Here is a 116,623-nt window from a genome sequence, read left to right on the forward strand (position 1 = left end):
TGACCGATCTGGCTGGCATGGCAGTCTGCGTCGGACTGCGCGGGCGTGGCCGCAGCTTGCAGGCCAGCGTTGCATTGCACGCCCCCCTGTCAGCGTGCAGCGCAGCGCAGCAGTCGGGTGCTGTCCAGCCGCAGGGCAAGGGCAAGGTAGAATCGGGGTTGCCATGGATGTCATCATGTCGACGAGCGGCTGCATGGGGCTGGCATGGCCCGTGGCCCTCATCGAACAACTTGAATGCGGCGTCGCCCAGCAAGGCAAGTGCCGCCCAAGCCCTTCTGGCGGTCTCCTCCACTAACAGATCCATGGATCCAACATCGGGTCGCTACCTTGTCCAGCAGCGTCAGAAGCACAATAAGTGGAAGTATACTGGTGGGTCGTGCCTGTCCTGCCTGACGTGCCGCTCGTGCCTGCCATGCTTGCCGTACCGCTCTTACCTCGCGTTCCTGTCTTGCCCCTCGTGCCTGCCGTGCCTACAGTTACCGTCGTTGCGGCTTGCATGATCACCTAGGTACGTACATAGTCGGGAAGAGCCCCCTCGAATAAGACCGACTGTGCTTCGCACCTGGCTCATATACCCTGAGAATAGAGACATCAAGTCTTGCCGACAGCACAGTATTTGTTTTCTGAGTCGCTACTACCAAGGTGAGTATCCAGGGGCGTGGAGTACGTACCTGGATACATGGTAAGGCAGTGGCCGGGGAAGCTTGCTGCAGACGGGCCAGGCCTTCCAAGACTGTTGGTAATTGTAAAAGGAAGGAACTGTGGGGGAGGGACAAAGGCGGGAATCCCATGGATGCCACCCGGGCAAGGTTGCCGTCCTTGCATGGCGCCCTTTGCATCGCAGCCAAGGCCATGCACTTGGTCGTTGCACAAGCCCTGTCAACCTCTCCGCGAACTTCATTTTATCGTAAACCGCTTGAGCGCCACATCTCGCAGGTGTCTTTCGTTGCAGCTGCATAGGCTGTGGACTGTAGAAAGACCTTGCTGAACGCCCCAACGTGTTCCACCGATGGCAGGCTGTCGTTCACACATCCAGCTCATCCCGGTCACCGCCTCTCGCACTGGCACAATTCCAAAGACACCGCAACCATGTCTCCGGCTCTGTTGGTCCACGTGTGCTACTGAGAGGGGCATCCCATCCGCGAAAGGCGACTTATACATGATCGCCGGCCGCATAGATTCTACAACCCATGTCTTAAGTCCGTCACGAGGCCCAGCCTTGCTCAAGGCTCGTGCTCCCCAACGCTGGCGCCTGTCACCTTGAGCGTGTAAGCCGGAGAGTGGGCCGGATTGGATGCGAGGATGGCGAACTAACCAGACGTTGGCTAGTTACCGTGTGGCGTCTCAGGGAGAATCGGCCCCATCATTTGCGTCATGTTGGTTGGTGTACTAAACGCCGAGCGGCCCGGCCCTGCACTGGGACCCAGGCCAAGTGCGGTTTTGCTGGGGCCTGACGAGGCGTGTCGAGCCAATTGCTACTCATGGGACGCGGTGTGCCGGTGAGATACATGCTCCCTGACTGCGCTGCCGCCAATTGTCCTGACTGGTGGAACAGATCAACGGACCCTGGCCGCGACGCCTCTTTGAAGCCTACCTCCTCAGCCCCCGGTGGCCGACTTTCAACCAGGTCAAGGCTCAACACGCCAGGCGGACTTGTTGTCAAGCCTGTTCGGCCCCATTCCAAGAGCAAATTGGTCCTGCCTGCCCCTGCTACCCGTGCCGTGGAGTGATTACGCCTTTTTGCCATGTTGCCCCGTGGCGTTGCGGTCGCTAATGTTTCGTTGGCCGGACGGACTCGGCGTCTTGCAGTACGAACGTCCGGGTCCCAAGGCTAGATGACGGCTACGGACGGGACGAGTACAAGTTTATTGAGTCACTGCCGTGGGGTGGGCACTCACAACTCTCAAGGGCAGAGTTTGCTGGAGCGGCTGCGCAACGGTTACCAACTGCAACTGTCTGGGCAAAGGTCATGAGACGATTCTGCTTCCGGACTGCCTCCGCAAGCGACTAGTCTCCTGCTTCTTGCCACTTCAACGCCTGGTGGCTGCAGGAGCTCGTCATCAGCCCTGGTCTTGGGTCCGCCATTCGGAACCGCACTCTTCTGTGCCGCGCTTAGCTTCGACGACCTTGGCGCGCGAGGTACGCGAGGGTCGGCCAGCCGTCCCATTTCCCGTCCGACTTGGGGCCAGATACGGTGGCATTGCCACTCTCCATTTCCTATGGAAGGATCAAATCGGCTGGCTGGGTTACCGACAATGCTCAAATCCATTACACAGTCACTGGTATACAGTCGTCGGTAACAGCAGCAACGGGTATGCCGCGGCCTCCTCCTCGGAACGACGTCTGCACCGAGGGCCGAAGTGGGTTGCGAACCACTGCAGGTGAGTAATAGACATTCCCACGTATACAATTGAGTCTTTCCATCTTCAAAGGTGCCAATTGTTAGTTGCACAGGTGGGCCCTTTTCAATTAGTAGGGCCATAATTTCTTCCCAGGCCCATGCTTGGCGACGAGAGCAACGAGAGCAATACGCAGCGGCAAAACGACACATTTGGTTTAGTTGAGACGGCGTTGCTAAGACATCTACTAGCCTTGAGCCAGGCCGCTGCCGTGCCAGGTAGGGCTCTACAGCATGAATGAGTGGCGCCGGCTGGCCGCTTGATTGTGGCTCCAAACCGATGGCGACTCGTGTACCTGCCCATTGGCACCTTTGCAAACAGGATAACTCGCAAGACTACGGTTCAACCGAGACCGACGATTGCTCATCAGGCCAGATTCGCAGCTGAGCTATGTCAGCGGCGGATGGACTCTTGTCCCGCGAGCGCTCACACCCCCTCCGTGTAGCGCATCCTACAGCTCGGGTTGTGCTGGTGGTGAGGCACGATGCGAACCGAATCTTTTCCAGTCTAATCACTCACGAAAATGCAAGGATAGCGCCTCTCCGTCTTGCAAATGGACTGATCGACATGTTGCAAAGGCAGACTACCACACTGCCATACGCGACCAACGACCCATGCAACATGTTGGTTCGTCATTGTCGTGTCGGCATGGCCATGTGCCTTCCAACTTCGGCAGCGGGAGGCAAAGTAGACGGCGCACCAGGGGAGAATGAGGGGAATCACTTGACTGCCGCGAGATGTGCTCGCACATGCCTGTTGGCTTGTTGGCCCGGTTGTATCTGTCGAAAGAAGCGGAGCGGCGATTGCGGACATCAGGCTGACCACAGTCAGACTCGGCCTTGCCCTAGAAGATAGGTTCCGGTCCAGAGCACCCCACCGAGCGGCCCCCGCGGACAGCTACATCTCGCGCCTATAGTGCCTGGCGCGGCAAAGCATGGCCGCATGTTCGGCCGCATGGGGCTTGAACGTGCCGGCCGGAACCAACTGCTGGGCCGTGGCATGATAGGCAGAATGGGCGGAGAATCAAGGTCGATACGCTGTCCAGTGGGCGCGCCAAACTATCGCCGCAGAGACCGGGACGGCGACGAACAGCTGCAGCTCTTACATCGAGGCTGTCCAAGACGTACTCTGGCCGTGCAGGACGAGATGTGACGTCGGGAACCTCGATGCAGTTGAGCCAATGGACGGTCAATTTAAGCGCCGCGGTTGATGCAGCTGCCCGGGCCGACCCACCGTCCCCGGTGAGGCTAAACCAGGGGCCGGGGACCCGATTCAGCCTGGCGTTCAAGTAGACGTCACGGGCCTGCTCGGTGTCTCTTGCGGGCGAGACGACTCGTTCGTTCACAAGCCATCTCGGACTACTGCTTGAATGCGTCGCTGTTGGTGACGCCTTGTGGGTGGCTTCCAGAGCCAACAGTGGATGGACCACCTGCCCGAATTCTTAGGCGTGAGGGGCCTGCAGCATGCTGAAGGAAGCAAGTAAGTCATCAAAGCGATCTAGGCATGCAAGTGGTGTGCCGCGGATGGCTTGTATGCCGCATGTCGTTTCCATCACCAACAGATTGTTGACCCGAGCCGAAGCGGGGATCGTCTCGCAAATCATGACCGAGTACACGAGTCCAGCATTTGCCTCTACGTCGTGTCGTGGACGACTCGACAGACCAGGACCTTGCTGGACCATGCCGCTCAGCCAACAACCCAAGAGGTGGGGGGATGTATCGCTTCTTCCCAGATCGAGCTTCATGCCCTGTTGGAATTTGGGCATCTTTAGCAAACTGACCTACGTGATATCGATTCGCGCAAGGACGACCGCCTTCCAGGGGCAGTTACTCTGAGGCTGCTCGTGGACGGCCCGTTTTCTGAGGACAAATTCGGTGTGCGCGTGCCGAAAATTGTCGCCAAGTCAGGTCCTGCTGTTCGCCAGATCTTGAGGTTTGTGTATCCGAAGGGGAGGTGGATGACCTCGGGTTTCGAGGCATATGAAGGACGCATCTTTCTGGGCAGCAAACAATGTCAAGATCAAGAACGCACAAGACATAGCAATCCGTGGTACATATTGTCTCTCGAGTGCTTCAGGATCAGGGGCGACTTAGTCAGAAGTGTTGTCGGTAAGGATACCCCTTCATAGTCCGGCCAAGAGGGGAACGTCATGGCTTTGAGAGTTTTGGACGTGGAAACAATAGGCGGTGCGGCGCGGCGCGGCGCTGTCTCGAGCCAACGACTCGAGGAAAGACACGAAATGGACTCCTTCCGGCAGTGATGTTGGATTCCCAGGCCACGCCGCCGGTAGCATTGCAACATTTCGCTGTCTGGGCTCAAGCATGAAGCATGAAGCATGTTTGAAAGGGGCCAGGAGGCGGGGAGACTGTCGTTTCGAAGTCCTGGTAAGTGTTCAAGACCGTCACAGTTGAAGAGGGGTGTCCGTCTAACTGACTCAATGAAAAGTTGCGGACTTGCGACCGCAGGGCGAGCACGCAACAGGCCACAAGTATTGCGCTGAGGCCCTCCTATACACGCAGTCGGCCGGCCTGATTGTTGTTCACCAGCCATTGTTGCGTCCTGCTTCGACGACTCGCCGGGGAAGACGCACGTCATAGAATGGCCGGCGCGTGCGAGAACCATTCATCAAGCCGATGGTGTCATTGGCCAGTCATGGCGAGCTTGGTTGACTGGCGGGACGGAGGGCGTCGTGATGCGCATGGCCCGCGGTTGGCGGTGACTGCCATCTAACGGAGTGGTGAATATAACAGTCGAGACAGACGACAGACGTGTTCATGGATGCGGTCGAGGGGCCAACAGATCAGCCTATTGACAGCATGTCCACGTTTCGGATTGTCCAGACATTCATTCACTGAGAATACAGGACTCACTCCCTGGGCCCCTTGACTGGTGAGCCGTGACAGGGATTGCGCTGCGAAGCACGCAGTACCTCGGGTAACGACTCCCGACGAGACGACGAGCTGGATGCACAATACACGACACGACACGACGCTGGCCTTGCGCGGCTACCCTCGGAGGGGACGCGTGCCGGTTGAACAAGGCGTTGCAAGAAAAAACGAGACGTTGGAGTCCGCCCGGTCCCCCGTCCCCGGGTCTGGCAATTCTGGTTCCCCCTTGGCCTGCCCCGCACTTTCGGCTTCGGCAAGCCCAGCCCATGCATGCGTCGACTGTGAAAAATAGGACCATGCCATCGAGCAGGTCATGGGACCATGGAGCTCTGACCAGGCTCCGGAAAATTCCCTTTGCTCGGCCGAAGGGGGGCCAATGGCGGACCGCTCGACGGCTCGTTCCCGCCGACTATTTTTCATGACGACAACGGTTGCAGCCCTTGCGCTGAGTCCCCAGTCCCATGTGAAGGAGTCGGCTGCATTGACAGCTCTTCCCATGCTCAAGGTTGGCTCTCGTCATGCGCAGGCTCGCTCTGGAACTGCCTTCCGATTTGGCCCTGCCGCGACGCAACGCAGATTGCAAAGGCCGCCGCCGCGATTGGGCGAATACAGGATTCTAGATGGCGGCGCCGGAAAGCCACGGCCGCCGCGACGGCACAACGGGACGTGATAGATGAGAAAGCGTAACAGCATCATCTAGCTGCGCCGGGGAGATCGGCACTAGGCCGATTGGGACCTCGCACGTGTCACCACCACCCGCCTATTTGAGATTGGCAGCTGTGTATCTGTCGGGTGCAAGGGGGGCCGGGGAAGGCCTCTGCTCGCCGAGTGTCGTGCTGTGTGTCTCTACATACGACGTACGTACGTGCACTTCTCTACGACGGCACAGGGCCCAGGCGCCTCCCCCACATCTTTTCGCAAGTCATGACATGGCGGTAGACTCTTGCGTGCCGCCTTGAGCCCGGGCCCCGGGGGTGGACGGGGGTTCTGGAATCTGGAATGCCTGAGAGCTGAGACATGTCGTCAAGGGCCCCCCCCTCGGCAGACATGGGTGGGTGTGAAACGAGCTCCCTGGCTGCCGCTACATCTGTCAGAGGCTTATTTTCGTTGCGTTGTGGTGCGTGGACCTTGCTGGCCGGGGGGCCGCCGTGCGTGTGCCCGTCATGGAGTGGCAGACATATAAAAGAGGTGCTGTCCCATGCATATGCCTCGAGTCTGTCCCGTCAGCTCATACTATCCATCTACAACCCTGTCCATTCTCATCTCGACTTGTCGTTCCAAGCCAAAGAACTTGCCTCCCATCTCTCGAACAAGAAACCCACGCTCCCAACTATAAAGCCCAACACACTCACAAACACACACCAACGACCGCCATCATGTCTTCTCCCCAGTCCGGCTTCTTCCTCTCCCTGGCCCCGGCCACGTCCTCTTCCTACCCGCGCGCTCCGGCCAGCCGCGCCCCTCTCTCAGCCAGCAACAACACGCCCCCGGTCGAGCAGCCGCAGGAGCAGCAGCAGCCGTCGTCGAGGCGATCATCCAGCTCCAGCAGCACCGGCTACAAGGTGCTCAAGCTGGGGCCCGTCCACTGGGGCGAGCACCTCGACGACCACAAGCTCGACTACCACGAGACGGTTGTCCTGCCATAGATTGGCACCGAGGCCATGTACTACGCTTCGACCTTGTGTGTGTTTTCAGCCATGATTTGATACAGCGCCCGTCTCAAAAGAAGGCAACGACAAAAAACGAAAAAGCGATGAACAACAGCGGATATGTCGGCAGCGGCGCAATGAACTTTCACTTGCGCGTGCAGAGCGAGCAACGAAAAAAAAAATTGTTCAAACAAAACAACATGGGGTGTTTCATTGGTTTGGGATTGATTCGACTTTTGCCTTTTTTTCGTGTTTTCTCTCGTCAGCGAAAATGGCATCAGCTACGGGCACACTCGTTCGCTGGGGATAAGGACAGCGGCGAGTAAGATTGCAAAGGGCGCTTGATTGGGTTACGACGAGATAAGGGTTCCGGGGCAGAACGGTGTGCGGACGGACGGGCGGAAGGGGCAGACAGAGCAGGATGGATGACATGTTCCTGTGTGTGTGAGTGTGCGTGTGTTGGCAGGCAGGCAGGCAGGCAGGCAGGCAGGTGGCTGGCTCGTGTCTGGCACACGGAGACTGATTCGCCGGAGGCACTGTGACGAACGCGGGCTGTGCGCTAGAGTAACTATCTAGATGAGCGCATGGGAAAAAGAGCACGTTTCCTCCCCGCACAAAACGCAAGGGAACCCGGCCTGTGTCATTGCCGTCCGTGCCGTGAAGCTTGGATGGGGTCCGTCGTCGTCGTCGGCTTTCCAAAGGTGACTTGTCGATGCGGTGAGGCTAAAAGGGTGTGGGAGGGAGACGGCCCGCTTCCCGGCATGGTGGTTTGGGTTGGTGTCTGTAGGGACTATCCCTGGCATGGTAATGTGTGTGTGTGACAGACAGATACTGTACTAGATGCAGATATAGATACATCTCAGACGAGTGCCGTGATTACCATCTCCAATACCTATTACTCGTCGTCATCACCCCCGCGGGCCCATGGGACCCCAGGTCAATCCCGGTCGGTGTCTGGCACGCACGGCTGTCGTTATCGCTTCCCGCGAGCTTAGAGTTCCCCTGCGCTGCGCCGCGCCGCGCTGCTTCCTGTACGTGCTGCGCAAATATCTAGTGGCCCCCGTCCAATCCAACAAACCGCCGCCTCAACGTGTATCACAAGTTCGGTGGTACAGTGAGTCAACGAAGGCGCTTTGTGCGACGCCGACACCGACCACCACCACCGCTGCTGCTGCTGCTGCTGCTGCTGCTGCCGCTGAGAGTGACCATGGCCCATGGCGACATGCCCCGGCGATAATACACCGAGTGGCCGAAAAATAAGAAACTGAAACTCCATAGGCCCGGCCCCCTCCCCGGGGCCAGCCAGGGCCCTGTGCTCGCTGCTTCGGCCGCGTCAAGAAAGAAGATTGGAGTGTCTGAGACGGGGCAGGCATGCTTACATCTAAGGTTGTAGATCTGGATGGCCCGGCCCTCGCCCCGGGAGCGTTGCAGTAAACTTGTCTTGGACTTGGGCCTCTTGGGCCGCTTGGGGACCTTGGCGACTCAGTTCAGTCATTACTCGTGCGCTGCGCTGCGTGCGCATCACCGGCGGGGCGGGTTCTGACGTCGCATCGCCGTCGATCCGCCGACGGGGTTTCTGGGATCGCGCCCCCCGACCGGATGGGTACTGTATCGTGGTGAGACACGGTGAGCACGTCGTTCTTGGCGAAGGGCGGTGGCGACGGTGAGAGAGCTCGCGGTGATGACGCGGCGACAGATTGAGTGAGGCTAGATACTGGACGGATGCCTGCCTGGCAGGGACGGCCCGCAGATTGATGAGCCGGACGCCCTGACGGAGAAGGTTTCGTTGAGGCGATAATTATAGCTGCGACCATGTTACGGGACTGTTTCCCCTTCAGTGGTCGACGTTTGAAGCCGTTTTCTTTTTATGCCCGCCTTTCACGCTTCGTTACAGGAAGGAGTACTGTACATACTACGGTAGCAACGTCACGGTCGACGTCACGGTCGACGTCAAGGCCGAACCGCCAGTTCGCGTCGAGGCATACGTGCAGGCCAAGCCTCTGTGTTCTGCAGCCTCTGTTTGTAGCTAGTCGCTCCTCGCACACGGCTGTGGACCTGCTTTTATCGATGCGCCGTGTTGCTGCTCGCCTCGCGCCTGCCCTTTAGGTGCTTCCTGTTCTGCCGCCTTTATGGTAGACATACATAATTAGCATAGTGCATTGACGCGTCTCTGAGAATCTTATGGCTTGGTCGTTTTCCAAATATGGGTTCGTGATCTGTCTGCACCTGGTTGCTGCATTCACACCTCAAGAACAACGCTTCCATCAGTAGCTCAGTGCCGTGCCATACGTGGGCTAAAAGCCAAAATATAAACAGAGGCCTCTTTCAATCCAACCTGGTCGCGATCCTGGTTTAACGGTAACCCTGTGCTCGGCAACGACGGGGGCATCGAGAGCGACAACGACAGCGGCACGATGACGGGCATGCCTTTAATACAGGCGGCGTGACTACTTTGGTTTGAGTAGTCTGCTAGTTGGCCCAAGGCAGGCCACTACCGTGCCGCAATCTCTACAGCAAACATGGTTAGCGGTAGCCGGCCAGATGGTTGCTAGTCGACGAGCCCAAAGGGTAGGTGACCTACGCAACTAGGAACCATTTGCCGCTTTGTAAATAGGAAGACCCAATGAATAGTGTACGCGAAGCTAATACGGCTAGCCAACGATTGCTTGGCTTTGGAGCGCTCAGGCGCCCGGCGCCCGGGCATGCTAGGTGTTGGTCCACAACGGCGGACCAATACTGGCATCTGTGGTGGTAACAGGCAGTGTTGCCGTTGCGGTTCATGGTCCTTCTCAAAGCCACCCGCTGGAGATGCTCATCAAAGAGCCCACCGGTCTCGGATCTCCTCACTTTATTCCCTTTAATTGCCGAGTATGTGGGCCCTGAGCGGCCCGCTGTAGCGGAAGGGGCTCGCGAAGCAGTGTATTGCAGTTAGGTCGTAGAGAGGCGTCACCGGGTGGAAGCAAACGTTCTTGGAGCCCATGAACGCTCTGAGGATCCGATAGCCACTAACCCGTCTTGTTGATGCCATTGCCACCGCCATGACATCTCCCGTTCGCGATCATTGATATCAACAGCCTCTCGAGCGCAGCGCGGGAATCTCCGGCATCGCTTTGACCGCTGTGGGTCAGGCCACCAATCTTCGCCTGACATTCCGACGGACATGTGCCTTGGCACCTCCTTCGCTGGAATCTTCTCGTTCGCCCGCCGCCATTTCCCTCCGTCAACTCCGACCATCGCGCAATCGCCCATACCTTTGTGCTCAGATCGATGGTCGGCCCGCCACCCGTCAAACGAACCCGATGAGCCAAACCCAGTCCGACACGTCTAACACCGACCCTGTACTGTACCTGAGACAACAATGATCGTTACGCGAGCGATATCCCTGACCAACTTCCTGGTGGCCAGCTCAGCCTTGGGCTTCCAGGTTTTCGTACTATACCCATGGCACAAGGAGTTGGATGCCGGATTTGAGGAGCTGAGGAAGGAACACTTGAAGGTCCTGGATGCCGTAGGGAACAACTTGAGCGACCAGCGGCGAAAGGCTCTCTCCGACGAATTGAACAACTTGAAAAGCCAAAGCTCGAAAAGGTGGTGGTGGCTCTGATTGCCCTTTGACATAGACGGTGATTGCGGTCTGTCTTCTTACCTGCGGTTCGCTGGCTGACTCGCTTCAGCAGTCTTCACTAAGTCAGGACCCATTCACGGCGGCCTGGAGAGCGATAATGCAGCTAGAGACAACGATTATACCGATCCGCGACAGGTGTAACAACAGTGTAGAAGGCAAAAAGACCATTCGTGCGTCGCTTTACGCAAGATGTGCTCTCGCCGGTGCCTTTTGTCGTGCCTCTACGCGTGCCGTCCTTACACCAGTCGATGTGTACGGAAGCCATCTCCCCTAGCCGTCATACGCGACTCGGCCATGGTCAAAGCGTTTTGTTCTTCGGCGTTGCTATCCGGCGGGTGCAGAACAGACGCGAAAATATCCGAGATAATATCGTTGCACGTACGCATATCGCGGAATGATGCGACATTCAGCACGAGATGATGATCGTAATGAGCAACGAACGATTCGTCGAGGAGTGCACAAGGCGAGGTGAGCGAGCCATGTTCCACATGTTCACCCGCCGGGCGCCGGCATAAACACCAGGCCCCTCAAAGGGAACATATAAGTCTCACTGTAATCTCGTGGAAGGCGCTCAAACCATAGGACTGTCTTCAACATGAAATGCACCAGCGAAGCTTGAGTCCAGGATGGCTGTGCAGAGCTGAATGGTCGTCGTGCGAAGCTGCGCCATGGCCTTCGCCTTTGGTTCGGTCAGCGTTTCGTAAAGTGTACGGGTGTGGCTGCCCGGTATTGCCCTGTCCATGCGTCATGTCTCGGACGCTTTGCAGTCAAAGGTCGTTCGCCAACATGTCTGGAACGTCTTTGCTCTCGTGCAGCTGCCTTCGGCAGCTTTCGTCACGGACCCTCGTACTCGTCGGCCGCATACCCTCTTCCTCGCGCATTGGTCACGTCGCCCCCGAGCCCGATGACCCTTTCCCTGCCCTCCGGGTCCGCGAGCCTCACCGCCGTCCGCCAGTCCACGGGTGCGTATTCGTGGTCCCCAAACTGCCTGCTCTGTCCTGGCCCCCCGTCCGGCGGGTCCAGTCCATGCGCCGCGCTGACCCAGAGGCGCCGCTCGCGCAGATAAGGGTCTGCCAGGAGGCGTACCAGGCTCGCCAGAGGCCTGCGCGCGTACACGTCCCGCCGTGTCGCCACGTTCTTGCCGGACGCTGTGCGCACGACGAGCGTCAAGGCTGCGAGGTTGCCGGCGAGGACCATGTCCGACAGAAGCGGGACGAGCAGAACATCGATCCACTGCCGCAACTTTTCAACGTAGACGTGCAGGCGCTTCACCCTTCGTAGGGAAGCGCGTTCGACCAGGACACTTGTTGCTATCGGCGCCCTAAGCTTTCCTCGAGGATCAAGGGATAGGCCGTCGTCATCGTCCTGTGTGAGTAGAAACGGCTCTCGTTTCGCGGCTGCATCCGCCGCATCTTCGAGGCAGTGCCTGACGTGAGGACCGTGCTCTCCCCTCGTGTCCAACTCGAACTCGTTGCCCTCGTAGAAGAGCGGACTGGCGATAGCGTACAGGGCAGGGTGGACGAGCATCACAGGCAGCGGGTCGACGTCCCGCGGTAGAGATTCGGAGCAGGTGCAGAGCTTGATAGGGTATGCGGAGACGAGTAAAGGCGTGAGGATCATGGACAGGATGTCCACTGGAAGGTCAAGCAGGTGCAAGCCCATGACCGGGGCCGTTCGGGAACCGTTGCCACGGTCCCGCCTGAAGCTGAACAGTCGATGAGAAGCGCTCCGCGGAGAGGTCTGGCTTTTTGATGGATGAAGACGGGAGAAGCCAGGACGACAAGTTCTCGCAGCAGGCCATCATATCTCAATGTGATTGAAGCGCTGCGGCCCAGCCGGAGTCGTTGCTGCGCCCTTGAAAGAGTGAAGAGGAAGTGAGGGTTTCCGCTGCATGGTGACGGAGTGGTGGCGGGGTAGTCCAGCGGTCGGGGCGCTAAACCACCACCTGTCGAGTCGCGCTGTCATGGCGGGAGAGACCCATATGCAATATCCATCTGCCAGGCGCCTAGCCATCCGAAATCATGCGCCCGGTGTAGAGGAAAGAGGCGTCCAGAACGCACGAAGACAGCTGGCCGGACAGAGGCAAAGACGCCACGGGAGACACGGAGGGAACTGTAGGAACGAGAGAATCTCCGGAACCCCGGGAACTGGCGACACGAGAGTTACAGAAGACACCGAGGCCGCAATGGGAACCCGGGACACGACCGCCTGGCACTCACACACTGGCCGCAGGCGAAGCAGCGTTCTCAGGATACCAATCCACGACGGCGCGGCATTCGTGACAGCAACATAAGACATCAATCCGTTTCCATTCTACCCGAGTCTATGCTATTCACAGGCCGCTCGTTCCTCGCACATCGTCAGGCCATCCCGGCCGGCGTCGGCCACTGGCTCCCTCAAACTATGCAGATTCATCATCCATCCGTCGTGAAGCCCTCCCGAGCGTGCATCAACGTGAGGCCCGATGAAACAGGAAAATGCAGAACTTTTGTCGGTGCCTCGTTATCTCCGTTTGCTCGCATGACCACAGATCCGGGAAAAACGAAAATTAAAATAAGCAAATCAGACATACGCCTAGGCTGCTAAGCCCCTCCGTGGTTCCTCGAAGCACCAACGTCTGCCCTGCGCGCGCCTTTGCCGCTCAAAGTGCCGCGCCACGCCCCCTCCCCTCATACAATTTCCATCCCGAGCCCCTCGAGCGGAGAGCATTTATCGGGAAGACATGGCCTTGGTGACAAGGCGCTTGAGGGCGAGCTCCTGCTTCTTGAGGTCATCAGCAGTGCTCTCGTTGAGCTCAAGAGCAGCCATGGCGTCGCTGATGGTGCTCTCGATCTTCTCCTTCTGGCCGCGCTTCAGCTTGAGGGACAGGGTCGGGTCGGAGACAATCTCCTCGACGCGGCCGATGTAGGACTCGAGCTGCTGCTTAGCCTCGAACTTCTTGCTGAAGGCCTCGTCGTTGTTCTTGAACTTCTCGGCGTCGCTGACCATCTTCTCGATCTCCTCGGTGGAGAGCTTGCCAACGGAGTTGGAGATGGTGATGTTGGCGCTGCGGCCAGAGGTCTTCTCGGTGGCGGTGACCTTGAGGATACCGTTGACGTCGACCTCGAAGACACACTCGAGGACGGCCTCGCCAGCCCTCATGGGGGGGATAGGAGCAAGAGTGAACTCGCCCAGGGAGGTGTTGTCCTCGCAGTTGACACGCTCACCCTGGAAGACGGGGAACTGAACGGTCTGCTGGTTGTCGGCAACGGTGGTGAAGGTGCGCTTCTTCAAGCAAGGCACAGTCTGTCCGCGGGTAACGACGGGAGCAAAGATGTTGCCCTCCATGGCGACACCCAGAGACAGGGGGACGACATCGAGGAGGAGGAGGTCCGAGGTCTCGGCGGACGTGGCCTTGCCGGAGAGGATACCGGCCTGGACGGCGGCACCGTAGGCGACGGCCTCATCGGGGTTGATGCTCTTCTCAAGCTTCTTGCCGTCGAAGAACTCGGTGAGGAGCTTCTGGATACGGGGGATACGGGTGGAACCACCGACAAGGACGATCTCGTCGACGGCGCTCTTCTGGATGTCAGCATCCTTGAGGACCTGAGCAACAGGCTCGAGGGTGCCAGAGAAAGCCTTGGCGTTGAGCTCCTCGAAACGGGCACGGGTGATGGTCATGGTGAAGTCCTCGCCATCGAAGAGAGAGTCGATCTCAATGGTGGCCTGGGCACCGCTGGACAGGGTACGCTTGGCACGCTCGCAAGCAGTACGGAGTCTGCGGAGGGCACGGGCATCACCGCTGGGGTCCTTCTTGGACTTGCGGGTGAACTCCTTCTTGCAGTGGTCGAGGAGGTTGGTGTCGAAGTCCTGGCCACCCAGGTGGGTGTCACCAGCGGTAGCCTTGACGGTGAAGACACCGCCCTGGATGTTCAGGAGAGAGACATCGAAGGTACCACCGCCCAGATCGTAGATGAGGACGTTGCGCTCCTTGTCAGACTTGCCAGAGCCCAGACCGTAGGCAATGGCAGCAGCAGTAGGCTCGTTGATGATACGGAGGATGTTGAGGCCGGAGATGGCACCAGCATCCTTGGTGGCCTGACGCTGGTTGTCGTTGAAGTAGGCGGGGACGGTGATGACGGCCTTCTCGACCTTCTTGCCAAGCTTGACCTCGGCAATCTCCTTCATCTGCAGGGGCTGTCAGCAAGGCTGATCAAAAGCAAAACCCCGCACGAGGCCGTGCGCGGTGGGCGAGATATCGTACCTTGAGGAGGACCATGGAAGAGATCTCCTGGGCGGAGAACTGCTTCTTCTCGCCGAGGTAGTCAACCTCGATCTTGGGCTGGCCGGCATCGTCGACGACCTTGAAGGGCCACGACTCGATGTCCTTCTTGACGGTGGGGTCATCGAAGCGGCGACCGATCAGACGCCTGAAGGCAAAAGTCAGCATGCGTCTGGGGACAGACTGGCGAAGCCGTTTATTGGAGAGAAACTCACTTGGCGTCGAAGACGGTGTTCCGGGGGTTCATGGCAGCGTTGTTCTTGGCGGCCTCACCAATCAGACGCTCCTTATCAGTGAAGGAGACGAACGACGGGGTGGTGAAAGAACCCTGCTCGTTGGCGATGATCTCGACATTGGTACCCTCGTACGTGGCAACGCACGAGTAGGTGGTACCTGTGGGCGGAGAGTTAGCACCTGGCAATCTCGTGATGCGGTATGCAGGACTCGGCAACGGCTCGAGGCTGTCAGACGACGACAAAACGGCGGGCGTGATACCGTTGGGCCATTCGAATATGCCTCGGCCGGGGGCCAGTCCTGCTCGCACCGCACGGCGCAGCAAGCGGGCGACTTACCCAGATCGATGCCAATGGCACCATCATACACTTCGTCCGCCATTTTGATTGTGTGGTCTGAGGGGGGAATTCGTCGGTGTCGAGGACGATGGAGGATGAGAGGAGAGGAAGAGAAAGGTTGGAAGGAGGGAGGGCGAGCCAGAAAAACGTGGGGTCAATCGGTGTAGAAAATTCTCCCAGCCAGCCAAAAAAAATTGTGATTTTTTCGGGGCGGCCTGTGTTTTGCCGTCAACTTTTTTTGCCCGCTGCGCTGGTGGGACATTGTGCGGCCGGCGCCCGCAGGCTGTGGCTCGGGTGGGGTAAGTCCCTGAGGGCGCCATGCCTAATCGGGACGGGGCGTCTTGCGGCCTAAGATGTCAGGAACGAAGACTTGCACCAAGCACTGTATCGCGTGCCGCCGGCTTGTCACTGCTATCACAATCATTGACTCGGTTTGCTCACTCGGATTGGGCTCCATCTGCCACTCACGCCACCGCCATGTCCCTGACTTGACGACTCGCTTTCGCGTTTCTAGACCTCCGAGGCCGGATGGCACTCTCCTGGGGCTGGAAAAGGACCGCCACGACAAAACATGCCACCTCGACCTCGGCTCCAATGGCATCCCATGCTCATCAGCTTCAACGCCAATCGCCGTGATATTAACCCGCCGTGAGTATGTACTTGCGCATATCGAGGCGCCCACCGAACACATCTACGCCTTCTTCTCCTTCGGCTTCAGCCCAAGCGCCTTGGCCTCGCTGGCGACCACCTCCGGGATTGTGTCCTTGAGCGGAACCCCCTTGGGCTTCCACCCGAGATACTTGCGCGCTCGCTCGGCGACGCCTTTGGAGTTCCTGCCCCACGAGACGCTGCCGTCCTCCATCATAACGATGTCCTTCTCGGACACGAGCTTGGTCTGGGCTTCCGGAAGGTACCCTTGCTTCTTGGCCTCCTCGGCGATCCACTGCGCGACGTCCGCCCACTTGTGCGAGCCATTCTCGGCAAAGAAGTAGGCGTGCGGGCCGAAGATGTCGGGGTTGTCCCTCTTGGACGGGTCCTGGGTGGCGTCGACGAGCTTCACGTAGAGCTCGCCCAGGTCGTCACTGTGGACATGGTCCCACTCTGTCTTGCCCTGGCCGATGATGGGCGCGAAGCCCTTGGACAGCGTGGTCCGCGCGAGGCTCGGGACCTGCCTGCTGCGCGTGTTGGCGGCGCCGGTGCCAACGCCGTAAATTGTGGGCGGACAGAGGATGGCGACCTTGACAATGTCCGAGTTGGCTGCGACGGCGATCTTGTCGACGTCGCGGTGGTGCGCGCCGTCGGGCAGGGTGACCAGACGCTCAATGTCGTCGATGTCGTGGTATTTCTGCTCGGGAAGGGGCGCAGCACCCTCGCGCTGGTGCTGGGCGTCGTACCATGTGAGGATGGAGGTGCCGGACGTGTGGATCCAGAACCCGGGGTTGTCGGGCGAATGTCCCTCCTTCAGGCCCTTGGCAATGGCGACAGCTCCGGTGTAGTGATCGGAGGAGTCGGCCGTGTCTGTGCCGGCGTCAGCAACGGGGCGACGGAACAGATGATCCCGGTCAACGTACGGACGACAATGTCTGCCTGAGAGGAGGCTCTCTCGAGGATGGCGTCGTCCTCGAGCGTCCCGTAAGTGAATCGCACATAGGGATACTTGGCGGCGATGGGCTCGGCGCGATACTCGTCGCGGACCAGGACGTGGTACTCCCAGTCCGGGTGGGCGCGGATGATGTAGTCGAGCGCCGTGCCGCCAATGTAGCCTGCGAAAGGGTTAGACGGGGTGTTTTGACGGGTTGCGACACTGCGCATGTCGACTTGCCTGTGGCACCAGTTCTGCAAGTCGATTTATCAGCTGGGTCGCTCTGCAGCCACGGAAGAGTGAGCGCGCAGGCGACTTACAAGAAGACCTTGACGGGCATTGCTGCTGGTTGGCTCGCTTCCTGCGTCTTATCCGGTGTGTGTTTGCAAGGGTGACGCGAGACAATTCCGCAGCGAGTGAGGTGCAAGTGTCAGGTCCGACAGGCCGAGATTCTTGCTTCTTCAGAGCTCGGATGAGCTGTCACGGCATGCCATTACGCCATTGAGGCGGGGAAACGTGGAGAGCTCAGCTAAGCGCGCGTTTGCGTTCATGCTGACATCAGCTTCCCAACCTCGATGAACGGCGGTGCGGAAGCTCCAGCTGGAACGCCAATTGATGTTTTTTAAGGCGTTGCGGATTTAGACTTTGGATGGATGGATGGGCAGATGGAGACGTGACGGGTTCTCTCAGCCACTGCCACGGCTCGCTGCTGGCTGGCAGGCTTGCAGCGGGCTCATGATGCGATGCATGATCCTCGGTACGCAAAAGAAATGTCCCATGGCAATTGTCGATTTCTTTCGCAAGGACGAAATAATGATTTGTTTCGCAAGCCAATGGCCTCTGGGAGTATTACATGCCTGGCATGTCCCTCGTGCCAAGTCTCGAACGTATCTTGCATTGACGGGCTTCGTGTGAACCACAGCTCAGGAGCCATTCGCGAGGTGACCTTGGGCGGCACAGCAGCGGAAAGCATCAGCCTGCAGCGGGCCACCGTATCACCGTCATGCATGCTCGTACAAACGAAGCATAAAAAGCAACTACTCCACCACGAAGGCTTGCTGTGAATCCCCGCGTCAACCAGCCACCCTGTAAACATGGAAGGTTCCAGGGTCGCGAGTCGAGACGGAAGATACGACTCGCAGCGCGGATAAATACCAAGGCTGTGTGCTCTCCCTCCGACCCCTCCGCCATCACCCTGACTCCCCTCCAGAGTTCTTCGCAATTCATCGTGCTCATTGCAGCAGCTCGCAGCATCATCAAGGCAACGCATCACATAAACGTCTCCCTTCTTCCACCGTAATCCGCAGCAATGCCGTACCAGTACAAGAGCTCCGGCACCAACAGCCAGGTCTGCGTGCACCCCTTATCCCATCACCGCTGGGGCTCTCATCCGCTGACGCTCTGCTGCATGCTCTAGGGCAACCACTACTGCGCGCGCGACTACGGCAGCGGCGCGGCCAACTCCAACTCGTACCACTACTCCAACTCGTGCGTTTTGGCTCCGGCTTCCATGGTGTGTTTCACGCAGCACTGAACTGACACTCGCGTTAGCGACGGCTCGTACTACTACTCGAACCCAGATGGCAGCACCTACTACAACAACGGCCAGGGAGACTCGACCTACACGCCTCCCAGCGGTGGCAGCGGAAGTGGCAGCGGCAGTGGCAGTGGCTCCGGAAGCAGCGCCGGAAACAAGAAGTAGACTGCGCCGGCCAGACCACGTGGATGTCGCTTTGATTTGAACGACACTGCGGGTGGACATGGGTGGCAGCGAACTTGACCTTTGGCGGGTGGATGCCCTGGGCTAGGGTCGACAAACTCCTTGATGTCTCATCCAGCCCATATTCATTTCGGTCGGTAGCCTGGAGCAGGTTACACTGAGTTGGACCCGAAAATTGCCTTGATCTCATGACCAGATGCAGTACGTGTTTCGAGACGGCAATGTGTCCCAATTGTGCGTAGATCGACGGGGAGACGATCGATTGAGGGCCGGCGTGCGGGCGGGACACACACCCAGCCAGCAAGAAGGCGGCCGGAGGGTTAGCAACACTGATCGGTGACCGGTGAGGCACTGCCCACGCACTGCCCAAGCCCTACGGCAGTGTAAGCGTCGGTGGCAGCGCATCCCAGCGGAGATCATGGCCGTTCGGCGGCTAGTCCCGAGCTTGTGACACGGCCCATGAATCCATCCCCAGGTAGGCAGAGCCCGCAGAGCCTCGACGTCATTTTTTGGCCTAGAAGATCCATTCCAAGCGCCGCAGGTGACTTCAATGAAAAAAAGGGCACGCGCCGTCCGTCCGTCGGCCCGCTCGTCCCAGATGAGAGACCAGAGACACCCGCTCCGTTTCAGCATCTCATGAATCTCGAGTCCGCTCCATCCCGGCCTCCCTTCCTCCCGCCCGCTCCGGGCCTACTACACCAGACGCGCTTACACGCTGCTGCACCGAAATGGCGGGCTCGGTGACACCGACAACGCCAACACCTGCGGCGGCGGCGGCTCCGGCAGGAGCAGCAGCAGCAGCGCCGGCGAGAAAGAAGCCGAGGCGAAACGCATCCTTCGCCGACGACGTCCGGTGGCAGCCGTCCGGGCCGACGCTGGCGCTCCGCAAGGACAGCGTGGGCGGGCCGTTTGGCTTCCTGAACCCGACGACGGCGCTGTACGATATCCGGAGCAACGACGAGCCTGGCGGCGGGCGCGCTGACCTGGCTGACTTGACCGACGCGGAGCGCCAGGAGCGCGCAAAGGTGCGCTGGAACGCGCGGGACTATCGCAAGGGTACGTTTTTGTTGCTGGTCTCCCGTGTTTGGCTTACACGTTGAGCGTCTCATGATGGGTTGATGGATGGACGGATGGTGCACGGCGTCAGGGGGGTAGGGGACGGCCACCGCTCGCACTCACGATGAGTACCACCACAACAGTCAGACTTGATAAGTCCTTGCCGCCATCTCGCTGACACTTGCCTGGGCCTCTTGTTGCTGCAAATATAGGCCGCCACATCCTCATCCTCCCGCGCGCCGCGCCCCTCAGCTCGCGCCTCCACCCGAGCACCAACCCGCACAGCATCCTGCGCGGCCTCGGCCGCATGCTCACCCTGCACCCCTACTGGGACGTGTCGTGGTGGATCGGCGTCTCCTTCACCGTCGGGTGCCTGCTCTTCGTCGTCGCCGGCTTCTTCTACTGGCTGCCCATCGCCTACCCGGACACCGAGTTCCCCCACGAGTCCGACGTCGCCGGCGGCGTCCTCGTCTTCATCGGCGCCACCCTCTTCCAGATCGGCGCCGTGCTGCTCTTCCTCGAGTCGTACAATGACCGCGCCGAGACGCAGTTTGGCGGCGCCGTGGAGGACTTGTTTGTGAATCGGCTGGGCGTCGTGCGGAGGGGCCGCGGGCGCAGGCATGTCCATTTTGAGGCACCCTCGGCGGCAGCGGCGGCGGCGGCGGCGGCTGGCGCTCAGGGGCAGCAGAGCACGCGGCCAGGGTCTTCGTCGACGCCAAGCAGCGACGGCAAGCAAGAGGTTGACAAGGAGGCCCGAGGAGATGGCGATGCCCGGTCGCCTTCTCCTCATGGGTCCCATGGCCGCGACGACCATCTTCACGGCGACGACGATGACGGCCAGCACCACGGTCACATCTTCGAAGAGCGCCAGTGGCAGTGGTGGCCCTCCTGGCACGACGTGACGACGCACTACATGTACGAGATCGGCTTCCTCGCCTCCTTCACCATGTCCGTCGGCGCCACCGTCTTCTACATCAGCGGCATCCTCGCCCTGCCTGGCATCTTCGACAATCTCAGCGAGGCCGCCCTCCAGGGCGCCTACTTCTTCCCCTACCTCCTCGGCGGCGTCCTCTTCGCCCTCTCCTCCCTGTTCTACATCCTCGAGACCCAGCCCAACTGGTACACGCCCCAGCCCTTCAAGATTGGCTGGCACGTCGGTGTCTGGAACATGATCGGCGGCGTCGGCTGGACCCTCGCAGCCTCCTGGGGATACTGCACACCCAGTTGGTGCAAGTACCAGAGCGAGCTCGCCCTGATATGGGCGTCGGCCGCATTCAGCGTCGGGAGCGCCCTGCAGTGGTACGAGTCGCTTGACAAGTACATTGTCATCATCGAGGACTAAGGTGACGAGATAGCTGCATCTGCGCCGGCTGCCGGATCTTCTCTGGGACTCGGCCGTGGATACCAGGTACCAGCACCTGGCATCGGTCGAGTTGGATAGTTGACTTTGCCGCCTGCATTCATCAGGACGCGACACGACGTATGACAATTCACGACGGCGTACCATGACGTGCATTTCTGTATCACATTTGACTCTACAATTACACATTTCGAAAACTGACTCCCAGTGCTAGAAACAGTTCCAAGTGCCCATCTGTGACAATTCAGTCCAAATCTCCCCGCAACTCGCCCCCCTCGAAGATTCATGCGTGAAAACATGGCCGCCCAAGACGCGGCCGGTATCACTATACCCCTTCAACAACGCAATTTTCCCGAGGTGTGCCCGTTGAGCCCATCTATCTCAAACGCCAGCGTCATTGTCCATATCTGTCCGTCTTGACAGGGCCAGTTTGCTCAGTTGTGGCGGCCAAAGTAGACCGCCAGAGCAATGACTAGACCGACAGACAGCGCACCCTCGACCATCAATTGCTGTTTCAAGATGGAGCGCTGCTCTTTTGTGAAGCAATGCGCTTCGCCGTGGGTATACCACGAAATAGCCGAGTCGAAGTGGCCCAGCAGCGCGAGGAGTCCGATGGGGGGGAGGATCAGGGTAAGCACCATGACGGCGAGGAAAATGGCTCTCTGGCGGTCGTTCTCCTGGCCTCGCATTGCTCTGTTCAAGCGTACCTCCTCTCTCGCCGAGCGAATCAGCTCAGTTTCGGATCGGCTGAACATCTCGAAACTCTCCCCAATCGCTCCAGCACGTCTCTGCCGGGTTCGAAGCGAGAAGCCACGAAGGCGACGAAGGTCGACTCCCAGGATAGAGGGGCTATCGCGCAGTCCCACCTCATACCAAGGACCACTAGATGTTCGGCGTGGCACCGGCGTGATAGGGGAGCTCCCGAGTATAGCCGAGGAGTGAAGCCTGCTTTGGGTAGTATCGAAGCTTGCTGGGGACAGGTTAGTCGCAAATGTCCTTCGGTGACGGAAGGTTCCCTTACGTGTGTCCTTTCTGCGCGAGAAATGGTCCTGGTACGCAATCGGGGGACGGGCTGGAGTCGACGTCGCGACGCTCCCACGCAAGTCACCGAACGGTGAAAGGGGAGTCAACGGGCTCGTGCGTGACGACATCGAACTGAAAGTGCCGGACCTGGTCGACCTGGCCTTGGCCGCAAATGAGCTCGGGAGATCCGTGTGGTCCTCCTCGCCTCGGTCGATTCGATACCGTTGCATTTTGGCCGCCTCTGGCAGGCTAACCAGAGGAAATGGCAGCCTTGATATGTTGGCGTAAAAGCTATCATTTGCTGTACCGAACGTGAGTTCAGGGGCAAGCGCAGTTGAAGCCCCTTGCGCAAGCAGGCGACTGTCAAGAGCACCAGCGGAAGCATCGGGTGCCTTTGGACAGTGTCTTCCCCTGGCAGAGGGCATAAGGCCGTCATCTGGTTCAGAGTCCAGACTTTCGTAGCTGCTTCTGAGATTCTGCGACTCGGGGACGGCGTTCAAACGGACACTCCGACGTGCCCTGCTGCTTTCATTCCCGAAAGGGCTGGAGAATCCGCGAATTGCAGCAGCAGCCCTGGCCGGCATCTGAGGAACCCGAATAGAGAGATCAGGGCGGGCGGCTCTGACACCATTCGGGGTCCAGATGAAGTCTGGCGGTTCTCGACCATGCATAAAATGCCGCCTGTTGCGAATCGACGAAAGCTCTCTAGGCCGGGGCCACTCTGTATCACTGTTCTGGGCTGAGCGGCGACGCGTTCCCGAGATGCCGTCGTTTGCAAGATCGGACGTATCGGACACGTCTGCAATGCTGCTGCCAGTGCCTCTGATAAGGTGTATCTCAATCTCCCGAGGTTGCTCGTGAGGCTGGTCGGTGGTGACGGTTTGCCAGTCGCCATCGGTGTCTTGATCTGTGCGAGTTCGAGGGAGGGCGAGCGTGCGATTGCGATCATCTGCATGAGGCTTCGCATCGCTGCCAGTCTGGTTTTGCGCAGTACCTCTCACGACCGGGATCTTGACCGCATCGTTGACCTTCTAGGTCGACCGGATGGCGGAAGGGTCGTAAAACTGCGGATCCTGAACAGACGGTTGGTTGTCGCCGTCAAAGTCGGCTCTCGCCTGGGTGGCCACGAGGCTCAAGTCAGAATTCGACGCTGCGACATGGAGTGCTCTGCTAACCTCTCTCTCGGCGCCAGGACGCAAGAATACAGCATAGTGGCCGTCATCGTATTTGAACCGGTCCACGGTCAAGCTGCTCGACGTTATCGAGTTGCTGGCGACGAGCCCGCCTAGTCCTTGGCTGTCAAGGATCGTCGCAGTATTCACGCGGTTTCGACTGAGGGCTCCATGGGGCTCATTGCCTGAGAAATCATCGGCAGCATTGGCGTCCCTCGCTTGGTCTCGCCTTTCGTTGACAAAGTTGCTGTACCTGATATCAGTGGGCTCATTTGTTTTAGTCGCACCCGAGCTCTGCTGTGGCTCGCCAGCAGGCGAGAGACTGGTAGGACCGAACATGGTGTTTGGTCGGTGGGGTTGATTTTCAAGACGATAACCGTGCCCGATGAGATCCTGGACTTCGAAGGCATTTGGTCCGTACCGCACTGGAGGTGGGTAAGCATGGCGCACCATCTCGTCATCTGCCGCCACCGTCTCCCAGTCGGAGGTGGCCTTGTCCTCGTCGAGCTCTGGAGACGTTGCCTCATGATCAAGGGCGGAGTCGTCCAGACCTGGACCATACAGCGGCTTTCTCGGGGGATATTTGGTCATCGAACGGGGTATGGCGCCGTCACTGCTGAGCTGGCACTTCGAATCGTTTCCATCCTCGGGAGTCGAAAAGGGATTGCGCTTTTCGGAGCGAGGAGGTGGCACAGGCGTGCTCGGATGGGCGCCCGCATCTTGTGCATTTCTGCCACCAAACACCCATGGTGCAGACTGCTTCCTGGTTAAATCATTCATCGTGGACCGGGTTTCTTAAACCGAGTACGTACGCCTTCTGCGGTGGGTGGCATCGTAGACCGACAGTAGCAAACGCGGGTGTCTGTGAACAAAGAGGTGTCAGCAAATTCCGATAACGTCAGGTGGAAGCATGTGGAAACGGCAGGTGGCGATGTTCACTTTTGCAACAATGAGAGTTGTACAAGAAAGAGGATAACAAGTCCCGCGGGTGCTGAGGTGCCAGCCAGCTGTGCGAGAGCTCAACAGGCGTTCCGGCTTGTGAGACAGTTGGTGTAGCCGGCGCGATCACAAGAAAGAAGCTTTTTTGCAAGTCAGAGGGGGCATTTGAACTGGTCTCTGCCGCTGCCATACCGTGAATCGGGCGCGCTGAGTCGAGACGGAACGAGAAGCGACGCCGAGGGACGTTGCGAGCAACGATCAAACGTGCGTCCGAAACCGCTCGCAGTAACCAGCGAGAATCGATGAACGAAGCGGTAGCGATGGCTTAATTTGATGAGGATGATTGATGAGAGTTGCGTTGAGATGAGGGATCGTTCCGGGGCCGGAGATGAGAGGAGGAGGAAAGTGGTCGCGTGCCTTGGGGGGGGAACTGTTGTGTGGACGTGTTCAGTGCACGCGAGACGAGCCGTGTTCATGGGCCGCAGGGAAAGCAATTGCCTCAGGCAGGAGCAAGTGCAGAAGGCCGCAAGACACGCCTGGCTGTGCGGCGACGAACAAGATGGAGGTTGCGTTGCCACGCCTACGACTGGGAAACAGCTCGGCTATGCGTGCGAATCGCAGGCATCTATTATGTACATACGTAGACTCCCCAAAACGAGGGCCCGAGTAGCAAGGAAGGCGCTGGCTGCATTGCACCTGCCGAATTCGCACACGCAGCAATCATCACACGCGGCACTCTGCACAGTACACGGCGGGAGAATTATGCAACTCGGAAAACAGTCGCTTTGCCTCGCTGGATATCAAGCAGTTCAGGGCGACTTTCACCCGTCGCTGCACTTGGCCTGCAGGAACATGGTTGCTCTGAATCTGGTGGCGAACCACATGCCCGCCCGCAAGTCATTGGCGCCATGCAGGCAGCCTCACTCGGCACGCTACCTGCGGCAGTTGTACATACTAGTGAGCGATAATGGCTCGTCAGCATCAGAGAGGGAGTGGCTGCGGTCGAGTCTGCTAGCGCACCCACGGTGCGAGATGCCGAGCCTCGATTCTTGTGTCAGGCCACAAAGTTCGAGGCACGCTCTTCGGTAGCCAGACCGAGACCTGATAAGAACGCAGCCAGAGGGGTCGCGTCGACGCCCCAGAGCGGCCGCATGCAGCCGCGGTCAGCCCGCGGGACATTGAGTTTCACGGCTGGCCATCTGGACCGGGTCTGTCTGCTCAGGGCAGTGCCTACCACGACGCCAGCGTCCGGCTGGTTCGGCGCTCAGCGCAGTCTGCCCGCAATCGCAATCGCAATCGCTATGGCCATCGCCATCGGCATCGCCATCGCGGGGAAGCCAAGCCTCGGCCGACCGCCTGGCTGGCAGGCTTGGGCGAGAACATTCTGCCATCATTTTTGGAGATTGGCACTTTTGTCACTTACGTACTGCTATACGAATGCAAGAGCTTCGTTGATTCAGGACCCTGGAGGGGTCGCCCATGCTGCAGCGGATTATTACGACAAAAGAATGGAAGCCTGTTGATAAGGTCCACGGCCGTCCAGGACTCCAGGTCAATCTGAAAATAGGAACAGGACTCGTGCTGGGCCCTGCCAGGCTACCCGACGGGACCTCTTGCCCCGCCGCTGGAGAACCACGATGGCGGGGCCTTGGGGGTGGCCTACGAGGAAACAACGCGAGCCCGGCCAATGGACCCGACAGACCCCACCCAGAATCGGCGCTGAAACGCTTGCGGGTGCGCCCACCAGTTCGACGGGACTCGTCCACCTCAGTGGACCGATGGCCCCGCGGCAGCCCCCCCAAGGTCAGCGCGCTGTAACACACTAAGCGCTTCCCGTCCCCTGTCGGCCCGCATCCATCCCTCCGCGGCGCCCGCGCCATACTCGACTCAGCCAATGGCTGGCACAAGGCTCTTCTGCCTTTCTTTCCACGGGCTTGCATGCTTGCATGGGGAACCGCGTGGAAGGAAGATGCGGCGCACCTGGTGGGACGGGCCTTTTCTCTTGGAATCCATCAATCCATCATCCATTTGCCATCCCATCCCATCCCATCCCATCCCTCCATCCACTGTCCTGTCGGAAGGCTACTCCGCCCGTGGCACAAAGCTACCACTACCTTAACCGTACAAGAATCTGACGGCAGCCACGCCTCAACCCGTCTTGCTGCCGCCATCCTCTTGCAACAGCCATCCACCACCATCCGCCATCCACCATCCGCCATCCACCATCCACCTCTCGACCGGCATTGTCCCGGGTTCCCCCCTCTTCCTCCTCACAAACCACGAGCATCGTTACCACCCCGGCTGCTCCCCAACTTGCCAGTCACCATGCGCCATGGCCCCGGATGACCGGCCCTCGCGCTGGGATGAGCTTCCCGACGAGATCTTGCTCCAGATCCTCAACTGTATGTCCCGTTCCCCCCGGCTGGTCGTGCAGTGCAGCCCCCCTGCTGTCCGTATGCCTCGACTCCCGCAGCCGATGCCCCCGCTCACGCCTCGCCACCGACTAGATCTCGAACCGTATCACATCACGAGGCTGCAGCTCGTGTCCCGCAAGCTGCAGAAGCTTTGCCTCGACGATGAGCTGTGGAAGGAGCTCTGCTTCGAAGACTCTCCCTGGTACCAATGGCTGAGACATCGCCGCAATCTGGTGCAAGCCACTACCGAAGCCGACGACGATGTGCTCATGTCGCCCCCGGACCCCGCCAGCGACGTCCGGGACGCTCGCCGATGGAGGAAGCTCCAGGACATGGCGAATTGGGATCCAGCATACCCCAGCGAACGGGTCTCGTGGTACGACGAGTACATCCAGCGCAACGGACCAGCCTGCATCAATTGGTTGCAAAGCCCTCGCATGCGGGAAGGAGGCTGTGAGGCCATCATCGAAGCCCGCGGAATGGCTATGTACAACCCATACGATGGTCGCGACGGTCTTGGAACGATGCTGGCCGTATCGCCGCTTGACGATGGCTCCGTTTGCCTTTGGGACGTCAAAGGCACGAGGGGTAAACAAGGCAGTATTGTGGCCAGGAGCAAGCCCGACATCCTCTTCTTTGACGGACCCAACGGCCAAAACACTCGGAGGTCCAAGAAGATCGATACGGGTGTGACGGAGTGCGTCAGCATCAACAACGATGGCCACCGGGCTTTTTTCGCCGTTCAAAGCCGTGAGCAGACCCCCCGTGCCCACTTCATGTCTTGCGGCTTGCATATTGACTGACAATGGCAGATCTTATTGAGGTGGATTTGAATCGTCTAGAGGTCGTCAGCAAGGATTCTTTTGAGTGGTCCATCACGTCGCTGTCTGCCACTCAGCCAGGCGTTCCCATGACAGTCGGGACGTCGCTCGGGATACACCTTCACGACTTTCGCGCTCGCATCAGGCCGTCGCACGATGTTGTCGAGCGCGTGGACGCCCAGCAATACGCACAAAACGACGTGCTGAGGGCTCTGTTCGACCCCAAGCCGCTGCCACCATACGCCTCGCTCTCCCAACCTACACCAGTCAGCATCCTACATCTTCCACGGCCCGGGGAACAAGACCTCGTCTCGGATGACATTTACGTGTCTGGGAGGTTTACCAACATACTCCACTACGATCGGCGCAAGTTTCCAGCCATCGTAGGATCGATATACTCGGGAGCTCTGATAAAGAGCCTCACATCGATGCCATTCCCCTACTCCACCGTCGACTCAGAGGTTCGCCGACGTGCCGAATTCAGCCCGGAACGCATGGCACAAATTAAGACTGCCAGCGGAGGGCAGACGCTAGTTGCGGGAGGCTCCTACAAAACGAAGGGGTCTCTGGAGATATACGGCCTGAGCTCAGCAGCAGATGCTGGCAGCCACACAACGGTGCAGAGCTCCGTCTTCAAGAACAGGCAGTCAGCTGCCTCGGCAACAATCTTGTCGGTAATCGAGCACGGAACGAAACTCGTCTTCTCCGATGGCGCGGGCTTGATCAAATGGTTTGAGCGGGATGGCTCAACAGAGTGCCGGCGCCTTAAGATCGGTCACAGCGACGCAGACGAGCCAGCGTCTATTTTCGCCTCGATGCCAGCGTCGGACGACCTGGCTCGCAAGATCCTGTCGACGCGGCGCAAGGACGGACAGGATCGGCCGAACAACGACAATATCCTCTTTTGGACGGGCGAGAAGCTGGGCATGGTGAGCTTCACTACGGCGCCGCTGTACCAGGCCAAGGATTTTGAGTCTCAGGGACCAGAACGCAAGGCCGACGAGGAGATCAAGGACCAATACGCAGGGCGTATGCGCAGGGCGCTCGAGAGACAGGCCGACGAGGTCAGGTACATGAGGAATCTGGGAATGGGCACAGGCGTTGGTTAAGGGTCACCGACTCACCGAGGACACTCGCGGCGTTGGGAATTAAAACTACATGGGTTGGGCAGCGACCTTCTTAGCGACTTATTGGCATCATGGTTTGCTTGGCTTGGCCTCTGAGCCCCGCCGCAGATAGACGAGGCGGGCAGGGGGCAGAGAGCGGGAGGCTGGCTCTACCGAGACTCGCCTCGAGATGGGATGACGATCAAGTGGATAATTTCGGGACATCAGTGTCGCAAAGCACGACTCGCTCAGAGGAGACGGGAAATACATGGGACGCAAGCTAAGAGAAATGAAGCGTGTGTAACTGTGTATCATGCATGAAGCGCATTGCCCCTGGCGGGAATCGCGACGTCATTGCGTAGCTTGCATAGCCTTGCATTCGCCTCACTCTGGCCCGGCCAGCGGAGCCCAATTGGCGAGGTGTCGTATGCGTATCAGATCAGACCAAACGCGGGCGACGAGCGACGGGGCATTTGCAACGCGGTAAGGCATGAACGAGAGGTCGTTGACGATGGGGCCTGAACGGTGCCAGCGCAGTCCACTGTGGTAGAGCGCCAGAACCCACAGTCGGGATGGCCGGCCATGTGGCCTGGGCATCGGTTGGATTGACAGGTGGACGTCGCAGCGCCGAGGGCGAGGCGACCAATGCCACGGCCTTGCCGCTGATGGGATGGTGGTGGCGCGACGCAAATAATAGCAGCGTCCCGCGCATGGTGGAGGGAATTGGAGCCAGTCCCCTCCTGCATGTGCCCCCATCCCCGTCCCTCCTCGCCAGCTGCACTGAAAAGGTTTGTTATTACACACCGTCAAGTCCAGTATTTACAGGGGCGTCGTCTCTCTTTGGTCAGTGGGGGGGAGCGGGAATCGAGGGATCGGCGCCAGGGCTCCCTGGTGAGGCGGGGAGCTATTCGACAATGAGGCCAGGGGGCTGTGAAGAGTTGTTCCACGATGAAAAGACTTGCTGGCCGGGGGCGGTCGCTTGGTGAGACGGTGATAGTCGAGCCTCAATGGCTGCATGAGAAATGCAACGCTCCCCGACATAGGGGTCGAACCGAGGACACGGGGACGTTGCGCTTGCCGTGGAGACAGGTCAGGGTACACAGCGTTTGGCCAGAGGACGACAACTGTCTGCATCTACCGTACATCAAGCTGTCCCAGGGACGAAGCCGGCTGAGCGGGACGCATGGCAGGCCACGCCGCATCGGACACGCCGCTGGACAAGACACAAGCGCAGGCCCGGAGACGCACAGCTCGTCGACCACGTCTCCAGCTAGTGTCGGCAGCGGTATGTTGAGGTATCCACAGACGAGCTGAGAGTCGGATGCCATGGCGGCACCAGCAGCAGGATCGAGGCAACGAGGGGCAAGGCTGCAGCGCCCGCCCCCGTCCCGACGTCGTCCATGCCCTGGCAATGCCCACACTGCGGCGCGAGCGGGGCGGAATGGAGAGACGGGAATGGCGTTGAGGTCTGGTACGGGTGGACTCGTTGCATGGACCAGCAGAACACCACAAGCCACTGGCATACTGGTAATGAGCCTGATGGGGGGGACAGGGTCGAATGGTTGGTACTGAGCGTGCGTTTTCGGCAGGCCAGGTCCATGGCGGGGCTAGGCGCTGCCAGCACACACAGATGGATGCGAGAGAAGGGCGTGCAAACAGAGGTCAGAATGCCAGGGACAGGAGTCGTGCGTGGGCGGGTGAGGCGGCGGCGACGAGAGAGAGCGTGTCGGCCGGTGTCTGGCTCCAGAATCCAGATAGCCGGTATGCACGCGAGCTGCACAGGAAGCTCGCTGGCGTGCAGGGCCGCCACGACGACACGCCACGGCCACGGTCGAGAAGCAGACCGACAGCATCGACAACGAACGGCGGCGGTCACCTGCCGACCCGCCTCCCTCTCCTGCAGCTCTCACTCCCTCCTTGGTACTGTGCTGCTCCCTCCGCATCGGCGGACTTGGCGAGATGTGCGGTCCGGGGCCCGGGGGGTGGAGGCCGTGGCAGTGGTCCCGTCCGTCCTGTGCTGGGTCTGGCTCCGGCAAAGGGTAGGTTGCGTCTTGCGTCCCAACACGAGACGGCGCTGCGCAGCGACATGCGCGCGCATGCATGCACGATCGTCGCCGCTCGCGGACCCAGCGTCTGATGGATGCCCATCGTCGCCCGCTGCTCCTTTCTTTTCTCGTCCCCTTTGTCAGGCTTTCGCGGCCGGCCGGTCCCTGCGTGCGCAACTAGCGCTCGACGCATAATAAGAGAGGCGGGCCGCCGTGCCATGGTGCTTCACTGCTTCCGTTGCCTCCCCCCTTCCGGAGGTCCCAGAGGCATACTAAGCAATTGGTGAGAGGAGTGCATCCAAAGGAAAACGACGCTGGCACGACTTACTCTGCTTCCGCCGTCGGCTGCCACCTGCGGTTGGGAAGAGGGGAAAAGAGACGACGACGACACACTGGCCACTTTGAGTCAGTGGCTCTTTCCGGTCCCGGACTCCCAGGGCCGTCGCTCCTGCCGCCAACCACCGCAAGACGGTACTTGGATACTTGGCTTTGGTCGTGGTCTCGTGGGTCGCGACTTCGAGGTCGCTCCTTCTCACCTGAACGCTCACCGCTCAACCAAAGCCCGCTTTCCCAAAAGGGCGGCCACGAGCGACCACCACTTACACACGCGCCGTCTCCCTCGATTGCACGGCGTCGCGCCCTGGGCAGGGTACTCAGACCACTCACCGTCCCGCCACCGAGCCTACCGACCGTCAATTCTCCGCACGAGGCGGCCTCTCAAGCTGCCGCCGGTCCTCACCAACTTCTGCCTCTTGCACAAAACTAGAACCAGGCCCAGACGGAGGAGCAGACGACTGCCTCATCGCGACCGCAACCACCGCCAGCGGCTTTGCGTATTGAGCATGCCCCATGGCCTTTTGGGTGCTCGGCGGAGGCGAGAGTAGCCTCCCTCGGGCCCGGGATGTCTCTCCTCCCCAGCATCGTCAGCAGCAGCATCTTCACCACGACGATGATCATTCGGGATGGGTCTCTCCTCATCATCCCGATCGCGATTTGAGGGGCGAAGGAGAGCTTGGCGGTGGTGGCGATGGTTCCGGGTCTAGTCGATACTACGAGGATGAGAGCGTGATGCTCAAGAGATCGAGGACCCTGCCATGGACGGTAGGCAGTAACCAAGACTACATGAGCAGATATGCCGTCCACAACAACCACCACCGTCACCAACAGCGGCAGCTGCGAGAACGGCATCAGTACAACCAGCAACCCGAGCATTCGATGTTCTCCTCTCCCGACCTCAGTCACTCCATACCCGTCAACAATCTCGCCTTTCTCGTCATCCGCGAGGGCGATTCGTCGTCGCCCAACCTCGTCCCTTCCCCGTCTCCCTCTCCCGAGCCGCCACAGCTCCTCTTCCGTTCGTCTTCCGATCAGGGAAACCATCCCATCCACTTCGGCCACGGCATGACGGAGCCCTTCTCCAGGCCAGGCACTGCGCCTTGTCCGATGGCTGCAATGCCAATGGAACGCACGGAGTCGGGCCTGTCCATCTCATCATCCGCGTCGGCCGGAGACTCCCTCTCCGATACCGACTACCTGCTGCCTCCCGGCATCACTCTGCTCTCGGATCACTCTGCTGCGCAGCTCGCCTGCAATCACATCGCCTCCTTCCGCCGCCGCTTCCCCGATTCGCAACCTGAGCGAATTCTCCGCGCTCTCATATCCCCTCGTACACGCGGTACCGATTGGCCTCTTGACAATGACGCGCTACGCAGCATCTTCAGCGCTGCCAACGAGCTCTTCTTTGCCAGTCGCCTGACCCGCCGCGTGACGTGGGACTGGAGTCACCCGGATTGGGGGCAGTACGAGAGTCACATCGTCGGTACCACGGCCGTGCGGCCTTGCGCGCGGCTGGGCGGTTGGGAAACATTGATAGTGCTGTCGTCACCGATATTGCGCGATACAAAGTACAACCGGAGGCTGCTCATCTCGACTTTTCTCCACGAGATGATCCACAGCTTCATGTTTGTCATGTGCGGACTCAAGGCGCGTGAGGCAGGCGGCCACACTAATGGTTTCCGCCAGATTGCCGCCGTTATTGACGAGTGGGCAGGGAGAGAGTACCTGCGAATGGGCGACATGGAGGCTGATCTGGAGCGCTTCCGCGGTGACGTGTGCTCACACATGGATGAGGCACACGCTATCCAGGCGAAGTCAGTGACGGCAGAACAATACGGCGCCGGTGGCGGGAGGGACGAGTACCTCATGCAGCCGATATCTCTGCCACGTTTCGATGGTCACAACGGCCAGCACCATGGGCATGGCCACCATTTCGGCCACCAGAGATACGACCAGGCAGTCTATGGAGATTGGCAGTGGCAGCCGCACGAGGACTTTGGGTCGCGCGACCCGCCGGCGTCCTCGGGCCTGCCATACGTTTACTGACGGGTCTGTTGCGGGGAGAGGTCCCCGACTATTCCATGTTGCCATATGTCCCCTTTGTTCAAATCACATGTAGCGGCCAGCATGGTTGAGGAGTTCTTGATTTCGATGTTGTACACAGCCGTAGGGACTACGTACTTTGCAAAGTCACATGGCTGTGAGTTGCGTTACGGAGATGGAAGACGCATTCGAAAACTGCATTAGGCGAGCGTGGTGTCTCCATAGGGCTTACTGGAAAAGAAAGTGCAGTGGGCGCCTGTCACCGCTCAAGGCATTGTACCGTTGTGAGCACGAACAAGGTGACGTAAGATGGCCTGTTGAGAAAGGTGGCACCAAATGAGTCAATGCTAAGATATGTTCAATTGCACGTGTCCATGTCCTCATCCTCATGTATAGTCTTGACGATTGCAAAGGCTCCGTGTTTAGCCAAAACAGTACCCGACGCCGGCCATGCATATGCCACGCTCCAAATACAAGACACACCGGCATTATTTTGTATCAATCTCGGAAGTCATCTCCGTCGTGAAATGTTCCTCATGGCCTCGTTTTCCTCATGCCCCAGTCACCTCCCGGCATGCGTATTAGTTACCTGCTTCCACCGTTGATAGCCTGGTAGGTCGGCCCATTCTGTTTCTTGGATCCAAGAAGCGGAGCATCGACTTGAGCGTCGTCGTCATCATCCGACTCGTCCACCACGGCCGACTCATCCAGGAAGGCAGCCGAGCTATCGACGAGAGTCTCTTCACCGTCCGAGTCGCTGTTCTCTGCCGAGGCCGTGGGGCCGTCTCCCTCGACAATCATGAAGGCGGGTATGGCGCCGAGGATGGCGAAGAATCCGAGGAAGAAGTAAGCCGATACAATGTAGCCGTGGTCGGCGCCCCAGGTGAAGGCCATGCCAGTCAGGCTAGGGCCGAGAGCACGGCCGGTGCCGCTGCAAGCCGTAGCAAAGCCGTTGAGCGTGCCGAGAATGCGCAGCGATGTGCACGAGTTGGTCAACAGGATGGTCGTCGAGGGGAACGCTACGATGATGGCAAAGGCTTTGAAGATCATGACCGCCATCAACGCGGCGAGTCGGCCGTTTTCAGTTGGAAACAACGAGGTATACGGCGTCAAGAAGTATACAAACGGCAGCATGACACCTACGCGAGGATTAGTGTCCGTTGTTCCCGCAGGGGGCCACGGGATACCTACAGCAGACTCGGAAGCAGTGCAAAACGCCGTAGCGGTTTACCAGGGGCGGATAGAGAATAAACTGGATAAGCCCGCAGGTGATTCCGTAGATGGTGAAAATTGTGCCAATCTTGCCCGACTTGAGACCAAAGCCACCGTTGAAGTAGAAAGGAAGCTTGGTGTTCTCCGGTGTGTGCTCCTCAACCGGGTGGTTCAGGAAAACGGTAATGTTCTGGTCGTAAGCGACAGAGTGGAAAGCGAGAAAAGTGTAGGCGGCAAGGTTGATGACGGTCTGGCGGGTAAAGACGTCCTTCATTCCCGGTGCAGGCCCATCCTCGAGCTTCCTCCGCGGTTGGACCTTGCTGGGGACAAGGGGCGCGGTGGCTTCGCCGTCCACGAAGGAGCTCCTCCTGCGATGGGCATGTCTTGCGTTTCGACTGAATGCGCGCGAGACGCGTTCACCGACTAGGAGACCCCAGTCTTTGCGATCGCGCTTCGAGGCTAGAGTTTCCTATAGTTTTGTCAGTTACAGACTGCAGGCACTCGCGAACTTCTACAAACCTTGAGAAACAGTGCGGCGCTGGCCGCAGAGATGAGGAAGAAGACGGTGGCTATCAGGTTCGGCAGAGCATATGGAAATTTCTTGAAGAATTCAATGTTGCCAAAGACATCTGGATATTGCCTCGCGGGCTGGGCGAAGAAGCCACCAAAGGCCGGACCGACGACGGAGCCAAGAGACCAAACCAGAGGCATCACGGAAAAGGCTCTGGGCTGCAGTTCCTTCTCAGGGACCATCTCGGCGACCATAGTCCGGATGATGCCGACTACTCTCTCGTTAGTAAGGTCGACACCAGGGAATGGCGTCCCACGTACCGTTGCCATTGCCGCCGCCGAGAAAGGCTCGAACAGTGATGGCCATGGCGAGACTGGTCGACATGCCCCAAACGATGAAGCCCACCATGGTACTGATGAGGCCGCAAATCAGGATAGGTTTTCGGCCGAAGCGGTCGGCGGCCTTGCCCCAAGGAACCGCAGCGATAGCCTGAGCTATTGAGAACATGGCCGACGTGAAGCCCGCCCACTTGGCGACTTGGTTCTGCTCGATGCCGAAGTCACGAATCATCTCCGGCAAATACGGGAAGACAGATGTATATGCTAAAGGTTCGGCGAAGCGAGCCACGGCTGTAAGGCTGTTAGCACAACGGAGCTGAGCGAGGTGGTGAGCAGTACCCTGATGAGCATCCGCAGAAAGGAGGTGGCCCCTTGAGCCAAGGCAGAGCTTGCGACTGGACTAAACAGCTCGCCATGATGATGCCGCGGCCGTGCTCCCTGGTCTGAATAAGAAACAGGTCTCACTATGTCCGCGACTTGAGGGGATATCATGACAGGGAGCTGGTTATCCAAACATGAGGCGCATCTCGCCACAGGTTGTGGAAGAAACAGCCCGCAGCGGACGACGGCCCTGACAAAGCAGAGGGACATGCTCGGATGTTACAGTGGTGTAGCAACGGGTATGCCGTACCTAATATGGCCAGCTGCTGCACGGGCAGCTTTGGCTTGGATCTCGTCCGTTCCGTCATGGTGGCGAAGTGCAAACTGACGACGGTGTCGAAATTTCTCGTTCACGCCTGACGCGCCTTCTGGCAAGACGCGGTTTGGGGGGTTGAGGCTCCTCAGCAGGGTAGGGCAGGAAGCAGCGGGCGGCTCTTGCAAACTTGTGGCTGCCAAGAAAAGCATTCGCCCCTCAAAGACAAGCAAAGCAGGAGCAAGCACCGCGATGAAGTTTTTTGGGAGCAGAGTTGGTCCGGCTTTGCGGGTATTACAGCTGCGAGCAAAGAAGTCATCATCCGCGCCCGTCGCGGGCCGGGCTGCCAGCGGCAACGCCGCCACGGCAGGCGAAAAGCCTGGCAAGCGTCAACAGCCGCTGCAGGGTTCCCGCCCGTCCGCCCACCCATCTATCACCCACGGTCAGTCAGTTGGCTGCATCGAAGCTGCAAAGGTGGATGCATCGTGGGTCAGAATCGCGGCGGGCGGAGCCACCGAAGGGCGCGCTAATGGCGCCCCAAGCTCAGGTTGGGGGAGGGGAGGGCGCTGGGCGCTTACAACATGCAAGTCGCTCGACCTGATGAACCGCTCTGCAAGGTTTTGGGCCTCGCGGCACGGGTTGTATTCATTGTGGTGCTGTGCTTTACAGTACAGTACTGTTGTCGTATGGTTGCCCAACGGGCGTCGACGTAGATGACGTCTTGGTGAAAATACAATGCGGGCTCCATTGTTGCCCGTCGTGTTGTTGGCCGGTCCTCGGACGTCGGCTCCTCAGCGAACCAACCTGCAGCTATAGAGTCAGCTCGTGCAGCAGCTGGGTTCCCTTTCTCCCCCGCTGTTCGTGTAAGGGCCCCCCTGCCTGCACTTTCCGGTCTCATGACCGGGAAGCCAGCAGCGGATGTCCGAGAGCGGAGCCGTACCGGCGCCGCGAGGGTGAGGGTGTGCGGGCCGAGACACGATGACGAGCAGAAAGGTTCCCGGCCCGGCAAGACGGCGAGCCGTTGCCTGGATTGCTTGGGCAAGGATGGCAGCCTCGAGGTCAGCGGGCATGGCAATAAATAGCGGTGTCGGCCTCCATGACGCAGCGGGCGGGCAGCCTCGGGCGCGTGCCCTGCAGCAGGAAGGCAATGCAGTCACCGCCTGCGCTTGTCATTGGCGACGGCCTGAAGGCCGCTGTCGGCTCCGGTGACGAGGCTACAGCGGCAATCGAGGCCGCCTGGGGCGCTGCCTCGCTGGGGCATGCGGGCATCCTCCGCCTTCTGCAGCCCAGCCGATTTGGGAACTTGCATGCCCGTGTGTGTGTCTCTCGGGATGCAACCTCCGCGTCCAGCTAACTTACCCCAGGACACAGTGACAATACGGGCCAAGCTTCAGCACAGCGGTTCTCCAGAGTTGAGGGCATGGGAGAAATGAAGCTTCTCCCACGGCGGACTACGGGCCGGCCACTCTCGGGCCAGTCTTGCAAACCGGCCGGGGGCTCGCTGCTGTCCCCCACGTACAACTACAGGGGTTGGGAAGTCCACCGGGCGGCGCAGTACGGAGCAGTCGCATCGTTATGTGCAAAGTGCAGGGCATGATAAATTGCCCCAGCTGTCGCTGCCGTCCCGGCAACTGTCGCAGCCAGTGTGACTCCGTATCCTGGCAGACCTCGGACACCCACAGCGGAGCGGCGCAATACCCTCCGCCGCCGTGAGACCGTGACCCCATCCAATGCCCCGGAGGCGAGGCCTCGGCGTGCGCCCGCAGCCGTCGTGGGTACAGTACCCTCGCCCCCGCCGAGCCTCCGCACCGAATCCACAGCGCCCTTCGTGCCTTCCAGCGGGCAAGTGGCTGGTGCCCTCTCCAGCTGTGGCTCGCGCCAACCACAGGCGGGCTTCCCCGCTGTTACCAACCGATCTGGAAGGAGCATTCCCGCGTGTTTCCCGCAAATCCCACCAGAGCTGTGGCTGGCGATAACGTCAACGGCCCCAATTTCGTAATCCGGCTCCGCGAGCTCGACAGCCGTGCAGGACAGAGAACGTCGCTATCTGCTCCTCTGTCCGGGCTTTCTTCTTGCTTCAATGCTGCTGCTGCCAATTCGGGCAACTTTTCCAACAACAGCAGCGACGCAGGATATCGACTCCGTCGCCGACCATGGGCAAGCTGTAAGTGACATTATTACATCAGTTGGACAGCCACACTCCCTCAAGTGACACACCCGTCACACACACACCCGTCAAGCTCCCGTGGCAAATCACCTGAGACGACGCGCGCTCAGCCGCGTCGACGCCCGTCCGACGTCAACCCATCGACTCTCTTCAATCGCGCTGACTCTGGCGTGCGCAGGCTCCCGTCCAAGCCAGACAAAATGGCCAACGAGTCGACGCCCCTCATTCAGACCGTGCGGGTAGGCCCTCCGCGGAGGAGATACCCGCACCAGACGTGCCGGCGCTTCTGCACCCTCGCCTGCACGTGCGTCCTCATCTTCGGCTTCATCAGCTTCGCTCTCCATGCCTTCCTCCTCTGGCCCTACCACCGCCATCACGGCCACCACAGCCACCATGCCTTGTCCAGGCACAACGGCAAATCCCTGTCTCACGACAAGCTCAAGTCTATCCTGCTCGACACCCCCTCGGCCAAGCACGCCAGGGAGTGGAGCCAGTACTATACCTCGGGGCCTCACCTGGCCGGAAAGAACTTGTCACAGGTGCGTCGACTGAGATTTTGCTATGTGCATAACGTAACTAACCAGCAAAACTCAGGCCGAGTGGACTAGGGACAAGTGGCAGGGCTGGGGCGTAAACTCCGAGGTCGTTGCCTACGACGTCTACATCAACTACCCCGTTGACCACAGTCTGTCCCTGCTTTCTAAGTCGGAAAAGGCCAAGTCCTGGACCGTCGACTTCAAGGCTACCCTGACCGAGGACGTACTGGAGGAAGACCCAACCACGGCACTCGACAACCGCGTTCCCACCTTCCACGGCTATTCTGCGAGTGGAAACGTGACCGCGTCCTTCGTCTACGTCAACTACGGCACCTACCGTGATTTTGAGGACCTAGTCGAGGCCGGCATCGACCTCAAGGGCAGGATTGCCATCGCCAAGTATGGCGGCGTCTTTCGGGGCCTCAAGGTCAAGCGCGCACAGGAGCTTGGCATGGTCGGCACGCTCATCTACAGCGACCCTGGTGACGATGGCAAGCACACTGAAGAGAACGGCTACAAGCCGTATCCTGATGGGCCTGCTCGCAACCCCAGCAGCGTTCAGCGCGGCAGTGTGCAGTTCCTCAGCGTGCGCCCAGGTGACCCGTGAGTACCATCTAGCCACCTGTGTCTTGAGCTCGAAGACTAATACGCTCAGGTCAACGCCTGGTTATCCCTCTAAGCCCGGCGCCCCGCGAGCACCAGTCCACGACTCCACGCCGTCCATCCCCTCCATCCCCATCTCATATGCCGATGCTATCCCTATTCTGAAGGCTCTTAACGGTTACGGCCCCAATTCTACAACGTTCAACAAGTACTGGAACCGCAACCTGGGTCTCGCCCACAAGGGCGTCAGGTACAACATCGGCCCGTCGCCAGACAATGTTGTCCTCAATTTGTACAATGAGCAGGAGTACACCACCACTCCCCTTTGGGATGTTATCGGCGTCGTCAACGGAACCATCCCCAACGAGGTCATCGTGGTCGGCAACCACCGAGACGCTTGGATTGCCGGCGGAGCTGCCGATCCCAACAGCGGATCTGCCATCCTGAACGAGGTGATTCGCAGCGTTGGCAAGGCCGTCGACGCCGGGTGGAAACCCCTCCGCACCATCGTCTTTGGCAGCTGGGACGGCGAGGAGTACGGTCTCGTCGGAAGCACCGAGTGGGTGGAGGAGTTTTTGCCTTGGATCTCTGACGCCAACGTCGCCTACATCAATGTGGACGTTGGCGCGTCTGGCCCCCAGTTCGAGGCCGCGTCGGCCCCTCTGCTCAACAAGGTCCTCCGTGAAGCCACCAAGATGGTGCTTTCTCCCAACCAGACCACCAAGGGCCAGACCGTCGGAGACGTGTGGGACGGCAAGATCCGCACCATGGGAAGCGGCAGCGACTTCACCGCGTTCCAGGACTTTGCCGGCGTCCCCTGCATCGACATGGGCTTCAAGGCCGCTCCCGAGAGCCCCGTCTACCAGTACCACAGCAACTACGACAGCTTCTACTGGATGGACAAGTACGGCGACCCGGGCTTCAAGTACCACGAGGCCATGGCGCAGGTCCTCGGCGTGCTGCTGGGCGAGCTGTCCAACACCATCGTCATCCCCTTTGGCGCCACCGAGTATGCCGACGCCCTGGACGGCTACCTCGACCAGGTCGAAGATCGTCTCAAGGCGGCGCGCGAGCCCACCTCCGAGGCCGACATCTTCGCGCTCCGCGGCGCCCTCACTCCCAAGGAGGTCACGGGCAGCGCCGACGCCTTCGAGGAGAGCCTCCGCACCGTCCGCCGCTCGCTCGCCGCGCTGCGCGTCAAGGCCGCCGAGCTCGACGACCTTGCCGCCTGGGCCAACCGCAAGCTCGACGACGGCATCCCCTGGTGGAACATCATCGGCAATATCAAGCTGTGGATCACCATCGCAAAGGTCAACGTCCAGTACAAGTATTTCGAGCGCCACTTCCTCTTCGAGGGTGGCCTGGACAGCCGCAGCTGGTTCAAGCACGTCGTCTTTGCGCCTGGCCTGTGGACGGGCTATGCCGGAGGTAAGTTTTCGGATCGCAACGATCTCTCATAAGGCGCTGTTTCTGACTTTATACGTACCTCTAGCCGTGTATCCTGGTCTGATGGAGAGCATCGACGCCAAGGACTATAACAACGGCCTTAAATGGGCCGGCATCATCGACCGCTGCGTCGTCAAGGCCACGCATAGCATCAAGTAGCCATGTTGAATGAGATGCATTTGCGTAGGCCGATTTGTCTGGGCTGACGCCGACCAAGATCAGCAGTGCCTTACATAAATCATATTTTGGATCAAGTAGCACGTTTTGGATCAATGGATACTTTCAAGACATTATTTCATTCTCTTTGCTTTAAAGCGACACCATCTAAAACATGTCGTCTACCCAGAAAGAGCATTCAGTAACCCAAGACGCCCCAACGCCCTTCATGACCTATGGGCCTCATTACTGGTGCAAGCCTCAATTGCTTCGCCTCGTGTTGCAACACCGGGTATTATCGTCACTCCAGCATCGGTCCATCGCCGTCCCACGTATCCCGGAGCTCTTTCACTCGCCCGTGCCCCAGACATCACCTTAGTATCCTTGGTGAGGATTGTAAGGGGCAGGCGACACTACAGGCGGCGGCTGAGCGTACGGGTGTGCCTGATGCGGCGACTGCGACGGGTACGGGGCGGGGAATCCACCCTGTGGTTGCGGCGAAGCAGCCTTCTGGAAAGAATTGCCGGTGTGCTGGGCGGCGAGGGGGGCGACGGGTGCGCCATATGCGCCGTGGTTGGAGTAGGGCGAAGCCTGTTGAGGAGGGAAACCCTGGGTCGGGGGGTTGTACATGCCCTGCGGGTTGTAGGCCGTCTCCTGAGCGTGGAAAGGCACGCCCTGCTGAGGAACGGCCTCGTAGTTGGACTTGAACTGCGGCTGCAGCTGAACCTGGTAAGGGGCGCCAGCGCTGCCGGGCTTAACGGGCCGGTTGTGGAGGCCGGCGCGTCGGTGCTTGTGAATCACAACGGCATCGGTGACCCAAGAGATGAAAAAGAAGAGACTGCACAAATGTTGTCAGCGACAGGTCGCAGAGGCCGTGGTCGGGGCGGGACTCACAACTCCAGAGCGCCGAGGCCAGCCATGCCTGCAACAACTCCGCCGTGAATGACGTTTCGGCCATGCCTGTTGCCACACAGTTCGTTGTAGGCATCGTCATAGTCGTCGTTGTACCAGTCGCTGCCGTATTTGTCGCAGTAAATGCTGTTGACGGCAAAGAGACCGACGGCCTGCACAGCGCACAGCGAAAACGAGGTGAGCCACCAGATGTACAGCAGGATGTCGAAGACAAGCGCAGCCCAGTAGTTGAACGACCTGGGCTGGCACGTGTGCGCCGTGATGAGCCAGATGGAAATGGCAAAGGTGATAACGGACTGCAAGGCCATGTTAGCTCTGTGGTTCACTCTCGAAGGGGTTCGTCTTGCGCACCGTGAACATGGCCATGGCAGAGCCGACCGCGTACGGGATGAGATAGAGCGAGTAAGCCCCCAATCCCAGAATGATGAGACAGAAGAAGAGCTGAAGGGAGCGCAAGACTACCCAGCCTCTGGGGTAGTTGGGAATGTGCTCCCGGCCGGGCGCGCGCTGGGCGGACATTTTGGCGGGCTGTTTTCGACTGTGCTCGAGGGAAGAGAGATGCGTGTAAGTGTTGGCAATAGAGTATCACCGACTCAAGCCCAGCCTCAGCAAAGTCCTCGAGGTAAAGAAGGAGACGCACGACCGAAAGGGACAACCACGACGATTTCACAAGAAGGGGAGGACTGGCTTACACGCCGGGGAGGGGCCAGCCTTTTTGACCTGGGTGCCCATCGCGCGGGAAGGCAGCGAGCACCTCTTCGCGAGAACGCCACCTCACGAGCCTTCATCTGCCGGCCCCATCACACAGGCTCAATGCGAGCTGCATCCCCGTCGAGGTCGCAGGCACACGCCCACTCGCGTTGGCTCAATTCTGCCTTGTGGGACCCATCTCGCGAGCCTTTCTGTGCCAGATGTGAACCGCGGCGGGTGGGCAAGGCACAAGGGCGATGCCGGCCGGGTCTCGCTCGGCCAGTGGCCCAGGAGGCCAGGAGGAGGGCCAGGACCCAGGCAGGCGGGCTGGCCCAGTCCGCAGACGGCATGGGGAGATTGCTTCAAGGCGCAACGGCGTCCTTTCTTTTGGCCCTCCTGCTGGTGCCAGGCAATGCAAAAGCCGCCTGCGACGCGGTGGACGGCGTCGCGCTAAGTGCTGCGGCTGAGGGCGACGGACTGGGGTGTCGGGTTGGGTTGAGTCGGGTCATCTTCAGCCCCGGCTGGGAGTGACTGAGACGGGACAGACAGCGCAGTGATCGTCGTCAACTTTTTTTTGTGTCGTCGCGGGGCAGGAAGAAGCGGATCCAGAGAACAGGCCCGCTGCGACGCAAAGGGGCCCACGGCAGCTGAAGAGGTTTGAGACGGAGGAGGTGTTTGCTGTGAAAAGTTCACGGACATGGCGTTGCTTGCAGTCGGCGAGGGAGCTGGGGCTTGGGAGCATGGCGGCACGACCAGGAAGGAACGACCCGGGGCGTCCATCACACGAGCAGGAGCAATGGGAAGCGCATGTGGCTTGCTCCTGCCTTCGAAGTTCGAACCCAAGAACCAGCCACACTGACAGACCAGCAAACTCATCATAACAACGCACAAGCAATGAGCATCACGAGTTCCCAGGCCGCCTGCTGTTGGCTTGGCGTTCGCTTGATGGCTTGGCCCGCCCGCAACGGCGCCTCTCTGCAACCCAAGGGTCCGCCAGCTCGTGGCTGCACAGCCATCAGCCCTATCTCAAAGTGTCGTCAAAACGCGCCCGGAGCTTGTCAACCCTTCGACAGGGGTCTCCAGCAAGCAGCTAAAGCTCGCCAACAAACCTGCATGGCCCGCCCGCCCTCACAAGCCATCATTCCGATCGGCCAGTTAGCGTGAGGTTGCGCACCCACCAGCAAAGCACCAGGCAGGGACGGACAAGCGCCACAGGGCATGCATGCTTTCAACACCCTTTTTGCCTGTCTTGGTTACCCGCCAGGCGGGCGCCTCTCCGTCAAAAGACACACGGCTCAGGCCTTGGGTGCTCGTTCTTCTCGCGTTCGTTAGCGCCGTGGAGGAAGGGGGGAGACCATGTGGAAACCGGTCCGCGTTCTGGGAAGGCGGAGGAAGCGTGCTGTGAGTCTGTGGCCACTTGAGCCTCATGGAGGTTCGTTGCCCTTGCCGTCGCACACCCAGACACGGGATGCCCCGTCCAGCCGTGGCGGCTGAGGCGCAGCCCAGAGTTTGCGGCGGGCGGCTCTCGGTGGCTCACCACCGTTCAAGACCCTCCAAGTACAAAAATAGGCAAGGGGCGTTCCGCTGCTTGGAGCGACCAATGCTGAATGTATTGAACCTCGTGACGAGATACGCCTGGAAAGAGGCATTGCCGCCACGACAAGGCTGCTTCACACTCCAAGCAGCACCCCTCCAGCTAACTGGACTCGACTTCACTTATGAATCGTCGCCATTTTCGGAGCAGTCGCTGTACACGCGAGAATACCTGCGCCACATCACAGCACCTCGTTCACGACAGCAAAAGACGGCAGTCGGCCTCCAGGCTTCACGCTTGTCACGGTCACCGCCGAATGAGTCAAACGAGAGAAGGGCCCTTCAGACCTGGCGTCTCTCCTGTCATCACTGTACGTCTATTGTATTCCGTCTACTATGTCCATCGTACAATGTCTCGTCTAGTCTACAACAACTCTAGAACTTGTACACCTGCTCCTTCTCGTAGCCGAGCTCCTTGAGGGCGCCCGTCAGCTCGCCCTGGTCCTTGGGGCTGACCTTGTTGCCCGAGATGGCCTTCATTAGGCCGGGCGGGCCGCAGACGAAGAGCTTGATGTTGTCGCTCTTGGGCTCGGGCAGCACCGTCTTGAGCAGGTCCTTGGTGATGAAGCCCGTGTTGCCGGCCCAGCCCTTGGGGGCCTTGTCGACGACGTAGAAGGCGCGGAACCGCTGCGGGTACGTGTTCTCCAACTCGGCGAGCTCCTTCTTCAGCAGGATGTCCTCCTCGGAGACGTTGCCAAAGACGAGCGTCACCTTGGTCTTCTCGTTGGGGTTGCTGAAGATGGTGCGCAGCAGCTGGTACATGGGCGTGATGCCGGTGCCGCCGGCAATGAGGCCGATGTGCTCGTGCTTGTTCTCGGCCCACGAGTACTTGGGGAGGGGTCCCTTGAAGTCGAGGCGCTGGCCGGGGACCATGTTGTGCAGGTGGCTGCTCATGGGGCCGTCGGGGTACTTCTTCACGAGGAGGTCAACGTAGCCTTGGGCACCTGTCCGCCTGTGTCAGCGCATGCCTTCAAGCCTAAAAGCAGGTAAAGGAACCTACTCTCGTCGCTGATGGGGGTATAAGGCCGCAGCGTGGCCTTCTCGTCGTTGGGGCCCTTGTACTTGGTCAGGATCGCGCTGGCAATGTGCAGACCCGAGACCATGTCGCCCTCGGGCAGCTCGAAGCGGAAGCGCTTGGTGTTGTGGTTGACGTTCTCGACATCGGCCAGCTTCAGGGACACGAAGCCCTGGTCGCCGCCGGTGAAGGCAGGCTTGGGAGCGGCGCCCGTGGCCTGCTTGACCTTGGCCTCGGCCTGCTGCACCGCGGGCGTGCCAGCGAAGTAGTAGTAGCCGGCACCGGCGAGGGCCGCACCGCCGGCCAGGTACAGGAAGGTGTTGGAACCGGGCTTGGCGCCGGACTCGGTGGCGTACCGGCGGGCGTGCTGCGCGGGCAAGAGTGTCAGTCTGTATTCACGAGAGCGGCTGGGAGCGGGAGGCGGGCAACAACCCCGTCGATTGCTCCCTAGCACTCGGCACACACAAACATACCGTCTTGAGCGGCTGGGCCGCGCGGAAAGCAGATCTGGCAAACATCTTGGCTTGTTCCGACTGCGGGGAGGTCAATTGGGGGTCGAATTGGCCGCGGAGGGAAAAGTTGTTGGTTGAGGGAGGCCGATGATGAAATGGACTCGACCGAGGAGCTTACAAACCGCGCGCTCGGGGCTTGTCGGGCGGTAGTGGGAACTGGCAAGCTACCGCCCGCCCGGCACGCAATTGCGGAATGACGCAGGTGTCACGTGACGGCCAACGTGCCGCATCGATCTGAATTCCAGGCTCAGTCCATCGATCCAAGGATCCAGGAACCGAAACAAGGCGCCTCCCGGTCTCAGCTTGTCAGCCACCTGGGTGCAGGTACTGGAGGGCATCGGGCTTGAAAACAAGCTCAACACCAAACATAGCACAGAACAGTCCGGCGTAAGCCTCAAGCACAATCGCACCCAGCACATCTCAAGGATTCTTACTTGCTGCTGAGGACCACCCAGCCAGCTTGTCACTTGAATTTTGTATAAGGGTCGTGTAAAGTCATCCGAGACCTCCTCCGGCTCCATTTCGTCAAGCCAAAGGCCGGTCTCCTATCCTGTATTGCACACTCCTTGCCATGGACTCATGCTTCCCTGGTCAGGCCAAACGCCGCAAAACAGCCAACTCGTCTCTTTCGTCCCCTCATATTGTATTTCAATTGTCGTTCCATCAATTCCACATATCGTGCTCCCTGCATCGCCGGGTAACGGTATATAAATCCCAGTGGGCCCGCCAAAGCTGCCGCTGGTGTTAGTTGTCTGTCGGTCTTAGCCTCGCTGCTGTGTGGACCTCTGTCATCGAGGAAACGTCGCTGCTCCTGAGCCCTAATGAGCACGCAGAGCGCTCGATTGTGCCCACACCCGAAGCCGAGCAGCGGCGAAGGTTCGCATTATGAGGAATGGTGCCAGGTATTAGTTGCGAAACGCCTCACCGCCCAGTCTCCTTGCCGTGTTCTGCTGTCTCGGCAACCCTGATGTCGGAACCTTCTGATGCCGAGCCGGGCTCCGTGTCAGGCTTTCGGCCGGAATCCTGGCCCTCCGTGCGGAGAAGAGTCGTGTCTGTATGCTGCGAGATTGTGGGCGTGTTGGCCTGGCTGCCACCCCTCTGTCCGTGGTAGTGGATGACCTGAGGCGGCGTCTGGCCGGCTTGAATGCCCAACTGCTCCGTAGGATAGGGGTTCAAGTCCTTGCTAGAGGTCGAGAACATGGACACTACCGGTTGATGATAGCCATTGGTCGGATTACTCGAACTGTGGTGGTGGCCCTCGGGGCCGCCGTGCTCAGCCTGGGTCGGCGTACCGGCTTCGTTGGGAGAGCCCGAGCCGTCTCCGATTTGGCCCGTAAGACTGTTCATCCCACCCTCGATATCTCTGAGTAACCGCACGTACTCCTCTGGCACCAGCCCACTCTCCTGGGTCTTGGGATCTTCCGCCACCAACCAACCCTGGCCGTGGCGATACGAAACCCAGATAATCTGGCCTTCGACCAGGGGCAGCTCGTTTTCGTTTTCCCGCTCAAAGTCGAAGAGGGCCACCGCTTTGCCATGGAATTCTTCGTCTGGCGACGTGATGGTGAACTGGTAGTCTCTCGAGTACCGTGACTCGTCCGTCTCATTGTATCCTGGGGATGACAACGAGTCAGAATCCTCCGAACCATACAGCTCGTTCTCGTTGATCCGCTGCGGGTAATGGTACGCACGGCTGTGTCTCGCCTGGTCCGCGGGGTACGTGACAAACTCGCCTCCCGGGCCGTTGGCCTCGCCCCCTTGGTTGACGTAGTACCTCTCGCTGCCGTCTCCAGCCGTACCCACGTAGTATCCCCTCTCTCTGTCGTAGTTGGAATGATTCATAATGCTTGAACCAGGTGCATCGATGTCGCGGCTGGTGCGGCCCCTTCCCGCGCTCATGGTTGCCGATGTCGACTTGTGCTTCCGGTGACGGGTCGCGACGACGGGGCTCTGCAGGTCCTCGTCTTCGCTATAAGGTGGGCCATCGCCGAACTGGATGGGCGGGATGTCGTGACCGCGGTTGAAACCATCTGCGGTCCATGAGTCCCACGGCATCTTCTGCTCCCACGACGCCGGGGGATCAGATAGTCTCCGGGTCTCACTCGCGGGCGTGGTCAGCCCGGAAGGAGGCCCAGAAGGCTCCGGGGGCGGCCCATAGTGCAGCGGGTGGGAGGCAGGATACGCGAAGTCGCGCACCTGGGTGTACGGGAGGCTCGAGGGAAACATGGGGAACATGTGCGACTGCGGCCGCGATCTGGAAGGGACAGAGCTCGCAGAGTATTGCGACAGTCGATGTCTCGAGGCGTGTGACATGGGTCGTGGCAGAGTGCTCCGGCGCGAGGGCGTAGATGTTGTCAACGGCGGCAAGGCGGGGTGGTTCGCGATCGACGAGGGAGAGGCGGCGTCTGGCGCTGGAGAGGAGGCGGGTGACGATGACGTTTCAACCATGGCGGCAATTGCCATGATCCGCCGCGGCGACGCAACTCGAGATGCGAGCCCCAGAGACTGGCCGGGCCGTTACCTGATGACGGTAATGGCGCAGGTCGCCCAACAGCGGCGCCGGGCCCGTCGCTGCGCAAGTAGCCGCGCGTTGGACGGATGCTCGCTGGGCCAAAAGGCCGGATGTGACCCGCAGGCGGGGTGGTTGTCTTTGTGTCTCGTGGGATGGTTTCGAGGCGCGGGAGGGCGCGAGCTGCCGGGCGGAAGCCAGACGTGGCGAGGAGCTGGGCGCGATGACCGACAGTGGCACGGTGCGGTCCTCACGGAGTTGGAGAGGGGCGGGGCGGCAGGCGCTGTGCGATGCCCCGAGCCCTAAGACAACTTGAGGCTGTCGGCGGTCGAGTTGCGGGCAACTGGCATCCAAAAAATGGCGCTGCGCGAGGCCGTCGGCGGCACAAAGAGGCAGAAGGCCGGTCAGAGCTTGGATGCAGGTCGCCGTGTCGACTCGGGCAGCAGGACGCGATGCCAAGAGGCAATGCTGGCGAGAGCGGTTAACGGGATGCTCGAAGAGACAAGACGCAAGAGGCGGGATGGAGAGGAGGTGGAGGTCGGTCCTGGCGCCGCCGCCTCCTTTGGCCTCCACCTGTGCTGCGACTGGAAGTGGATGGCGGGCTGGATGGATGGAGGGATGGAGGGATGGATGGCTGGCTGGCTGGCTGGCCGGGTATGGGGGTGGGTGGAGGATGAATGGGGGAGGCAATTGACGGCACCTCGCCTAGGTCGGGGGATGGATGGAGGGTTCCTGGGCTGCTTGCTGCTGGGGCCACAAACTGGAAGTGGGCGCTGGCGAGGCGGGCCTCGCTTTACGTACTTGCAGTTGTACAGTACAGTACAGCACAGCACAGCACTGTACCTCTTTCGTTGCGCTGGAACTCGGGCAGTAGGTTTAGGTACCTTGGAAGTTAGAACTGGCCTGCCCACGGAGCTGGAAGCGCGGCGCCTTGCGGGCTCGTCGTGATCAAATGGGCGCTCGCTGCACTGGCTCCAGGCACTAACTGGGGGACTCGGCGAGGCGGGCAGGTAAGCGCGAGGCCCGCCGACGCCACTGGCCAACCTCAGGGCCTGTGAGATGGTTGGACGAGTCAGACGGCGCGCGCGTGGCCTGTCATCAGGCTGTCTGTCAGTCAGTCTGTATGTCATCTCGGCTCTGCTGGACGAGGACGAGTGTGAGGTCCAAAGACGGAAGAATAAGTGGCACACCACCATACGTACTCCGTGACTTGTCTGTGCTGCACCGTGTTACGATGGAGGCGCAGTGGTTGCCGTGCTGACCATCATGGAACGGCCCTGTCCGAGGGAATCACAACCTTGGTACGGAGCTGTTGAAGACGACGCGCAGGGCGGGCAAAATTCGAGGCAATCTCACGCCCCCAGGCTATGTCGCTTGCCGTGCCTTGGCCTTATATCATGTATACGATGCGTCAGACTCTCTTATCATCTGTCTGCGCTGGCAGCGCCTCTCACACGGGCCTCTGCCATGCTCAAGCAGGCAAACCTAAGACCGTCACTTGGTTGTTGGTCTGCACGACAGCGTCGCCCTAGGTACAGCACCTTCGCTCCCAGTGACTGTTGGTGGCGCCGGCTTGACAAGGACATTGTCGAGATGGATCACAGCCCTGCTCCAGGCCCACAAGTAAGACTGACAGTGGCTCGGGACTCCATGTAAGCATTCATCCACGAAGTACAAGTCAATCAGGTATCCTGGTTTCGTCAATATGAATCATCTAGACAGCAGAGCTGCCACCGTGCCGTCATGCAAGGGCCCCGACAAGGCATCACAGACTTGACGAGAGTTGTCTGGTCGCGTTTTTGAGCCTGTCTCGCCCGACGGTCTCGTTTTCGAGTACACCGCACTCTCTCATGTAATAACTCGGTCGGCGGATAGCGGAGATTGCCACGATGCAACTCAACTCTGATTAACGCTGAAACGTCCGGGGTTCAGGACGAGGGAGCATCCGCCGAGGCACCCTGCCGCCCGCGTCCCAAAGACGTGTACTTGCATCCGCGCTGCCTCGACGAAGGCGCATCCAAAAGTGTGAAACCATGGTTCAATGTGCGGCACTGTCCGGCGCGAGGGCGACTCCGGCACATGTCACGTCTTGTCACGAGGTCTGTCGGCAGGACGCAGCACGGGTTGGTGTCCGTACGCATACAGACGCGCGTACAGAGAAGTTTGGAAGGCTCCAACACATCGTTGCTACTTCTTGGCGGCTGTACGTATGTTGCAGAGGGTGGTAGAGGTGCTGTGCGACGGCACAACAGGCCGACGAGGGTGCCATGAGCTGCAGCGTGGCGTGCGTCTGCAGACAGCTCCCTACAGTAGCTGATCGATCTCGCTACGCACTGACGGTGATCTAGGGGGCCTGAAACATGACGCTGGGTAGAACAGCACGCAGCTGGCCCTCAACCGTCTGTCAACACCAAGATTAACTGCGCTTCTTGACCTGTTTGACGGACGGCTGTCCTGAGTTCCGCCGCACGCTGCCGTATCCCGCTTAATGCCCTGGCTGACTTCTCGGGTATCACCAAAGGTTACACGGACGCTACCTTATTACCAGCCCGCGGGCGCTATTTTTGGGCCCTGGAGAAGCTCAGCAGTGAAGTGATCCAGGGACCGGGGCGTTAAATGATGATTGGAGCACAGGGCATCCCGTCGGTTGTTTCAGGTCATGCAGGCGCCTGTTAGCCAATCACCACGGCGTGGAGAATCCCGTCACTTTTCGCGCGGCCTGGCGACATCTGCTTGGTGCGCTTTGCCGTGGCACGCGACTGAATGCCCACACGTGAGGATCTTCTTTTTGCGTGACCACGGCAATCTCCTGCGTGCAGACATGCAAGTGTCGTTCGAACTGGAAGCTGTGGATTGTAATCGCCGGCACGCAGCCTTGGAGTGTCGCGATTGCTGACCCTGACGCTCCGAAACCGGTGCTCACTCAAAGAACACATTTGGCGGCGTCGGTAGAATGTACATGCTGCGCCGTACTTCTCTGCGGCTGAGGTCCGTACTCGTTACCTGGTGTTCCACTTTGTAGGGCCAGCCTGCCCGGAGAGCTCTCCAGCCGGGCTTTAGCCGCCCCCACGTGAACGTCTTCAACGCGTCCCGCTAACTGAGCTTCTCCAACCTCATCCAAACACCGACATTTTCTTCCACTCAGTCCACATCCCGACCACTCAATGTCTGCGCGAGCGCCGCGTTCGACACCTCGCCGTTCTGCTCGGTGATTTGGTTACGCCAATTGCATGAGCTGAACACTGCCTCAAAGGTAAAGAAGCTTCACCGCTACCGCCCTCCACGCCCTCGCAACCTGATGAGTCTAATTATTGGAGCTGTCTGAACTCCCTTGCTGAAAACCATTTTATACGCTTTTTTTATCTGAATTGCAAGCTTTCACAACTGCTTTGTTTGCCAATGCCTTCAGTGGTCCTATGCTGACACAATCTGTCCTCAGCTTCCCGCGGCGCGCACTCGAATGATGCACTGGCCTGGACCATTGAGCTCCTCTCTGCCAGCCACGCCCAGATAATTGGACAAGATGGAGGTGGTAAATGGGGCAGCAGCCCCTTCGGTGCAGAATGGCACCGGAGAGGGTCAGGAGTCGTTCAAGCTCAAATTTTGCACCGTCTGTGCCAGCAACCAGAACCGGTATGCACCAGCGCAGCACTCGATGCGCCTGACAGCTTCCACTGACGGCGAATTAGGTCGATGGAGGCACATCTCCGGCTGTCGCAGGCCAACTTTCCCGTCATCTCCTTTGGTACTGGTTCCCTGGTCCGTCTACCAGGCCCCACCATCACCCAGCCCAACGTCTACCAATTCAACAAGACTTCGTATGATAGCATGTACAAGGAGCTCGAGGCCAAGGATTCACGGCTTTACAAGAACAATGGCATTCTCAATATGCTCGACCGGAACAGAGAGGTCAAGTGGGGTCCCGAGCGATGGCAGGATTGGGCCGTTGGCGTGCCGCGCTTGCAGCACGCGAAAGATCGCGGCCACGTCGGCACTGAGGGAGGCCTTGTGGACGTAGTGTTCACTTGCGAGGAGCGTTGTTGGGATGCCGTCATCGATGATCTTCTCAACAGAGGTTCGCCGCTCAACCGCCCGGTGCACGTGATCAACGTCGATATCAAGGACAACCACGAAGAGGCCCACATTGGGGGGCAGGGCATCCTCGACCTTGCAACCTCGCTCAACAAGGCCGCAGCAGAGGAGCGCGAAGCGATCGGTGCCGCCGCGTTTGACAGCGGTAGTGCTGCCAGCCGGGCCAGCTTTGACGAGAGAGTGCCCGAGATCCTTGGCGCCTGGCAGGAGCGGTGGCCCAATCTTCCATCAACTTGGACCCTTGCGTGGTTTTAGTGTTTTTTTGTTCTACAAGTCACGATTGATGGCAGCCAGGCGTTTATTGGTTTGGGACTCACTACAGGGACACGCGCATAAGACGTTATATTTATCAAATCTATATTTCCCACTCTGTTTGTGGGCCATCCCTCTCAAGTTCTTCCTGCTGGCGAAAGCTCCACGCCCCGTTAATCGCAGGGCGTGGTCGGTGCTCTCCCGATCTCACTGTATGTGCACCACGTGCCAAATTGTGTGCGTGGAGGGTAATCGGGGGATTAGAAAATGTTGTGGATGGACTGTGATAGCGTGCTTTGATGCTGAATGCACCTTGTCTCCGTGCACCATCGGAGCGAGGCCAACACCTTGAACCTATTTGACCTTGAAATCCCTTTAATATGCCTGATTGCATGACCGACTTCGAGAGACAAGATTTGGGCGCCAGGCGCGTGTGCCTTAATACCTGGTATTCTCAGCTACCCTAAACGGCCATTTCTGCTGGACCCGCACGGACGGGAAACTCTCACAATGCGACTCGTTTAATGGCATGTCCCGCCTCGGGTAGATTAAACTCAGCGGTATTTTCTGTGAACCTGCTTAATTATGTGCATTGAAAGAAGTTGTGCAGCTTGAGGACTACGGGGGATACGATTATCATGTTTTGGGTGTGTTCAACAGCCAAATTTGCGTATACGACTGTCAACGTATGCTCGCGCTCCCACGCTCGGCGAATCTGCACCGGCTCATAAATGATCAATCGCGATAACAACCAGGCAAGCAGTTCCAAGCTGAGCCGCTCCGTCGGCACGCCGTTGCCAGCTGAGCGCCTCCACCGCCTTGCCGACATTCAGCTGCGATGAGCTAAATCGCGGGATGATGCAGATACGAGGGCGCCGATGCTTGCGCCAAAATGGCGGAGCCGGCCGTCCACAAAAAGCTTGGCAACGTAGCTTGTTTGCTCGACATGCCATGCGACTGTTTACTGGCACTATTTTGGGTTGTTTCGGCAGGTAGAGGCCTATTCTGCGGGAAAGTCCTTGGGCTGGGAGGCAGCCAGTTCTACGACGACGACGTCGTTGTCGTGGGCTACACGCACAACCTTGAATCGATCTCATGTCATTTTTGTGTTCCTCTTCCCCACCCCCCCTGCCTGCCCAATTGCCAGGGTCCGGTGTCTCGGCGCCGGGGCGGGTTGGGAATTGCAGCCGAGTCGGAGCGCGCATTGCAGGGGCAGCGGTATCTCACAGGCGGGAAGCTCAGCTGGCCAGTGCGGCGCGCGAGGGGAGCTGGGCGCGATGCCAGTCGCAAGGGATCAGTCGCTTGCCCAGCATGTCGTCATATGATTCACGCAGCAGTTTTGCAAGGAGAAAGCACCGTGTAAGTGCATGCAATCACCGTCACAAACAGACAGAATCGTGTCTGCGCACGAGGTCTTGCCGCCGCTGCACCGCCAACAGGAGGATCCTGTTCCTGACCGTCGTGCCGGGCTGGCCGCGGTCTGGACCTCAAGGGGGGGCAGCACTTTGCGCTGCCCGTGGTTGGGATGACGGGCAAATTGCACACGCGCAGCAATGAACAAGATGGCAGTGCAGCATCGTCTGACGAGGGCGGCATGGCAGCTGAGAAGCGCGTTGATGGCACGCTGTACCTGCTTCCTGTGCAGACTCGAGCGCATTCGGTGTTGTGTCATTGGTGAGCGCCAGGGCGGGCTCGCGTCCCCTTGCCTCGCGAGGAGGACCCATGCTGGCTTGGCGATGCGAAGTGAATCTTCGAACAGCTTGGCCCGCAGTCATCTATTCGCCCTCGGCGTCCTGCGTCGTCCAGTCGCAGGCGACGGCGAGCAGCGGGCAGCTGCGTCGTCCGCGTGGGCGGTTGAACCCCGCGACATGGGCTGCTTGGCGTGGACCAACCCGCATTCACGGCTTGCAGTTCGTCCAGACGAAGATTTGGGCGCATCCCATACCTATCCCTCTCCATCGTCAACAGCCCCCTCGATGCGATGCGATGAGATGGGCCAGCCCAGCGCAGCTAATGAGCGCCGGCGACCCGCCCCGCCATCCCAGGCACATCTTGAAAAAGAGTGGGCGCTAGCGCTAGCCGGTGGGCACAATGGACAAATCAGGGGGGCGCCCCGGCGGTTAGGCCATTCAAGGACGGCGCTTGCTCAGGGGCAGATGGGAGGGCTTGCCAGGCACAGGACACTGGCACAGCTCAGGGCAGGCACAGTGCAAATCAGGCACCAGACGGGAGCCAGTGAGATCCTGCAGACCAGGTCGACTTTACCTCGTGCTGGGCCCTCTCAGATCCCCTCAGGCGCCAGAACATGAACGGGACCGCCGCAGTGGAGAAGGAGCGAGAGCGCCGCTGACCGACTGCCCCCAAGCAGGCTGGGACCGACGACGCTGGGTGGCCAGCTTCAGTCACGATGGAGAATGCCAGAGGGAAAGAGAGGGTGGAGAGGCGGCGCCCCCCCAAGCCCCCCTTCCCCCAACGCCGCAACCTAGTGGGCCACGAGCGAGGGGGGAAGGAGTCCTGGGAGCTGGAGAAGGGGGGGAATCCATGAACCCAAGGCTTGTCGAGTACTTTGAGGGGCTGCTTCGCGCCGGGCGCCTGTGCCTGCGCTCTCGAAGTGGGCGGCTGCAGGGTTCCATTCTTCGTAGGCCCTTTCCAAGGCGTCCAGGGGCGGTTCAAGGGCGGCTTGTACGACGCCGCAGTTGCCGGCAGTGGCTGCTGGCCAGTCAGGGGCCGAGGACCAGAGCTTCCATCCAACGGGCCTGAACCGGTGCTGTGCTGTCGGCACGCTGTGCTTTCCCCCCCAGCGATGGACTGCATGAATGGCCCTGGAGATTCGTCGGCATCAGTCAGGCACCGTATCGCGAATGCTCGTCCGTACCGTGCCGGATCAACACAAGCGCGAGGCCACCAACCTCCTCGTCAGTGACACCATTTTGACTTTATGCTTTCTTTTCCTACCCTTCCGCGACCTGGGCAAAACGACGACGAGCACGGCGACGACGTCAATACAGCAGCTGTCCCTCTCGACACGGGCTCACGCACCTTGCCATCCCGGTCCGTCCGACCCCCAAGCGAAAACACGCGGCCTCCAGCTCCTTCGCACATCGGCCAAGTGGGCGGCAGAGATTGCCTGCTTGCCTTGATATAATTTGCACAGCAGGGGCAACGACGGCCTCATTTCCGACCGCCCGCGCAGCGCACGCTTCCGGGCCCTTGTTGTGCCCCGAGCCACCCTGCGATTGCGCGCTCGCTACCTGGAACGCAGCACTCGGCCGCGCCGTCCATCCATCCGCCCCCTTTTGTCCCCGTCGATACGGTGCCGCCCACGGTCGCGCATCCCCTGCTTCCCGCACTGCCGTTTCAGACGCACACGCTTGAGCCCGACGAGTGACCTCTTGCTACGGCGCTCGTACGAGTCCGTGACGCGGGTTGGTTATCCAGCACGGCACAGCACATAACCTGCTTTATTACCTGGTACGCGTACTCCGTGCACGCTGGGTACTACTTGTATTGTCAGGCCCGGCAAGCATTCTCTGCCGGTACGGACTACTTTTCGCCCATCCGGAACCGACTCCCGGCCCGGCGCAGACCAACAGCACAGGCGTCTACTGGGTGTAGGCGCTGGCTTGCTTGCACCACGGCCGACCCAGGCATCTGTTTGCTTGCCTCGCGACGGCGAATTTTATATCGACTCAGCTGATACCATTCAGCGACCTTGTGATCTCGAGCTCCTGGCAGTGAAACCTGGGGTGCCAACCGATCACGCCGTCTTCCGCGCTCGAGCAAACAGGGGGGCTACCTTATAAGGTACGGTACCTAAGGAGACCCCGACCAGGTGCTCCCCCGGCGGCGCTCAGCGCCCTGTCTCGCCCCAAGACGGAGCTGGCCCATCAGCGAGCGACCACTACGAGCACTGCGACTGCCCACCACTAACACCACCCAACCACTGCCACCACCACCCACCGGGCTCCTCCTCCTCCCGGCCACCTCCCGGCCACCCGCCAGGGGCAGTGCTGCAATCCGTGTGGGGAACGGCCACAACGCCTCGACGCACCCGCCTCAGCGCCCGTCCCTGCTCCTCGCCGCCTTCTCCCTGGGCCTCTCCGTGCGGTGAGACACTTGACCTCCACGACCCGAGGCCGCCGCCGAAATCCTCCTTCGTGCGGCATTCATCCCTCGCCTTCCTTGCCGCAACACACCTCGCCGCACAACACCCCGATCATGAGCGCTGGAGGCCGCAATGCGCCGCTGTCTCCAGTCTCTATAGGCGGTAGCGAGTGGTCGTATTCCGCCAAGTTGCCGACCTCTGCAGACGACGCCGGCCCGTATCCCGTCATCAACAACAGTCGCGGCAATCTTGCCTCGCCTCCCCATTCGGGAGGCTCCAACGGGGCCATGAGCATGAATGGCTTCCCAACTGGGCCGCGCAGCAATGGCGGGCCATCGCCGCCGCCCTCCATCGGCCGATCCAGCATCGGCACCAACATGTACTCGGGAAGAAGCGAGGGGAACCGCAACAGCACCCGCACCGATATCGACGACTCCGTATTGAACGAACACTACATCGCCCTCAGGGCCTTCCTCAACGCACGCGACCCAGGCGCCCGACAGCAGCCCAACAAGGCCCGCGACAAGCTGCTGCGACTCTCGTCGGTGCAGTTCTACGAGCTCAGCACCGATGTCTACGACGAGTTGATGCGACGCCAGGCCACGGCCAGAGCGCCGCCAAATGCCCCCAATACGCCCCCAGCCTTTCTCCTGCCCGAGAAGTCGTTCCACCCGAAGCGAAACCAGGCCCGCCAAAGGCTGTCGTCGCTTGGCCCTCCGCGATTTAGGGACCTCGCGGCCGACGTCTTCCACGAGCTCGAGAGGCGATTCCCCAGCTTCGTCGGGGGCGACCCGATCCCCAGGGTCGGCAGCGCCATGTCGATGCGCGGCGGCCCCATGAGGACGGGTACGCCTGCCAATGGCAACATGTTCCCGCCTCGTGGCCAGAGCCGGATGCGAAGACCCTCGGATGCCAGTTCAATCCGTGGCCCTCCTGGGCCCGATGGCTACGGGATGCCCCCGTCCCCCAACATGCCGAATGGCGAATTTGGGCGACCGATGCCTAAGCAGCTCAACCAGAACAATACAATCGTACCAAACAAGAGCACAATGGTAGAGGAGGACGATGGGAACGGCGAAGAGGTGCCGGGCAAACGCAGTGTCGTGAGTGAAAACCTACCTGCGGGTTCTTTCGCGGAAAGGTGTACTGACATATCTCTAGGCCGATGAGAAGCTCATCTCAGACTACGAGACTCAAGTTAAGGACCTGCGCGGGAAGCTTGACACCTTAGAAGACGCAATGAGGAAAAAGGACGAGGAAATGAACGGCATCCTGGACGGGGAACGCTCGCGAGCGACGGCCGCCAACATGGAAAAGAAGGAGTGGGGAGATGTTCGACTGAATCTGGAAAGCAAGTTGGCAGAAGCCCAGAGCCTCAACAAGTCCATCAAGGACGAGCTTGAGCGCGTGCGAGACGACCACGACAAGGAAGTCCACCAGCTCCGCGACGAGCTGGCCGAGATGCATCAAGGGTCAAAGGGCGGGCCCACTGACCCGGAACTGCAACGAGAGAACGACGAACTACGCGAGTCCTTGCGGCAGCAGCAGGCAGTCACCGAAGAGGTGCGGCGCGAGGCCCAGCAGTTTCTCACGGAGATGCGCACTCTGTCTCAGCAGAGCAGCTCGACATACGAAAAGCAAGCCGAGATGGAGCAGACGATCGAGCAGCTGGAGAATGAGGTCCGCGACTGGAGAAACCGATACGCCCGCGCAAAGACTCAGGTCCGAAGCATGCGGGCGTCATCACTCGGCCTCCCGATGGAGCCGGGTGTCGCAAATTACGTTCGCGACCGAGGCTTCATCGAGGAAAGCGGGCTCATTAAGGATGTGCACGTCACCAAGTTCCAAATCGCCATCGACGAGCTGCTCCAAACCGCGCGAAAGGAGACGCCAGACAAGGTGACCGATGCTATGAAGCTGGTCGTGGTCAGCGTCCGCCGCATAACCAAGGATCTTGATGAGTCGGCCCCCCGCGACGACGAGCAGGCCCACCAGCAGGCCAAGCTCAAGGCCAAGGTGTCCTCCACCGCCAATGGACTCATCACGGCGTCCAAGAACTTTACGGCCGGAGCTGGATTGTCTCCTGTTTCCCTCATCGACGCAGCTGCGTCTCATCTCAGCAACGCAGTCATTGACCTCCTACGGATGGCCAAAATCCGGACTACCCCTGCAGGTGAACTGGAGGACGACGATGACAGGTCCCTGACGCCCGTGGACTCTACTGCTTTTTTCTCGCCTCGCAGCCCAACTGAAGCCTCGGCACAGGATAGCCTGCCTCCCCCACCGCCGTTCCAGGGGCTCGGGGGTGTCCGGGCGAGCGCCGAGTCGTCGGCGTACAGTCCCATCAGTTCCCCTAGGGAATCTGTCGATCCGTATCCAGGGTCTGGCACCAACGGCATGACGAACGGCGGCGGCTACATGGGCTACGACAAGAGCCACGCGGCAGGCCCTGGCGGGTATGGGCTACAGCAGGGCGACAGCCGAGCCGCGGACCTCAAGGTAGCTAGCTACGGCACCTATACGTACGGCTCCTGAGTCCAGCAGCGGCGCTGACCGCTGTGTAGATCTACCTGGATGACCAGACTGCCGTTCTCGTGTCAGACATTCAAAGACTCGTGACCAGCGTCCGGAACGATTCTGACGTCGGGCAAATCAACAATCAAGTGGACTCCATCGCGATGATTGTCGGCAAAGTCATCTCAGAGACAAACAAGAACGGCTACCCTGGTCATGCGGCCCAGCTTAATGACTGTCGAGATCGACTACTCGAAGCCATGGCTCGCGGCCGAGATCTCGCAAGCTCGGGCGTCGACCGGGATGGTAGGGACTGGCGCATGTGGGCGCAGACTCTGCCGCCCATTGCCTTTGAGCTTGCTCGCGAGACCAAGGAACTTGTTCAAAGCATCGGCAGCGTCAGTGGTCGCGAGGATGACGAGTTTTCGTGATGCGACTTCACAATGATGAATATTCCCAAGCCTCTGAAGGTGCTGATGAGATATTCTGGGGCTTTCCATAATGTTTAACAAGGCGTCGCCGAGGCGACCAATGCGTCTACCCGACTGGGAACGGCTTCTTGATACCCCTGTGTGTGTGCGTGTTGGGACGATGATGGCGCAGAGAGCGCTCGTCGTCGTGGAAGAGATTACGTGGTGGCTGGGCGAAGTTATGATGGACGGCATGGGCGCGGACGGTCCCGCCAGATGACGACAATGGAAGGCCCAGGGTTGGGTATAGAGGTACAGAGGTACAGTACACGCTGGCGTTTCGAATCGGGGTAGAGCATTGCTTGGTGTAGCACAGGGCCGAGCTGCAGCCCCGGGACAGAATATAACGTTTGACGAGGAGTGTTGTCGAGGGCTGGTCGCGGCCCGTGCAAGACGCGTGCAGAGGCGCAATGTAAATGGCGCGGGATGCGACGAGAGACGCAGGACGGTGCAAAATCGCCGTGTTCAAGCGCGTCGACAGCTCCTAGTGCATGGGAGAAGTGCGTCGCCGTGAGATTGCTAGAATTCCAGTGCGGCACATGCGCTGGGCTGGTGAGCTGAAAGCGAGGCGATGAAGCCACAAAGGTTGGATGATGGCCAGGGCACAGGGTATTATTAGCAGGTCGTTGGATACGAGGCTTCGGCGGGTGCTTCCATGCTTCCATTCCCACGGAGTCGGATCTGAGGCGAGATTTGAGATCCATCGGCATGCATGCAATGCAGCTGGGCTGGGCCGAATTCCCCGTCAGCCGAGCGGCGCCCGCGTGGCGCTCCACTCTTCCCTCTGGGGGGCCAATGCACCCTGGATCCCTGGCAGCGGGCGTCTGCCTCCATCCTTGCTCGCTGCCGGCAGCGGCACCTCATGTCTATTTATACTCTTGGGCGACGACGGCGGCGACGACGACGACGACGGTGCATCGTGCGTACGCTGGGATGGTCATGTAGTTTTGTACATGTACGGGACGAGCAGAGCGTAGAGGCTTAGGCTGCCTGTCAATGGCGCGCGAGGCATGACACGAGCCAAGGGAGTGGTGGGAGAGGACGGCTACGTGGGACGAGGGAGCGATGAGGGCTTTGGGGGCAAGGATGCTGCGACTGCGAATGGGTAGGGCAGAGATCGGAAAGGGCCCATTCGAAGGGGCTTGGGAGAAGGGGGGCAGGGCGGCCGCATCGAATTCATGTGCCAGCGTTGCGAAATGCAGACTTGAGAAAAAGGTTTGCCCCCTCGAGGCGCCCTCGGGGACGCCGCAGCGTGCGCCGGCCGGCCAGCCGTGCCAGAGCGAGTCAGGCGAGAATGGGAGCCTCCTGGGGCGGGCGGCGGCGGGGTGGCCGGCGCGGGCGCCCTTGAGGTGGCTACCTAGGTGGACGATGCAGGTACCCATTTCTTGTCTGGCAGTCTGTCTGGACGCATGCACGCACATGCGTTCGAGCGTTCGTGCGTGCGTGCGCGGGAACACGAGTTTTGGTGTCTCTCGGGCCCATGGGCACGGGGAACTGTGCACATGTGCCAGCGTCGCACTGGACTCCGGGGGGGCCCAGAGAACGGGAGAGAAGGAGTGGAGGGGCCAGCGCATGGACTGCACCCTAATCCTGCGCGTAGGGCTGAGTCCTCCGGCGGGCTGGATACCAATCGAAAGCCGTGCCCATGCCGGCCGTGGCAGGGGCAGCACACACCTACTTACCACCTCTCACGGCGGGCCCCGATTCGTGATGTGTGGCGGCGGTCGGTGGGCGGGTGTTTCGGATGCGCGCGCAGGCAGCGCTGCGGCGGCGATTGAGGAAAGTGAGGTGTATGGAGGGGGTTCCGTCCATGCGTGGATGGATGATGGAAGGGCGGGCGCATGAGGTGAGGCGGCGGCCTTCGCTTGCACCCCCCCACAGCTGGGGCTGGGGCGGTTTCCAGCGCACCAGCCCTGGCAGCCCACCGGGGCGTGCAGGCGAGGAAGCAGCCACCTCTGGTGTGCGCCGGAGCGGGCAGCGACTGCTGGTGCCCACGGCCAGGACGGACGACGTCAACGACCGGACACAGCCTGAGGGCGGCAGCTGGAGGGGCCGCGGGGGGCTTAGGTGCCTCCCCCTCGTCGGCTACCAACGAGGTAGGTACCCGCTGTCGCAGCCGTTGCTGCCCGGGCGGGCGCCTGCCGCCATCCGGGCACCTCCCGTCATGGACGGGCTGCCATTGCCACCGGGGCTGCCCACTAGTTAATAGGTACTGCCACTGACCGCCCCCGGCGCGCTCTGCCTCGATGCAGAGATCAATTCATCCGTTCCCATCCATTCCTCCACTGCGTCCGCACTTGGAACCCCTTCGCTCGTTCGCCTGCACCGCAGACATTCGCCCGGCCGCTGCCGCTCCTCGAGGAACCGCCTCGCGCTCGTCAAGACTCGCGACCAAGTTTGACGACGACGACAACAACGACGACGTCGTTGCGGTCACCGCCTCGCTTGCCGCCTCGCCAATTCGACAGAGAGAGCGCGGGGGACCCCTGTCGCCGGCCGCAAGCCAACGGCCTGGGAGGCACGTCACTCAAAAGCCTTGCAATCGGTCCACGAACGGCCAAACGCCTTGGTCGCCTTTGAGCGACAAATACACCGCCAGTGGCCTTTGAATTCGCCAGTTCCGATCCGCGCCGCTCCTTCTGCTCGCCTGCGCTCGTTCAGCACGGCGGCTTTGTCGCATTCGCTGCTCGCTGCGTGTCTTTGTGCTGTCGAGCGACTTGCTCTGGTGCCGAGTTCAGCTCCTCGACTGCGTCTGCGACCTGCGTCGCAAACGGAGACGCCGCCATGGACTCTCAGCCCGGCGCATCCCACGACATGGACCTGCCACGGAGCGCACACCTGACAACGTCATCGCCGCGCGATACCCTCGAATCTGCTGCCATGGATGCCCCAGTCCCGGCCGATGCAACTCTTGCCCAGAGTGCGGCGCTTGTTCCGAACGGCGAGGCGGCCGTCGCGGCGCGCCAAACGCCTGCAGCCTTGTCTGACGTTGGCGCATCAGGCGACGGTGGCCCGGTGACGGTTGTTGACGCAGGCGCAAGCTCGGAGACGGACACCAGCATCGTTGCTGCGCAGGTATCGCAGTCCGCATCTGACAGGCCAACGTCACCCGTCCCCGACCGGGATTCCGAATCTTGGGTTGCACCCCCGGCAGCCCTACAGACCCCGGCCGCCGGGACGCCTGCAGCGGGTGATGCCGCCCTGGCGACCCATCCCGGCGCATATCCGCTGTCACGCCTACCACCACCGCCGCAACCGCAACTGCAACCGCAACAGCAACCGCAGTCGCAACTGCAAGTGCAACCTCAGCCAAACCCCACTTCAATCAGCAGCGCCCGCACGCTGAGCACTCCAAGCGATACCCCTCCCTCTGCGAGCACGCCCACAAAATCAACGCCCGCGGCATCTGAACAGAAGCACCACGAAACTGCCGTGTCAATGGGCGTTGTAGCATCGAAGCCCGCCGGCATTGAACCGTCACGAGCTGACCATGACCGCGACGAGCGTGACACGGCCCAGGCCGTCGTTCCCCAATGTCCTTCACCCGCTGCGCCCACTGCCGGCTCGCCGGCGAGTGATTGCGGAGCCCACGGGGGCCTTGTTACACCACCAGAGCAGGAACCTGTGGCCAGCGACGACAATTTCCACATCGAGTATGATTATGATGACGTCCAAGGACACCGAATCCTGCGCCTCAAGCCCACGACCGCTCAGTGGGACGACTTCCCCGCCGTCCTAGCTTATGCCAGGAATCTCGGCGCCCAGGGAGACGGCTGCTTCAAGGTCATCATCCCCGAGAGCCTATGCGAGCCGCCCCCGGAAAAGGCGACCAAGGCGGTCCCTGCCAACGCATACAGGGTGAAGCAGATTCGCAAGACGACTTTCTGGCAAGTTAGCACCGTGCCGTCCGACGGCGAGTTTAGCTCATCGAACACGGGCCCCGAGTTTACCGGCAGTGTCGACGCGGCGTTCAAGAGCTTGCGGAGGCTGTTCAGAACCAACAAGGACAGGCAGATGCGCAACGTACGGTACAGGGTCGACGTCCCCGCGTGGACACCAAAGCAGCGGCTCGAGGCCGGTGTCCCGGAACGCAGCCCGCTCCATCCTCTCAAGGGTGACAAGCTAGATCACACCAAGGCCGTCATCCCAGGCATCCACACTCCGTATGTGTACGAAAGCGGGCCATACTTTGGCGCGACCTTTCAGATCCACGCAGAAGATTTTCGCCTTGCCTCTCTCAACCATCTCTACAAGGGCCGCAAAATCTGGATCGTGATCCCTTCCACGGCTGTCGATGTCGCTGAAAAAGCACTTGGGCGGGGCACCGGCTGCTCGCAGTTCATGCGCCACCGTGCCGAGTTCTTCTTCCCCGACAAGCTGGACAAGCTGGGCATCCCGTACCGCCTCGTCGACCAGCGCCCTGGCGAGACGATTGTCATCCTGCCCGACGCTTACCATGAGGGCTTCAGCACCGGCTACACCATCGCCGAGGCTAAGAACTATGCCGACGCGAGCTGGAACACGAATACGTATCAGCCCTGCGACGCCACCTGCAAGCTGGTGACGGCAATTCCGGCGGCGTTTATGCGGCCGCTGGAGGAGGGCGAGGCGAGACTAGATCTGTGTGGGGCGTACGGCGACGACGGAAAGCTCAAGCCGTTGGAGATTCCGCAGAAGCGACCGCACGACGCATTGGATGACGGTGTGGACGCCATTGCGGTTGCACCGTTTGTGTCCAAGAGCATGCAAGCTGTGGCTCTTGGAGAGCCAGACCTGAAGCGCGTCAAGGTGTGAGTGACGAGGGGAGCATTTTTCACAACAGTGACAGGACCCGCCTCTGTACTTTTGGCGTTTTTGGGGAAAACCTGTACAGGAGGCATATTGCATGTCCTGTGGACAAGGGAGTCGGGGAAACGTGCTTCGGACTGCGTTTTGGGTCCTTTTGCTGCAATATACCCCCGTGTACTTGGGACGGCGACGGGAGAAAACGGCGTCAGCATTTCGGGAGTGCTTGCCAACCCTCATCGACGGACGGGTTGGCGAGGGGGGGCGCATGTGCATTTGCTTCAGGGGCAGGTGGGAATGACGAGGACACGCATTTAGACGCTTTCTGGGACTTGAAGGTATCATTACTTGGGCAGATAGAAGGCCGATGGACGGATGGACGGGCCGATGGTGCTTTGTTCCATCTCTTAATGCATCTAAATTTGGGGACAAAATGGTACACAAGCCGTACATGTGACATGACCTCCGTGGCCTGCCGCCCCCACTGCCGCAATTATCTTCGTTTACCGTCACATGAGGTTTCGTGATATTCTACACATGGATGATGCTGACGCCGTTTGCACAATCGAGTGCGAGTCCGATATGCTGCCTCCGTCCCGCGCTCGCTGTGGCCGTCGACCATTGTTGATGAGCGACAGCACGTCTATCCAACGACGTGCTTTGCTGCTGCTGCTGCTGCTGCTGCTTCTGAGCCCAAATTGCCCTGCCTCGGAGCCTAAAACATGTCGTCGCCGCGCCTCTGCCTCTCCTGGCGGGCGACTTCGTCCCTGAAGGCGTTGCGGCCCGCGCCGGTGGTGCCCTGGCGCTCAAACGTGGGGTCGACGGGGCTGCCGGCGAGGCTGCCGAGGCCGTCGCTGTCGCCGCGGGGCCGGCCGGCCGGCGGCAGCTCGTCCGAGTAGTAGTGGTCGCCACCGTGCGGCGGGGGGGACATGGGCGCGGCGTCGAGCTGAATGCCGTTATCCTTGGCGGCACCTCCCCCGCGGCGGAACAGGTCCCTCCTCCTGCTGCGGCCGTCATAGCCGCGGCTGCGCCGGGAGCGGCTCATGATGTTGCCGAGGTCGATGCGGCGCGTCTTGCGGTTCCAGATGCAGAGGCCGACGACGAGGAGGGCGATGGTGCCGAAGACGACGGGCAGGGCGATGACGAGGGTGTCGCCCTTGGGGACGGGGCTGGGCGTCGTGTGGTCGAGGTCCGGGTCGGTGATGGCGACGGGCAGGGGCGCCGTCTTGTTGGTCACCTCGTAGGAGCCCTTGACCGAGGCGTGCAGCGCGATGGTCACGTTGTTGAGGCGCTTGCCCTTGAGGAACGAGCGGTCCACCTTCCACGCCCGGAAGCCCCACGCCGCGGGCACGCGCTCAAACGTGTCGAGGAGCACCATCTCGTTGGACGTCGTGTTGAGGTACTCGAGCCGCACGGCCACCTCGTACGTCGAGTTGCCGGCGAGCTTGTCCGACGTGCGGTTGTAGTAGTCGGGGTCCCAGGTGACTGTTTAGCACTCCCCGTTAGCACTTTACCTTGCCATCCAGGGACAACAGGCCTTCTCAAACCCGCACACCGCGGCCGGGCTTGATGGATATGTGCAGAAAGTGACCTGACACGGGGCGGGGCCAGGGGAAAAGACTCACTGTAGTAGGTGCTGCCGGTGAGCAGCGTCGAGTTGGCGGCGGGCCGGCAGAAGGGTGCGTTGGGCCCGTCCTTGTTGAAGCAGCGCGAGAAGGAGCCCTCGCCCGTCTTGACGTTGGTGGCCGTCGGGTTGGGCGGCTCGCCGGTGCTCGTCGTGATCTTGCCCCAGGTGGTCCACGTGTAGACCGAGGCCGTCAGGTCGTGGGGGGCGCCGTCCGCGACGGCCGAGGGCGTGCCGTCGATCGTCGTCACGCTGGGCGTGATGGTCGTGGACGGCTGGCCCTCATCGTCGACGACTACCCAGGGGTCCGCCGCGCCCCAGCGGTCATTCGGGCTCTCGCGCTTGTGCAGCAGCGCTGCTGCGTCGGGGGGTGGTGTCGGCGCGGCGGCGGCGGCGGCATCGCGGGCCTGCAGGGCGGTGGCGGGGACGGCGGCTACGGCGCGGGAGTAGACGGCCAGGACGGCCAGGAAGGCAGGAGCGCGCATTGTGAAGGGGGAGGAGGGAGGTCGGTATCCGGCCGTCTGTTTGTGTATGGACGGGCTCGCGAGTTACGTCGGCGACCAGCAGACGAAATCAACCACGGAGCAGCGACGGCACACACACCTCGGGTTGGTAACCAGCAACCGTGCGCGAACTGATGACGGGCCGAATCGATGAGCGAAGCAAGGCGCGCGCGATCGACCGTCGAGGAAGGAAAAGAAGGACGCGCCGGGCAAGGGGGACGGATGAAGGAGGGTAGGTAGGCAGAATCGAAGATGCCCAAAAACTAGAAGCGGGATGGAAGGCCCGGAAGGCCGTCCCTGGTACACGCTTGGTAGTGCGACGAGGCTTTTTCCGTGCCATTGGCCGGCGGGCGGGTTGGCGGGTGCCCAGCATATTTTTTCTGGGGGTGCCGTGCCGACGACGCGCGAACGCCGGCAGCGGACTTGCCGTTGTCCACTGGCGAGAACTGTCTTTCAAGTTTCAACCATTCAGTTCCGCCTGGCAGGCACCACCACACCACACCACCACCAGCACCACCACCACCGCCCGACACCATCCCCTCGGCACCGGCGGCTGGCCCTGGCTGGCGCTACGCTTGTCGGGCTCTGCCGGGGCGCGCGCCCCAGGAGAGACTGGCCCCATCGAACCGACGTACGTACCTAGCGAGGAAGTCCCGCGGTGGGCGAGTGGCGGGCCTTGGCTTCCGGCGCTGCCGTAGGCTCCGGTTCTGTCAGGCGACGCGAGCATCCAAAGTGATACGACCAAAGCATTACGACTTCAGCAAAAGCGGCTCGACCAACGGCATGCCGATGTGTCAAAAACCGCTGAACCCGTATGTGCGGATGACATACAAAGTACAGGCATTGAAGACGCCGCTCGTCTCCCCCATCCGGCAGATGCGCCGTCGACGACGCCGCCGCCGCCGCCGCCGCCGCATTGACGCGGGCACAGACTGAAACGCTCTTGAAGCTCGAGCCGGTCCTTGGTTCAAACGCCGCCAAACATGCCCCCTTTCTCCTCCAGCGCAAGCCTCCGCAAAACGGCCTGCCCTGGCATGGCCTCCCGTGCCAACCATACTGCGCACCACGTCTGGCCCGCCGCTGCTTCACATGGACCCTCGCCGTCCCTCGTCCTGCCAGCTCGTGACAGCCTCGGGCCCTTTCAGATACACGAGGTCGACGCAGTGCACCACTTTCCCGTCCACTGTCGCCTTCTTGATGCTGGCGCCGACTCTGGTGGTCAGGTTATTCATGTTGTTCCGCATCTGCAGCGTCGAATTACGCGGCATTCGCTCAACCACGGCAAGCGTGTTGGTGACGTTGTACATTTCAGCGAAGACGGGTCCATGGTTGTAGGCGTCGAAGAGCGAGACCCAGGCCTCTTGGTCACCCTTCTTGCCAAATATCACCAGAAACATGGAGCCCGTGCCCAGCTCATCATCCGGCCTCACGCCGTCGCGCTTCACGAACAAGGCGTACCCACAGAACTCGGCCGCTCCCTCCGTGAGGAACATGTGGCGCTGCGGATCCCACTCCTCCATGGGCATGACGAAGCTTGTAGAGAAGGGGAAGTCCGGATAGGGCGTCTTCTCCGCCGTGTTGAACCCTTCACGCAGCATGAAGGCGTTGCTGTGGCTCGTCTCTAGTCGCTTCGACCGAGCTGCGCTGAGGTGTCTAAAGAGAAACAGCTCGCGCTTCTTTCCGGTGTCTCCCGCTGCCGCTACTCCAAACTCCGAAAGCCTCGCTCGACTGTAGACACCCCCGCCATGCGGTTTGATGAAGATGCCCACGGACTGCTGTCCAGTTGCAGTCACCTCGTCGCAGTTCAGCTTCAGGAGGTACGCATCCTCCTTGGCCGAATAAAGGTTGACGTTCATGCGGAGGCCCTTGTTGGTCAGAGTGAATTCTGGACTATAGACTGTATCGCCCGCAAGTTGAACCGACCCCGACTGGGCAAAATCTGCAGGGGAAGCGGCAAAGACCCCGGAATGCTGGCGATCCGCCTGCGTCGCTCTCCACGCAAATATGCTGAGATCGTTGCTCTCGCGCGCGATTTCTTCTTGCAGTCGAAGAAAGGCTCTAGATCCTTCGCCGTACAGCATCGGCATGTTCACGTCGAATATGCCCAGCAGGCAGTAAGCCATGTCCTCAACACGGGTCGTTTGTCGGGTAGCGGCCCAAGACATCCTCTGCGCGATGGAGAGGGTCGGAAGGAGCTCGGGGTCTTCCAAGACGCTCGCGTTCACCATTGTGATTTCCGTGAGCATCTCGCCGATGGATGCCTTGGTTCCGCATGGCGCCCACGCCTGGTCAAAGAACTGCACCGCTCGAGGTGCAATCAGCTCCTGGAGAGTCCAACCACGCGTAAACCAGCGGCACCTGCTCAGGCTTGTCTTCTCCGGCCGGCCGTCGACAACTGCGGAACTGGGCAAGTCGGCGAGCCAAGCGTAGCAGGTTACGGCGTCTCGGTACCACTGAAACATGGAATTGATGGCTTCGGTCAGTTCGGCGCTGCTGGTCTTGTCGATGCAGCAAGTGTCCACCCAAGCGTACTTGAGTCCCTCGCTCTTTGCCAAGGAGCATGTTTTCGAGATCTTGGCAAAACCTTGCTTTCGTGATCGCACAGTCTGGTCGGGGTTGATGAAGTCCTGAAACGTGACCTCTTCATTGCCCCAGGTATGTGATAGGATGGCATATGGTGGTGCGTGGGAGCCGCCTGCCATAAAATCCTCCAGGACTAGCGACTCGACGTTAATGAGCCTCATGATTGTCGTCGATGCTGCTTGAGACTCGGCCTAGCAGGAAGTGAATGATTGAGCTGGGACCGCATTTGATCTTGTGACTTGTGAGGAACAATGCTGTGGTTTTAAACATGTGAGCGGGGACACTCTCACTCCCTCGTCCCCGAATTGGCGCCTTCAATTCCCGCTTGGGTGACAGGGCCCCTTGCAAGCTGCTACTCCACGTTGTGCGGCTGAAGTGGGCTCGACTTGGTCAACTCGGTTGCATGGCGCGTAAGCGGGCATGAGACGACTTTGGCCCGCTGACAGATGACGTTGCGAGTTGAGAGTGCTTGTTCTTGGGTCGGGAGCTTGTCCGAGGTATTCTCTTCTCCAGCTCTTCCTGAGAGCGTCAACCGTCGCAGTGTATGTCTCTCCCACACAACGCATTGTCAAGGCTCAAGAAGCTTCTCACGGCGGTAGTCTCTTTGTATGAATACCACCCCAGTGGTCTGGGGAAATCCCATCCAGATTGCCAGACTCGGCGGCCTTTCGAATGACGAGCGAGCCCGCGCCGATGTGCCCGGCCCCACACGGAGGCGGTTCAACGGTCAATCCCCGCCGACCAGCCTGGTTTTTTGAGCGGCCACACCGGCGCCCCGAGTTGACTGCAATCTCCGCCGGCATCCGTACACCAACCTTGGTCGACAATTGAAATCGCTCACATAAGCTGCTGCCGCAGCTCTCTGTCCGTTGCTGAGTCCAGGGGTATGTAGGGTGGCCTGTTGCCCCAACAGTGTGCGCTGGGGCCCTCCTCACATAGCGTGTAGTGTAAGTCCTTCGTATGTGTAGCCTGTCCGCGTCCCTTGCGCCGGTCCTATTCCACTCAACTATGCATGACGGAGGAGTGGCTCGCGTGATGTTGGCGCCCGCGATGCTCGCGGCGCCCTGCCTTCCGGATCCGCGGCCGGGGGTTTGAAGGTAGTTGTTGGGAGCAAGCCACCAACAGCCTTCATGCCATCCTAGTCAATGCCATTGCATGGTTGGCAGGGAATAAGGAAGCCGCTCGTGGCATCTCCTTCCGCATGGCCGATGGCGAACCCGGCACGTGGATGACTCGACATGGCGGACCGTCAGCTGCCACGCAAGAGCCGGCACAAGAGCCGGCACGATGCTCTGAGCGCGGAGACAGGGGGTCGTACTTCCGGATCACCAACGGCAAACGTAAGTTGGCCTTCAGTGTTGGCGGCTGCATGTTTGATTCGAAAAGCCGATGCGGCATTTGGGCGAACAGCTCGAATGGGCGGTGTCGCTGTCTTTGAGGCTGTCGTTTGCGGACTTGGACCACTCGGAAGCTTGGGACGCAGACAGCGTTGAGTGTGCTCTGCCAGCAGTGAAACTGAGGAGTAGCAGATGTCCGCCTCTAGACCGCCGTGCTGGCCGAGTGGGACAGTCCTGGCGGTGACTCTGCGAGGTGGAAGGAGCCAGAGCCACCGCAGGGCAAGAGCAGCCGTGTCTCCTTCCCGCGCCAGCCAGAGTCCAGCATTCGGCAGGCGCAGCAGCCATGAAAGCAGCTGGCACTCCCTACTAGTAAATTGGGCCAGTGAACCTGTCAGCCTCAGGCATCCTGGTATGGGACCTGAAGCACCAGCCCGAAAGAGATGGCACGGGCGTTTTGCTCGAATCCAAGCAACGGGAGCTGTATTGGTGCCAATACGGCAGGCTCCGGGAACGTACCCATCACCTTATTACGGTAAGTAGTGTCTCTGATAGCTCGACCGTGGTAACTGACCCCTCTAACAGCGACTCCTCGACGTGGTGACCGGGGCCGGAACGTGTAACTCGGCAAGAACGGCGCCTACATCACGATGACCGGTGACAGAACGAGGGCGGAATGGGTCAGGACCCAGTCTGGACTGGTAAGTTAATCATTATTCGCTGCCATCCAGCCATGTAAAATACAATCGCTAATGTTGAGTCAAGCCTCCCGAATATGCTCCGACCCTCTCGTCAGCGACTTCCGGCTCGAGTTCAAGCATCAAACTCGTCCGGTCTCCTGCGAAATCTTTTCTCCCCAATCTCTTGCCGCCTGAGCTATTTGCAGCGCTGCAACTTCGATCCTTTTGGCCTTGCCGGGTAATGTGTGCTCTCTGCTGGCGCCAGGCGGTCTCTTCAACCGAGCTATGAGCTCCAAAACAGCCATGTGGTCGACCACACGGACCGAATCACCGCCTCCCTTGGCCAATTCGGAAGCCACGCGGCTGGGTGTGCTGCCACAGTCGGCATTATCGAACAGACAGTTGCTGCATTTGCCGTCAGGGAGCAACTCCGCTGAGGCAACCACACATTGCGGGGATATTCCTTGCCCTGCGCGGCAGCGGCCGCACCGATCATCCGGATGCTGGGCGACCCCTCGTTCATACACCATGACTGCCTCGAGAGATCGCTTGTCTGAGAGGTTTGGCACATGCCTCCATCGCCATCTTGCCCATTTCCGTACCACTGGACTGGCCCGGAGTCTCTGAGGAGTCGCCAACGCAGCGTGGCTCGACACGGACCCCGCGATGTCGTCAAAGACGCAGAGAGCATGGATTTCTTTCGCAGCTTCGTCTTCACCGTACTCAATCAGGCGAGCGGCACGTCGCTGTAGGCCGCCTTTACAGACTTGTATTGCCGATCCTTGCCGGCCGTCGCTATCGCTCTCCTCCTCATCGTATTCCAGCTCGAGCTGTATCTGATGCAGCGACCGAGACGTAGCTATGGACTGCATGGCTGCAAGCAGGCGATCCCGTAGCATTCGAGGCGTCCTCGAGGACGCAGGCGTGACGGTCACCATCTCCTGCTTACCGTGCCTCGCGCCATCGCGATCGAGAGGCATGTCTGCGAGGTTGACGGATCATGGGCGGCAAGACAATGGGTGCTCTACTGATCCATGCGCTTTGAGACGCTGCTGGAGGTGACGACGGCCAGCGGTACGACGCGAAACACCGTTCGGGGGACACGGGCCACCGACCGGAGAGGGTACACGAGCGAGGCCAGCGAGGCCAGTGCCCGCGAGAATGTCGGAGACGAGACGACGATTTTAAAGAAACCGCTTGATGATGCCAGCCTTGCTGCTCAGCTCCTCATGCCGAGCGGTCCGCGACAGGTATACTTATGTGCGGGCATGCTATTATGTACTGCTCTAGCAAACAAGGGTCATTGACTAGTTCAGCCAGCCCAACCGAACAGCACGCGACGGCGAGTCCTGGTATTGAAAGATGCTGCCGGGCGTGGGGGATATGTTTGTCGGTAGCGGGAGAGGCTTGGCCCGGTCCATTTTCTGGCCCCTTCGCTGTTGAGCGGGCACAGAGACCAACGACGACGCGCGCCTCACGCGGCTTGCTGTGCCCGCAGGACGGGCTTTTAGGTAACAGCGAGGTCCCCGGCACGAGAGCCGCGGATGACGGCCCCATATCACTGGCTACTGGATGAAGACTGCAGACTAACGTGGTGCCTCTGCCGTCTATTGATGACGCTCGCTGCCTGTTTTCGGCGCATTGTGCTGTCTGCTGCCGGCATTGTTGGACGCGGTTGCTGTCAGGAACGCCCGCGCGGGCCTGTACGATGCACAAACGGCACACCATCCGACAAGGTGCACCAGAACAGCTTGGACAAGCGTCCCCCAAGAATCCACACCAGACCAGCCCTGCCTGTCAAGGGGGTGGGGGAGAAGAGGTGGCATGGTAACGAGGCAGCTTTGGTCTGACGGAGCCTACCTAGGTACGGTTCCCTCGCTGTGCCTTGCCATGCGTTGCCATGCCCTCTTCGCCACGCAGCTGGGCCTGGCCTGCGGGGGAGCGCCACTTGTTACTGGCCTGACCGAATCGTCGCCTCTGTGCCTCCCCAGTCGCGCCAACGATGGTGCAATGTCAAGGTCCGGCAGCGCAGATGCGGCGGCGATCCACGAATCGGACATGACAACAACATCGTGTGAAACGGCAATTGGAAACTCTGCAGCGATAACCCGTCCCGAGCTTGCTACTTACCCCGTCCCGTACTTGTACGTCCATGGCACGCTGGACAGTCCGATCCTGGTACAGCGGATGCGGCAAGCCAGGCAAACCTGGCAAGCCACGGCAGGGCATCAGGGCTCGGTGAAGCACACCCCCCGAGAGTCCAAGACGGCCCCCGGAACCTAGAGAGAGCTGGGCTTGGCTTGGGTCCTGGACTGCACGCTCGTGGTGCGCGTTGTGGATCCGAGGATCGCGTGGATCTGTGGGCAGCCGGACCATTGGCCGCGCTCGCGGGACAGCGCTATTCCCAAGCCTCGAAGCCCCCTTCGTGGGGGAGGATGGGCGGAAGGGCCAGGTACCCTTGACGGCCCTTGCGATGCTGAGAGGCGGTTATCGTGGGGGGCAGGCCTTGGCGCTACCGAATCGCAGCAGCCCTTTGACGCACCTCAAAACCTTTCCAGGTGGATTCGCGGGATGTGCCACCGTGGGATGGGGTGGGTGGACGGGTGGATGGATGGATGGATGGATGGACGGATGGATGGACGGATGGGACAGGCGCTCCTTATAACGACGGCACCCTCATCTGGCGATACGGGCCGCCGTCCCCCCCAGGTTTTCACTCTTTTCCCTGTTCCGTGCCCTCCAGCCAGACCCGACAGTTTTGATTCAGGTCTTCGACTGCCTCTCCCCAGTCATCCTTAAAAACGACGTCGAGACACGCCACCATGACGGCAACCACATCGTCCGGGCACATGAACGGCGCCAGCAATGGCCTGGCCGCTCCGTCGACCCGGGAGCCCCTGGCCCCGGGTGTATACGTGCCCACGGTGGCCTTCTTTACGCCGGAAGACACCATCGATGTCGAGACGACGACGGCCCACGCCAAGCGCCTGGCTGGTACTGGCATCGCTGGCTTGGTGACGCATGGCTCCAACGGCGAGGCAGTTCACCTGGATCGGGAAGAGCGCAAGCTGGTCACCCGCACAACTCGTACTGCTCTCGATGAAGCGGGCCGACAGGACCTGCCCGTCATTGTGGGCTGCGGTGCGCAATCGACGCGGGAAACGATCCAGCTTTGCCGTGACGCGGCCGAGGCGGGGGGAAGCCATGCCCTGATCCTCCCACCGTCATACTACGGCGGCCTCTTGTCAACGGAGCTGATCCTGGAGCACTTTCGGGCCGTCGCCGACGCCAGCCCCGTACCTCTGCTGATCTACAACTTCCCTGCCCCTTGCGGCGGTCTCGATCTCAGCTCCGACAGCATTCTCGCGCTGGCTGAGCATCCCAACATTGTGGGAGTCAAGCTGACGTGCGGCAACACCGGCAAGCTGGCCCGGGTCGTGGCCGGCACCCAGGGCACCTCGTTCAGAACATTCGGCGGCAGCGCCGACTTCACCGTGCAGACGCTCTCTGTGGGCGGCCACGGCGTCATCGCGGGCCTGGCCAACGTGTCGCCAAAGGCTTGCACTGAGGTGCGGCAGCTGTGGGTCGCGGGAAACACGTCCGAGGCGGTCCGTCTTCAGGGCATCGTCGCCCGCGGTGACTGGGCCGCCATCAAGGGAGGTTTCATCTCTGTCAAGGCTGCGCTGCAGCGCTACTATGGCTACGGTGGCCAGCCCCGCAAGCCGTGCACGCTGCTCGAGGGCAAGGCTCTTGAGGCGCAGATGAGCGAGTTTGCGGAGCTGGTTGAGTTGGAGAAGACCGTGGCCGGCGCGGCGGCGTAGTCCTCGCTTTGACGGCATAGGACGGGACTCAGGGGTCAGGACGTCAATGCCTGCATGAAGTGGGCGGTCTCGAGGATTTGCATCAATAGGCCGCCTCGATTGGATATGGGCGGGAAGCACAGACTCTGTCGGCTCACGAGCCACGAGGGGGGCTGCAGGATTGAACGCGCGGGCGTATTATCTCTTTTTTTTTTGGTGGCATAGCAAATCGGGCGTTTTTCAAGGGCTTCTTGATAGGAACAAGAGATGACCATGTCACTGATATGTGACCGTTGGGCGAGAAAAGCCGAGGCGCGATAGATCACAAACATGTAATGAGACGTATCGTACTCTATACTGCATGTTCAAAGTACGTCGGATGCGTTTCAGCCGTGGCTCGTCACAATTAACCCCTTGAACCTGAATCTCGTATCAACAGGATGCATTATTCAAGTGTTTAGCTATACATAACACATCTCATTGCAGCAGGCCCTCGAGGAACTTGACGAGGCCGTACGCCCCGGGATCCGGGCACGAGTTCCAGCCCTCGACGCTGACGTAGACAGACCGGCCGAGGCTGGCCTCCATGCCCTTTGTCGACTCGCATCCCTTCCTGGCCGCGTCCACGGCGCTCTGCAGACTCAGCGTGCTCGCCAGGGTCTCCACGAAGGGGGCCAAGGCATCGACAACGGTGCGGTCGCCCGGCTGTGCAGGGGTATACTTGGCCAAGCTGGTCAGGGCCGCCTTCAAGCCCTCGGCCCAGATCTTAGGGGTGACCTCCTGCTTGCCCGAGGACGCGGTGGCCTGCTGCAGGCCAGAGGCGAGGGCGTTCATGAAGATGGCGTAGAGAGCGCCCGACGTGCCGTCCATGCTGTTCTCCACGACGTGGGCGATCGACCGGACGAGGCGGATGGCGTCGCTGGATGAGGAAGACTGAATGTGCGATAGGACAGCCTCGGCACCCGTCTTGAGGCAAAGGCCGCAGTCACCGTCGCCAACGAGGGTGTCGTACTTTGTGATTTGCGCCTCGGCGGCAATAAGGGAGTTGAGACCCGCAGTGAGCTTGGAGGTAGCAAGCTGAGAGTCAACTGCGGAGGGACTATTAGCATGCGTCACCTTTTCTCATTGGAGCAAAGAAAGACCTACTGGTGAGATTGCTGGGTGCTGAGCTGGCGTCGTCAGCCTCAGACGAGGGGGCGTCCTGGATATCGCTCGACTTGCTCGTGTCGATTCCACGCTGCCAGTTCTCAGGCCGGACGGGAGGTGACCACCCCGCAGCATCGGCGGGCGCATCGAGCAACGAAACAAAAGACTTGTCGGCAACCTTGAGGATTGTGATACTGAAGCCCATGCCATTGAGACTGGTCATGTAAGTTCCGCTCAGCAGGCGCGTGGGCGTGAGCTTGTACGTCGTCGCAAGCTGCTCGACGACCTCTGTAGTGATGGCGCCTTGTTCCAGGACGCTAATGCCGCCGAGGTTATTGACCATGACGACAATCTCGTCCGAGGGCGCGACGTTGATGTACGCGCGATCAGAGTCAGACTGATCGAGAAGCTGCTTGAGCATCGTCGAGACCAAGCCGGAGAGATCAGTCTTGACGCGACCGAAGCCTTCCTCGTTGTGAATGCCCATGCCAATCTCAATGTCCTGTCCGAGCTCGTCAGGGACAATCTCGCGTCCGGGAACGTGAACGTGGGCGAGAGACGCGCCAACAGTCGCCGTGTTGTCGGCTACCTGGCTGGCGATTCTGCGGACATCCTCGAGACTCGCTCTGCGCAACAGAGGTCAGTCAGAGCCAAGTTGCAATCCATGACGGGTGAAATCTGCATACCCCTGAGCAGCGGCGGCGGCAGCAATCTTTTGCACCAGCACGGTGCCGGCAAGTCCTCTCCTGCCGATTCTGCCACCTCTCTTGCGGCCGACGCCGACATCGTCACCGACAACCAGCTGCTCAACCTTGATGCCCTCAGCGCGGGCCTTTTCCACGGCCATGCCGAAGTGCAGGATGTCGCCAGTGTAGTTCATGATGACGACGAGGATGCCGCGGTCGGGCTGCTTGGCGCCCAAGACCTTGAGCGCACGAAAGACCTGCTCGGCGGATGGGGACGCAAAGACGGAGCCGGCGACAGCGGCGGACAGAAAACCGCGGCCAACGAAGCCCGCAAAGGACGGCTCGTGGCCGGAGCCGCCGCCGGAGAGCAGCGCAACGGCATGCTGTGAGGAGCTGTCGTCATCTCGGAGGATGACGGTCTTTTGAGAGGGGGAGAGAGCCAGGGACGGGTTGGTGTATGTGCTGGCGCGAAGGGCCGCAGCGACGAGCGCCGAGGCGTCGTTGGAAAAGTGCTTGGCTGGCGCACCATGTTAGTGAGTGAGCCTCCGCTTGGGGGGTTTTGGATTGCGCTGCATAGCGATTGACGAACGTACTGGACATGACGACGGCTGTCACTGCTCTTTGCACGAAGGCAGAGGCGGAGTGAGAGAGAGAGGATGAGGAAGAAGAGGAAGACGGGGGACGGGAGGGGGTGGGTGTAAGTCGCAAAGGCAGGCGCGCGCAGGAGAGCTCCTTCTTTTCTACCGTGTCGCGTTGCGGGGTTCGTCTTGTCGACCTTGAACCGGCCCAATGACGAAATGCCTGCCAAAGGTTCGTCCGTACACCTTCTACTGTATGAGCCTCTTTCACCACGACAATAATGCACATTCACATCGTTGTGCTGCTGCTGGGCCGCTCGCCCGCCTGCCCGCCTGTCCGCCTGCTACCTGACCCCCACCCACCTCAGCGCAAAACCCCCCATCTTGCGGCACGTCCTGGCTTCGCACCGCACCACCACGAGCTCGAACGGTGACCCCCAACGAATGCGCGCCGCAGCACCCGCAGGGCCAGAGCGTTTCCCCTTCGTCCTCGTGTCTGCCCGTCCGGTTCCACGCCATCAAACGGAGCCGCACCAGTCGTCTGAGGTAAGCTTCTGGGCGTCCCTTCCCCTCTCCGACGCGGGGGCACCCCAAGACCCCATGTGGCGCCATGGTCATTACCCACAGCTTGCCGTTTTCGACATGGAGGAACGGGGCGTATGCGTGGCATCCCGCGGGGGCTGGCGCGCATAGCCAGGGGTTCGGGGGCCGCGTTGCGAAGAAAGCCCAGCACAGGACCTGACCCGGGCTCGTTTCGCAAGGGGGCAGGACTGGGGGGGGGCCGATTTGAGCCAGTTCAGAGAAGCATCGACGGGAAACTAGAAGCCCGGTCTGTCTTGTCGTCGGGGCCAGACCAGCAGTAGCGCCTCACTCCTGCAGACTGCCTCGGATCAGTGTCGATGACGCGCCCGCCACGCAGTTCACTTACGATGTAGCAGCTTTGCGCCATTGATCCCAGCCTGTATGATCGGACCTTGCAGAGGGCCGGTTGTTGGCACTGGCGACGGGACAGTCTATAAGTAGACTGCGTGCTAGACCATGTGCCCTCAGAGCCGCTTGGGACCTCCAAGCTCGTTTTTCCGATTTTTCTGCGCAAACGTAAGAGTTTGGCACAACCGGCATGGGCAGACGGCTCCTTGCAATGACGTGCGGGTATATATTACGCATTACGAGACTCAAAGTACAACGTCTTTTGCCTCGCACGGATTGTCGCTGCGTCTTTGCTTGAAACCTGGGGCTGTGCGTCGTGTCATCATGAAGATTTTCGCGAATCATGATACCTCTTCCCCTTTGACTCGGGACACGTGCGGTGCCTGAGTACGCGGTGATGCCATTCCATCCAGACGTTGCTCGCGAGCGCCATGGAGCAGCCACCGCTGCCATTGGTGATTCCCAAGGTATATATAAGACGGGCCGAACCCCAGCACCGGACATATCTTTCTTCATCCTCTTATTCATTCAGTGCCGAAATATCTACCAATCGAGCTTATCTTCGACCTTGCACGATGAAGGCTTCCCATGTCATTGCCGTTGTTGCCTCTGGGTACTTTTACGTCCCAGGCGTGCTCGCTGTTTCTAGAGGGGTGAGTCATGCCACACAGCGCTCGAACCGCGACGGAGAACAAAGTTGCTAACCCCAGGGCCTCTTGGCTCGACACAGCGATGCAGCTTGCATGACAAATACTGCATGTGGGAAACCGGGCCGGATACAGGCGTTTTCATGCACAAGCCTTGCCGCCGTGACGCTCCGGTACGTGCCCACACACATTGTCTATCTGTCTCGTACATGTGCGCGCGCGCACTTTGCCTCGGCACCCGTGACCTGCTCAATCCCTTGCGTGCATTCGATGCTGACAATAGTGGACAATCGAAATAGTGCACCCAGAGCGGCAACAGATGCGAGGCCTATCATAACGAGGCGTATGCTACCTGCCGGTAGACATGCGGTGGTAAAACGGGGACGACGGCGTTGAAAGTCCGGCATTGATCTCGCCATTTTGGGGCGATCTACGGGCAAGCACGCATCGCGAGACGGGGCGACGGACATCATGTGTACTCGCATTCGACTTGAGGCTGGCCAAGGAAGTTGCGCGGAAATAGTGAAGCATGTGTGTTGGATCAGACAATCCTAAATGTAGAGATAGGACTTTGGCGACAAAAGCACGATGCTGTTTGTGGCCGATCTGTACGTCGCCTCGTCTCGCTTGTGCTAAAGACCTTGAGCCATCCATTGCCGACAGAGACAGCATGCCATCCATCGTCCGCGAGATAGCGTTCCAAACAATTTCTTCAATCACTTCCGGACGCCCATCGACCCGGGCGGAGCCTTGGAAGCGGCCGTGGCTCGGCAGGACCCATCCGGGGACTTCGGAGCTGGAAGCCGGGGGGGCGCCGGAGCGGGGGCCGGTCCCGTGGTGGAGCGCCCCTCCCGCGATCTTGCGGCTCTCCCGGTGCGCAGGCCGGATGAGCCACTCCTGAACCAGGGTGCCCCCTTCCATTATTCACGACAGTGGCATGTCCCATCCAGGGCCTGGATTCTAGAAGCCTGATGACTGTCGGCGTTAGGGCCCTTCGGCTGAGGTTTCTTCTCGACGCGGCTGATGTCCCATTGTGGCCTTTACGCACCTTGGCGTTGGTCGCGAACTGGCAACGAGGGCAACGACGACAACGACAAGGTACGAGCACAAGGTTAGGTCTCAAGGCGGTCCACCACCGCCCCCGTGTATAGATATATATATTTACATTTCATGACTTATTCACAGGGAATAAGCTATACTGAACCAGAGGCGGTAGAGAGGCGAATCAACGTCGACCTCCTCATCGTCCTCCTCGTCGGAGTCGGACTCGTACTCATTGTCAGACTCGGTGCCCACGAGCGTCCTTTCCGAGTCGTACTCCTCCTCCTCCTCCTCCCCCCCCTCTTCCGCCCCTGCCGTCTTCGGCGTCATTGTGATCCGCGGCGGCCGCCATGCCCCTTCCCCCTCGCCGCTGCCACCGCCACCACCACCACCGCCAGACCCCCCTTGACCCGGGAGCTGCATCTCGTCCTGCGTTCGATACCGCTCCAGGTGCGACCGCTGGGATGGCTCGCCGGTGTATGGGTTGAGCCCCTGGCTGCGCCTGGGTATCTGCATCCGGCCGAACGTCTTCCTTTTCGCCCCACCGCATCGAACTTCGACGATTCTCCCATCCACTGTGCGGCTGAGGATGAGCTCGGGATCCTCGAACATCGCCTCATCCCCCACAGGGCGGGGGCGAAGTTTCTCCTCGCAATTGGGGTTATCGACCAGGGGGAGGATCGCCCTCATCGTCCTCGCGGCCCTCGCGGCCCTCGCGGCCCTTTCGTCATCGTCGTCCTTGGCCCTCATCGCCCAGCGCTGGCGAATGCTCAGCATGGGCTGCTTGCCCTTTTTATCCTCCCCTTTCTCCTTCTCGTCGCCCGAGTTTCCCTCGGACGGGCGCCGCGCCTGAGGGATGGGCTTGCCGTCGAGGCCCTCCCCCTCCTTGCCGTGGCAGTCGTTGCTGCCGGTGATGTTGCTGCTGCTGCTGCCGCCGCCGCCGCCGTAGTAGTTGTTGTTGCTGCTGTTGCTCGCAGGAGCAACTGCAGCGGCGGGCGTGCGCGGTCGCGCCGCGAGCTCGGCCGGATAGCCGCGGGCCTCGCACTCGTAGTCCATGTAGACGTATTTTGCGGGCATGGTAGCGTCTTCACCAAATATCTTGGCCTTTTGTGAATGGTGGGAGGTAGGAAGTGTAGGACAGGTATGGTGAGTGTGTGGTGATGTGAGGAGGTGTGGTGAACTCTGGTGGTCGGAGCAGAGTAGACAGAGACGGAGAGGAAGAACTGGTGAGAGATGGGGAGACAAGAAGGGCAAGACGAATCGACTTTTTATACCGTATGCCCAGAGCAGGGCAGGAAGCGGCAGCGATAACAAGGTTTGACGCTCGAGAAAGACACTGTTGGCAACCACTCGAGAAAGGACAAGAGAGCGAGCCGTATATTGTTTACCGGCTGTAAACTCTCTTCGATACTCTAGTAAGAAGCCAACTCTGCAACAAACTCCCACCAGGCCAAACCAAAACTAAACAATGGTCAGCCCAAAATCGTACCCCGATGCGCCGTGTCCATGCAGATGACCAAAAACAAATCTATCCTTCCACTTTACGCAGACTTCTTGCCCTTCTTGGCCTTCTTGCGGGACTTCTCCCCCATGGCCTCCTCATAGACCTCAGCCGCCGTCGGTCCAGCCTTGCGCTTTTGCTTGCCAGACTTTACGCTAACGACCGTGTTGGACTTGCCGCTCTTGACCTGCTTCTCGGCCTCTGCCCAGGCAGGGGCGTCACCTTCGATCTCGAACCTAAAGAGAAGACGCCTCGGTTAGCCCAGTTCGCCCGGTTGACGCCGCCGTGGTTGTAGAGCCGACTTACTGATCCAGTGGCAGAGAGTCAATCATCTCCCTCTGCTTCTGTCTAAGGGCCTTGAGCGCCTCGTCTCCACCCTCTTCCAACTCGTCGTCGAGAGACGTAGACAGGGGCGCGAAGCGCTCGTCCACCACTTCGTCATCGTGTGCGCCGCTGGCGTCCGCCCTTGAGACCCCAATTTTTTCCGGCTTGGGCATCTCCGCGTCGACGGCGGCCGACACCAGCGTACCAAAGTGTGCCGTCACCTTGCGGAGGATCTTGATGAACATGGCCAGAAGCTGCGAGGTTTGCACATCCAACTCCTTTCCGATGACATCAATGTCCTTGCGCTGCAGACCAATGCCCAGCAGAATGCACTGCTGCAGGCCCGTCAACTTGATGTCTCCCTTCAGCTTCCCCGAGAAGTACAGGTTAGCAATGACCGGCATCATGTCTAGGATGACGTGGTAGTCTAGCATGTTGTTCGCGTATGACTCCAGGCGCTTCAGATCGAAAGGCGAGAAGTTTCGGTCCAGCTCGAACTTGTCCATCGCTGCGGCCTCAACCGCGTCCAGCTTTGCGCCAGCGTTGGCGGACTCATCGATGCTGAGCGCTTCGGCGGTAGTGAAAGTCCGGAACTGGTATGAAAGGAGCGACAAGAAACGCTTCTGGAAGTCCCGCGAGAATGCCCCCAGCCAAGTCCTGTCCTGGCTGTTCTCAAGCGGCCGGAGCATAACACAGGTGTGCTCGCCAGTGAGGTCGTTGGCCGTCTGCCGCAGGTATACCGGCGAGAACGCCGAGCGCTTCCAGAATTTGTGCAGAGGCTTGGTCAGGCCGTAGCTGACGCCAATGTAATCCAGCGCCTCGGGCCGCTTTTCTCGTAGCTTGGCAAACAGTGGCGGCATGTGTGCCTGGTCGCGGACCGTGATCTCTTCGTTCAGCAGCGAAGCTTTGGTCAACTCAGCGTCGGTGGCCCGGTGCATCCTCTCTTCCATGACCTGGTCGTCATCTTCGGATAGGGAGGCGAAACGGCCCTCGTAGTAGTCGGTGAGAAGCTCCAGCGCCTTCGTTCCGTAGCCCATGGACACGTACTCCGGGTTCGTTGCTATTCGCACCACACGGGCGCCAGACAGGGAAGCAAAGTCCTCATCCTGGAACTGCTGGCTCACCAGCCAGGGAATCAGATCGCCGTGAGGCCGCTGGCCGCGACTCAGGCTGTTGAGAACGCTTTGCCTGCTAATTTTGCCTTCCAACGCAACCTGGATGACGCACAGCGGCTCGGGCAGCTTGCCAGTATCCTCCACGTTGGGGGGAACCAGCACGAAGAGCTCGTGTGCCGGCGCATCGCTCATGAGCTGCAAGTCATCGGGCGAGTTCTTGTAGTGGCTTGCGACGTAGAGCGCCACCATTTGTTGAAGGAAGGCTTCGGAGACGGGGTGGAAGGAGAAGAGGGTGTCACGGTTGACGGCCAAGAGTTCGCACTGGGACGGGTCCGGGCAGCCGTGAACGTTGGCCTTGGCCTTGGGCAGCGTCGCGTCCAGGCACAGGAGCTTGTTCAGCCACTTCTCGACAGCATCGCCCTTGGCGTATCGGATGGGCTCCGACAGGGTGATTTCCCGCAGCTTCCTCGCGGCCTGGTACTCTTCCGCCTTGGCCGCCTTGCCGGTTGACCTATCCGCCAGCTCCGTCTCGCCGTTTGTGATGGAGGCAGACCGCGACTGTTCTCGCAGCTGCTTGATAAGTTTGAGAGACAGAGACCGGCCGGTTCCTTCGTAGCCGTTGATGGTGGAGGCCATGAAGACCAGATAAGGACCCATCAGCTTGCGGACGAGTGGAAGGGGGATGGCAGCCGCCTCGTCGATGACCACCAGCTCAGCTTGGCCCAGAACATGGGCATCCTGGGGACGGATGTATTGGATGGTCTGGCGGTGCTGCCTGTGGATATTGACTCGCACAATCGCTTTGTTGAAGTCGGGGTTCGTGCTCTGGATGATGGAATAGTCGGCATGATCCGCATAACCAAGCGCATCGAAACCCTTGAAGATGAATTCAAACAGAGTCTTCAAGTTCTCCGGCGACGGAGAGGTGATGAAGATGTTGCTGTATCCGTACGCCACGGCGGCGGCAACAGCGACACCCATGGCAGCAGACTTGCCTCGACCTCTGGCGGCAGTAAGGGCGACGGTGCTTCTCAAGGTCTTCTCGGAGATGGCTTCCGTAAAAGTGAGAAGCGCCTTTGCCTGATCTACAGTTCGCGCGAGCGAGATGAGCGACCCGACCGGCTCCCGCTCCTGGTTATCGTCCTTGATGTTGTCGAGCTCAATCTGCTGTTCCGTCTTGGGCTGATCCAGATCGGGCGGCGGCAGGGCCTTGACATCCTTACCGCCAGAAATGGGCAGCACGTTCAGCTCATCATCGATGACCAGACAAGACTCGCAACGCCCCAGAGACAGCAGGAAACGCTCGTTGAACCGCGCCACGACATCGGTGTGAGCCTCGGTCCTGTACCGCGAGTGGACGTCCATGGACAGGTTGTAGAGCTGTCGCAGACTGTTCATGCCCTTGAGCAGCATGACGACCAGGCCACCGCCCTCGACCGTCTCGATTGTCCGCGCCAGGATGTTGGGCGTGAGCGCCTCGAAGTCTTGCAGGACGCACATGCCAAAGGTGTTTCCCAGAATCTTGTCCGTCTCCTTGTAGTATGTGTATCGGATGTTGTGCAGCGACACGAAGAGTTCGAACGGGTCTTCGGAGTTGGCCTCTCGGATGCCTCGCTTAATTTCCTTCTTGATCTTTTGCTCTCGCTTCTTTCGGTGACTGACGCGCCGCCTGGTCAGCCGGCATTCCTCAACAGCAGGGGACGGAGTGCGAGACATACCTCGTGAAGCCAAGCAGCTTGTTCTTGTACGCCCACAGCACGGACTTATTCTGCTTGATGTCCATGCTGGACATGATGTAGTGCAGATGCACAATCACATCTTTGGAGCGGTCGCCCACCACGACGAAGCAGCTCCTCTTCTTCTCCTGCAAGCCATTGCGGATGAGCGTCTGGATGCGCTGATCCCTGCGGAGGTCGTTAGCGGCACGTCACGGAAGTTAATAGCTTTGAAGACCTACACTTGTTTGCGCGACATGTTGCGAGCGTGCCCAGGTGGTCAATTGCACGGGGGAAACAGTTCGGCGCAATCAAGGCTGTGTCGTCGATTCACCAGGCGGCGGGCAGCTCTGGCGATTCCAAAATTTTGGCTGCAGAAAGATTTCTGCCGGGCGGTGTGGCTGGATCGTGGCTGGTGGGGTACGTACCGCCACTACGCCGCGACCCCTACTCCGTCGGTAGGTACGTAACTACTTCGTGCCTCGTCTCCACTGCGAGAGAACCTCAGCGACAACGAAGGTGCATGGTCTCAGGTGGGAATGTACTGGCCAACCCAAAATAAAGTCTCATTCATAGCCTTACTGTACAGTTCCACCATCTATGGAAGATAGCCCAGCTAACATAGTAATACAGCGGGAGAGGTACTGCGCACATCGCCGGTAGTCACGAAGGAATGGGTCAAAGCCGCGCCAACTCGGGCAGATTGCCAATGCCATCATGATTATTCCTGCCAAAGTCTATATGCGAGAGCCCTAACCGCGCATATGCCCCAAATGAATGCCCACTAGCCGTCGCCCGCCATGCTTGGCAGACGCGCCTGTAGACGAGCCCCTCGAATGCAGACAAGTACGCAAAACACGAACCGCGCAAGTACGCCTGATGTGCAAATTTACGTCCGGTCAAGCTTGCGGCGCAAGTTCCGCGTCCGCTTCATCAGCTTCTTGTACTTCTTCTTCTTCATCTTGAGTTTCCGTTGCCGCTTGACGCTGATGGCGTGCATGTCGCGGCGGGGGCCCTGGGCCTCGTCGAAGCGGACCTGGCGGCGCGCCATGCGCTCCAGGAAGCTCCGGGGCTGCTCGTCGTTGACGATGCGCGGGCTGTGAGCGACGATGCGGATCTGGCCGTCGGGCTCGGTGGACTCCTCGATGGTGAACATGGCCTTGTAGACGCGGTGATGCGGCACGTCCTCGACGACCTGAGCGTGAGCGGAAAGGCCATCCGCCTCGATGCCGGATTGCTCTTGCGGCAGGGGAGGCGGGCGGAACGGCAGAAATTCGCCTGACATGGTGTCGACCTGGAGGTAGATGCTGGACTCGCTGCCGTCAGGATTCCGCAGCTCAACCTTCTGCATGCCCTCGGCCATGCCATGGTCTTCCTGGTGCCCGCCTATCGTCAGCTGGGCCATGGGGCCGTCGAGCTGATCGATGGTGCTGGAGATGGTTGACACTGTGTCGGAGACTTTGTTCGACTTTGTTCGAGGCGTGAAGATGGAGGCAAAGTGCTCGTCGGTCACGGATCGCGGCATGGTCTGCGTGATGGAGATGGGCCGGTGGAGAGAAAAGAAGCTCGAAAGGCCGAGTGCTGGGTGGAAATGTTAACCAGAAGCGCCGTGACTGCCGTGACTGCCATCTCCTTACCTTCTTGAGACATGTGGTGGGTGCTGGGAACGCTGGGGAGTTTTCGGAACGAGGCGGCGCTCACGTCGGAGGCGTCCTTGCTCTTTCGCTTCCGCTTCTCGCCAGCCGCCTTGCCGTCCCCGCGCGCCGAGGCCGACGACGCGGGAACCGACTGGCCGGCGGCGACATCGCTGGAGCCGTTATCCGGGCGCGAGGGCTTCGAGGAGGAGAAGCGCCGCTGGTGGCCGCGGACGAAGAGCGGAACGGTCGCGGTGGCGGCGTTCTTGGAGGCGGAGGAGGCGGCGGCAAGTGAGGAGACGAGGCCGCCGGCCTGGGGGGCCGAGGAGACGACGCGCCGCACCGACGAGGGCAGCATGACGGCGACTGGGCGCAATCTGCGACTTGTCGGGGGCCGGGAGAGGCTGTAGGGGGATGCAGAGGCGCTGCTCGGCCGTCAGGATGAGTGCTGGTGATGCCGAATGTGGTTCGTCAAAGCCGGCTGATGGTGGCCGCACGACATCGGCTGGGAAAAGGTTGCTCCTTGCAGCGGCGCGGCTGCGCTCGGGGCGGGTCGGCGCTAAGACTCACCACCTGAGCACGAGGTGAGTAAGCGGCCTGGTTAGATTGGGCAGTGCTATTCGCACAAACATTAAAGTCTAATCGCACAGGTGTTTCTCACTTATCTGTGAACGGGACGTCACCGGCGCGCCGCCTGTTGCCGCTGTCGCTGTTATCGCTGCTGTTTCCATCGCTACTTTCGTTGCTGTCGTTGCCATCGTTGCTGTCGTTGCCATCGTTACTGCCTTTACTGTCGTTGCTGCCGTCTGATGTTAGCGGGGCTCATGCGGCGGCCCATGCCTGCGCCCCCTGTTTGTGTGTCGGGGGCTGGCTGCGAAACACCTAAGCGGCTAGACTTCTCTACATGTGCGAATAGCACTACCTATCCGTCAAGACATAACGCGCCTTGTCCGCACTTCGCCTCATAAGTTCAGCTTCGGACAGTTGTAGTTGTCGCGAGGAACATGTTCTTGTCCTCGACCAAGCTCAAGATCGGTGCAAAGTGAAACGAGGCACCGGTACTTTCCATCTTCGAAGACAGGGGCGAGCGAGCCTCTTCGTGAAACGAAAGGTACGATCCCCGCACCAGCAGGAAACGGGCAGATGCCGAGGTGAAAAGTTAGATCGACTTCAGTTGTGTTGGATTGGACTTATTCAAATAAGATAGGGTATCGTGGTGAATTCGGAAGAGCTAATGCCAGCTACCTGAGGTACCTGGGTAAACTAGGAATGACAGGAGTTGTCGCGGGCGCTTGATGGCAGCGCGTCGACGATGCTGTTACCCCCAACCTCAATCCTGCCGCAGCTTCCAGTCTTTCCATTGATATCCGGGCTTCTGGCACTCTGCTGTGAGCATGACCCACCAAATGCCCATCCATGCTACAACCAAGACAGCTGTCATTAGCGCCGTCTCGAAATACCAACCCATCGCGATGGATAGCACAATGCACGGCAAACTAAATGCAGCGATGGCTGGACCGAGGATGATAATGAACACGAAGAACATGCTGGCCTGGGCTACTTGCAGACGAGCGTGTCCTGGGGTAAAGAAGCCCCAGGCGTCGGAAATACCGAGTCTATGCGACTGAGCCCAGTAGCCATACTGACCGAGCCAGAGCAGCGCGGGGTTGAGATTTCCGCTTGCATCAACTTCCGGCTCCCGGTAACATGTGCGGAAGAATTCGCGGAAGCTCGAGAATGGAGCGGCTGGGGCAGCCGGGGCGACCTCGTAGCTGGTCTTGGGAGAAGGACCTCTTGTTCGCCGTCAGCGAAATGTGCAACAGTGACATGGCTGGCCGGATCGGGCTCAGTACTAACCTTTGGTCATCCATTTTAAATCCGCTGAGAAGGATCAATCATAGAGTAGGCTCAGGGCACTGGTTTTAGGGAAGGGGTGACGATGATGATGGTGATAAGTGGATGGTGGGAGATGTTTTGGCCATGGCGAGAAAGGCCAGACGAAGTTGTCACGGTGTTCAAGTATTGAGCCGTGGATCAGAGGACCTCTTCACCTCGCGACGGCAGGCGCCACCTCAACTTTGAATCTTAGTGTTTGATGCCGCGGTAAGGCAGCTACGCTGCAGGTTTCGCAAGAGGCTCGTCCTTGTGCCCTCATGGGTCTCCATGATGTCCTTCACCAGGAGCCTCGGACAGACCGTTCGACGCGGGGGGCGTCGACAAGGGCAGCAAGTTCTGGAGCCCGCGCACATATGGCTTCTCGCTGCGACTCGACGGCGACAGGACGGAGCAGTTTGAGTGGCGCCACGGCCACAGCGACGAGGTCCGCGAGCTGTCTGGCAGCGCGCAGCCTAAGCTCTCCCGCAGTAGCCCCGTGTTTGCGTTTGTCGGAACCGGCGCCGGGGGCGAGCTGGGCGAGACGTTTGATCTCGTCGTCGTCATGGGACGAGCCGTCTGTCCCGCAGTCCACCATCAATGCCTCGGCGGCGAGTTCCTCGCCAGCGGCTGTGGCTGTGAGCCAGACGATTCCGAGCGGAGGAATGATTGGTGATGGAGCGCGCGATTCATAGATACCATTTTTGATACACCTGCTTGCGCAGGCTTGGCGGATAGAAAATAGAGGCAGAAGACCGATTGTCTCTGAGCCGACTTCTCATTCCGTAAAGATGTGTGCGCAAAATTACAAGGCAATATCTCAGTGCTCTAGATGCCAGTCCATGTGTTGGCCGCCGCGGCCCAATGACCCCCCCGTCTATGCAACCCGATGCAAAACGAACCTCGCGTATACCGAATAGACAGAGAGCGAATCCCAAATCAAGCCTTACCCATGCAGTGTTTCCGAATGATCATCAAAGACCCATGGGGACGGCCTCGACCTCCTCCTTCTCGTCCTCGGACTGGCTGTTGACCCAGCTCAGGTAGCTGTTCCAGCCAATGGAGATGACGTTGGCGAAGAGGACGCGGTGCTGCAGGGGGAGGAAGGTGAAGTTGACGAACTGGACGAACGGCCAGATCATCCAGTTGGTCTTGAGCGCCGGCCACCACGTCTTCTCGAGGCGCTCCTTGGCGCTGGCGCCCTCCATGGTGGCCATGCTGCTGAGGAAGACGCCAATCATGACGGGCGCGAAGAGCGTCTGGTCGCAGCCGACGCGGGCGAGCGTCTCGAGGCGCGGGTTGCGCAGATTGACGCGGCGGGCCAAGATGCCGAACCACGTCGTGGCGACGGGTCCGAAGACGCCTGCAACAACAAGTCAGCATTCATGCCCTCGGGGGCCACGTCTGTCGGCGGTAGTAGACGACGAAGGCCAAGACGAAGGGGAGACTCACAGCCGCCGTAGAGGGCCATGCGGCCGGTGCGGGTCAGGTCGTGCTTCTGCAGGCCCTTCTTCTCAACGAGCTGCTGCGCCGTGATGTCGCCCGTGGCGAAGAGCACCGCCGTGGTGACGCTCTGGGTGAGCAGCGGGCGCGCCGCCAACTTGGCGTTGTACCTGAATTGCGAAACGGTCAGCGCGCGCGCATTGACGAGTTTTGAGAAATGCGAGCGACGCACCATCTGAAAAAGGCGACCATGATGAATCGACGGAGCGACGTGTGTCTTGGGTTGTGATGTGAGAGTTGATGAGAGGACGTTCGAAGAGAGGGCTCCGGAATCCGGATGCCGTGCAGCAAGCGTGCTGGGGTGTCGCAGTGCGTGGTCGCAGCCGGGCCAGGAACCAGGGGGCGTGCGAGAGGCGCGCGCGCGCGCGGACAACTCAAAAATTTCCCCGGACCGCCCCAAAATTGGCAATGAAACCAACCAGGCGTCAGCAGCAAGCAGGCGGTGTGTGCGTTGCGGCCCACGTCTGGACTGAGAGAACTCGATGAAAACGAAGCGACGACGCGAAAAACGTGAATGAGCGGAGTGAGGGAGGGATCAGATGGAAAGAGGCGATGACGAAAATGATGAGAGAAAGCGAGAGGGGAAGAGTGAAAATCGCAGGTCAGGTCGCATTGATCGGGGGACAATAGTGGTGATCAAGCGGGTTGAAGGGCGAGTGGCGTTGGTCTCTCACCCTCCATCCGCTCCACTCCACTCCATCCACACTCCGTTCTGGCGGCGGGAGTTGAGCCGCTAGCGGAGGGGACCCTGCTGGAGCCCGCTGGGACGTCGCCGTGGGCCTGGGCTGCCATCTCGTCTGTCCAGTGCCCGTGCCATGCCTGGCGCCTGCAGTCTCTGTCAGGTTCCACGGTGCTTCTCCACCCATGCCGGCTGGCAGCAAACTGGAAAGGCTTTTTCTGGGGGTCATCTGGGGCTAAACGTCGCCAAAACGGGACCGCCGTCCATTCCATGCGTCCATCTGACCTGCGCGATGCACCGCCTCGACTGCATCCCGTGTCTAGGCCCTGTATTGCGATGATCAACGATCTCGACCAGCCGCGCAGACACGGTGCGTAGTCGAGGCCCGAGTCCGCCTGCAGCATCTTATCGACACCGGTTGGATGGTTCCGCGGCGCTCTCAATGGCGGCGCCTCCCTCCGCGACACGCATCGGGCACACGTCCTTGGCTCGACTCGGAAACTCCGTTAGCGCCACGGCACTTGGGCGCTGCCCGTTCATCGGGCGGCGCAAAGCCGTCGCTGGAGGCACAATAACGGTGCTAAAATCTCGGGGCGCCGCCGGTAGGACACCCGACGCCCGGGAGACGGGGCCCGTCCCCCGCTGACGCCCGGCCGGCGGCATGCCCGTCCGCTGTTTGTTTCCCTGCGGGACTCCATTCGGGCGCCAGGTTGGCAGCTTGCACAACCTCGGATTGCGCGTGGACAATTAATATAAAAGCCATTGTGGACGTCTCTTCCGTCCCATGCTGATCCAGCTCGACAAGTGCCGCATCGTACCAGAGTTGTCAAGTACTTGTGTGATCCGCCGCGTGGTGTGGCTATGAATTCGCTGCGCGGTGTTGGGAGCACCGCAGGCCGCTTCGTGCATCCGTGCATCCCCGATTCCTCAACAGCTCCCCGTACCAGCATCAACACCACCACCACAAAGACGTGGCCGCCGCCGCCGCCGCCGCCGCCGCCGTCTGCAACACCCAATCTCGTCATGCAAGTCACCGCCATTGGCCGTGCCCACTGGCCAGCTCCTTCCCCTTCCCCTGGCCACGCTCGTCGCATGCGTGCGCCGCGCCCGCCCATTGGCTCCCCCTCTCCCTCTGCCCCCCATTCGAGAAAGTAACTGTATCGCCTGCCTGCCGTATCTTCACCGACAGGGGTGGCTTGTCGCATCACAGACCACCAACCAAGGCAGCTGCCCGCCCGCTCGACCTCGTATGTTCGTTGTCTAGCTTTCTCCGCCTTCTTCACATGCATCCATCTCTGCCATCACAAACAGACATTCGACGCGTGAGCCTGTGAAACATACATCTTTCCACAAGGCATAGCACCACGAGGGAGCCCACCGCCGCGCGCCCGCCATGGCCGACGACGAGCCCGTCACCGCGGCCGTCGCGCACCCGCTGCGCATCCTCCTCGCCGGCTGCTTCATCCCAGCGTTTCCCCTGTGCGTCGCCCACGGCGTCCTCTCGAGCAACCCCGTCCCCGCCGTCGGTCTCGTCCCGCAGGCCGTGTCTGTCGTCTCCTCCCTGCTGCTGCTGCGCGTGCGTACCGCGCCGTCGCGAGATGCCGAGCATCAAGCTGGGCATGGCACCCTCGCCAACGGGGAGCGTGCCCGTGACGGCGACGACCACACCCACGACGAGGAACACGACGACGAAGCTGATGACGAGCGTCCCCACGTCCTGCGCGAGACGCTCTCAAATCCCATCGTCGTCTTCCTATTTGACGTCCTCCTCGCCGCGTCGTACATGATCGTCCTTGTCTTCACCTGGATATCGCCCTCGCGCTCCCCCTCGCTCAGCATGCTCGCCGCCTACGCCACCATTCCGCTCCTCACCAGCTTGTAAGTCGCCCATTTTCTTCTCACCCCCATCACATCCCACGTGCCACCAAACCCGGCGCTGACAATGTCTCGCTCCCGTCTCAAAGCTTCGGCCACCTCTTCCTCGCCCTGCGCGCCCTCTACGACGGCCTCGCCGTCCGCGGGCTCGTCAGGTACGTCGCGTGGCGCGCAGTCCCGCCCGACTGCCCGCACTGCAGCGCCCGCCTGCGCCCCGCCCAGCTCCCCGAGTTCCCTTGGCTGAGGGCGCTGCGCACCAGCTACCGCCGTCTCCGCCTCCACCTCCGCCGCCGTCGTGCAGACGATGGGTACACGCCCGTTTTCGTGAGCGAGACGGGGCGCTATCGAGACGACGATGACGATGATGAGCCTCGTGTAGACCACGACGGAGGTGCAGGGCGGGCTCCCGGGGACGACGAGGTGAGGGCGGAGCAACCCGAGGCCGTCGACGTGAGGAGCAGGGAGCGCAGGGGCAAGAAGAGCGCCCAAGCTGCTCCCGAAGACGCGGCGCCATGGGGGAATGAGTGATGGCCATTGTGGCTGGATTGTGCTTTGTGACTTCACGGGGTAATGAGTGACTGTCGTCGATGATCGGGTGGTTCTTTGTGAATTTTGGCGAGCGATGATTGCTTGTGTGGCGTTGACGACGACGACGACGACGACGACGCTGGAGCGTGCACTTTGAGATACCGCAAGTCTTTTTTCCGTTTCACGCGTTCCCGCAGCAGATACCCTCGATAGGCTCTTGTTCTCTTATTCTTTCATACCGCTGCGTCATGGGCCATGGAGCAGCCGGCCTTGCTAGATGGCTCCACGTCTCTCTATTCTACAACAATTCACTGCCTGGTGCAGTGCCTCAAATATCCAAGTTCGCTCTCCGGTATGAACCCACACACGCACACGCACGATCAACGTGGTGTATTGTCCCTCCACCTTGGTGCGCCAAACATATATGTTTTACAGCGCACAGTTTTACACCTCCGTCTCGATGCCCTCCTGCTTCGAGTGGTGGTCAAACAGGCCCGACACGCCGTCGCCGACCCTCTCCATCTTGTGCTTGACCCAGCGCGCCGTCCGGGGCACCTTCCACTGCATGATGCCGCGGTGCTGCCTGTGCAGCGCCTTGTCCCGGCGGCGGTAGTCGCGCAGCTGGTCCAGCGGGCCCTGCTTGTCGTCGGCGCTGCCGTCGGGGATGGCCTCGCCTTTGCGCCTGGGCTTGCCGTTGCCCTGCTGGCCGCCCTCAGCGTCGTTACCGTCGTCATCGTCATCGTCATCGGAGCTGTCGCTGTCGCTCGACGCCTCTTCGTCCACGATGCCCGCCTCCTTCTGCAGCTTGTCCACGTCGAGGTTGTCGCGCGACGTGTCGATGACTTCGACCACGTCGCGCGTGTTTTGGTTGCGCGATGCCCACGCCGAGTGTGCGGCGCCCTGAGGAAAAGGAGAAAGAGTCCCGTGTTAGCTAGCCTGCCAGTTGTGTGTGTGCTACTTGAGCCGGGAGGGGAGGGAAATGAGTGGGAAGTGAATGCTTACCATGCCGGCCCAGAACGTGAGCTTCAGCTTCAGTGTGCCGAGCCGCTCGCCGCACTCCTCGAGGCAGTTGGACGTGGCGCGCTCAAAGTCGCCCTTCCAGATGGGCAGCTCCAGCTGCTGCTCCTCCTCGTCGGGAATGTCCTTGAGCCACAGGACGCAAAACGCCGCCACCTTGTCCCCGAAGAAGCCCTTGTCCTTGAACGAGATGGACATGCAGCTGCTGTACCGCTTGTGCACCGCGAGGCTGACGTTTTGCTCCTTCTTGGCCGTCCACTTGGCCTCGGCGTTGTCTCCGCCGCCGCCGCCGCTGCTGCTTCGCGCGTACAGCTTGCCCATGCTAATGTTGGTCTTGAGCTTGAGCTTGCAGGATCGCAGGTCCTGCGGGCAGTCCGCGCTGGTGGCCTGCGGTTGCACGTCCACGGTGCCGTAGTTCCAGCCCATGAGGTTCCGCGGCGCCTGCAGCTTCACGCTCCTCCACACCATGGACAGTCTGATCCTGCCGTGGCCGATGCCGCCTGATAGCGGCCAGAAGCCCATGACTTGAGACCGGTCCTTGAATATGTCGCCGAGGGGTAGGTGCACGATGCCCAGCAGTGGGTTGTCCTCGTGCAACCTGGCGTCTCGGACCGAGACGTACACGTCGCAGTCTCTCCAATCACGGATGAAGCGCTCACAGCCTGCGTTGAAAAACGGCTTCGCGTTCTGGGGCTTCGTCCGCGTCTTAAACGTCTTGCTGTGGTTGACGATGACGGTGCAGTACGAGCTCGGAAGGCTCTCGCCCGTCTCCTCTTCATCGCTTGCCTCTTCGTCGTCGACGTTTTGCGACTTGCTGAGCTTGATGAGCTCGAGCCCCGTGATGTTGTGGATCTGCAAGCTGAACAGCCCGCAGGGATACTTGTCCGGCGGCGGCGCAGATATAATCATGGCGTCTTGCTCCGACTTGAGCTCCTGCGCCTTTTGTTGCTGCAGCTCGGCTTCGTCCCGCTCCGTTTGCCCTTCCCTAAACATGGTTTCCCGAAGCTTTCGCTCGCAGCTCTGGTCCACCTTGTCCCTCAGCTGATCCATGGATCGTACTTTGCGATCGTGAGTCTGCCTCTCAAACTGATCTTGTTGTATCTTCGCCTTGGAGAAATACCCGACGCTCCACTCGAGCTTCCCGGGCATGTTGTCTCCCGATTTGAGGGCCCTGAACCCGTCGGTGCGCTTCCACATCCGCCCTTTGGATTGCTCGTTGGCCATGAGCTCTTTGAGCGGGACCTCGATGCGGCCTAGATCGTCGTCGGCGGTGAACCGATCCGAGTCCCAGAGCTGGACGCGCAATCGCTCGTCAATGTTCAGCTCCTCTGGGGTGACGAGAACAAAGCACGTCTCGTCCCAGCGCGGCTCCATCTCCGACATGAGGATGCGCGTACTCCAGAGCACCCTGCCAAACTTGGCCCACCCAACAGAGACGTAAGGGTCAGAGCTGCCGTCGCTGAAGAACGGAATCGCCGTGTCGCCCATTTTGAAGTCGTAGCCCCTCTTGATGTTGATCATAAGGACACCGACAGAGTTTGTGTCCTTCTTGAAGTCATCTCCTGCGAGCATGTCCTTGAGGTCGAGGGTCAGGCTCTTTGGCGCCACGTACTCGGCCACAGCGGCATCGACAGCAGACTGCACAAAGTTGCTGATGAGAGGAATGTCCATGATGTTCAGGCCATGCTGGCTCAAGGGCGTGCAGCTGAGGTTGACCTTGGGCTGGCCCAGAAACGTCATGGTGCAGAGGGCGAAGAAGGGCGGGTCAGGCGTCAGTTGCAGCCTCAGCCTCATGATGCCAATGATGCCCTGCAGGTCGACCCAAACTGGTATCTTGATGTTTCCGGGCAGGTAAAAGGCCAGATAGAGATGCATGTCTTTGGTTCGATCCTTGAGGCTCTTGGAACTTGAGCGCGTGCGATAGGCAAATGCGACTTCCATGTTGACAAAGTCGCCTTCCTCGCCCTCCATGCCTTCGGCTATGGCCTTTTTGTCTGCCTGCTTTTTGGGGTCTGCGTCGCCATCTTCGTTCTTTTGATCCCCACCATCCTTGCCGTTGTCGCACTGCTCCTGAGTGGTGAGTTTCCCATCCTGGGTCACAGAGTGAGCAGCCGCGGCGGTCGGAAGCCACCGGATGCCGAGAATTCGGAGCGACTCGCTGCCCTGACCAATGTCCTCGACGCTGACCATGCGAACAAACTTGGGGAGAGACGCCTGCATGACGTCTTCGAGGGTGTCGGACAGACTGGCAAACAGGTCGGGGTTGATGAGGGGCCATACTGAGCCGAGAAGTGAGTTGAGCCAGGCCGTCGTCTCCGTCTGGTTCCTGTTCGCGTCGGCCTCTATCTGCTGGCGCTGGGCATCCCACAGCTCATCCTGGAAGATGCTGGTGATTTTCCGAGACGTGTAGTCCCGAACGCCTGCAACTAGAGCAGCGATGGCGGCGGCACTCAAGCCGAGCAGTGTTGCCCATGTAAAGCTTGTCCCTAGCCAGCCGCCGCTGCGGGATTGACCATCCCGCTGGCCGTGAACCCAGCGCTCCAGCGTCAATGCTCCGAAGAAAATGAGAAAGGCGCCGCACAAGCCAATGGTGATGCCCCGCTTCGTGATGGCTGCAAACTGCTGACCCAAGACATCAAAGTCGGGAGGCGGGAACCGGTTGGTGAGCATGTGGTGGTCCTCCTGCATCCGCTTCTTCTCGCTGGCGAGCTGCTCATCCGACTTGTTCTTGGCGCTCAGGCCGGTCGCCGTCTTTGGCGTGGAGCCAGACGAGGGGCTGTTGAGCTCGAGCTCCTCGAGGGCCTCGCTGGTGAAGTCGTGGATGGTGACGGGGAGATGGGTGACGGGATCGGTGACTTCTCGCTCGGCACGCTCCTTTTTGCGGTGCTTCATCTCCTTGCGCCGCTGCTTGGGGTCGGTGGCCCCCGGGTCGATTTGGGACGTGTCCTTGGGAGCCTCCTGCTGCTGCTGCTGCTGCTGCTGCTGCTGACCGGCGTCATCGTTCCCACCCTGGTCCGTCTGTTGAGGCTGACCGACGTCGCCGACCGCGGAATCTGGTGCGTCTGTCTGGTCCTCTGGCTTAGCCTCCGACTTGGCCTGACCCCATCCCCAGAGCGACGCGGCACCCTCGTCGGGGCTCTCATCGTCCTTGATGGCATTCTGCTGGCGCGCAGCCTTTTCCTCGCGATACTTGGAGATTGTGGGCACAGGGCGGTGAGCGCTGTACGGTGCCTGATAGCGCCTGACGTCGTCGGCGTTGTCGACGCCCGACATTGCGGCGGATTAACTGCCGGCAGGGGGTTGTGCGCTTTCAACCCATTCGCGAAGAGTATCCAGGTAGCAGCGCGACGATGTATAGAGAAGATTGGATGCGAGACGGGCTGTTGGGCGTTGGAAATGGTGTTGACTAGGGAGAGCCAGGTGAGTGAGGCGTGGATCGTGATTGTTGAATCTGGCAAGTTTCGAGGCACAGCGCGCCTGGCCTTACGTCATAAGGTCTGATTCTTGGCAGGCGAACCCACAAGAATAACCTGACGGCGAGGCCTGAACGCGCGTTGAAACGGGCCAAATACGACCGGGTCACCGTGCCGCTGCTGTGTATTTTGGCGAGTGTCGCCAGTAACTACGCGGAAGAGAGGCTCTTGCGACGGTGTGTTATGCGGTGCAGTCGACGCCGCCTTCGGTGAAGGCACCAACGCGCACGCCAGGGCAGGCCTAAGGTACAGTAGCTGGGGGGCCTGTGGCGCGCTCACCGCTGACCACGGGCCAATTCGGCAGCGCCTCACACGACACCAGGGCGCTAGCAGTCAATTCAGTCTGCAGACTCTCAATGCGAGATTGTCCCTCCCGCGGGGCCCCTGACGATGGCTTCTTATTCTGGCCGTCTACTGGGCTGCTCGGGGACGATCAGAGATGCAAGCGAGATAAGCTGTTTTTAGCGCGTCCCGTCCCGCATCGCCCTGTGATCATACTGAAACCTGAGCCACACCGCACAGTGATGGCGTCGTGTCTTTCCGCCACAGCTTGCAGAGTATGTTGCATAGTGCAAGGCAGCGGGCACGATGTGCGTTTTCTGTGGTTCATCCACGATATTGTTCCACCTTCGGCACTGCACCAGCCTTGGCCAACCGCAAGCGGCGCGATTCGTCCCGACCCGCAACCTTGTCCTCCACCAGCAGCAGTCTGGGCGGAAAAGTGTATGCACAAGTCTCATCAGCCAACACGACCGGAGCCCGCCCTTCCTACTCGGCAATCGTCCAGTCAATGTTAATGTCGCGGTCAGCCGCCTTCCGCTCACTCGGATCCGCTTCCCTGCCATCGTCTCCGTCGCCGCCAAAGACCGCCGCGCCGCATCTCTCCCAGAACCGGCCGGCACCCTCCTCGAGCTCCGAGGCGCCCCTCGTCGTGTGAAGCATCTGCACCACCAGGTCCGGCCGCTTGTCCCACACCAGCCGGAACCCCATCTCGAAGACGACGGGCAGCACGCCCACCATGCGCCGCAGGTGCCGCGCCAGGTCGATGTAGCCCTCGTCGCCCTCCCCCTCGACCCAGACGACCATGAAGCCGCTCCCGCCGCTGCCAAAGCCACCTCGCGTCTGCGTGCTGCAGTGGCGCAGCGTCATGTCGTAGAGCGTGCCCATGCGCAGCCCCTCCGGATAGCGTAGCAGACGCGGCTGGCCAAGCGTCTTGCTGAGCGAGGCACCCGGCGCGCGCGATGCGCTGGCAACGACGATGCGGCAGGGTGGTTGAGACGTCAGCATACGGCGCCATGAGGCTTCGGGACGAAGGAACGGGTTGTCGTGACCGCCGGGGCTCTTCATGTGCAGGCTCGCATCGTATAGCGGGAGCTCCTGGAAGCGCTTGTAGCCCATGGTGACGGTGGCGGGGAAGCGATGGAGCGGCTCGGCAACACTCGGACGGAACGACGGGACGCATTCAAACCAGGCGGGGAACAAGACCCTGAGCAGTGGGTTCTGCCTCTTTGCGGGGATGCGGTCGCGGTCGCCGGCGCTGTCGTCCTCGCTCTCGGGATGGAAGAATAGGGCGCGCTGCAGCGGGAGGGATGAGGCGACGACGGCGTGCCAGCGGCGGGAGACGCGCGGTACCGAGACGAGCAGTGTGCGAATGTCGACGCCTACGAGGATGGCCTCGAGAAGCTCCGCGGTCGACAGGACAGCTTGCGCGGCGGAAGACATGTCGGCGGCGGCGCGGCGCGGCGATCGTTGTCAACGATGAGCTCATAAGCTCTCCGTTGCGAGAATGTCAAATGTCGTGACACCCTGATGGGAAGAGAAAGGGCGGGGGCGGCACGCGGCTCCGAAGTGGGGTCGCCCGATCGGTGCCGACCCGGGGCCCATGCCGGCGTGGTCCGGGACGCAGCCCGACCTCTCAGCCTACGGGCTCCGGCATTGCCCTCGCAGTTGGATATGCAAGAACGGGATCCTGGGGTCGAAAACATGCAGCGATCCGGGGACAGGGCCTGAAATAAGATTCACCACGGTGCAGGCGCAGCCGTAAACGGTCTGATGTCTTTGGACGACTAGGCCGTGGCGCTGCCTCCGTGCCAATGCTAAGCTTTTGCTTCCCCGTGGTCGATGGCAACCATCACGGCGCCTCCAGACGCGCGGCATCGAAAAAGTCGTACGATTCCCCACGGGTGGCAGGGATGGGAGTCTGGCAGCGGCGTACGTGCGCCCTGGGAAGGGCGTGTGCTTCCACGGAGCCATCCATGAAGGGTTGTCGCCCACTGGCATAAAGCCAGCAACATCCCCCAACATGGTCCTCATCCTCTCCCTCGCAAACAACATCTACGCCCATCCATGGATGGAGCAGCGCATGGACAACGATGCAAAAAGTGGCCTGATGATGGGAGGCCCTCTGACCCCGTCGAACGATGCATGGCAGCAGCGACTCGGCGGCAACGCCCAAAGGGGCTCGACACTCGCCCGCTTCCAGCACGGGACCGGAACGTCGACACAGCCGGCCGGCAATCAGGGACACCAGGTGTCACGGCTCGCGGGCGCGGCGCCGCATGTCGTCAGGGGCGTGGGGCGTGAAGATGCCATCCGAACGGAGGAGCTGCACCATTGTTTCGGGGGGCGTTTCACCTGCGTCCAAGGGCGGTCGCGCCAGTGACTCGATTCGAAAAGAGCCTTACGGGTTTGGCTGCTGGGACGAGCGTTTGGATCCATCTCGCAGAAAGTGGACAATGTTTCTGGAGAGGGCGAGTCGCAAACACAAAACGCTGGAAAGATATCGTAGCTTGTATGGAGAGAAGTTGGACCATGAGGTGCTGGCGGACAAGGGGGCTCCGTGCCCGGATGCATCTGGTTTGGGTTGGGGACTTGAGATTCTGCAGGGCAGTGGCTGGCGGGGGTGCCGGCCTTCAGGGCTCCACCAGTCCGTTGCGGGGAGCGCCAGCAGCCATGGACCTCAAACTGGAAGCCGCCAGTGCAGTTCACGCACATGCAGGGAACTTGAAAGTTCACCGACACGGGCCCGAGTGAGCGGCTTGGTGACGGCTGACTGCAGAGATCACCCTGTTGAACGCTTGCGGCGCATGCGATAAACTGCTCGTGGCGTCTGCGGTTAGGTAGATGGGCAGAAGCTCAGAAGCTCAGCACTGTAGCAGGCCCCCCAGGTGAAGTCCCCCCACCAACACCAACAGCAGGACCAGCAACCTCGACGCCCCGCCCGTTGCCAATTCGAGCCGGCGCCGTCCACTGGCAGCACAGCCTTTAGCGCCCGCCTAGCCAACCGTCCCGCATCCCCCGTGGCGTCCAGGGGCTCCCGCAGCCCTTCTCCCGCCTTCTCGTTGGACGAAGGCTCGAGCTCTAAGCGCCCGCCTCACAGACCTGGCCCAAACCGGCTTGGTGGGCGATGCCCCGGGCCAGTCGTCCCTGCCCGTTTGTTGCTTGTTGGTGCGTTGCGCCTGCCAATGCCAATGCCATTGTGTGACTTGCTGTGTGAAGCGTCGATGAAGCGGAAAGAGAGGCACGATGCAAAAGGCGGGCAGCTGCGAGGACCTCGAGTCCTCAGTCCTCACTCCCTCCATATTCCATAACATGCCTCGCCAGCCTCAACCTCGCCCTCTCATCCCACCAGCTCACGTTGCACCGACTCCACGACTCGACGACAAGCCGCTGCCCGTAATACTTCGTACCCAGTATCCGTATTCCACAACAGACCAGGACGGCTCCGCATCCTGAAACTCCAGGCGTAGCAACCCGCCTGCCTCCCACGCCCAACGTCTCGCAAGACACCACGCCTCTTCTCCACGGTCCCGTCCACCGTCCTGCCCCCTGGCCGACGGTTGCATTGCTCGCACCTGTCACGGAGACGCCCTATCGTCCGCCACGTCTGATCTTCGCCGCCGCTAAGTTTTCCACTTAGACTCGCCTGCATCGCACCCGACAGTGGCAGCTCTCCACCCCGGCCGCCCGCCTGTGTCACCATCGAGTCCGCTGCAGGTCCCCTTCACTCTTGTCACCGAGATATCTCGATCGGAATTGGCCTGGCAGAAACCACGGGGCTTCTCTTGAATCGGATGACGGCAACCAAGACGACGGCGCCAAAGGGACTTTTCTTCAATCCAGCTGAGCGGAGCTCCTGGCGCCTGTCCCGTCCGCCTCCTCCAGCAAGAGCAACGCCATAGCGACAGGAACCACTCAGATCTCTCATCCGCCGCTTGCCCCCGACAACATCGTCAAACCGCCAGGCAACCCCCCCTGCGACTCGGCCCTTTCGGCTGTCCCTCACCACCCCATGAGCCCGGCACCTCCTTGGCCGGTTCACCCCTCGTCTTGACTTTTGACGCTTGCCGCCCCCGGCGTCCCTGACTTATTCATCCCATCCGTTTCCTACTTCTCTTTCGCCGTTTCCTTGCCATTCATCTGTTCTTGGCAGGCCGGGCCTCTTCCTCTTGACTTTCCTTCCCTTTGCGCCTTCGCTCGCTGCTGGTTCAGATCGTTCGCGTCTTTCGTTCTTTCTCATATTTTAATAGCAAACCCGCCACTGTTCTTGCGACGAAGGCCATCCGAGGGATCGACTGGATGAAGAGACTGTGAGCTCGAACACAGCCGTCGCTGAGAAAGAGGAGGAGGATCGTCGCCTGCTCAACGGCCACCGAGCCTCGCAATCTGCAGTCGACGCCACGGACCCGAGCTCACTTCGTTCCTCACCTTAAGCACCCAGCCGTCGCCGGTCGACAGAAACTCTGTGCCAGGGTCCCAACGGGGCGAGACAACTCGGGGAAATAGAGCCAAGATGGTCGGGCAGTTGGGCTACGGCGAACTGATTCGCAAGCAGTTCAAGCCAAGTAAACTGCTGTTCCACTTCCTCTTTTGGACTTTTCAATGGGGCATCTTTGCCTATGGCTGGTGGGCTGCCTATGTTGTCCAAGATGCGCACTCAGGAACATGGCTGACGTTCTCTTAGGTATAAGCAGGCGGCCGATGAGCGCCTTGCTGGTCTCAACACGCTGCAGTACTCAGTTTGGATCTCGCGTGGCGCTGGGCTCATTCTGTCCGTTGACGGCATGCTGATCTTGCTTCCCGTCTGCCGCACCATAATGCGCTGGCTGCGACCCAAGTTGCGGTTCCTGCCGCTCGACGAAAATCTCTGGATGCATCGGCAGCTGGCATATGCGCTGCTTCTTTTCACCATCCTTCATGTCGGCGCACACTACGTCAACTTCTTCAACGTCGAGAAGACGCAGATCCGTCCCGTGTCGGCCCTGCAGATTCACTATGCCCAGCCTGGCGGCATCACGGGCCACGTCATGCTGCTTTGTATGCTGTTCATGTTCACCACGGCACACGCTCGCATCCGCCAGCAGTCGTTCGAGACGTTCTGGTACACGCACCATCTCTTTATCCCCTTCTTCCTCGCTCTCTACACCCACACCGTCGGCTGCTTCGTCCGCGACTCGGTTGACGCCTTTTCGCCTTTTGCAGGCGAGCCCTACTGGACGCACTGCATTGGATACCTGGGTTGGCGTTGGGAGCTCTGGACCGGTGGTCTGTACCTGATGGAGCGTCTCTACCGCGAGATTCGTGCCCGCCGCGAGACCACCATCACTCGCGTTATTCGGCACCCCTACGACGTCGTCGAGCTTCAGTTCAACAAGCCTTCCTTCCGCTACAAGGCCGGCCAGTGGCTCTTCCTGCAGGTGCCTTCCATCTCTCGCTACCAGTGGCATCCCTTCACTATCACCTCGTGCCCCTACGACCCCTATATTTCGGTCCATGTTCGCCAAGTCGGCGACTTCACTCGGGCGCTCGGTGATGCGACGGGTGCTGGCAGCGCACAGGCCAAGCTGTACGACGGAGTCGATCCCATGGGCATGTATGAGGTTGCCCTCCAGAACGGCCAGCAGATGCCCGCCCTTCGCGTCGATGGGCCCTACGGTGCCCCGGCCGAAGATGTCTTCGAGAACGAAATTGCGGTGCTCATCGGCACCGGTATTGGCGTCACGCCCTGGGCCGCTATTCTTAAGAATATCTGGCACCTGCGGAACTCGCCGAACCCCCCGACCCGCCTGCGTCGTGTCGAGTTCATCTGGGTCTGCAAAGACACCGGCTCCTTCGAGTGGTTCCAGACGCTTTTGTCGTCTCTCGAGGACCAGTCCAACGAGGCGGCCCGTCTGCCCGGCTCTACGGGCGTTGAGTTCCTCAAGATCCACACCTATCTTACCCAGCGCCTCGACATGGACACCACTCAGAACATTGTCCTCAACAGTGTCGGCGCCGACATGGATCCTCTTACCGAGCTCAAGTCTCGCACACACTTTGGCCGGCCCGACTTCCGTCGGCTCTTCACAACCATGCGCAACGGCATCCTTGACAGGACTTACCTCAACGGCCTGGAAGGGAGCATGCGTACAACCGTCGGCGTCTACTTTTGCGGGCCTTCTGCTGCCGGTAAGCATCTTCTTCCTCACACATGGTCATTCAGCGTAAGCAGTGAACTAATCGTTTTCCTCTAGCCCGCGATATCAAGGCGGCGTGCAAAGCCGCCACAGTTCGGGAGGTTAACTTTCGGTTTTGGAAAGAGCACTTTTGAGGAGCCAGCGATCTTCTCTCGATTTTTTTTATATCACTCGTCATCTCCAGTACAGGTAGCTTGCCACCATATACAATCCAGGGCGTTGTCGCGGCTTGGTGTAAAACGGCAGATTATCGCACCCCAGACAAGCATCAGGTCATCATCATGTAGCTACCCGCCAGCACGGCTCTGTTAGGTTGCCACGTGCTCAGCTAGGACCATTAATGGCTCCAGTGTATCATTCATTCGTTGCCTCAGCCGCTCAGCGAAACGTGTGCGTTGCTCGTTACAGACGCTTGAAAAGAAAGCCCAAAACGCTCCAGAATGCCTTCCCCGTGTCCGCACTGCACCCTCTGCTATGAACCCGAGAAAGAGTCGCCGCGTATTATTGAGCAGCCCGCCGCCAGTGTATCCCGTAGTGCTTTGTCCCGTCTACCGTATTTTTTGTGAAACCGCAACCCATGGACCATGTACGTGCCTGTGCAGGAAAGAATATTGAAAATCGAGAAACGGGTTTGGCAGGTAAGAAAAACTGTGTTGCGCAATGCCGGATGCAACAAAGCAAGGGGATTCGTCATCGAATGATGCCTCTGTCGTACGCATGGTTGTCGATGCCCTCCTACGTGGTGGGCGTCTGCGCCACGTTGGTGTTGCTCGTCTCGTTCGCGAGCCTGCTCATGTTTTCCTCCGTGAGGGCCTCGCCGGGGCTGGCTTCCTGGAACGAGCTGCTCCTCATGTTGAGCGGCCCGCCGGCCGCGTCAATCATCTTGGTCTCCTGGAGCATCGTCGAGAGCTCCTTTTCGCCCTCCTGGCGCCTGATCTGGGGGGCGAGCTCCGCCGCCATCGGCGAGTCGAACGGCGAGAGCTCGTGCTGGCCGTTGGTCGTCAGCGGTCGGGGCGTGATGGGGCTGTTGTTGAAGTCGTCTGCCTCGCGGTCCGTTGCCGACAGGTTCTCGTTCTCGAGCCCTATGTGCGGGATGTCGGCGTTGTCGCAATGCTCGCTCATCTCGGAGCAGTCCGATGCGATGGTGTCTGCGGGGTGCGGGATACGACGCTTCGACGTGCCCCATCTGATCAGCATCTTCTCGAGGATCGTCATGGTGACAGGCTTGGCTAGATAATCGTCCATGCCGGCCCGCTTGCACTTTTCCCGGTCCCCATGGATCGCGGAGGCTGTCATTGCCACTATAGGCACATCGTGCAGGATGGTCTTGTACGGCAGGTGGTGCCGCAATAGGTGTGTGCACTTGTAGCCGTCAATGATGGGCATCTGCACATCCATGAGGATGATGTCGGGTTTGGTCTTGTTCCCCTTGCTGGCGTCCATCAGATAGTTTAGAGCCTCTTTACCATTCCAGGCTGCCGTCACCTGGAACCCGAGCTTGCCGATGGTTTTGATGGCGATTTTCTGGTTTACCGGACTGCAGGAATGTCAGCATCGGCGGGCACATACCCAAGCAAGAAAACTTACTTGTCCTCCACGACCAACACATGCATCTTGGCACGCTCCGCCCGAGGAAGCTCCCGTTCGATACCAGGTGGTGTCCGTACAGAAAGGCGTCGGCGAGGGACTGACGAAACGGATGACCCGTCTGGCCCTGTGGCGGCTCCCGCGACCTGTTCGTACTCGGAGCTGTTGCACGACAAGCTCAATTCCGACTGCAGCCGATCAGGAATCGCTCCAGACTGAGCCAGGCTCGAGTCTTGCTGGCCATGTGGTTTGCTGAACGGTATCCAAAACGTAACAGTCGTGCCCGTTCCCACCGTCGATTCCAATGTGATACGACCGTGCATCAGGTCCAACAAATTCTTGCAGATGGTGAGGCCCAGCCCCGTTCCGCCGAAACGCCTCGCGGTAGACGCATCGCCTTGACTGAACGGTTGGAAGAGTCTCTTCCGCACGTCTTCCTGGATCCCGATACCTGTGTCCTCAATTACGAACTTGATGTCGATCGAGTCCCCCGTCTCTTTCTCCTTCACCACCGAAAAGCGTACATAGCCTTGATTCGTGAACTTGATGCTATTCGTCAATAGGTTCGTGATGATCTGTCGTACCCGTCCGGGATCGCCGATGACGACTAGGTCTTTTTCGATGTCGCCGTCAATATCGGACTCGAAGCTGAGATTCTTGCGTTCCACGGCGAATTGCAACATCTTGCCGACTTCTTTAACAATGAGTGAAAGGGAGAACTGGACCTCCTCGACGTCGAGACGCCCCGACTCGACCTTGGAGAAGTCGAGGATATCGTTGATGACTGTCAGAAGCGACGTCGCCGAACTCTGAATATTATCGACGTAATCGCGCTGTTCCTCGTCCAGGTCCATGTCGCCCAGCAGCTCCGCCATCCCTAGTACACCAGTGATGGGGGTGCGGATCTCGTGGGACATGTTCGCCAGAAACTGGCTCTTCAGCCGGTTTGCCTCTTTGGCAGCTGCCTCGCTGGCCATGGCGCGGCGCTTCTCTCGGGATTGTTCTCGAATTGCCTCTTCCCTCTCCTTGAGCTCCGTAACATCGAAAATGACACCAATAACGCCTTCGATGCAGCTTTCATTAGTCGGCTTGCCGTCGTGCGCCCGCTTGCCATACATGGGGAGGAACCGAGTCCGGTAAAAGCGCTCGTCTGCTCGCGTTAGCAAGGGGTTCGACCTCAGCGACTAGTGAAAACGCACCGATCGCATGTTCCTTCACATCCTCCTTCGATTTGCCATCGAGTATGTCCTCGATAGGCCGCAAGAACTCTGGCCGCTCCCCTTCCGCCAATTGCTGGGTCAAGCGGTTGAACACAGTATACATGTTCTTGCCAATAAACCACCCACTACCGTCGTGGTTTTCTTCGTAGGTGTTGTTCCATATTAAAGCGCCTTCGAGCATTGTCACGTTGCGATTCGGGTCCACGGTGAAGATGGTGACATGCGAGTGAGCAATGACGCTCAGTAATTGCTGTCGAGTGCGTTTCGCGGTGAACTTTGTCTCCATACTCTCGTGGACATCGGTGCACGTTCCTGCGGCACCAAGGTCAGTTCGTTCTGTTCTTTTGTCTCTTCAGAGAGTTCGATTGACTTACCGAACCATTTCTCAATTTCTCCCGTCTCTTTACTTCGGACTGCGAGAGCACGGCCCAGGAACCATCTCCACTCGCCCGATTTGTTGCGACACCGGTATTCTACCTGATACGGCTCACCCGTTCTGAGAGAGTGGTTCCACCGAGTGAGCGCCTCTGGAATGTCGTCTGGGTGAAAAGGGCTTTGCCACATGTGCCCCAAACAGTCCTCCGGCTTCAGTCCTGTATATGTGTACCATCGCGTATTGAAGAAGTCGTGCAAGCCGTCGGGGGTCGCAGTCCACACCAGTTGCGGCATTGTGTCGCAGATGAGCTTGAATCGTTCGTCGTCACGCTCCTTAATCTGCTCGATTTCTTCCGTCATCACTGTAACGTCTCGCCCTGTCACGACACCGGCGAGGAACTCTCCCGTAGCATCGTCGCGGATCGCCTCGCCCAGAACGTCATAAACGATTCGGTTTCCCTCTCTGTCGTACATTCCAACGCGGATGCTGGTGAATGGCGACTCTGTCTTGAGGAGGATGGACATCGGGTATTCTGCGACGTCCAGCTGACGGCTGAAGTCGTCAGTCCACAGCTGCCAAAGCCTGATGAGCTCAAACCCATCATTTGTCATATCCAGATCTGCGTCTATCGGAAGCAACATCCTCGCAGCCTTATTAGGGAAGGTCACGCTGCCATCCTTCCACATGACCAAGATCGGCATTTGGGTATTGTCTAGGAGGGCGTCCTTCATCAAGATGATCTTTTGTAGGAGAGACGGCGTGCTCGCGTGGGCCGCAACGGACGGGGGCCCCATGGGTGGAAACGGGCTCGAAGACATGGTGACGATGCCGGGGCTGTGGAACGAGGGGGAGCTGGAGTCTCGACTCGAGGCAACCGACGACGGGTTCGAGTAGGCGATAGACTTGCGATCGGCAGCCTCCAACAGACTGGGTCGCGCGATGGACTTGCGTAGGTTGCTGGGCGCCGAGGGCGTGGATTGCGTGTTGGTGAAGGTCAGGGTGAAGTACGTTTGCCGCTCTTCCACTTCCCATATTGTCACAATCATCTTGGCGAATGCCTGATACTCTGATTCCTTGGACTTGTACCGGCTGTCGAATGTTGTTTTGGTCAGGTCCTTGCGGCTGACAACCACCTCGACGACAGCGTCTTGTTTAGTCCGCCCGCCCATGTGGCCCAGCGATCCGACCGTGGGTGTCGCGTCGCCTCGAGCATCTCGCGCCGTGCCATCTGTCGCTGGAGGCCGGACCCCTACATCCTCGACTAGCGAGTCGAGGAAGGCTTCCCAAGTAATCCACACTGGTCGCCCGTCCTGCAGCATGTCGATGCCGACTTGTGATAGTGTCTGTCCTCTCAGCTTCTCGATTGTAGCCGTCGCATCGTCTTGGTCGGTCTCGTCGTTGATGATGCCCATCATCCTCCCCATCGCCTCGTTCGCTAAGACGACCGTTTTCAGATTATTGAGGACTAGTGTAGGTACAGGCAGGTATTGCATCGCCGAAAAGGCGAGCTGACCCGGCGAAATGGTCGGCATGGTGAGTCGGAAGGGGCTTTGCGACGGCGAACGAGTCGAACCAGACATGGAGAGCCCGAGGGGGTCGCGGAGGAAGCGATTTCCGCCTACGGCACGGTGGCCGGCCTCGTGATTGTTCGCAGCGGAGTCGCCACTTGTTGTTCTCGTTAACGTTGAGTCTTCGCGGAAATGCGCGGCCTCGGTCGCGGAGGCTGCTGTCGTCTCGTCGACCACGCCAGCTTGTCGAGACGGGTCATCGTGACCAGTAAGACCGTGCCTAATAGCTCGTGTCTGACTGCTTTCGCGGGGCTTCTCAGTCGAGGTCATGTCGGACCTTGCCCACGTCGCATGAAAGTCGCAGCAGGGCGGCGGGAGGTCCCAGCGAGACCGCCCGCGGCACGGAACGAGAGCTTGACGGGGTTCCGCGGATGCTGGAGCTGCGCCGGAGGCGTGGCGTGTATGGAGGGTGAGGTCCTGTTGCGCTTGACGGCTTCAGACGGTCAAGTTCGCCCAGCGGTCGAAGTTGCTTCGGCAGGGAGTTCAGATGATGGCTTTGACGGAGCAGGGCATCCTGATGCCGGCTCCGATGCTGGCCACGCAGGGCAAAGGCAAGGTCGGTGCGATCGATGGTTCAAGACCATGGGTAGGCCCCACGGGGAGCTCGCGAGGCACTTGATGGTCGAGACTGAGCCGAGATTGTGGGATGGATCCTTGGCAGGCAGGTCCAGTGCCAATCCCAGGGCGATTCGGCCTATGACCGGAGGCGAGACGGGCAAGCGAGGAATGGGATTTGTGCGGGATGGCAAAGGAGCAGAAAGGGAGCCGCGCGAGATCAGTCGGGTTTGAAGCAGCAAGCTTGTAAGCGTTTGGGTTTAGTGCCCTGGCAGCAGGCATGGGCATGTGCCACCGGCAGAACGGGATGGATGGATGGATGGACGGATTCGGATGCACTGGCAAACCTTGGATGTCCTGGCCGTCTCGCCTAACCTTGCGTCAGCTGAGACGGTTCCTCAGCGAGCTGGCGACGGGACCAAGACAGGCAGCGGGCTCCCGTGCCTGGTGACTTGGTTTGGGTAGGTTGCCTCTGGGCCCAGTGCCCCATTGAGGGTCGAATTGGTGAGTGAACCACTGGCCCAGGCTGAGATCCGGCTTTCGCCAGCAGAGAAGCGGGGAGGGGGGCAGAGCATGGGGGGGCGTCGCCAAGATGGTGGATGGGTGGGTGGGCGTTTTTGGCCCTGGTGGTGGTGGAGGGGACCCCTGGGTCGTGATTGGGGCCAGACAGGGGATTCTGGCATCCTGGTTGCACGGGAATCCGATCCAGGCGCAAGGCCCGAAACATGCGAATCTGCTCGCCTTTGTTCTGGCCTTGTTTCTGAATCTGCCGGAATCAGAATCGGGGGTCCTGGGGGGGCCGGGGCCGGGACACGCTCGTCGGCAGAGGGCGAGGTCCAAAGTGCCACCGCCGCGAGACGAGGCAGACGCTGGCCGGATGTCGCCCGACGCCTCAACCTGGCAATGGCGCCAAAGGGTGCCCGTTGGCAGCCGAATAATGAAATAGTAAGCACCCGGCGAGGACCAGTCCAGAAGCCGCGGCCTTGCGAGACAATTGCCCGAGCTACGGTGGAGAGCGCCGCCACGGATCGCCGGGCGCCCACACCACCAGCCTGACAGAACGGGCTGCCCGCCCGCGATGCATGCGCCCGCAGCGCGCCCACGGCCGGCAACGTTGGCGGGCGGGAAACTTTCTGTGCCCGCCCGGTTTCGCCACCGACCTTGTATTTTATTTTAACCTCGTGGAGCCCAGGTCCGTCACGCGTGGGAAGGGGGAGAGCCTGCGCGGAACCCGCCGCTGGGTGAGACGAGAGGCGAGAGGCAGCGAAAGCCGTGCGACGAGCTGGAATGGTCAGCTCTGGTGGCGAAAGGGAAAAAAAAGGCGCGCAGGCATACCTGGTTGGAAGGCTAGCGGCGAGGGCCATCGCAAGTCGATGCGAGTCGTGCCCATCCATGGTGGGCTGGCCGGCCGACCGGACCGTCCACCATCCGGCCGCTACCGTAGGTCGTTCTGGTCTCGCGCTTCCCGTCGTTGGTCGCTGGAGGCGCTGGAGCCGACACGCGTGGCTTCGGTGGTCACGGCTGTCCTTTGATTGAGACTCTCGACAGACCACACTGATGGAGAAGCGGCGGCGCAGCGGCGAGCTGCATGATGCATGGCTGCAGGGAGCGGCCCTGCGGCGCACGGGGCAGGTACGAGGAGGGCCCCAGGGCAGGGACCCAGGCCCCAGGTGTCGAGCGGGCTGTTGGTTGTTGCAAGACCCTGTATCAACATGCTTTGTACGAAGTACGAAGCACCCTTGCGGCATCCCAAGTCGAGATGTCTACAAAGGACAAATCCCGCTGCTGCCTTGACGGGTGCTGGTTCATGCATTGCTTTGTGTGCTTTGTCCTTCTTCATGTTGCTGATAGATAGGTACCCGAAATAAGGCAGGGTACTCGCTCGCACCTGAAAAACGCCCATATCGTTGCCGCGCGTGCTGGCTGCATCGCCCCCGGCCGACACGGAAACAACGCCAGTGCCTCCTGCCGCCCGATGCCGCAACATCGGACGGGTGAACCATTGATCCTCCAGGCTGCTTTGCTTCGTGCATCTCGCTGCCGCCGGTCCCACTTGGGAATAAAAGCCCACTCGGCTTTGCTCCCTCCACAAGCATTGGCATTGAAACACTTTACAAGTGCCGTGTTGTTTGCTTCAAACGGCCCACGGCCGCCCGTGATGCGTGTCCGTAAGCGCAATGGCCCGGCTCGCCTGACAACAAAGCGACCACGTCAAGTCGCCGGCTCACTTCCGGGAGCTGAGGATGCAGCCCGTCCTCCCTCGTGCCTCGTACAACTCGAACGAGAGCGCGCGTGCGACCTCGACAAGCACCGCAAGAAAGAGAGCCCACTCAGCAACCAACTAATAATTATCATCGCCCTCCCAGCCCGCGCCCGCGGCCAATCACCACAACCACCAGAGATCTGCGCTGCTCCGGCCGATTGCCAAGCCGCCGGGAGCTGCACGACAGCCTGCACCAAGCTCGACTCTGTGGACCCGGGATGCCACGCTTGCCAGGCTTCGCTGTGGCCATCCACCCACTGGAAGCTTGCAGGCCCCTGCGCCCGGGCCCGCTGCGTCCGCGATTCCATCCGCGTCTAGACCGCGGTTGTTGGGTGCTGATCCTTCCAGACTCGTCGACGCGACACCACTTGACCGAGATAGAGCGCCTACTCGGCACAGAACTTGGGGGCTCACTGCAGTTGACTCTGCTGAGTCCAGTCATCCACCCAACAACACCAAACGTTGGTCCGTCTGTCCGCATCGCGAGCCTCGTTTCATCACTCTTTATTACAGTATCTTTCGATGCCAACCTCGCCCCTTCACACAGGCACCCCAGGCCCGTCCCACTTGGTCGATCTTCTCCAGTCCCCCCAACTGAGGCCATGCCTATTTCGCACTGCCCGCACGTCATGCCCGATTATTGGTGATGGGCGGAAAACCGGTTCTTCGCCAAACACCCAAAATTCGGTTCGAATGCAGACCCGCTCTGACGCCCAGTGCTGACGGCAAGTGCAACATTCGCAACAAGCGGCCCCCTCATCCCCTTCATCCCAAAGACTGTACATGCGCCAAGTGGACGCCGTGACGCATCGTCACTCCCAAGATCCGACTCTAACTATCTGGTCAACTCGCCACTGTCGTCACTGCAACGCCTCTCTACTTGGAGTTGTCCTTCACCCATCCGCAGCTCATACACGACCACCACTGACGTTCCATCTCCATTCCGCAAGACTTACAGGTCCACGTCAATGGCGCTGGCGGGCTGCGCTGCTGGATCTGCGACGTGCGACGCCCCTTTCCTTTGTCTTTGGGTGGACTACTCGTCAAGTCAATCACCTTTGGTTGAGACGAGTTCGAGGCCGGTTCGCGCTCTACCATCCTCCGCTTCTTGTGTTGCGGCTGTTCGAGGCCACAGGCGTCGCAGCAGAGGTACTTTGTAGGGTTGCGCAGTGTGCAAGCCTCACACTCCCAGAAGCCAGCTGTCTCGTCTGTGCTGTCCCTCTGCAGCAGGGTTTTCGAAGACTTTGCAGGATATGTCGTTGCACGCTGCGTCCCTGCCGTTCCGTCAGTGGATTGCGCAGACCCAGCAAGGCCCTGCCGGTACTGTTCTGGTATGGTATCCGAGGGCGGGATATAGGCGTCACCAAGCCTCTTCTTCTCGTCTTCTTGTACCAGCTCCCACAGAGCTTGGGAAATGGCTGCCTCATTCGCTTCGTCCTCTTCTGCTTGAGTGCGGAAGCCGTTGTGTGTAGCCTGGTCTGCAATCTCCTGAATCTCGCGCTGACTGAGGCTCTCCTCGGCACAGCCTCGAAGAACCCGTCTCCGTCGGTCGGCGGCGTCGGCAATGACCCTGCGGATGTCTTGTCCAGGCCTTGGGGCCGCGCCACCCAGCCGTCGGCCGAGTGCTGCTCCGGCCTGGTTCTTGCGGCGATCGTCTGCAGCTTGCCGTACCAGCCGTCGCAGTTCGTTCTCGGGAACTCTGGCACCGCCCAGGCGACGACCCTCGGTCAAGAAGCCTTCTCCGGTGTAGCCTTTGTTCAGAAGGCTCTGCATCTCGTCGCGCAGCTGGTCCCAGAGCTTGTGGAACTGGTCATCGTGGGGACCGTGGACAATGTGGACGAGCTCGTGCAGCATCGTGTCCAGGACCTGCTCGAAAGGGAGAAATTGGCGGCGGTCGCCAGGATGCCGTAGTCTCAGGCATATCTTTCTTCCCCGGTCATAGTTGAGTCCTGGAGTGTCCAAGTCAGCTCGAGTCCATGTGGCGGAAGGAAGCATGCGCACCTAGGAGGGTCTGGCCTGTCGTTGTCGGAGGGTAGAACTCGACAAGCTTGCCAACGTGCCACCGCCGGGCACGCATGAGAGGCTTCACCATGGAGGCTATCCTCTTGAGCGTGTGAAGGGCCTCATCTGCTCGATGCTCGCCCTTCATGTGCACGAAGTCGTGAATGAGTCGATCCGGTCTGAACATGGCGAGCGCTGTGAAGGTGAGATCCGGTCAGCCTTTCGGCGACGCTCTCTCTCTCTCTCTCTTTCTCACGGGTCACAAATTTACGAAATAAGAGGGTCGTTGAGATGAAGAAGAGACAGAGATGGAAGGATCTTGAGACGAGCCAGCCAGGCTGGCCATATTCAGCAGCAACGGACGAGGTTGAACGAAAGAGCCAGCGCACGCGTCAGTGAATGGGTGGCCTGGCCGTGGCGGCGCACTCGGCCCGGTGCGTGCGCCTGATACGCGTGCCTCGTCGCTTCCCAATCTGGCCAGTTTCGGGACCTGGGACCTGGGACGACGTTGCTGGCGGGCAGGCGGGCGACGTGCCCGGAGCCCATTCGCTGCGCTGCGAACCTTCACGGGGGAAAATTAGTCAGCCTCTCTGGAGCTTTCTGGTGCGCCCCAGAGTCCCAGGCCCAGACGCTACAGCACGCCAAGGTGTGTCGTCGACGGCTGCACGACACCACCACGCTGTGCAACTCCGCCACCACCCACCCAATTCGGGCGCGTGCGTCCTTGCTCCAATATCGCCGTCACTGCCATGCGCTTTCATGTGCGTAGGCAACTAAGACCCGTTACAAGAGGGAATACCAGCTGCAAAGGAGCAGCCCGCCATTTGTAGGTGCCCATGGCGAGCGAGGCAAGCTGGCTAGCTGTCTGCGGTCTTGTCTAGGCCGCTGTGCGCACGATACACGGCGTCGTCACGTCGTGCCACCCACCACCACCTTCATGCACACAAACGGCTTGCCACGGCGGAGCGGCAGTGTAACCCACCCACCACCCACGGACTTGTGCTCGCTTGAACATTTTTTTTTCTTCTTCTTCCTTTTGTGTCCCTTGCCCTCTTGGGACGCATATCTTTAGTTCCTGAGACATGTAAGAACTACGACATTAATCCTCTCCGTCTCCGTTCTAGACAGTGAGGGCAACGATACGTGCTGGTTTTATCACTGGAAGCACATTCCCCGGTATATCCTCGATCCTTAAGACTCCACGGCAGCCGGATCTTTGCAATTTTAGATATATTATACCTCGCTACGTATGCGGCATACTGGTTTAAGTCCATGGACGAAGCAGCATCAGTCGAGCCCACCTATAGGGTAGTCAACCACGGTAGGCGACTTACACGACCTTTCGCAAAGGCGTCGTCGTCCAACTCACCACAGACGCTGCAAGACGCCGCGTAACCGTACTGTGATCCAGTACAGTCTTGCTACCGATGAGCTTGCTTGCCATGGTGCAAAACAGGTTCTTCACTCACGGCATGGGTGGCAACATCAGTACGATAACAAAGACATTCGCATTCCGCTAGGTATACACATCACAGCCACGTTTGCGTGGCACTCCTCTTGACCACAAGAAGCAAAACGCCCGCAGTACCCCAACCTTCATCTAGTCTAGCTCCAGCAGCTTGAACTTGTCGTCCCCGAGAGCATCCTCGACCCGCTCCATGAGCGTCAGGACCTTCTCCTCTTCCAGTCGTCGTCCGATGACCTGGACGCCGACGGGCAGGCCGTGCATGGCATTCGCGTCGTAGAACTTGTACGCGCCGCGGGCGATGCCGTTGAGCTTCTTGACGTTGAAGGTGCTGGGGAGTCTATCCTTGATCCTATCAACGTGCGTTACTGGGATGACACCAGCAGTGTAGTCAATCTAAATTCTCGTTAGCGTTTGTCACTTGCGAGAGCCTGACGAGACTTACCAGGTTGAAGAGGAAGGTGTAGGCGCAGCTGCTCACGGCGTCGTTCATGCCGTTGTGCGGAACAGCGGGCGTGGCGTTGGGAGGCGCAATGATAAAGTCAAGCTTGGCGTCTTGCCAAATCTCGAACCACTGGCGCTTGTACGCCTCTCTCCGCGCGATGAGGCTCCAGTACTCGTGGGTCGTTGTCGGGTGCCAGTCCCGGAGAAGCCCGGCCCAGAGCGGATCGCGTCGGATGTATCGCAGGTAGAGATAGTAGAAGTACTTGACGAATCGAGGCAGCTTGGCGTAGTACCGCATCTGCGCGGCGCCACGGTCGTTCCACTCGCCAGTCTTGAAGAAACCCTTGACAGTCTCCAGACCGTCGGCGCAAAGCAACCGCGAAGCCAAGTAGAGACCCTCATAGCCCGACGGGGGCTCAATCTCCACAATCTCATGACCGGCCTTGCGCAGCGCCGACTCGGTCATCTCGAGAGCGCGCTTGCAGGCAGGGCTGGGGTCAATGACACCATCCGTACGGTAGACGCCAACGCGAAGCTTCTTCTTCTCCTTGTACTCGGCTACAACGTCCGCTCTCCAGGGCATGGGATGGCACGAGGGGTCGTAGTTGTAGGTGCCCTGCTGGAGCACGGCGCGGGTGAAGTACATGAGATCGTTCATCGTGCGCGCCATGGGGCTATATACGGCAGGAACGCCGTCCTGACCGGGCATGCTGGTGGTCATGCCGAGCTTGGGCCAGCGACCGGTCGAGCACTTGAGGGAGTAGATGCCGGAGAAGTGAGCTGGGCAGCGGACACTGCCAGCGACGTCGCTGCCAATGCCGATGCGGCCGCCGAGAGCGAGCAGAGCACCCTCGCCGCCGGTGGAGCCGCCGGGGGTGTACTTGCTGTTGTACGGGTTCGTAGACCGGCCCCAGATGTCGTTGGCAGACTCGAAGCTGAGCAGGGTGATGGGGATGTTGGTCTTGACGTAAGGAACGGCGCCGATATCCTTGAGCAGCCGCACCATTGGGCCGTCCTCAACCTTTGGCTTGTGAACATTGATGGTCATGCCAACGGAGCTGTCATAGCCCTTGACGTCGATGGTGTCCTTGAGGCTGACGGGGATACCTGCCAGGGAACCCTTGAAGTTGACGGAGCCCTCCTTGATCCACTTCTCGGCATCCTTGATGAGGACCTCGGTGACGCAGTTGGTCTTTTCATGAGCCTTGAGGGCTACCTTGCCGTAGGTGAGGAGGAGGTCCGAGGCCTTGCTGGGGTCCTTGTGCACCTCGTCGACGAGCTCCTCGATGGGTCTGTTGACGGTTTGCCTATCGAGGACGCTGAAGGGAGCGTGGTAGGCCTTGAGCGCCCTGATGCGACTGACGCGCTCATCCTGCTTGAACCGGCTGCGGAAGTGTGAGCGCGCAGATCCATGCTGATTTTACGCAAAGGTGGGCGCGGGGATATGATTGCAAGCGGGGATCACATACCAGTCCCGGCGATGCTGCAAGTAGTCCAACAACATGGTGACGAGCGATGCCGGGCTTTGACAGAGGATGAGTGGCTGAGGGGGGGAAGTGAGGGGAGAGAGGATTTGGGGGTGAAGAGGGTGAGGTGAAGAGAGATGGGGGAGGTATGGAAGGAAGTAAAAGACGGTCGATCGAAAGAGGTTGTAGGCCAGAGAGGTGTATGTAAGTCACGAGGCCCGGGGGAGCTTAGCCCCTTGCCAACACGGTGAGCAGTCGCAGAAACGGCGCGCACCTCCGCTCCCCTGCCCCTCCGCTCCCGTCCTCCACTTTGACTCCAATTACCTGCCGCGGACGGGCATTGCAGGGCAAGACGAAGGGACCTCACTGAAA

At 60.1% G+C, this 116,623-nt stretch overlaps 34 protein-coding genes across 34 annotated transcripts; 13 read left to right on the forward strand and 21 right to left on the reverse strand.

Moving 5' to 3' along the window:
* Positions 1 to 6,663: 6,663 nt before the first annotated feature.
* Positions 6,664 to 6,933, forward strand: PLICBS_004525 (uncharacterized protein; the record flags this gene model as incomplete). The annotated part of the gene is made up of 1 exon (XM_018326126.2): positions 6,664 to 6,933. The coding sequence occupies one exon, from the start codon at positions 6,664 to 6,666 to the stop codon at positions 6,931 to 6,933; it is 270 nt and encodes an 89-aa protein (XP_018175878.2).
* Positions 6,934 to 11,395: 4,462 nt separating this feature from the next.
* PLICBS_004526 (uncharacterized protein) lies at positions 11,396 to 12,223 on the reverse strand (the record flags this gene model as incomplete). The annotated part of the gene is made up of 1 exon (XM_018326125.2): positions 11,396 to 12,223. One exon carries the CDS (start codon positions 12,221 to 12,223, stop codon positions 11,396 to 11,398), a length of 828 nt encoding a protein of 275 aa, XP_018175877.2.
* A 1,047-nt stretch (positions 12,224 to 13,270) lies between these two features.
* Positions 13,271 to 15,437, reverse strand: PLICBS_004527 (heat shock protein ssb1; the record flags this gene model as incomplete). The annotated part of the gene is made up of 4 exons (XM_018326124.2): positions 13,271 to 14,728; positions 14,805 to 14,970; positions 15,038 to 15,215; positions 15,395 to 15,437. The coding sequence occupies 4 exons, from the start codon at positions 15,435 to 15,437 to the stop codon at positions 13,271 to 13,273; spliced, it is 1,845 nt and encodes a 614-aa protein (XP_018175876.1).
* A 648-nt stretch (positions 15,438 to 16,085) lies between these two features.
* PLICBS_004528 (uncharacterized protein) lies at positions 16,086 to 17,316 on the reverse strand (the record flags this gene model as incomplete). Its single annotated transcript, XM_065600536.1, has 4 exons — positions 16,086 to 16,912; positions 16,966 to 17,157; positions 17,200 to 17,216; positions 17,297 to 17,316. 4 exons carry the CDS (start codon positions 17,314 to 17,316, stop codon positions 16,086 to 16,088), a joined length of 1,056 nt encoding a protein of 351 aa, XP_065456608.1.
* Positions 17,317 to 18,285: 969 nt separating this feature from the next.
* On the forward strand, positions 18,286 to 18,678 carry PLICBS_004529 (uncharacterized protein; the record flags this gene model as incomplete). Its single annotated transcript, XM_018326122.1, has 3 exons — positions 18,286 to 18,324; positions 18,394 to 18,464; positions 18,528 to 18,678. 3 exons carry the CDS (start codon positions 18,286 to 18,288, stop codon positions 18,676 to 18,678), a joined length of 261 nt encoding a protein of 86 aa, XP_018175874.1.
* Positions 18,679 to 19,424: 746 nt separating this feature from the next.
* PLICBS_004530 (uncharacterized protein) lies at positions 19,425 to 21,094 on the forward strand (the record flags this gene model as incomplete). Its single annotated transcript, XM_018326121.2, has 2 exons — positions 19,425 to 19,752; positions 19,965 to 21,094. 2 exons carry the CDS (start codon positions 19,425 to 19,427, stop codon positions 21,092 to 21,094), a joined length of 1,458 nt encoding a protein of 485 aa, XP_018175873.1.
* Positions 21,095 to 21,546: 452 nt separating this feature from the next.
* Positions 21,547 to 21,867, reverse strand: PLICBS_004531 (uncharacterized protein; the record flags this gene model as incomplete). The annotated part of the gene is made up of 1 exon (XM_065600537.1): positions 21,547 to 21,867. The coding sequence occupies one exon, from the start codon at positions 21,865 to 21,867 to the stop codon at positions 21,547 to 21,549; it is 321 nt and encodes a 106-aa protein (XP_065456609.1).
* A 1,299-nt stretch (positions 21,868 to 23,166) lies between these two features.
* PLICBS_004532 (uncharacterized protein) lies at positions 23,167 to 24,087 on the reverse strand (the record flags this gene model as incomplete). The annotated part of the gene is made up of 1 exon (XM_065600538.1): positions 23,167 to 24,087. The coding sequence occupies one exon, from the start codon at positions 24,085 to 24,087 to the stop codon at positions 23,167 to 23,169; it is 921 nt and encodes a 306-aa protein (XP_065456610.1).
* A 2,491-nt stretch (positions 24,088 to 26,578) lies between these two features.
* Positions 26,579 to 28,590, forward strand: PLICBS_004533 (uncharacterized protein; the record flags this gene model as incomplete). The annotated part of the gene is made up of 3 exons (XM_018326119.2): positions 26,579 to 26,648; positions 26,754 to 27,410; positions 27,473 to 28,590. The coding sequence occupies 3 exons, from the start codon at positions 26,579 to 26,581 to the stop codon at positions 28,588 to 28,590; spliced, it is 1,845 nt and encodes a 614-aa protein (XP_018175871.2).
* A 2,891-nt stretch (positions 28,591 to 31,481) lies between these two features.
* Positions 31,482 to 33,014, forward strand: PLICBS_004534 (uncharacterized protein; the record flags this gene model as incomplete). Its single annotated transcript, XM_018326116.2, has 1 exon — positions 31,482 to 33,014. The coding sequence occupies one exon, from the start codon at positions 31,482 to 31,484 to the stop codon at positions 33,012 to 33,014; it is 1,533 nt and encodes a 510-aa protein (XP_018175868.2).
* Positions 33,015 to 33,596: 582 nt separating this feature from the next.
* Positions 33,597 to 35,761, reverse strand: PLICBS_004535 (uncharacterized protein; the record flags this gene model as incomplete). Its single annotated transcript, XM_018326115.2, has 5 exons — positions 33,597 to 34,150; positions 34,203 to 34,692; positions 34,743 to 35,005; positions 35,055 to 35,363; positions 35,704 to 35,761. The coding sequence occupies 5 exons, from the start codon at positions 35,759 to 35,761 to the stop codon at positions 33,597 to 33,599; spliced, it is 1,674 nt and encodes a 557-aa protein (XP_018175867.2).
* Positions 35,762 to 38,073: 2,312 nt separating this feature from the next.
* On the forward strand, positions 38,074 to 40,617 carry PLICBS_004536 (uncharacterized protein; the record flags this gene model as incomplete). Its single annotated transcript, XM_018326114.2, has 4 exons — positions 38,074 to 38,412; positions 38,468 to 39,012; positions 39,065 to 40,440; positions 40,505 to 40,617. 4 exons carry the CDS (start codon positions 38,074 to 38,076, stop codon positions 40,615 to 40,617), a joined length of 2,373 nt encoding a protein of 790 aa, XP_018175866.2.
* Positions 40,618 to 40,989: 372 nt separating this feature from the next.
* PLICBS_004537 (uncharacterized protein) lies at positions 40,990 to 42,045 on the reverse strand (the record flags this gene model as incomplete). The annotated part of the gene is made up of 3 exons (XM_018326113.2): positions 40,990 to 41,452; positions 41,509 to 41,822; positions 41,878 to 42,045. The coding sequence occupies 3 exons, from the start codon at positions 42,043 to 42,045 to the stop codon at positions 40,990 to 40,992; spliced, it is 945 nt and encodes a 314-aa protein (XP_018175865.2).
* A 2,139-nt stretch (positions 42,046 to 44,184) lies between these two features.
* Positions 44,185 to 45,342, reverse strand: PLICBS_004538 (NADH-cytochrome b5 reductase; the record flags this gene model as incomplete). The annotated part of the gene is made up of 3 exons (XM_018326111.2): positions 44,185 to 44,753; positions 44,810 to 45,191; positions 45,298 to 45,342. 3 exons carry the CDS (start codon positions 45,340 to 45,342, stop codon positions 44,185 to 44,187), a joined length of 996 nt encoding a protein of 331 aa, XP_018175863.1.
* Positions 45,343 to 46,257: 915 nt separating this feature from the next.
* PLICBS_004539 (HOG (high osmolarity glycerol) pathway protein) lies at positions 46,258 to 47,784 on the reverse strand (the record flags this gene model as incomplete). Its single annotated transcript, XM_018326110.1, has 1 exon — positions 46,258 to 47,784. The coding sequence occupies one exon, from the start codon at positions 47,782 to 47,784 to the stop codon at positions 46,258 to 46,260; it is 1,527 nt and encodes a 508-aa protein (XP_018175862.1).
* Positions 47,785 to 51,368: 3,584 nt separating this feature from the next.
* PLICBS_004540 (RNA polymerase II subunit A C-terminal domain phosphatase) lies at positions 51,369 to 52,192 on the forward strand (the record flags this gene model as incomplete). The annotated part of the gene is made up of 2 exons (XM_018326109.2): positions 51,369 to 51,478; positions 51,535 to 52,192. The coding sequence occupies 2 exons, from the start codon at positions 51,369 to 51,371 to the stop codon at positions 52,190 to 52,192; spliced, it is 768 nt and encodes a 255-aa protein (XP_018175861.1).
* Positions 52,193 to 56,407: 4,215 nt separating this feature from the next.
* PLICBS_004541 (component of the polarisome) lies at positions 56,408 to 59,239 on the forward strand (the record flags this gene model as incomplete). Its single annotated transcript, XM_018326108.2, has 3 exons — positions 56,408 to 57,397; positions 57,456 to 58,793; positions 58,859 to 59,239. 3 exons carry the CDS (start codon positions 56,408 to 56,410, stop codon positions 59,237 to 59,239), a joined length of 2,709 nt encoding a protein of 902 aa, XP_018175860.2.
* Positions 59,240 to 62,716: 3,477 nt separating this feature from the next.
* PLICBS_004542 (uncharacterized protein) lies at positions 62,717 to 64,072 on the forward strand (the record flags this gene model as incomplete). Its single annotated transcript, XM_065600539.1, has 1 exon — positions 62,717 to 64,072. The coding sequence occupies one exon, from the start codon at positions 62,717 to 62,719 to the stop codon at positions 64,070 to 64,072; it is 1,356 nt and encodes a 451-aa protein (XP_065456611.1).
* Positions 64,073 to 64,778: 706 nt separating this feature from the next.
* Positions 64,779 to 66,172, reverse strand: PLICBS_004543 (uncharacterized protein; the record flags this gene model as incomplete). The annotated part of the gene is made up of 2 exons (XM_018326107.2): positions 64,779 to 65,548; positions 65,689 to 66,172. The coding sequence occupies 2 exons, from the start codon at positions 66,170 to 66,172 to the stop codon at positions 64,779 to 64,781; spliced, it is 1,254 nt and encodes a 417-aa protein (XP_018175859.2).
* A 1,103-nt stretch (positions 66,173 to 67,275) lies between these two features.
* PLICBS_004544 (uncharacterized protein) lies at positions 67,276 to 68,934 on the reverse strand (the record flags this gene model as incomplete). The annotated part of the gene is made up of 1 exon (XM_018326106.2): positions 67,276 to 68,934. One exon carries the CDS (start codon positions 68,932 to 68,934, stop codon positions 67,276 to 67,278), a length of 1,659 nt encoding a protein of 552 aa, XP_018175858.2.
* Positions 68,935 to 73,609: 4,675 nt separating this feature from the next.
* Positions 73,610 to 74,608, forward strand: PLICBS_004545 (uncharacterized protein; the record flags this gene model as incomplete). The annotated part of the gene is made up of 1 exon (XM_018326104.2): positions 73,610 to 74,608. One exon carries the CDS (start codon positions 73,610 to 73,612, stop codon positions 74,606 to 74,608), a length of 999 nt encoding a protein of 332 aa, XP_018175856.1.
* Positions 74,609 to 75,064: 456 nt separating this feature from the next.
* On the reverse strand, positions 75,065 to 77,019 carry PLICBS_004546 (uncharacterized protein; the record flags this gene model as incomplete). Its single annotated transcript, XM_065600540.1, has 4 exons — positions 75,065 to 75,675; positions 75,734 to 76,359; positions 76,420 to 76,936; positions 77,013 to 77,019. 4 exons carry the CDS (start codon positions 77,017 to 77,019, stop codon positions 75,065 to 75,067), a joined length of 1,761 nt encoding a protein of 586 aa, XP_065456612.1.
* Positions 77,020 to 79,753: 2,734 nt separating this feature from the next.
* On the reverse strand, positions 79,754 to 80,692 carry PLICBS_004547 (uncharacterized protein; the record flags this gene model as incomplete). The annotated part of the gene is made up of 1 exon (XM_065600541.1): positions 79,754 to 80,692. One exon carries the CDS (start codon positions 80,690 to 80,692, stop codon positions 79,754 to 79,756), a length of 939 nt encoding a protein of 312 aa, XP_065456613.1.
* Positions 80,693 to 81,156: 464 nt separating this feature from the next.
* Positions 81,157 to 84,529, reverse strand: PLICBS_004548 (killer toxin resistant protein; the record flags this gene model as incomplete). Its single annotated transcript, XM_018326102.2, has 4 exons — positions 81,157 to 81,352; positions 81,423 to 84,212; positions 84,274 to 84,459; positions 84,513 to 84,529. The coding sequence occupies 4 exons, from the start codon at positions 84,527 to 84,529 to the stop codon at positions 81,157 to 81,159; spliced, it is 3,189 nt and encodes a 1,062-aa protein (XP_018175854.2).
* A 630-nt stretch (positions 84,530 to 85,159) lies between these two features.
* Positions 85,160 to 86,262, reverse strand: PLICBS_004549 (mitochondrial 37S ribosomal protein mS38; the record flags this gene model as incomplete). The annotated part of the gene is made up of 2 exons (XM_018326101.2): positions 85,160 to 85,851; positions 85,908 to 86,262. 2 exons carry the CDS (start codon positions 86,260 to 86,262, stop codon positions 85,160 to 85,162), a joined length of 1,047 nt encoding a protein of 348 aa, XP_018175853.2.
* A 1,795-nt stretch (positions 86,263 to 88,057) lies between these two features.
* PLICBS_004550 (uncharacterized protein) lies at positions 88,058 to 88,452 on the forward strand (the record flags this gene model as incomplete). Its single annotated transcript, XM_018326099.2, has 2 exons — positions 88,058 to 88,061; positions 88,085 to 88,452. 2 exons carry the CDS (start codon positions 88,058 to 88,060, stop codon positions 88,450 to 88,452), a joined length of 372 nt encoding a protein of 123 aa, XP_018175851.2.
* Positions 88,453 to 88,750: 298 nt separating this feature from the next.
* PLICBS_004551 (protein required for ethanol metabolism) lies at positions 88,751 to 89,471 on the reverse strand (the record flags this gene model as incomplete). The annotated part of the gene is made up of 3 exons (XM_018326098.2): positions 88,751 to 89,139; positions 89,229 to 89,389; positions 89,452 to 89,471. 3 exons carry the CDS (start codon positions 89,469 to 89,471, stop codon positions 88,751 to 88,753), a joined length of 570 nt encoding a protein of 189 aa, XP_018175850.1.
* Positions 89,472 to 91,351: 1,880 nt separating this feature from the next.
* PLICBS_004552 (uncharacterized protein) lies at positions 91,352 to 92,361 on the forward strand (the record flags this gene model as incomplete). Its single annotated transcript, XM_018326097.2, has 2 exons — positions 91,352 to 91,836; positions 91,923 to 92,361. 2 exons carry the CDS (start codon positions 91,352 to 91,354, stop codon positions 92,359 to 92,361), a joined length of 924 nt encoding a protein of 307 aa, XP_018175849.2.
* Positions 92,362 to 92,805: 444 nt separating this feature from the next.
* Positions 92,806 to 96,651, reverse strand: PLICBS_004553 (uncharacterized protein; the record flags this gene model as incomplete). Its single annotated transcript, XM_018326096.2, has 2 exons — positions 92,806 to 93,261; positions 93,364 to 96,651. 2 exons carry the CDS (start codon positions 96,649 to 96,651, stop codon positions 92,806 to 92,808), a joined length of 3,744 nt encoding a protein of 1,247 aa, XP_018175848.2.
* Positions 96,652 to 97,619: 968 nt separating this feature from the next.
* On the reverse strand, positions 97,620 to 98,573 carry PLICBS_004554 (uncharacterized protein; the record flags this gene model as incomplete). The annotated part of the gene is made up of 1 exon (XM_018326095.1): positions 97,620 to 98,573. One exon carries the CDS (start codon positions 98,571 to 98,573, stop codon positions 97,620 to 97,622), a length of 954 nt encoding a protein of 317 aa, XP_018175847.1.
* A 3,070-nt stretch (positions 98,574 to 101,643) lies between these two features.
* PLICBS_004555 (uncharacterized protein) lies at positions 101,644 to 103,440 on the forward strand (the record flags this gene model as incomplete). The annotated part of the gene is made up of 3 exons (XM_018326094.2): positions 101,644 to 101,756; positions 101,815 to 103,298; positions 103,364 to 103,440. 3 exons carry the CDS (start codon positions 101,644 to 101,646, stop codon positions 103,438 to 103,440), a joined length of 1,674 nt encoding a protein of 557 aa, XP_018175846.1.
* Positions 103,441 to 104,041: 601 nt separating this feature from the next.
* Positions 104,042 to 108,021, reverse strand: PLICBS_004556 (uncharacterized protein; the record flags this gene model as incomplete). The annotated part of the gene is made up of 4 exons (XM_018326093.2): positions 104,042 to 104,843; positions 104,894 to 106,043; positions 106,093 to 106,425; positions 106,488 to 108,021. The coding sequence occupies 4 exons, from the start codon at positions 108,019 to 108,021 to the stop codon at positions 104,042 to 104,044; spliced, it is 3,819 nt and encodes a 1,272-aa protein (XP_018175845.2).
* A 3,730-nt stretch (positions 108,022 to 111,751) lies between these two features.
* Positions 111,752 to 113,063, reverse strand: PLICBS_004557 (uncharacterized protein; the record flags this gene model as incomplete). Its single annotated transcript, XM_065600542.1, has 2 exons — positions 111,752 to 112,824; positions 112,877 to 113,063. 2 exons carry the CDS (start codon positions 113,061 to 113,063, stop codon positions 111,752 to 111,754), a joined length of 1,260 nt encoding a protein of 419 aa, XP_065456614.1.
* A 1,413-nt stretch (positions 113,064 to 114,476) lies between these two features.
* PLICBS_004558 (uncharacterized protein) lies at positions 114,477 to 116,289 on the reverse strand (the record flags this gene model as incomplete). Its single annotated transcript, XM_018326091.2, has 3 exons — positions 114,477 to 114,737; positions 114,787 to 116,170; positions 116,255 to 116,289. The coding sequence occupies 3 exons, from the start codon at positions 116,287 to 116,289 to the stop codon at positions 114,477 to 114,479; spliced, it is 1,680 nt and encodes a 559-aa protein (XP_018175843.2).
* Between the last annotated feature and the right edge of the window lie 334 nt (positions 116,290 to 116,623).

The sequence above is a fragment of the Purpureocillium lilacinum genome, assembly GCF_023168085.1.
Source record: "Purpureocillium lilacinum CBS 284.36 DNA, scaffold_3, whole genome shotgun sequence".
NCBI classification, from domain to species: Eukaryota; Fungi; Ascomycota; class Sordariomycetes; order Hypocreales; family Ophiocordycipitaceae; genus Purpureocillium; species Purpureocillium lilacinum.